Source organism: Megalops cyprinoides, chromosome 8 (assembly GCF_013368585.1).
Source record: "Megalops cyprinoides isolate fMegCyp1 chromosome 8, fMegCyp1.pri, whole genome shotgun sequence".
Taxonomy (NCBI): Eukaryota; Metazoa; Chordata; class Actinopteri; order Elopiformes; family Megalopidae; genus Megalops; species Megalops cyprinoides.
The window spans coordinates 6144025-6288203 of NC_050590.1; the positions used below are offsets into that span (position 1 = coordinate 6144025).

General features: G+C 45.3%; 2 protein-coding genes across 2 annotated transcripts; both read right to left on the bottom strand.

The window, feature by feature from the left end:
- Nucleotides 1-10479: 10479 nt before the first annotated feature.
- znf609a (zinc finger protein 609a) lies at nucleotides 10480-26074 on the bottom strand. The gene is made up of 7 exons (XM_036535584.1): nucleotides 25849-26074; nucleotides 16965-17052; nucleotides 13391-15728; nucleotides 12549-12951; nucleotides 11912-12247; nucleotides 11544-11622; nucleotides 10480-11095 (listed from the first exon to the last, which is right to left on the bottom strand). Exons 1-6 carry the CDS (start codon nucleotides 26072-26074, stop codon nucleotides 11549-11551), a joined length of 3465 nt encoding a protein of 1154 aa, XP_036391477.1. The 3' UTR covers nucleotides 10480-11095; nucleotides 11544-11548.
- Nucleotides 26075-33168: 7094 nt separating this feature from the next.
- LOC118782249 (zinc finger protein 609) lies at nucleotides 33169-114358 on the bottom strand. Its single transcript, XM_036535554.1, has 3 exons — nucleotides 113963-114358; nucleotides 68402-69276; nucleotides 33169-33276 (listed from the first exon to the last, which is right to left on the bottom strand). The coding sequence occupies exons 2-3, from the start codon at nucleotides 69146-69148 to the stop codon at nucleotides 33169-33171; spliced, it is 855 nt and encodes a 284-aa protein (XP_036391447.1). The 5' UTR covers nucleotides 69149-69276; nucleotides 113963-114358.
- Between the last annotated feature and the right edge of the window lie 29821 nt (nucleotides 114359-144179).

Below are 144179 nucleotides of genomic sequence, written 5' to 3' on the forward strand. Positions count from 1 at the left end.
ATTGTAACCCTGGGCATGGATCTCCATCTGGTTGGATCTGGTTTTCTACTGTTTTACCCAGAGTAAAAGAAGGTGGCTTAGTTCAGAATCGCTGTAAGACAGTTGCAAGACATATCAAAAGCCTGGTATAAATCTGGTTCTGAATACTGTGGCCCTCCAATCCCAGTGTTCACTGTGCACCAAAGCAATACATGCAACAGTGCCCTTGTCAAGAAAATATTACTGTGGGTCAATTTGGACTAAGTTTCTACTCAGCGGGAGGGGAAGTTCCACATGCTCATGACTCCCTGATGTGTTGAAATAGAGACCAGCTGACAGATTGCAATCACCGATTACTGTGCTGCTGATTGTCACCATATGGACCAATTCTCAGGAGGATATCACAAGGGTCTGATGATGTGTAATGCCTATCCACAACTTGTGTAAAAATGTGTAATAGTGTATTGAGAAAGTGTAAGTGTAAGAGAGAGAGAGTCTTGTTACAAATTCCATACACATACACACACACACACACACACACACACACACACACATACACACATACACACCATGGAAAACATGAGAATGTGAAGGAGCAGACCACAGAGGCAAATGCTCAGAATAATATAGACAAAATGATTATCTATTTGCGGTGTCCTTTTGAGCACCATGCACAAATGTTATTATCAATGCTCCCATGTGAAATGGATATTTTGATAACAAAATATCCATTTCACACTGCAAGTATGAGATGGGTGAATTTTCGTCTCTGACTGCAGCGTTTCTGTGGTGTTGAATTTTTTAAAAACATGGATGTGGGCTCATCTAACAAATTTCAGCCCTCATCTCCCCACAGATATTCTGTTCTGACACGTTACCCAGCACCGGCGTTCCTACTGTCATCTGTCTAATAGGTTGCAGGTGGTAACAGGAAGTTCCAGTGCTGTCTGCATTCCTATGCTGGCTACGGATGTTCTGTTTTAGACCCCGCCCATTCAGAGATGCTCCTAACAAACCAGAAAATCAGAACACTTGTGGCTTCAACAATGCCAGAATTTTTCGATGTGAAGAACACTGCACTGACATGATTTGGTCGATGTATAAAAAAATCTGTGATATCGGTTACCTTTTTTGACCCCTTTTGGTTACAGTAAAGATAAATGTTTAGGAAAAAGATACTTTATGGTGTTAGTGTTTTTTTAAAAATACATCAACCTTTCTGTGGTGTGAATACGAAATATGAATCTGGTGTACTTAGGAGACATTACTATCCAGCCCACACCTGCCCAGTACAACAAACATGCCAAGAACACCCTGAGGGGATTCCACCCCAGCTCCTCCAAAAGACAAAGCCAGGATTCAAACCTAAGGTCTCAGGAATGTTTGATTTGCCGGAGGGTCAAGGAGTAGGAAGGAGGGGCCGAGCTCAGGTGTATCTTTATGAAAGCTGCGACACACACATATGAGATCACCCTTTTCCCCGGGGATCCCTAGGATCAGTGTGGGGTATCTCCCTAGGATCAGTGTGGGCTATCTCGCTGGGATCAGTGTGAGCTATCTCCCTGCAGAGTGCGGTATCTCTCTGCAGTGTGTGGTATCTCCCTGGGATCAGTATGTGGTATCAGCGTGTGGTATCTCCCTGGGATCAGTATGTGGTATCAGCGTGTGGTATCTCCCTGGGATCAGTATGTGGTATCAGCGTTTGGTATCTCCCTGCAGAGTGCAGTATCTCCCTGGGATCAGTGTGTGCAGGGTATCTCCCTGGGATCAGTGTGTGCAGTGTATCTCCCTGGGATCAGTGTGTGCAGGGTATCTCCCTGGGATCAGTGTGTGCAGAGCATCTCCCTGGGATCAGTGTGTGGTATCTCCAGGATGGGATCCTCTGCAGGAGCCACATGGCTGGCTGCTTTAGAAAGCATCCCATGAACCCCCTGGTCTCAGCTGCGGCGCCGCAGCAGAGGCGGAGGGAGCCTGTCTTTGCTTGTCAGCGCGCCTCTGTTCCCACGAGGAGCCTGGTGCAAATCCATTGCATCAGCACATCTCTTACCTCCCCCTGGCCTCCTCCTCCTCCTCCTCCTCCCAATGCAGGGATAATCAGATTTCACATTTACACTCTGCTCAAATTCATCCCCACATAATCCACCGCCACTGCGCACCGTGTACACAGGGGAGACTATTCTCCCGCAGATCTGCGCCTCTTCCTCGCCCTGACGGTGGACACACCCCAGCAAAATCAGTCCGGTATTGTTCAGTCAGCGCAGATGTTCTGCAACAATAACAATAATTACAGGATGAGTGAAGACGCTTTAATCATCTCATCATGCCATTGAATAGGAGAGGATGAATTAGTGGCCGAATTAGTGCCAAGAGACATCCTACATAACACTGGTTTGAAAATAACAGTTATGTTTATTGTGAGTTGAGTTGAATTCTGAATGAGTCACTTGCTGATGGCCACCAAAGACTATATTTAATTCTCTCAGCAAACTGAAATGGACTCACTGGATATGTGGAGCGACCAGATTCTCACTCCATCACCCTCATGTACTGGCTTCAACTTTATAAGAAACATAGAAGAAAACAGAGTTCTTTATTAACCTGGTTGTTATGGGAAAATATAGTTTCTCTACTGTCCTCAAAACCGGCCAATCTAAACCATTTATTTTGACAGAGGCTTATCTGATACTGATATGTAGCACAGAATGTTTTGGGCCAGTTGAAAGGCACATGACAATGCTTGAAACATTGGATATCATTACTTTTAAGTTATTTTCTTTATATATACGTAATTGACAAGGTTGATTTATGAATGCTCAAAAGGGCCCAAGAAACACTTTCCCTGGAGTTTACCTGCTCATTACACCACTCTTGATGCCTTCTAAATGCATACACCTGACCGACTGCAATGTCAAAAGACATCTTCAACTGTCCCTTTTTGTCAATGCTTAAAGTTAGGCCACAATATCACTGACTGACAAGTTTTACTTTGTATTACATCTTTAACTGTGACGGTTATTAGCTGTGTTACAGTGTTCCATACTTTGAATGGAGAGAGGAAGACAGTGAAGGTTCCGTGGAACATTTCAAGGCACCGATGATGCATTTCATAAGAACGGTTTACAGTTCTGTTACCAAACCTTCAGGCCACTGAAGCTGTGACATGGCTGTGCTGAATTTCCATACAAAATTTCGGAATTTACAAATGAAACCCTGATGTAAAATAAAAGCTACAAGTCACAACTTTGCGCTGTCTTGGAAAAAAAAAAAATACTATCTGATCAAACCAATGTCACAGAGAGGTCTGGTATAGTTGGTTGCATTGTTGTGTTGAGCCCTATGTATGCTTCACTGCATACGCATTCCTATATATGTACATACAGACACATGTACACATATACACACACTACAACGTCGCCTGCACATGATACATATACATATACATACACAAACATGACTAGGTGACCTGTAGGTTCAATGTACATGTGCATGCACACATACACATGTACGTACACACACACACACACACACACACACTGATGTTCAGGTGCTGTGAGTCCGCATACACACACTATAAGGTTCAGGAGCATTTGCATAAATAAAACTAATTAATTATTTGTGCTGCTCAATTCCACATTTTTACAGGCTTTACTATATCATATTCTCAAAAAATTACTCATAACATAAAAAGTTACAAATAATCCTTTAAGAGTTAGCTTATGGAAGCAGTCAATCAGGATTTCACCTGATCAGTGGTGTTGTATAGCCTAAAAAGATGGCCATCTATGGCATTGACACTACATGACAACCCTAAAATGCAAAAATAAGGTAGAATCAATGGGCCGAACTGAAACAGAGGGGAATGGGAGCCCTCTAGTGGTGGAAGCTTCAGTTGCAGTTCCTTTGAACTGCCTGGCTGTCAACGTGCTGAACATTCCCTGGAGCCACTGTCTTTTGGCATTAATGTCTGGAAAAGCAGCTGTGTATTTTCTGCCCACCCCCCCCCCCCCACCCCTCCCACCCCCCCCCCACCCCCGCCCCCCCGAGACTGATGCTGTGTTTGGCTGTAGGCTGGAAACAAAAACACCTCAACCAGTCCTGCTCACAGAGAGATGAAAGGACCTCTCTCTGCTGCTAGCCGCTGCTTTGGTGTTGACACTCAGAAGCAGGACAGCCACAGGTCACTTGACAAACAGAATCAAGCACCTGTTTTCCCCTTGCATCTTGTTCGCTTAAATCAGCCGCTTGTGACACAGCATCGTGTCGCTACATCAAAGAAAGTCTGGTTTGATCCGACTGGATGGTCCAAGGACAGAGAGCAAAGTGACTCAGAGGAAGCAATGGCAGAATTGTTTTTCCTAGAATTTGCACAGGAAAACAGCTCATTAAGTACAAAACCAGTTTCTCACGGAGCGTAGTTGAAATATTATCTCAGATTAAGATTGCTCTACTGTACATATTTACTCGGCAGGCTTCCTTATCTTGAGCAACTACTAGAGTAAATGCAGAGTACAGAAATTAAATCAGCAAGTCCTGCACAAGTAGTGGAAAAACAGCGGTCTACCTACATAAGGCATGAAAGAGCTGAACAGATTGAACAGTGAACAGATTCGCAAAATGCATACGCTTAAATGCAACAAACGCAGTATGAATCAATTAGGATCTGCTGACAACCTGTCAAATGCAACATTAAACCAGCAATGACATTTGATCCAGGTGCATAATCCCAGTCCAACCAGCAATATGGGGCAGATCCATTGATGGAGACACTGCATTTTTGGTCGATTTTACATTACTTCTTTGTGGGCTGAATTGCATGGACTTAACCAAGGTTTCTACAGCTGTGGTATCCCCTTTGGGCTGTGAGACTGCCACTTCCTGTTCCTCCCGCTCCTCCCGCTCACCTGGGAGCACTCCAGGTTCCACAAACTTAATCAATAGCTCTCTCCCCATGCGTCCACTACTAATAAAAAAAAAATACATTATCCAGCTCTTTCTGCTGAATTTTGCTGAAACTGAATTAGTGTTTATTGCAGTGCCACTTGGCAGATGTCGATGGCAAAGGCACATTTCCAGGACATTAAAACAGTCAGAACACAATATCAAAAAATAAATAAATAATAAATAAATAAAAAATATCTGACGCTGCATAAACTGGAGTCACAATTAAGAGGTAAGTACTTTGGCTTGAAAAATTGAAAGAAATAAGCAAATGCTAGTGAGAAATGTGGGTTATTTGAGCTGGGGGGGGAGCATATTTATTAATGTTATTGTTATCAGAGATGAATAACGTAATTTGAGGGAACTAACTAAAGCATAAACAGCAGGACATCAGTGTAGTTATCTTTAACAAACACAAAATATACTTTCTGAACAGGATTTCAGCCTAGATATCTACACCCTATCCGTCACCTTTTCATTTTCATTTCCGACAATCCATTCTCTTTCTACATGTTATGACATTTATGACGCAGTCTTTTCTGCCTTTTGTCATTTTAAAAATGTAGAAATGCCTGTTGGAGTCAGTCATACTCCTGACCAATACAACAAAAGTGAAGGCCATGACTGTCATGTGTTACCAACAAGTGACAGCAGGGGGAGCCAAAACACCACAAAACAAGGACAGCAGCCTCACTCCTCATATTCTCCTGTGTCGGACTTCTGTTTTCATCATCAAGCAATGATTTCTGCAAAACACGACCAATATTTGACTGACTTAATATTTCTTACCCATAACAACCCTGACACACACAAGAGAAGTAAAATGCAGAATAGCTTGCAACAAGAGAAAAAAATAAACAAAATTGCAATCTAAAACAATATTCTACACCATTGGTCCACTAGAGGCTGCACCAGTATTTCGCCCTGGCCGTGCGTGCGGGTGTGTGTATTGATCATTTCAGGCACATCCACTAGAAAACTGTGTGAGGCACTGCAACTTCTCCCTGCGTTTTTAATGGCAGAATCCCAGACAATACCTGACAACCCTTTTCCAGCGCAGTCCATTTTACTGAAGGCGAACGGAAAGTCACTGAAAGCCACAGAAAGACCCGCTGGATTTAACTCCTGTGACTAGAGTTGTCACCATACTCCTCGTAGCCACTGGGTGGTTACAACCATAGGAGTTATTGAAGATACAAAGCCTGGAATGGAGCAGGCCCGCAGCATCAGTAGGTATACCTGTGGTGGTGTAGCATAGAGGTAAAGAGCAGGGCTCATAACTGAGAGGTTGCTGGCTCGATTTCCATGCTGGGGCACTGCCGCTGTACCATTGGGCAAGGTACTTATCCCACAATTGCCTCAGTAAATATCCAGCTGTATAAATGGATAACATGTATGAATTGTAACCTAAGAAAGTCACTTTGGACAAGATTGTCTGCTAAATGACTATGTAATGCAATACCTGGGAAATGGAGTCAGTGGAGCGGCGTGAGCCGTTACTCCTTCAGCTGCAGCCACATCACATGAAGCAGGGGTCAGAGGTCACAGCCACCTTTCCAAACCCATGGGGCGAGGGTATTTGAATGCAAATGTTATGTTCACACTCACTGGTTTGTGAGTGTTGTTAGCTTGGTCTGACACTGTTGCTCATTCAAATTTGAACAGATACACTTCTGTTCTCTTGTGCTGGAAGTCGCTTTGGATAAGAGCACCTGCTAAATGAACATAATGTAATGTAAGGTATTTGCTGTGTGCATGAAAGTGTCTAAACTGTCAAGAGGCTTGGTCGTGCAGCACCCAGGAAAGAGATGCTGTTGCAGATTAAAGGGACCAAGATTATGGGAAATATGGAGAGTTAGGTCTCAGGTGTTCCAACTTTAAGGGTAACCACGACAGAGCATAGACAAGACAGCAACTGGAACACCACTTATAGAGCTTATGGAACTTAGATATTGCTTTGTCTGGTGGGTTTTGTATGGTAGAGATGGTCAGACATAAAGTTCTAATAATGTAAAGTAAAAGACATATGGAGGGGCAGCGGTGTGATGTAGTGGCAAGATAAAGGGCTTGTAATGAAAAGGATGCGGGTTTGATTCCCCTCTGGGGCACTGCAGTTGTACCCTTGGGCAGCATACTTCACTCACAACTGTCTCAGTAAACATCCAGTATGGATGAAACTTTAAACTTTGTAAGTCACTTTGGATAGAGCACCTGCTTAATGATAATACTGTAAAGGAGTTGATTATACTGTTGCAGTAATAACAGCAGAAGTAGTGTAATATTAGTGGTAGAGTAGTATGCATTTACAAAAAAAAATCCCAGTAATTATCATGTTCACATCAAGAACTGTCATGAAATCTCCTTCCAACCCCAACAATAAAGGATGGAGTTTATTTATATAGCACCTTCCAAGGATCTCAAAGCGAGGGGTGATTCATCTCAAACCAATAATTCACAGCGCACACCTGAGTGACATGCAGCAGTGTGGAAACAAGGGGCTGCTTCCATTCTCAGCACCATTCTAAGCCATCATTACCAACAATGAAGAAAGGAGAGACACTGAAGGACAGGTGTGATTGTCTCATAAAAAGATTTATTTTTTTGCCTAAATGTACAAAGGCAAGTTACAGTATTGTATAAAAAAAAGAAACGTGGTAATGTACACTTTACATAAGAGAAAACTCCAGGAGGGAGAGGGGTTTGAGTTGGGGCTGGGAAAGGTAGGGCTTTGGGGGTTGGAGAGGGGGGAGCGGGGGGATGTGGGTACAGTTGGGGAATGAATTCAAACACAGCAATAAAAAAAGCTGTAAACTTCTTCCTTTCAAGTACCGATGACTGATACTGAGTCACGCCCCCCTGGCTGTGATTGACAGGAGAGAGGACCTGGGGGCGGGGCCGAGCAGAAGGGTGGTGGGATGGGAGACTGCAGGGTACAGAAGGAAACCCACAATAACAGAATGCTTTCCCTCTCCCCCACAGGATCACAAAGGACGTCTATCGAGCACCATTTGAGACAAGACTTTAGCAACGGCTGTGTTGTGATAAACAAACCAACTGGTTTCTCCTACCACGGGTAACAAAATTTAAAAGAAAAAAAAAAAAAGAATCCTCCAAAATAAATTACAAAGAATCAAGCGCTATTTTATCAGTCTGGACAAACTCAACAGGCAGCAAGAGTTTGCTAGTGAGAGAGAGAGAGACAGAAGGCCATATGATTAATTTATTACTATATATACTTGGTTCTGACCTCCTTCTATTCTGTTAAAATGTTTGTTAAAATCTACAGGCTCCTCTCCCTTCCTCTATGCTGTTTAGGCAAAGGGTGCCACCTGTTCAGACATGCATGTGACATCAGCACAAACACTGAAGATGACCTGATGGCTTTTAACCATTAAAAAACACTGGCTTTGAAAGTAAGAACTGGACAGAATTCTCTATTGCCTATTGTGGTGTGCACTTGCAAAAAGTCAGTTTTCTCTAGTCACTGTAACGCATACAAACACCCAAGAAGCTGAGAACCAAAACGATGCTGAACGATTTAAGAGAACCGGTCAAAGCTAACATTGCCTGACTTGTAATGCAATGGGGAAGAAAACCGAACTTTCAAATGGAAAAACATGTTTAAAAAACTGACCATTAAAGATCTCTTCAGAGGTTTCCAACAAGCTACGACTTTCACTGGTGAACTGGCTCAGAAAAAACGCGACACGAACTTTATGAGGAATTTAAGAGCTGCGGAAAATGAACAGGAAGTCTTGGCGAAGCTGCTGACCACAGAGTGATGGCTGTGGAAATGGGCTGTCAGGTGAACTCTGGCTGCACAGAGCTGTGAACTGTCTCATGACACTGCTGTTCATTTCTGAGGTGTACCCAAAAACTACTGGACAGCCCTGCAGAATCAACACAGGGGAAGGGAGGTTCCACACTGGTGACTTTTTCCAAAGAATACACAAAACCAAAAAAAAAGTAGTACTTTTTATGGGGTGGGTGGGGGAGAAGAGGTGAAAGAGGGGGCAGGAATTTTGGGGAGAAGGGGGTTGAAATGGTAGCACAGGAGAGCAGGGTTAGAGGGACAAACTTTAAAAGAAAGAAAAAAAAAATCACAACACTTCAAATATAAAGCCGTTACACCAGCTACAGTTTTCATATTATATCAACAATGGTAAAAAAAAAAAAAAAGAGAATAGGCTAACAGACAAAAAAGTAGGAAATTCTAATAGCATCCAACAGCCTTTTAAAATAATTCCTCTGTACCATATATACAGAAACCACATATTGAGTGCGTGTGGGAGAGGGAGAGAAAGAAACAAGGATAAAGGTGGACAAAGCAAACTGGTACAGCTTACTCTGCCTGGGTGAACATTGTGTAGGTTAATGCTTTTTAGTGCTATATTACACCATGCGGAAGATCAACAGAGAGAGGGAGGCTTTGGGGAGGGGGGGGGCAGCAGAGAAGTGACTTCGTTCACATAGCGCTCATTCACTGACGACACAGGGACAACATCCTGATTGCTATCCACAGCACTCCGCGGTGAAGCGTCCTTGAATAAATAGTAAGTACAATGCCAGCGCGCTGTGATGGAGTTGGAAAGGAGACAGTCATGGGGCGCTCCTGGAAAGTCACTTCCCTCCGTTGTAGGGCCATGCCCCTTGGCGGAGCAGCAAGGTGGGGCTGGCGACCCCCATAACCCCCGGGACGCAGAGGTGACACCCATGGCTGCCATCCCCCCGTCGCCCTTGCTCGACAGGTGAGCCAGGTCATCCGGGAGCAGACTCGCAGTTCAGCAGGTACAGACGCCTCTCTCTCTGTGCCGTCACACCCACGCAGACTGCAAGGCAGCTCTGCAGCCAGCAGCAGACTGCACCGTGCGTGGGCGGGGCCGGGGTGGAGGTGGGGGGAATCGGGGGTATCGGCGGTACCGGGCTCGTGCGAGTCTGCGGTCATGCCCTCGGGAAGGTGACTGGCTCCCTCTGTTGCGCATCTGCCCCACAAAAGTACATCCTGTTCCTCGGTTCACTGTTAAAAAGCCCCCCCCCCCTCCCCGCTCCCGAGTGTGGCATTCCTGTCACCCTGCCCGCCTCCACAGACAGAAAGGTACCTGTAGGCGTGGCCACACCGCTTCCCTTCAGTCATGGCTGGTACACAGTGCGGTCTGTAACAGATGCATTGACGCTGCTTGTAAACTGTTTCACCCTCAGGAAGCGCTGCACCGTCGTAGCCAGCACAGTTCAGTCCAAATAGTGTCCGACACAAACAGTGAGTTCAGTCTCATTGCCGGGTATAAAAGGGAACGAGACGGACTAAAGTCGTCAGCCATAACTGTTAAAAACAAACAAGAATTAAAAAAAAAAAAAAAAAAAACGCAGAGGAAAACAAAGCCTGGTGTACGGGTACTGTCATGCAGAGAAACCGAGTGTAAAAATGTCCCGGACAAAAGACGAAACATGGACACTGTTCTCCTCTGAAATCAAGTAGGCGGATACCTTTTCTTCACAAAAAAATAAAACAACTCGAAGTGATGTTTTTTTTTTTTTTTTTTCTCCCGAGGGGAAGAGAGAGGTGGAGTTTGTCAGGACAGTAAGTGGAGACGAGCAGCTTCAGTTTGCATAGAGAGCCACGGGGGTGTATTGGAGAGGGCGGCATCCTGGCCACTGGCACAGGTCACCTCCAACCCCCCCCCTCTCTCTGTTTGTATCCAAAGACAAACAAATGTAATAAATCCATCACCGTGCTCCGAAGGTTCTGGGGGGATAAACCCACGCGTTCCCCCTGTCAAGCAGCAAACAATAGGCGCAGGGCAGCACGCAGGATCCTCTCAATGTAGTGATTTGAACTTTATATTTTCCAGTCTGTTTCTGCTTGTTTGCTGGGAGCAGTTTATTTGCCTGCGTGCCTGGTTGCCAGCACAGGGAGAAGGGCTGTGGCTCTCTGGGTGTCGGCGGCAGAGGGCGGTGGCTTTGTACCAGCACTCGGGGTCTGCGGTCAGGGAGGAGTTTACAGACGCTAAGGGGGGGAAAAAAAAAAAAAAAAAAACAACAATCTGCCCAACATCCAGGCAGAGAAACTAAAACATACAGAAACACCATTTAACTGATGTCTAAACAATCTCCACACGCTGCCTCATGTGATCCAGTCACATGACTCCTTGCAAGGTTGAGGTGAGCCAATCAGGTCTCCCTGGAAAAAAAGAAATAATGATTATACTTTCTGACTTATATTCAACAATGAATAATAAAACATTCAAATGATCAAATTCTAAATACTAATCAGTTGTCTCATAACCCATCATGGATTTTATTTTATAGATAATATTATTGTTAATATATTACACACAAAGACATGCATAAAATGACAAGATTCAGGCAGTATAGGAACTGAGCTGACATGCTGATTAGTCATATTCCATACATGTTTCCAGCACAGGTCAACTGTAGACACAGCTTACAGTCTACAGATCTCCACCACGCTGCCATTATTAAACCAAACTGCCACAGGTAACGTCCATTAAATGCAAATGTGAATGACACCAATATGGCATGTTTAGGTAATCACCGTCCCCAGCTCAAAGTGCAAGTCAGAGCATCTAAGGCACAAAGTGTGTAAGAGCTCAGTCCTGGAGTCTTACCGTTCTCACCTCCTCGCTGGGGGGTACAGGGAGGGGGCGGAGGCTTGCTGACTGGCAACAATGGCTGAGGATGAGAGACCTGTAGAGACATGAGGAAGAGACATAAGCAATGCCTCCAAACTCTGCTCCCTAAATCTGCAGGCCAACCTGACCCCTTGCACTCAAATGCTTAAAATGCTTACTGAAATCTGCTTAAAATGATTCAAATTTTTTGCAGAATGTTTAAAAAGGTAATATTACAGAGGGAATGTTGTATAGTGGTCACACTGGTGTTACATGCTATACAACTTGAAGACTGAGGCAATGTAAAGAGGTGTAAAGAGAGCACCCTGGCTGTCTGAGAAGCACAGCGCCCCCTGCTGACTGACCTGTGGCGTAGGACAGGTCGTACTGCCCTGAGAGCAGAGGGTAGCTCAGGTGGTGGTGGGAGGGCATGATGCGCTGGGAGGGGGAGGAGCGTGGCCGGTCCATGTCCCTCTCGCGGTCGCCCCCGCCCCTCTCCCTGTCGTGGGAGCCCTTGTCGCTCACGGTGGGGGACTTGCTCTTGTACTGGCTGGCGTGCTGGTGCAGGATGTCCAGGGCTTTGGACTCGGAGGTGGACTTACCACCAACCGTGGGGCTGGCGCGGGATTTCTCCCCCTCGTCGCCCCCGCCCATCTTACTGCCGTACGGCGAGAAGGAGTATCCCGCGGACAGGTAAGAACCTGGGGACAACAGACATGACAGGTGTTGATTAAAAGAATCACTTTCCATTTTACTGTAGATGCATTAGGAGCCAAAACAGCACCTAAAAACCAAGCATGCATGGACAATAATAAAATCAGTTCTAAAATAGCTGACATCTGGTTAGACCCTCAAATCATAAGTTGGGTAAGTTATGTATATACAGGTAACAAAAAATCAACTTTAGTGTAACCCTGCTTTCTCCCAAGCTATATTAAAGGTGTATTACTATTAGTCATCCATGTCTGTGGTCTCCTTTGATGGGGGTAAGTGACCTCTTACCTGGGTAGTTCTGCATCATGACCGAGGGCATGCCCCGGTAGCCGGGGTGGTTGGGGTCGTAGCCCTGGCCGTAGGGGTACCCGTGCATGTAGGGCATGTAGGATTGGTGCTGTGCCAGGGGCGAGGTGAACTGCATGTGGGCTGTGGTCCGGGGGTCTTTGCCCATCCCCCGGTGGTCCTCTGAGGAGGCGCCCGACGTCCGCGGGTCGCTGCTCTCTTTCCCCTCCTCTTTGGGGCCGGGGTCCTTGGCCCGTGACCTCTCGTCCTTGCCCTTCCTGTCCCGCTCCCTCTCTCTCTCCCGCTCTCGCTCCTCCTTCCAGCGCTGCTGCTCCTCCTCCTGCTGCTTCTGGGCCTCGGGGTACTTGTTGGGGTAGACATACGGCCACAGCCTGGAGTCAGGATCCTGAAAGAGGCCACCCCCCAAACATGTCAGTGAAGGCAGAGTGGTGCAGCCCTCAAGCAAAAGGTTTGCAAAGATGACTGGAGGTTCAGTGTCCATGTGGGGCACTGCCATCGTACCCTTAAGCTGGCATTTAACCAGAGCTGCTTAGGTAAATGTACAGCTATACGTAAGATGGGTAAACCGTGCAAACCACTCTGGAAAGAGATGTCTGACAAGCAAATACAATGATACAAAAACGGAGAACTTTAGGACTTAACCACACAAAATTGCTTGGTGAACCCCATGACTTCTACATTTCTCATTGAAGCAACCAATTCCGAAGTACCTCTCTCAGAAAAAGCTGCCAGGTACTACAATGGAATCTTATCTACAAAGATGAACTGTTGCTATCTGCTGAAATGGAAGGTGGATAGGAATGTCTCAACTAGGACACACGTACCTGTCGGTACCACACGGCCTGCTCCATGCCTGACTGCCTGCTGGACTCCAGGCCAGACTTGGACTCCTCCTTGCCATGGTGTCCTCCCTCACTCAGCTTCATCTTCAGCCCCTCGGCCTGCTGGGAGAGCACCTTTGGGTCCTCGCCCTTAGGGATGATGACTGACTTGGTGGGCTCGGACGAGTCTTTGAGCTTTCCGGGGGGCAGGGGCTTGCCCAGGTCGGAGAGGCTGGGCGCCTTGGAGAGGGTGGGTGGGATGGAGGCCTTCTGCTTCCACTCCTCCTTCATGGAGGCCTCCCGTTCCTTCAGTGCCGCGTCCGACTTCTTCTCAGCGGCCCGGTGCTGCTCGGCTGCCTGCCTCTGCCGTTCCTCGTACTGCTGCCGGTAGGCGGCGTTGGTGCTCATGAGCTGGGCGTGGTAGGCCTGGTCGGGGTGGTAGCCGTAGGGGGGCACGTAGGCGTACTGGTTGTAGTAGAGCGGCTGCATGTACATGTTGGACCGCTGCTGGATGACCGAGGCCTGCTGCTGTTGAGGCTGCTGGCTGGGGGCGCTCATGTCGGGCTTACGCTCCTCCTGGGGCTCCCCCTTGGCCTTCTCCTCACCCTGCTCTTCCTCCTCTTTCTTCACCTTCACCCCCTGCCCCTCGCCCAGCGGGGCACCCCCACTGGACCCGCCCGGGCTGGGGTTGGCGTAGTTGGGGGAGTAGTAGGTGTCGTAGCTGGCGTAGTATGGGGACTCCTTGCTGGGGGTTTGGGAGGGGAAGAGGGTCTTCTTGGCCCCTTCCCTCATGGCCTGGTCCTCCGACTTGGCCTTCATACTCTCCATCTTGCCCTCGCCGTCCTCCCCCGCGTCCGAGATGTCGGAGTACGCTGGACTGTTGGTCTTCACTGAGGAGTTGTCCGCCCCGTTCTGGGTAACCACATGGAGGGGTGTGAGGGGCTGCACCATCCCCCCACTGTCTATCCGGCTGGCCACGCCGATGGACGGGCTGGGGGCGTTGTCACTGAAGCTGTAGATCTTGTCCGCTTCGGCCTTGATGCTGGCCAGGCGGCTCTGGTGGGGGTCTGTGGAGCCGTTGAGGAGGGCCTCGTTCTTTCCCCCGGGGTCTGATGACTCCGAGTAAGGGCTCTTTCCCTCCTCTGGCTTCCCTTTGCCCGGGGGCTTGGGGCTGTCGCCCTCTTTGTTCACATCCTTCTTCTTCTTGTCTTTCTTCTTCTTGTCCTTGGAGCTGCTTAAGGCAGGGTTGATGGAAGAGGGGTCTCCCATCACTGTGGGCTTGGGCTGGATGGCTTTCAGCTGGGGGCTCTTGGGAATGGCTTGGACCACAGTGGTCATCCCAGGGGAGGCGCCCGGACTCCCGGTGGCGAAGGCGGTAGCCTGCAGTGTGTAGAGCTGTTGAGGAGCTATGGCTGGGGCAATGGGCCGAGCTGGCTTCAGGCTCTTCTGCGACAGCTTGTCTGGCTTGGCACTGCTGCTGGACTTCTTGGACTTGTCCTTTTCCAAGCCTTTCTTCTCGTCCATGCCGTCGTTGCTGGCCTCGTCGGTGAGGCAAGGTCCGTCCTCGCAGTCCATGGGAGCACCCCCTACGTCCACGTCCGTGTCACAGGGCTTCTTCTTGCTGGACTGCTTGGAGCTGAACTTCCCCGAGGATGGGGAAGGGCTCTGAACGTCGAACCCTCGGCCCTTGGGTGTGAGGGAGCGTGCCGGGGAGAGGCAGCCCTTCTGGGAGCTGGAGGCCCCGTTGCAGCTGCCAGGCTCCGGGTGAAGGGTGGAGTCCTCGCCGTACTCGCTGTCACCATCCAGGTCCAGCTTGATGTCGTCGTCGTTGTGGGCCCGAGCCTGGTGGTACTTGAGGCCGTTGATGTGCTTGTACTTCTTGTTGCAGTTGGGGTGCGGGCAGTCGATGAGGACAGGGGAGGGGCAGTTGCGGTCGAGGGGCGGGGCCAGGGGCTCCGCCTTAATGGCGGGGATGGGGACGCTGGGAGGGGGCGCTCCGCTGCTGGAGTTGGTCCGCATGCGCTTGCTGCCCTTGGTGTCCTCGGAGCTGGAGTTGGGCTCCATGTCGGAAGCCGGCTTGCTCTTGCGCTTGCTGGCGGAGGAGGGGCTGGCCTTGACGTCCTCCGTGTTGCTGTTGGGCGGGGTGCGGCGCTCAGAAGAGTTCTGGCTGCCCCGTCGGCCCTTGCTGTTGGACCCGGCCCGCGTCTTGCTGCTGCTGCTGCCCTTGTTGTCAGAGGAGTTGCTGTTCTCGTTCACCGGGGTGTTGCTGTTCGGCCGCATCCTCTTGCCCCGTCCACGCCCATTCCTCATCTCCAGGTCACTGGTGGGAGACTCACAGAATCTGAGAGGGCAGGAAGAAGACAAGATTAGCCGGTTGCTGACATGGGTACCGAGAGGATGACGAGAGCTTTTCTCTTAAAACCAAAAAAAAAGGGGGAAAGGGGGAAAAATGATACGGGGAAGTGACATATCCCCTATCATTACAAGAGCACATTTTATCATGTTTCTATAATTATAACACAATTATCAGCCAAAAGCAGGGTTAACAATCCGTGACCGAACACGCTCGGATGAGTGATGGCCTCCCTCTCTGCATTATTGCAGGTGCCTGGCAGCACCAGTGTGTCGGCGGAGCTGATCTCTGTCCGTCTGCTGTCCCTCATCCTGACAGCCGGTGGGATCTGTGGGCTCTGTCAGCGCTGTAGCCCCGCTGGGACGAGGCGTGGGCGACTGGGATGCTGAGCACATACTGGCGAGATAAACTCCTCTTAGAGGGAGAGCCTGGGGAGCCGAGCTGAAGCCCGCAGCACTACCGATCCCCACAGACAGCGCAGCTCGTTACCTGCTGGTGCTTTATGTAACGAGGACTGCCAGGCAGGATGGAAAAACAATCTACTTTCGACCGATCTGCGTTTCTGCATACACTAAGTTTGCATTAAATCTAAGTTTACAGTGTAGGTGACAGTTGGGCCATGGGGTCTTACATTGTAGAAGTAAAAAAAGATCCAAGGTTTGCATTAAAATTGCATTAATAATGAAGGAAAGTACGATCTGACTTAAGATTGCACTGTTTGTTGCTAGCGCAATAGTGCCCATGTGATGAAAATTGTACATTTTCTTACAATTAAGATGGACTTTTAATGGTCTATTAACACAGTTTGTGTCGTGGTGAAAAGCCAGGGCTGACACTGTGCCAGTGAGAACTTGCATCACTGCGTTCCAGAATGAGGCCGGTAGGAGAATTCCACTTCCTGTAGCTTGTGCTCGACCCAGGACAGTGTGTTCTGACTGCAACCTATAGCACCTGCTTCTCTAGCACTTGACCCCCCCGATGGCTTGCAGACACGGTGGCTCAAAACCACTCCATGCAAGTTTCTGTGAGCGCCTTAGCTTCTCTGACAGAATCGACCGTGGCAGAAAAATGCTGCAAGGCTGCATTCCAAACGGTCTGTGACTGCTACACATATTTCACACTAACCTGCTTCTGTGGGTTTCTGAGAGCGGAAATATAAACTGGGCTTGTTTTACGGAAAGTCCAGTGTGAGTCACTGCTGGGGACATGGGTACGTTGGCTTACCTCGGAGGGGCCCAGTCGTGCCTGGTGCAGTCCAGCAGGGTGCCGACATAGGTCTTGTTTCGCCAGGTGACATTCACCACAAGCATACCTGGATGAACAGAGGGGACAGCGATGTGATTACAGGGCTGCTCATGGGAGACCGACCACCTCTCACATTCGCTAGAGCTTCCCCCCCGAACAGCCCCTCCCCCACCCAAAGGCACTCACGTTCCGGAACAATCTCTGCGTTCCTCGGGCGGCTCAAAGACCGGCACTTCTCTCGTTTAAAGAGATCAACCGCCTTGCCTCTGAGGCCGGCGGTTTGAGAGGAAGCCGTCCCTTTTGTGCTGGCTGGCTCGGGGAAATGGTAGCTATTAAGCGGGTGTGAGCGCGGGGAGCCATTTGTATGCAGCAGCAAAGGAACGATTTGATGGTGTCCTCCATCTGACTTTGCAGCAGTCCGCAGCAGCTCACAGGAAAAAGGTCGCATTTTTGTGTCACGCTGAAAACTACTGAGGCATATAAAAGAGTTCCCAGTCGTGGGAGCGGAGGCCTGTCTACTCCGATTTATCTTGAGAGCCCTAGTGCATAGGGTGGTGAACACTTTGATTCAGCGAGAGATAGATGGGCAGAGAGAGAGAAGGGGGAGTGGGATTGGGGGGGAGGGTAAAGGGAGCAGTAGAGACAGAAAGAAATTGAAATGAAGAGAGAGAAGGAGGGAAGGAGAGGTAGCCCAGGATTTTTCTCTACTTTCATTCTTTTGTTCCTCCCCCCCTGCTTTTTACCACTAGGTGGCAGCAGCCGTCAGATCGCACAGACTCCAGAAGCATTTGCCATCTGCATTCAGCATTCCAGTGACTCCAAAGGGAAGCAATGCTGTTTCATTTATCGTGCTCGTAATTCCCTGGCACGCAGCGCACTGCTGCATAAATTGCCGAGTCCAATTCGTTTTTTTTTTTTTGGTCATCAGAGGATCTCTTACAAACCCTTCACAAACATAATGTAGTCAATGTGCACTCAGAACCTTGCAGAGTCTTGTAAACTTCGAACTAAAGCATGTGTTGGCCTTTCAGACTGGGGTTGATGGAAGTCTTCAATGCTGGAAATACAGTACATTTTCAGGTACAAAGAACTAAGGTTCAGACAGTGACAGGAACAAGGCTGCCACAGTACACACATCAGTCTTCTGCCTGCCATCTACCCTTCTCTGTATCTTTTAAATGGAATAAAATGTAAAAGGTAAAGCAAGAATGTCATTAAATGCCCTATAAAATCACCCAGAACATAAAAAAATCTGTGTCTGAGCTCATTAAACCCAACCCACAAGAGCCCAGCCAAAAGGCATAGTGTTCAAATACAGGTGTGTGCAACATTCCCAGGGAAAAAAAGGAAACACTGCTAAAACGACTGAACAGTGGTGCTTTTGAAGAGAGCGAGCCTTAAGCCTCCATGTCGCCTGAATTCCTTCCCCCGATGGTGACCTGTGAGTGCCAGCACGGCCCTCCGGAGTAACTGGAGTCTCCACTGAAATAACGTGCCTAATGGCACAGGAATGCTTGCAGACCAATTCAGTTTTATTAGCTCAGAGCGGCCCCCTCCCCCCATGCTCGATCTCCATATTCCACTGCTGTAATGCAAAGCCTACTCGCTTTCCAGTTTGCTTTGCTGTTACTGTGAGGGAACCAACTTTGGCAAGAGGCAGGTCAGTGGGTACAGAGGACATGGATCGGGTTACACTTGCAGGGGACTGACTGACCACACACACATATACACACATACACAAACACACACACACTCACAAACGCATGTGTTTCAACACCAGGCTCACTGAACTGAACTGCAAACAAATGTTACACCCCTCACCCCCACCCCAACCCCCCAATCCCCCAGGCCCTTCCCTTACAGCAGACAACACAGCACTGTGCAGGCACACAAGGTCCTTAGCTTCAGCCTTGCGACAGATTAGGGAGCTAATTCATTTCTGAGGGGATTAAATGGGACTGGCTGCTGGTGGACAGAGACAATGAGAGATGTATACCAACCCGTTTCCATCTGTTTACAGGCCTGACACTTGTTTTGTTTTCCAGCAGGAGACCCAGAGCAAGCACTCGCTCGCAAGCTGTGGCCGTTTCCTCTGGGAAACTCAATGGCTCTCTCCGGGCCTCCGCTGCTAAGCTAGACGTTTCTTTATGTAGTGCACATTTCCAGCCCGCGGTCTCAACGCACATAAATAATTTTTTCAACGATCTGAGGAGTGACACAAGGCGTCTCTGGAAACTAATAATAAATCCCGTCGGTGTTCATGCCTTAAAGAGGAGAAAACCTGATCTGCCCGCCCGCCCCGACGAGTAAAAATACACAACGGCAGGCCGTGGGTAAAAAGATAGCACACACCAAGCACTTCGCACGGTCCCACAATCTCACGCAATCATGCCATCACCGAGAAGACCTTCTCTAAAGGAATCTGTCTGGTATTTGACCTTATAAAACTGCCACCGTTGAGTGTGATATCAATAAGTGACTGAACAGGAAGTGGATTTTATGCATTGGGGGGCGGGAGGGGGGGGGGGGGGGGGCAAATAGGCTTTTTAGATGTATTACGTTGGATGAGTCTATTTGACAGTATAATTCTGGGGCCCGTGACACACTCTTAAAATGTTACAAATTCTTAAAACACTGCTCCTCTCTCTCACGCTGTGTGGGAATCTCTGCGGCTGTTTTGCATACCTTCTTTCTCGCCATACGACTTACTGCCAAAAGCAGCAAACTCACACCGGGAGGACAAGCCCCGACTGAGATAAAGATAGCTGCTCAGACTTCAGCTCGGCCGTGCTCGGGCTCTCGGCTCGTATGTGGGGCAGATGTGGAGATGCACTTGTGAGAGATGAGATCTGCAGATAGGAACTGGGAAGTTGATGCGGATCCGGGTTTTCTCCATGGGTGAATAGTTTTTTGTGAGCATCGGTTGTTTCTCTGCAAACGTGCCTCTCTGTGTGTGTGTGTGTGTGTGTGTGTGTGTGAGAGACAAAGGCGTGTGTGTGAGAGGGTGAGAGAGACAGTGAGAGAGAAGAGGAAAGACAGGGAAAACAAACTATGGGGTTTTAGCTTGGAGAATGCCCAGACTGAGCCACTGAAAAACAAGGTCTCTTCCCTTTGAAGTGTGAGGTCAGTGGAGGAGCAGACTTGTGGGACTCTCCCCTCCCCCACCCCTCCCCCCTTCTGTTAAACTCATTAGAGTTGCCCGCGCCTTCCTGATTCAGACTGAAACCAACCAATCGCCTCTGAGCACATAGAAGAGAGCACTCTCTGCCCCTCCCCCCCAAATGTTTCTGAAGTAAAATGGCTTGTCATTTCCTATCCCTTTCCCTCCCACTGGCCCCATGAGTAACAAAAGCCACCTCCGCAACTGGGGTTCCAGGTTTCCCTCCTGCTTTTATCAAAGCACTCCCTAATGACACCCAAGAGCTGACATGCTGTCAGAGGGGGCTGGACCTCCCTTTCCCCGGGTCACCAGTTTCATCTTCCCCATGAAGAGTTTCATTAGAGGGGCACGGTCTTCATAATCAGCTCCCCTGCTGCAGGTCAAGTCTGTAGGCCAAGGTCTCTGGGGACTGACCTCTGACCCCTGGCCCATTGTGATTTAACTCGTCTTATTATTTTTTCCTCTTCACTGACTGGCAGTCAAACAGACAAAGCAGACAAAGCCATCTATGCAAATGAGGAACAAAGGCACCAACGGCAACCATTTAAGCGCAATTCCAGGCAAAGGTCCTTCCATAATTGTTTGCCTTTTAAAAGCCACTTTGTCATCAGCTTTGTACACAGCTAGCTATGCCAAGTTTTACTTAAGGTTACTAGGACAAAATAAAGAGCCTTGACCTGTGTTTGTCAGGTTGGGGAGGAACAGAAATACTCTTAACTTAAGAGATGAAAACAGCAATCCCACATCCTCCATGCCACTGCTACACAGCTCAGTGTTTGACTGCAAGGAAAATTAAAACTGGAAGTAAAGACAAAGAGAGATGATTCATCATTGCTCTGTACTCAAGCTGAGGATGTAAGTCTTTCATAGAAAAATTAAGGGGGGGGGGGGGGGGGATATAACTTGCCAATCATATCTGTTATTCTTACGTAGTCTTGATCCTTTAGTGCTGCTGCCATGGCAACGACGCCCCAGGGTCGGCCACGCCGCACAATTGGAGGCGGGGGGGGGGCGAGGATGTTCCCCAGGGAAAGTGTGGGAGTGTGTTCCTCCTCTTCTGTAATAACCAGCCCGGTCATTAACTCCAGCTGGGAGGCTACGACTCTGCAACATGGTGAGAAATGCCCCTCCTCCCCTCTGAGACCCGGGGGGGACACAGGTTACCGGGGCGAGGCGGAGAGGCGGCGTGTCTGTGCCAGAAAAGCCTGGCCTCGTTGACATCCTGAGGGCAGCGCGCGCACGGCCGTGTCAGCACCGTCCCCCCTCCCTGCTTTGTTTGCCTCCCTTCCGCTGTGGTTCTCTCGCCTCTGATCAGGCCGCTCAGGAGCGTGCACAGGTTAGGACGAGGGCAGCGTTCTGGCGCGCACCACCCGGCCCCGTCTCACATATCGACACCTTGAATCCATTAAATGCACGACTCTGCTGTGGCCCTTTTTCAGCCTTTTTCCTTTTTCCCCCCACTGGATGCAAAAAAAAAAAAAATGAAGATGTCAACAATGGAAAAATTGGGCCTGCCTCTGGCCAGCTTCAATTTCCATTCCAAATCTGTCCAGTGTGGTGGAGCTGCGCACGTCCTGGAAACCGGCCACTTCCACCGCTGGACGGAGCCCAGCAGCGAGTGGGGAAGGCCAGGAAAGAGAGGCCTGGGCTCGGGCTGGGAGAGGGGGCTGTGCTGGCTGAGCAGAGCATGCTGGGAGGCGTGTAGGTTTGGAGGGGGTGAGGGGGTGGGAAATGACTTATTCCATACCAGCTGGCCCTGCACACACAGCCACGGGTCAAGTGTCCATCTTCGTTACATCCGTAAATACAAATTTCATTACATCCTTCCACATAATGAAACGACGCTAGTCTCCAACAGGCCCCTGTCCTCAGGGTGACATCTCCATACAGCTTGTGACAGGCTGTTTTGGAGAGGAGCAGGGCACGGTGCCCATAAGTCAAATTCAAAGTGAAATGTTCAAGAGGATGAAAAGCCTTCTTTTACCAGCTGCTGAAAAATGGATAATTGCAGACATCGTGGCAGGGCTCCAAAAGAAAGAAAAGGTGCTCTCCGCTCACAGACATCTCAAAAAGATCCAATTTGGACAACTACCTTTCAAAGACTTTCCATTTTATCTGTCTTTTTGGCAGAGAGTGGAGCTGCTTGAGTTTGTCAGCATGTGTTCAATGTTACCTTGAGCTCCAAAAATCTTAAAACACTTTCAAGCTTTTCAACTAAAAATGGAAAAAAAAGACTGATTTACTGAAGCCCAACACAAATCCAAATATGGAAGATAAGAACATGTATTAAAGCTTTATGATATTATTCCTGGACCTGCTATCTGTTCCCTGCTCCCCCATAAAAGACCCAAACGAACCCAGTGACTAACGGGCTGAGGCAGTGGAGGGCTAACATTGGGACACATTGGAACGAGCTACACCGTTCCCTGCGACAAGGAGCTCTCAGGCCGCGCTGCTGGTAGGATTTTCTGGGCGGCACTTCAAGAGCAATAAACCTTTAGAAGATTTACAGCTGACATTTGAAAGTGTCAGCATGCAGGGCCCGGGAGGGTTTTGCCGCTACACCAGCGTGACCCCTGGGTTACAGCCGTATCGCCGGGGCTGAGGGATTTGTGTCGTCTCGGCGCCTTCAAATGCCACCCCCCCCCCCCTCCTCTCCTCCTTCTCCACTCCTCTTTCCCAGCATGCACAGCGGGCTGCGTGACTCCCCTGGCCTGTGATTGAAGCGTGTTGCTCTTCCCGGTGGGGTCGGGATGCGAGAGGCAGGGGCACCTCCGCTCCTCTCGGTGGATCGCTCTGACAGCGCGGCGTGGAGCCGTCCATTGATCCACGCGCAGGCCTATAAATACCGTCCCACTAAAGGTCAGCATTTGGTAGTCAAATTCCTCGGCAAAGGACTGTGCCCTTTTTGGTGAGAAATTAACATTTCTTTAATTAAAGGAATATAGGGGATTTTTTTGGAATTTGATGAAAAGGTAAGACAAAGCTGTTAGTGGATAAATGCTGGGGACCAAAAGCACATATGTTACACCCAAAAAAAAGGGCCTCATTTAAATGACTTTCTTTCCATAGATGATCTCGCCTCTGACCTCTGACCCCTGGTCCCTCCATTAGAGGGGTGTGGATGTTGTGTAGCTCCTACCCGCGTTTCATTTTTTCTCACGTGGGACGGGGCAGGACAAAAGCAGCCGTTGTTCCGCATGCTAAACCGCCCCTGTCAGCGCCGGACTGTGTTCCCAGCGTCATGCCGGGGGGACACCTGATCTCCTGCTCCGTGGTTTCTCAGCTCTCCGGGCTGGGCCTCCTGCAGAGAGGCCTACTCCTGCTGCTGTGTCCCGCAGCCGACGGCCTCCTCCTCTCATCAACAGATATTTCCATTTGTCAGGCAGACTGCTGCTGTGGAGGGACAGCTCTAGCACACAGGGAGCCCAGCACTGAGTTAGTGTGGCACTCTCTTTAGAACTGGGGTTGAGGGAGGTGACTGCAATAGGAGCCAAAGTACCAGGCAGAGTCATTTAGGGCATTGTACCATTAATAAACAGTGACGGGTGAAATCTCACACTCAGTGTCAGAAGCAGAGGAAAAAATGAGTGAAAATAAGCCGGAGGCAGAACACCTAGAATGGCCCTCCAAGCCTCCAAATCTCTTCCTAAAAGTTATCTGAAGGTCTGGCCCTCCATTACACGACTCCATTCAGTCCTGGTCCTGACCCCCCCTATACTGGAGCTACCTACCCTGACTACGACAGCACAACCTCCACTTATGTTCTGAAGGGCGCACCTGGGTCATGTGACATGGTCCTGCCAGACCTTAAACCGGCAGCCATCTCCTGATTACGATTTATATGACTTACTCAAAGTCATGCTGTAATCGGACAACATGACTGCGTTTCCCTCTAGGCAGCCAAGTGCTGTGGGTTTTTCTGTACTTGAGGCCAATCGGTATTCTGCACTGTAAGTTCTGCCGCTCTGCAAGTCACCCTTGGATGCTGCTTCTGCCAAAGAGACGCATTAAAACTAACAATACCTTCACAAGGCTTTCAAGGGGACATGATCAGATTAAGTGAACAATAAACACCTACAGAGTCAATAAGGCCTGGATCCACTGCTTGCAGCATTGGATTGAGGCTCCAGACTATTTTGACTGCATTACGCATCTTTATTCTGGATGGAAGAGCTTGAAGAATGCTCTGCAATGCAAGCTGTAGCTGTGTGGTGACGTGGCTCAGACGCACGGAGGGGCCTCGCGTATTTGGACAAGGACTTGATGGGACTGTGGGCTGCAGCGTGTGGGGAGCAGCTGCGTGTTTGAAGTGTCTCTATCTCTCTGTGCCACTGCGCTGTCCACCCACACAGCCTGTCGCGCAGGGAGCTATCTGCCTGCTGCCCCACATGAAAGCTGACTGAAAAAGAGGGGCAGTCCAGGGCCACTGTCAACCCCCACACCTGCACAGCGCTTGGGGGGAACCCCCCCCTCAGAAATCCCCACCACTGCCTAACCCTGTTCCACCCTGGGTCCCCATCAGCTAACCCCCCCCCCCCCCCCCCCACCACCACCACACACATGCCCCTCCCCCCTCCCCGCTGCATGTGAGTGCGGTTCTGTTGGCAGTGGGCCAAAGGCATGTATAGACGTGGCCTTGTTTTGCATCCCCGTGACCCTGCCACCGCTCTCCCCCAGCTCGGAGACAGTGGTGGGACGGCGGACCGCGCGCTCCCCTCTGCCTGGAGCCGGCGGGGGGGCTGGGGGTGGGGGTTTGGGACACCAGTCCAATCAGACGCTCTGTGCCCACGGCAGGGAAGAAAGAAAAACACTCGGGCTGCCTGTGCCCTCTGAATGCAGATGAGCCTCCGCTTTCAAATGCAGCAGCTCAGAGGATTCCGCCGGGCACGGTGTGGGCGATTTGCACTCTCCTGCCAGCTCTGCCTGCATACACATTTCTTTGAAGATGACATTTTTTTTTTCCTTCTGCTTTTTCTGTGCGCCCAAGATTGGCCCTGAGAGAGGCCGGTAATCAGGTCTTCTGTGCTGATGGCGCGGCGAAACAAGATGATACCGCTAACGACTTTAGAGGAGGCAACTGCATCAAATTATATCACGGCGTAACTGCAACCAGAGTCTGCAAACTGCAAAACTTGTACTTGAAAAACTGGGAGCCTTTCCAATTCTTTGCTGGTAGGCTGTGCTGTTAACTGACATGTTTTTAGAACATAATCTGGTGTTGTTACTGGAGGTGCTAACACTAAAAACAAGGTTGTTGTCTTAAATCCTCAGCTTGCCCAGAGGTTGAACTTAGCTCTCTCCCTCAGCTGGTAAACTGAAACTGCAATGGGGAGAGGCAGCCCGCAGCCTACACCACACAAATATTCCTCCACGAGTCCCCTGGGAAAGGCCAGGAATGCCAGTGGATCTCTGGCAGTGGACACGTTTCTTGAATGACTCCTTCTTTGGTGGCCTGCGGAGCCTCAGGAAAAGCTCTCTTACTCCCCCTGTTTTATTAGAGAACCCAAGAGCCTGTGCGCTGCTCGTCAACTAGCAACAGTGACTGACAGCCCCTGCTGCAACCAAGTTAAGGCACCAACATCCATAAAGTGGACGGCACTTGAATGCAGTTTCGAATATTCTCACACACACCAATGCCACAGACGGCCCTGTGAGGCGCAATGAGACGTGCCAATCCCGCCAGCCCAGCCAGGTCCTTACCGTCTTCCGTCTCCTGCCACACGATGCCCTCCAGGTTGACGCTGGTGCCGGGCTCGCAGGGTCCCAGGCACTCGGGCTCGGTGGCCAGGGCCACGTCCGATGTGTTGACGGCCACTGAGCGAGTGCGGACCATGATCTGCTCGCAGGGGGAGGCAATGTCACTGTTCCCCACTGGGGCCAGGAGGTGCAGCGGGGGAGGGGCGGGGGTGGAGACCGGAGACTCCATCTGGGGGGGGGAGAAAGAGAGAGAGAGAGAGAGGGGGGAGGGGGAGGTTACAACTCTGTACATACACACAATGAGCAAAGAAGGAACAGTGACAAAGCAGACTTAACGCCTGAGAGATGGTGGTGCACCAGCTCCCTTGTCGTGAAGATGTCCTGATAACGAAGCAGACTGCTGCTGCTGCTGCTGCTGCTGTTATATGGACAAAGCCCTTTCCTTCCTACCACCCTCGTCCTGATTAGGAAACGGGAGTGTGCTGGAAGTCCCACTCCACGGAAAGGAGGGGTGGACCAGAGAGCGCCCCGCCCTGCTGGCCACTCAGGGGGCTCTCTGACAGCACTGAGCTGGCCTTGTTGCTCTGGATGAGTAACCATCTCCCTCCCCATCTGTGCTGAGCTCAGTCATTGATCCCACCTGCTCGGCAACACCGAAGCAGGCATCCGCTGTGGACCCAGTGGCATGAACGGCCGTGGAGCCTAGCGTGATGCTCATCACCATCCTAAGTGCTTATTATTCACGGCTAAAGAGCATTAGATCATAGCATGCGAGATACAGAGGCCGTCAGGACATGCACTTTCCAGCTCCCAAAGTTATTTCAATGGGCCAGTGCTCATGGCAGTAACCAGGGTGTGAAAAATAGTGAGGCGGGGTTAGGTTTTGTCAAAATTATACATATAAACATTACATACACAGAAACAGACCTGTTGCTATTTACAACACACAAATTTTATTTGTGCTTTAATTATACGGTACACCATCTGAACTGGATTGTACTGAATAACCTCTCATGTGTGGAACCTTCATATTAATATGCATTGCTGAATGAATAATAAATCGTAAGAACATTATCTAGAGCATCAAAATACATAGGCCTACGGTATGAAGCATGATAATTAAGCTAAGGTTATTTGTAACCTTAGCTAGCTGTAAAAATAAAAGAAAAAATGCTTGAGAGTAACACCATTACAAGCTAACGTCATTATACACTTATATTCATTTCCCAATTTGGCTTTGAAATGTTTTGTAGGCCTACTATTATTGATACTGTCGCCTACATAAGCCGTTTTTAAACAATGGCGTTATGTGAAAAGTTAGCTAGCCCTCTAATATGAAGGAAATAGCCTAGCCTTCATCATGGCCAGAGTACGCATGTTTAATATGTTTCATACAATTACTCCAGATGCTGTACCAGGTTACTGCTTTATTATTATTCTTACAGATAATGGCATAACGATAATTGCTTTGTCTTACCGAATGGTATGCTGCCAGTTCACACACAAGCCACCTGCTGCTACTAACGTGCGTAAATTCCAATTGCTGCTGTCAGTGGAAGTGCTGATGATGCAAGGGGTTGCGCTCGCGCCCTTTCTCAGAACTCTCACGCACAGCGGACACTAAATAACAATTCTAAACTGAGTTAAGCATGCACTCATCTCAGAGGAGAAGTTCTCAGCCACAGATTTTTTTTATCCAGTTGTATTTAGCTTCAAATTTTATTTTAGCGCTAAAAAAAAATTACCGAGGTCCAGACCCCGGCGACCTCATAGCTGGTTACGGGCATGCCAGTGCTGTGCCGGGTCTGTGCATGTCTGAGGTTGCATTAAGAAGTGCTGGTTTGCCAGTTTAATTAGTAATGATTATTGACTTACACAAATGAACCTTCCACAATCAGTAAGAGATCTCTCTTGTTGATTACCATATGGGACGCAGCCTACTTGGCTATCAAAAACTCCTCCTGATGTGACCAGGAATGCAATTATTCAAAAAATTCCAAGGAGACAAATCTTACCAAAAACTCTTTTTTATGAGTAGCAGTAAAACAGCAAATGAAATAACTTAATTCTGTAATGCTATTTCCTCCCCGAGTGTGGAAATGAATGCAAATGCCTGAATCTCTGGCATCAACTTCTAAAAGGAATTACTTACACTGAACATACAGCCGCCATACAGTATTCAAATATCAGTTTGTTCACAAATGCACATCCCTGCTTTCTGCCAAACATTAGCAACTCCACAACACAGGACAGGCCAGCTGAGCTCCAGGTAGGCTCTCTCGTGAGGTAAGCCTAGAGGTGAGAAGGCCTTATGACGTCCTAATCTCTTGTTGTCAGATTACAATGCATGAATCATGCTAGCAATGGCTAGGCTGTGGATCCATCCCTCCTTCAGTCTGCAGAAGGAGCTAAGCCTGGATAAGGTCCACAGAGAACCCTGCACTTTAACATGGCTCCCAAAGCCGTTTCCATATCAGACAGGAGTAGGTGCTGCTTTTTTGGGGGGGTCTTTGTCCTGCAATTTACTGATGGATTCCCTGAATTTAACTGCAGCTTGTCAAAATGTGGCATGCAGGGCACTGGCACAAGAGGGAAAACCAGTATGGTGAGACTGGGAGCAGCGTACAAGACACTACTGATGATACTGGAACACGACTCATTTCTCTATAACTTAATGTCACAGAAAGCATACGAGCCAGATTCAAAAACTCCCAGTCACCACACTTTTGTGCTATTCTAACTAAACATGCAGAGAGTAAAACACGATTATTAAAAAATTATTGCCAACTGGACCTGTCAGGCTCACATGAGAGGGTTACTGCTCTAATACCATTTCACAATGTTATCAAGCTTACTGTTTTCAGTGCTAAAACACACAACAAAACTCATAAAAATGGCACGCAAAAGTGACTGTATCATTGCCAGCGAGCCACCCCACCGGTGTTACATTTCCATTTCATTGCTGTAGGTGTCTGCGGAGGGATCAAATAAACGCCCCTGTTCTCACCACGGTTCAAACGACTCCCCCTCCTCCACTGCTGTCAGACAAGCCTCTCTTGCCTTGTGCTCGTGTCTTGCTTTCTTCCCGTGCGCCTTTCTGACTGCTTATCATTGATGTGGTTCTGTGAGTAATGGCTGGTCAGAAACAGCTGCTGGAGTATCATGCTCCTGAGTGGTCTTTTTTTAAAAAAATTTTTTTAAACGTCTGTGGGCTGTTCTTCTTTCAAGCTCAGCTCCTGAAAACCAAACATCTAATGTAATTATACGCTGAAAAGAAAAAAAAAAAAAAAAATTCTGACGGGCCAGGAATGAAACTTTCAGATGCTTATAGGTGAAATTACAGTACCTTAAAAGCACTCAAACTCCAAAATCTGATGAAGCTGAGGTATGTCTCTTTAAGGGCTACCATCAGGGTGAAAATTGCGCTGTGTATTTTAGGCTTTCCACACACAGGTCCTTCACGACACCTCTACCCACAAGCAAATCTGCACAGAGCCTGTGTTTACTGCTCTGAGTCCTCTGTGAGCCTACCACACTGGACACAAACAACCATGTGGCCTTTCCCTCCAGCTGAAATCTGTTTATGCTTTTCTGACAACAGTCAGGAGACTCATCTGTGCTCATTTAGTGAAGGTAAGTGAAGGAGTTGGCCTCACTTAAAATGTACAAAGTTTCGTGCCACTTACATTGTGATCTCACTCATACGACAGGCAGTGATTCATTCTCAGTTGCAGTTAACCTCACACAGACCAAGAAGCTAAAGTAGCAGATGTCATGCCACAGTAAAACAACCACAGGATAATTAACGAGGGGGCGCTGAATTAGAGGGACTTCACAGATGGCATCATTTCCACCGTGGAGCCTCTGCTCTACAGTGGAGCCTTTTGTTCTGATGCCCCACCAGCAAAGTGGACTCTAACAATCCTCTCACAAGCCCAGCTCAGGGAGTGGAGACGCCAACTGGCTCTTAGCGATCAGTAATTGTCCCCCAGCACGTATAATGGCCAAGCAACTTGCTCTTCTACCAAGAACATGCTTGTCAGAGTTCTGAGTGGTCATCAGCTCTGAGTGAGCAAACTGCGGTAGCGGGCTTTGATCCATTTTGCACATTTGCACACATCCCGCATGAAGATTTTCTGGCTGAAAACAACATAAATGCTTCCAATCTAACAGGGAAAAAGCAGAGGGAAACAGACCCTCACCCCTCATTACAGAACCCATTAACGTCGCCGGGTGCTCGGTACAAAAGCCCCACTCACTCACCTTCACAGCTCGGCTGTGAGCGCTCAAAAGGTAGGCCATTTGCATAGCTACTTTTCCGCTGATTTTCAAAGCAAATGCCATGAAGAGGCTCTTTGTGAGGGAGACTGTGGAAGGGGAACGGGGTGCGAGGGGAACCACAATAGCAGCTCAATTGTTTGTTGGTCTTGCCGCTTTCCTCGTGTATTCACCTAAAGCAACAAGCTCCCAGATGAATTGAGCTGAGAGTGTGGCCTTTAATTAAAGGAGGAGCAGCTGGTTCCTTCAAAAGCCTGGGGACCTCAGAGGATGGCTCTTAAAGGCTCTTATCGCCAAGGATATTATTGAGCCCACTTTGGAAATGATGGATCGTTCTGAAGATGCCCGGGCAAGTGGCGTGAAAGGACACAAGTTTGAATGGAAGGCCTCTATTCAACCTAGTTGGAATGGACTTTGTGCTCATTGGTCAGCAAATGAGCGAATGTTAGGCCTTGTTTTTCTGCATCTTAATTTTAGCCAGGGCCAGACTTATAATGTGTTGTTAAATGTTGTGTAACATACTTTCAAGAATAATGGGGGAGGTTTTCTGGAATTCTATTGACCTTTCAATAGTCAATGCTGTCCACTGTCCACAGTGACTTATCACCCCTGTCACCATGTGAAATAACCACCTCAGATGTCATCAGCACATAAGAAAACCCTATGCAAAACCGTTGCAAACTTGTGAGCCTAACACTGTAGTGATTGTACCAATGCCTCAGTCTTCCATGAGCTTGTGCAAGTGTGGCAGATTCAGTCATAATGCCTTCAGGTCGGCAAGAGCTACAGACTGACGCTGTAAAAAGGCTCGTCTGCTCTGGGCACCCAAGCAAGCATTATTCAAACCCACTTCTTCAGCGTCAGTGAAAAACTACGAACTGACACATAAATTGCTCACTTCCACTCAGCAATCCACCAACGCAAAATTCAGTAGCGTTCTCTCCCTGTCCCTCTCCTCTCCCTCGGTCTCCGTCACTCTTTCACTCTGTTTCATGCTCCCTCCCTCCCTCTCTCCCTGCTGTCTCTCTCCCTCTCTCTGAATTTACAGCCTCGTTTCTAAAAGTCCTCCAAACCACAATGTTTGTGAGGGATCTGCAGAGTCACGCAAGCGTTCCCTCCGACACACTCCCAGCGCAGCTCGCCGGGAAAGCCGCAGTGGCTGAGAGTGGCGTGTTGCTGGCCCTGCCGAGCTGCCGCGGTTTGCCCTCCCGCCAGGACAGAACTTCTCTGGATGATGGAAGGAGGTTAATCTCTTCAAACGCTGGCGTACAGACTGCATATCTTCCATTTTTAGATTCAGGAGAATGTTGTTTCTGCGTGCGCGGGCTCAGATGTACGCGGTGGTCATCTGACAGGCATTTAACCTCGCAGGAACACTCGACGCACACTTCACTAGACTTAAACCCCGACTTGCTGTTTACTCACGGCTGGGATTATGAAACTGAGCTCATGGGTTCAGTTGGGATAAGGAGGGGATTATTTAGGAGTGTCATATCCAAACACCTGTTTTTTTTTTGTTTTTTTTTTATGTGGTGTTCGTGAGGGTGCTTTAATTATAACAGGAGTGCCCCTCTAAAAGAGGTAAAGGGCCAGGGCTGTAGGCCCCTTCCAACATGGTGACCCTCATGCCGTGCAAAGCACTGATGTGAAGGAAGCACGTTGGGACTCTGCTCCAACACAGCAGTCCTCCACGCCCAAGGGAGGACTGCCGGAAAGAGAAGGGTGCGATCGTCTTGCCTGGCAGATGGATCAGAACAAACATTTAAATCAATACGCAGCCGCGGCTCTCACAAGGAAACTGCAGTGGAGTAGAGCTACGCTACCGTCCGTGGCTTTGTCTCTCCTCTTGTGGATTCAGGGGCACCATTAGTGGTTTAAGAGGGGCGGTGCGAGTTTTTCTTTATTTAATTTTCATTGGGCCAAGCATGTGACCGCTGTCCCTGCTTTATATACACCCCATGCGAGATGTGAAACCATGCTTATTTCGGTCAAGCGAGCGCCTTCAAAACAGCTGACTGACTGCTTTGAAATCACTGTGGTTTGTCAGGCTTTTTTTTTCCTCCTCCTACCCTACTTGAGGCACTTTAAACATTCTGAGCCAAACCGTGATGGAGTCTGAAATGACACCTTGTGGTTCAGCTCACTGCAAAGGCTGTCTGGAAATCGATGGAAAACAAGGTGACAGCTCTCATTGGGAAAAGCTCAGTCTTGCTTTTCTCAAGAGGAGCGGGGCACGGAAAAGAGGCTTAGCTGCCAACTGTATGCGCGGCTCTTTTGTCTGTGCAGGTCTTCAGGCTTTTCATTCATCTCATCCCCTTTATTACTCAAGTCATTTATTTTTTGGCATTACTCAGCCTAGTTAAACATCTCCAGTAAATCAAATTACACTGATCAGGTCATGCCAAAGTGGAACAGATACAAGCAGCTACCGAGATTCTCACAGAACCCTGCTTTGCTATGCTTGATTTAACCTGTCAATTTACAATCTGAACAAAACATGGCAAGAATGCTGGTACAAAAATAGCCTCTTAACAAGCCATTTCCTGGCTGGGGGGAGAGGTACCTGAGGTTAAACAAGACCGTGAGGGTTTGGTTTGGGAAGAAGGGGGCCCCCTCCTCCCTCTTTTGGACCTGCACCCCTGTTCCTCGGAGGTCTGGAAAGCGTCCCACAGCCGTATCCACTTTCAGCCCGGCGTGGTATGGAAAACCCATACTGCTTTGGATCAAATTTCAGTGGAAGAAAACGCAACCACTGGCAAACGAAAAAAAAAGAAAAAAACGCTCTGAGGCCAAAGACAGACAGTTGAAGAAAAAGATCTCCTCCCTCAGTACTAAAAAGGAGGAGTTTGGCGTGTATCAAAGATGCAATTTCATTGAGTTCATAGATTCCTCTGGCAACCCCCCCCCCCCTTTGGGGAGTGGGTGAGCATTTGCGGTTGGTGACAGTTCTGGGGGTGCGGGGAGAGATGATGTCAGCCTCCCGCTGTCCTCCTTGGGATGCCTGGGCGCTGATGGACTTCCTGCCCCTGCGGCAGAGCGGAGAGTTCAGGCCGTGTCACACTCTGCCGCTGACGGCGGCGAGCAGGAGGCCGTGGGCTGCACGAAAAGCGCCCGGGCTGTGCTGTCGTGAAGACCGATTGCTCGCGCGTGACCCTGAGATGGGACAGGAGCGGAAGTCTGGAGAGGCCTGGGGGAATGGGGGTAAGGGCTGGCTTCCATCACGGAAGGAGACGTCACAGGAATGGGATGATAAAAAAACAAAAACGGAGGCAGAAGATTTCGTGCAGAGCCCTGCTGAAGCAGAAGAGCCGGTAAACAGCTTCAGCAAAGGAATCTCTGCAGCCTCAAAAAGGAAGAATAACCTGCCTCTGCCATCAGGTCCTAAAAATGCGTCTGAATTCAGAACAAAGTGGTTCAGCCTGGCTTTTTCTGAGAGGCTAGATTGAAATCTATCCCACTTATACTATTGGGAAAAAAAGATGGGAGCGATTAGGCCACTCATCCATGTCTATAGACGCAATGTTAGGTAGAAATGAAGGAGCGCTGATCAGAGATAAAGGAAAAAGAATGAATTCGAAGCCAGAAGCAATTTCTTTCAGAACAAATTTTGCCATGGCTCAATTACTCTTAATCACATGCTATATTAATATTAAATTTGATAATCTGAACAGCTCTCTGCAAAGAAGGCAACCTGATTGGTCCAATTTCTCTGGGATGAGTGGCTCTCACCCAGGCCACACACCAACTCTCACCAATCCTTGAACTTTCACCCCTCCGTGACCTTGGCCTTATCAAGGCGGGCTATAAATTGTTTTGTTACTATAAACATTTTACTCTGCTAGCGGAAGGGACTCTGCTCAAGTGAGGCTGTTGAACACTGCTTAAAGCTTGTAAAAAGTTCCTTGATAAAAATCTCCCTGCATGTAAACAGCAGGCTGAAAGAGAAGCTTTATGGCATCTTGTTTGATTTGCAAAAGGGCACATGCGCCACATGTCACATGAGTTCAGCAACGAAGAGCACATGTTCTATCAGTCATGCATGACCTTTCAACTCAAAGCTCGCAGTGATAAGAGAGTCATCTGCTGTAACTAATGCCACACTACGTTCAGAAAGAACACTCTTGTGGCATTGTTCAGGTCGGCCTCACTAATCCCGACGAGGTAAACAACAAGGCACTGAGGACTTCAGTGGAGAAACTCCAAAGCTGATATTACATGGTTTTTTATAAACATTCCTGTCACATTCACATCCTGTACTGTCTGCCAGTTCTGGTTAGTGCATTAAAATGACACAGCTTGCGTAATATGGTTTGACTCAACCACTGCTGGAAAGCAAACAATAAATGTAGTCATCAAACCACAACTAATTCATGTAGTCAACGAAAACTGTGATTTTCCAGTACAGGTCTGTTTACCTTTCTGGGTCTGGTTATAGCCAGCTGGATAATACCCTACAAAGGAGCAGGCTGAACGCTGAAAAGTCCTCATTTAGCTACTGTAATGCAATGTAAAACTGCCCATCAAACCCTGTTACTGCATGTCAAACATTTTAAATGCAGGTTTCAGTGCTTTAATGAGACTCTCTCACAAGCTGCGAGCACCACGGAGTGAAAGCGGCAAACTGACACAGGACGACTGCTGCACAGGAACACTGCCCTAACAGACAGCAAAAATGATGACTAGAGGGTGGAGATATGAATCTTATCCCTAACAGTATCTAATGAGCACACCCTCACAACTTGGCAAGCCCCGCCCACTCGTCACGACAGGACTTACGACATCTTCTCATGGCAATGACCAATAATGTGGCTGGAAGCCCCTTAAACACCCAAAAAACAAACACACCAACCCTGAGTGAGCTCATCTCATTGCACAACATAACAGCCCTATAACAACAGTGCAATTCAAATAACTTTAAAATCACAACAGGGTACAAAGAGCTTCTGGGTAACTATGGTAGAGCCACTCCATAATATTAAACCAACCACAACACTGACTTTTACCAGGGAACAATTCATTAGTTACACCATCACTCAAGTAACCTTCATTTTTTTTGGATCAGGGAAGCCAATGCCACTCTTGATCTCAGAGTTTTTCCAACCCTTTCAGACCGTAACCACCGTGTAAATGTTGTGGATGGTTACACAGTTTGCATCCAACTCGTTGGCCAAGACATTCTGAGGGAGGCAGTCGTGCCAGGTCTTAAAACATATCGAGCAACAACTGCCTCGTTGCTTGTAATTAGATGGGAATTAATTAAAAATTGGATTTGTGGAAACCAAAGGCTGTCTGTAATCTGGGTTGCCCTGGACCCTGGAAACATCTCTGCTGAGCCCATGCGAGGCCCTGGATTGGCTGGCTCTCTGAGCATGTTGCAGCTGGGTGGATGGTGGGACGGGCACTCTGCAACTCGTTTCACACAGCCTGGCCTGCATTCGAGGGCTTTCCCCCTCCGTCTTCCACCTTCAAAATATCACTGCTAACGGCGTTGTCACAACAAAACACCGCCACGAGAAGAGATGCAGCGATTTTCCTGTAACCTCCTTCCAGATGTGGGCTTTGAAGACAAGCAGAGCTGCCTGCTACCAAAGCCAAAGAAAGGCAGTGCGTCAAAAATGACTAAATACAACATGCTAACAACTTCCAAGGAGAGAATAGCCGAGAGACCGGCTGACAGCGTATTATTTCAGTTTCCATTTCTGAGACACATTGCCACGGAACAAAGCAGGTCAATCTGGCTTTAAAACAAAGACTAAAGATGGCAGGAAAAAAAAAAAACAGTAATGCAGAGTGAATGCGGCTCCACTTCAATGCACCCCCACACTACCCCCACCCCTGATAAGGCTGCTTTGGCAATGGCAACCCAACCCCCACCACTAACAAAGCTTAAATAAAGCCAGCACACCCTCGTAACCTAGATTCATAGAAGAATTGTTTATTCATACCAACCCTGTGCGTCATTAAAGACGGAGAAAGACGTGCCGTTCGCCAGCATATGGCTTCCCGCAAAATGTGCCTCCTCAAACATGCATGCAACATTTGCATATGCCAAGCCTTTCCAGGTTTCACATCAGTTGTGTTTTTTTTTTTTTTTCCCCTCCTCCCAGAAGGAATAAACCGCATTAAGATGCAATTGTGAGCCTAATCTGTTCCGGAGCTCGTTTAATTACTATTATAAAACTGACATTAGGAAGGGTTTGCAGGTGCAGCACTCAGCAGGTACGTCCCTTAAACATCTAAAAGCACTGATTTAAGAAAAATAAACATCTATAATTCATGAAAAAAACCCAGACTCAGTTGCAAAGCAAGCACTTCTTTAAATCACTGGCGCCCGGTGTATTAGACACTGCTGTCCATTTGCTGTGCAAGACCGAGTCTATGTGGTGTTTTATGCGATGTAATTACAGTGCCTCTTGCAATAGGGCAAAAGGGACTGCAGGTTAAAGCAGAGAAAGCAATGAGAGTATTGCACACAGGATGCTTCAGGTTCAGCACAACAGCCCAGGAACGACAGCACACCTCTGGTGCAAGACTACAATCCCAGCATGCACCGGGAACACAAACCTGACCAATGCGCTGTGCTAAAACCCTGCCGGGTAAGTCCGATAAAGCTGCGGATGGACAGGCATGCAGTATGCGATTTGATAACACAAAGTTAAGACGAACACAGCACACACGAATTAAGACTTCAAAAACCACACCGAGCGCAGAAGCCGCGTGCAGACACATCCTGACTCTAACGGCTATGGAGAGAAAAACGAGAATGAATGTCCTGCTGCTTCAAATACCTTGTCAGAGAGAGTCTTCATTCTGAGTGCCTCCACAGAAAACTGCAGAATACCTTGTTTGCATTTCATAGCTGACAACTCCCTGGCGGAGCACTATCTAATGTCCCAGTCACAACTGATTGAAGAGGCAGAAGCCAAACAAAAGATTCTATGGAGCTGGAGACATTTTCCACACAAACCAGAGGGGAGGCAACTGCATCAGACAGCTTGAAGGACTGAGTTTCCTTTCATCTGTAGGCCCTTAGCAACAGCTTCAGATTGCTTTTCACCTGTTGCTAAGAGGAATGAGACTCTCAGGCGATCCTTCCTCACAACCCAGCAACATCGAGGAAGGAAAATTTAAATTAGAAGGGAAAAAAAAAAATCAGAACGCAATCACCATTCTTTCTAACCATTCAGAAGCAAAAACAAAGAGTCTGATTGAAGGAGAACCTCCAGACAATAATTAAAGGCATTTAAAAGAGGCTATGGTTAATTTGATATTCAATTGGAGGCGGCAGAACATTTAAAACCTGATTTGATTAAGAAACAAAACAGGCAATTTGAGAAGCACCAAAAAAAAAAAAAAAAACGCTTTACCTGAAGAGGCCCTTTATTGGTTTTCAGTGATAATCACTGTAGGTGCTTTACAAAAGAGCTTCCTTTCTGCATTCACTACCTGTGGCATTAATGAGAATGAGAGCAGGAGAGCGAGACGACGAGAGCCAGGGAGGGTGGGGGGGTGGAGTTGGGGGGGGGGGGGGGTTGGGAGCCAGGAGTCGAAACCTTGTCAACACCTGTAATTTGGAAAGGAAGAGCGCCGTGGAAAATAACCGTTCCTGGGGACACCTGGGATCGGGAAGGTGCGACTCAGCACAAAGGCGCGTGGACCCTTTTCGCAGGCACGCTTGCTGGGTCCAGGTCAAATAAGACTAATTCTTGACATCAGCTTTGGCTCTGGCATAATTGGAGAAACATGAGAATGCTGTGAAGAGGAAAAAGTGACTGCATCGGCTAGAGCTGAGTTATAGCAACCAGCTGTGTTACCTAAAACAATCCTGGAGGTCCTACGCAGCTAAACATAGAGGCAACAAAATAATTACAAACTCCCATTGCTGTGGCTTGCAGGTCAGACTAAATTGTTTAGCAATTGCTTTGCAAAATAGTTAGTGGGTCGGGGGGGGGGTTGCGTTAAGCCATATATGAATGTCTTTCATTATCAACTGCATTCAATAAACCATTCAAAATGAGTCTGAGACACGTATTGTGCTTGGATGTGTCAGGTCAGAATGGTAACAGCCGTCCGTTGCTATGCAGTTGGCTGATGATTAATCACTGGGCCGGATCAAAAAAAGAGAAAAGCCTGTCTTTTGTCTATTAGGTCAGGCCTGAGCGAAGTCACACGTTACAGTACATTTACACTAACACAGACATCAGACAACAATGGCGGGAGGCGAGCGCTGAAAGCCAAGGTGCCGAAGCACAACACAGTGAAATTAAACTGCAATGGGGCTTTCAGCTGGGCTGTAAGGCAAGAACGAGGAAATGAGTAAACTCTCCAATTTAACGCTCTCCGTCCTCTCTGAAGCAACATTAACGCGTGCGTTTTGACATTCGTATAATAGTCAGAGGTTTTGCCACGCTGCTGCCGCCCCCGTTACCAGCAGCAAAAACGTTCTTCAAAAGAAGCCATTTCTCTGCTCGCGGAGAGAGCCTCTTCAGCTGGCAGAGGGCTCAAGCCGTGTCTCCCTCACTTTGCCCTAGTTTTCATGCGACGTGGGGCTGCCAGCCTCTTGCTTCTCACCCATGCGTGAAAACAGGTGCTCAGAAAAACACAGCAGTTTCCACAAGGTGAATTGTTTGTGTGACCTGAGAAAATGGCCTCTGTGCTTGATGTAATATGACCTTAGCACAAGAGACAGAATGGGGGAGAGGGAGGGAGGGAGGAGAGAAATCCATTTCTACAGACGGCATTACAATCGAGATAGTGTTTCGCAACGCCCGCCACTTATCTGTGTTCAGAGCTTGAAGGCCCCCATGTAGTCGGCAGGTAGCAGAGCAAGCTGTTCCACTAAAAAGACCAGGGATTGTCCGATTACTGTAAAGGGATGAACGGATGACTTGGCACCTACTGAGGCCATAAACAGGAAATACCACACCGTTGTCTTTGTGTACAACAACAGATCGTGTATTACTGAGGTGTGAAAGGCAAAAAAACGGACCCAGACAAGCTTAAAAAAAACCCAGCGCAGGTCCTGTTCCTCCTCCCATCCCCCCACTCGCTTCCCCAGACGAGTGAGAACGCTGGCAGCTCAGTCTGCAGCGGCTTTGAGGAGCCCTGTTCCCATTCGCTGCGCTAAAGTGCAATTGAGAGGAGTTGACCGCAGCTGTACCTTGCGCTGACTGAGGTTTGGCTGACTGGCTTTTGCCCAGCAGGTGTTCGCCACACTATTCTCTGGTCTCAGTGTGAGCCTGCCTTACCCCGCCCCCGCCCCCACCCCACACCCCCCGTGCAGCTGGCTGACTTTGGCCACTGCCTGGCATTGTGTGCTGGCTGGGGGTGGAGGAGCTTGTACATTTTGAGGGATGGTGACCCCCCCACCCTCCACCCCAAACCCCCCCAACCCCTCCCGGGCAAAACCCTCCTTTCACAAGTATGGCGACCTGAATTTTTCCACTTCTGTGACTGGCTTAGAACGGGGAAGCATGTGTGGGAAACTGCCTGTAAACATTTCTCTTTCCTGGGAGGCCAATGAAGCTTCCTGCCTCCAGCTACTAGTAATAACGAGTCCACTCGAAAGCACTGCGGCAACACTCAACATTCTTTTTTTGTTTTTGAGCTGGTAAATCTTGTTACTCTGTATGCTTTTACTGAATGGCCTTCAGTTGTTATTGTCTGGCCTCGCTAAGAGCAGGCCAATTCCACGCTGCCTTTATCATATAGCCCCCATGAGCAGAGCCTGCTTACCTTTTCTCAGAATCCCCAGAGGAGAAACCTGAACAACACAAGGGGGAGGCGGGGGGGGGAGTGGGAGAGAGCGGGGGGGGGAGTGGGGAGAAGATCCAGGTGTCTCTGACACTCTGAACACATATGGAACGACCAACCCGAGAGAGCAATCTGCTACTCTCAAAAGCCCCGTCTCCCTGCGACACACTCCAACAAAGTCCCATCTGTGCTGGAGAAGAAAATACCAGATACACCGCCCCTCCCCCCACCCCCGCACACTACCCTGCCTCAAGCACTGACCTCAAGCCGTTCCACAAGTACGGTATTTATTACAATAATAATCCACATTCTTGTCAAGGTCACCCGCTGGAGCTTTGGGCCGAGGGGCTGGGTGGGGAGCAGGGCTGCAGATAAGCGGTACAGAGTGTTGGGTTTCTCCCTGCCTGGCCCGCTGCTTAGTCATGGCCCTCGTGTCACCGGCGCTTTTCCGCGCGGAAACAAATCGCATTGGCTCATGGCGCCCCCGCCTCACACCCCGGAGCGACAATCGCCGAGCTGCTAGCACTGCACCGAGAAAAACCCCAGAAATGCATTTAATTCGCTTGTGAGATCTGTCCGCTCGAAAGCAAAACACCTTCTAAAACTGGATTTATTTTCGCTCATGAAAGAAATATCTTTAAAAAAAAAAAAAAAGGCAAATATTATTTCCTGCTCTGTAACACTAATGGATGAGCCAATTTCAACTAATCTCATTTTGGAAACTATTATTATTTTATCTGTACAATGGTTTGCCTATTTTTCTAGATAGAAATTAAAAAAAACAGCCTGTTTCTCAGACAGCATTCATTGAAATTCCAGAGCTGTATTTCAGTGGCCAAAGGCATGTTACGTATCACATGATTTCCATTTTCTTTTTATGTAGAGAGAAAGTGATGTCAGCCATGCAGTCCTCACTGCAATACCGAGAGAAAGCCACCTACTCCTGAGCTGCACTATACCTCTGCTTTCAGACTGAACATCCCCCCATTACAGTCAGAGTGCCCGTATCCATTCCCCAGGATTGGTCTCACAAGAGCCCACCTTTTCCTCCACTTCAACCATGATGCCCTTCCACAACCCACAGCCCTTGACTGTACTGGCTGCTTTCTCAGAGAGACACTGAAGGGGGGAGGGGGGGGGGTTTGGCTGGATGATAAGACCACTTAGCATCTCTGCTCAGAGAGAGACAGAGAGAGAGATCTCTGGTGAGGACTGCAGAGGCTGCCGTGCAGAGTGCTCTTATTTCAGCGGTCTGAGGGAGTAAGCTGCTGGCTTTGAGCAGGCTGAGGACTCTCCTCTACGCCTCTGCCCAGCTTGGGAGCCTGTGGTCAGAGGCCGGCTCACAGCCTCTGAAACACACTAGACTTGCAAAACAAGTTGTTATTCTGCTTGTGCCATTTCCCGTGAGATCACCCCCCCCCCTCTCCAACCACACACAAGGTATTTATAGAAAGGTTCTGTGTTCCCCTGAGTTTCCTGTGCAGAAAACCCCTGTGTGGGTGGGACCTCCTGACACAGGGAGATGACAGACATGGAAACACCCCCCCCTCCTCCCCTCCCTGTGGGGCGAGGGGGTGACACTTTCTCCCACAGTACTGCTGTAGAGAAACGGTGGAAATCTCCTCCCCTCCACCCCCCTGAACTTTGTTTCCACCCCCCCCCCCACATTCTTAAACTAGCTGAGATTTCAAACAGCAGATTATGCTGCTTTCAAAACACCAAGGCAAAAAAAACAGCTCTATCAGCTCCCAGCATGTTTTCTCAAAGAGTTTTTCTTGGTTGAACGCCTTGCGGTCTTCATGCTATCGTATGAAATTGACATTGCATATAAGAGGCCAGCTTCAAGCAGCATAGGCTAGGACATATTCAAAAAGAGAGACGTCCACCTTTCAACTAAAGAGTACTTAGATCAGAAGCACCACAGAATCTGGTGGGGGGGAAAATATCTATCCCTGCCATCAACAGACAAGGGTATATAGCTACACATGACCCATGGTTGGACTCTGACCCCCTGTGTGGGAAGCTTCCCTCTGTCTCTGGCCTGAATGAACAAACACTGCTCCCTTGTCCCTTCACCCATACTCTCTCTCTCTCTCTCTCTCTCTCTCCCCCACACACACACACACACTTCCAGCTGCCCCCAGTCCAGGCCCCTCTCCTCCCCTTGACCCCCCGCCGCGGACCGCCTCCCTCCAGCCTTTCTGCCACATGCCCTGGCCTCGCCATTAACAGCTTAATGGACAGCGATGTGAGCCGGGCTGCCCAGCATTCCTCTGGCTCTGCGGCGCTGCCGACCCCCCCCCCCCCCGGAGCTGCCTATCGATCAGCCGCGCTGACCTCACCACTCCCCTGCCCTTCCTGCCACGCGGTGTAATTACTGGGGAATGACAGGCGGCAGCGCAGGAGACGGCCGGCCCGGCGTGCGGACAGCAGCCCTCCCCACACTCCCGCCGCTGTCATTACGACAGGCCTGAACAAACAGCGCCTCAGGACGGGCGGCCGGAGAGGCAAATACGGGGGTGAGGACCTGCCTCTAATGACGCTCTCACCGAGAGAGGATCAGGTTGTGGCTCCTGGCCGTGAGCGTGAATAAACCAGTGAGCTTACACTAGGTCTTTTTATTAAAGCTATTTCCCCTCACCGCAACATGCTCAGCACTTATTGAGGAACGCTGAAGCACAAAGACCGCAAAATCCTCTGACTGCAAAACTCAGATACAAATAATTATTTCCCTCACTACAAGCGCCATAGTGCACCACAGCAGGGGAAAAAATGGATAAAGGACAGGTGAAACTCACACTGACATTACCTGAGGAACTCACAGACCCCTGATGAGTTGGCAGAGGGAGCTGTTGAGCGGTGTGCTAAGGGTCTTTTGATTGTTGTATGCCACCATACCTAATGCTACAGACTCCAAGTCTGTCTTTAGGCTCAGCTTCTGTTCGAAACAAGCATCTGAACTGAATGAGCTACTCAGGAGCAGTCTTGCATTATTTTTCTGATATCTATTATTCTGTTATCTATCAACACAGGGGAAGGTGCAGATGGCTGCAGCAGTGACAGTCAATTCATTTACAATTGCCCGGAATTCTGGAGTTGAGAGGTAGAATGCAGAATAAAATATGCAAAAGGGTCTATGCTCAAAGTCCAAGCCAAAGGGAAGCCCAGCTGTTAGTCCAAAAAAAGTTGTGACATCACTACAGTTACTAAGATGTACTGGTATTAAAGCCAACGGCACTCCTACCAGTCCATATAATTGGTTACTAACACAAACGGTAGAAGCGTTTTTTTAACCTTTTTCTTTGCTTCTTCAGGCAGGCCTGTCTCCACGCAAAGCCAAGCGTCACAGTTTGATGACCTCGTTAGTTCAAGCACTTAATCCGCTAATGCCCTGATAAAAATAAACTGGGGGGGCGGGGTACGGCTGTCAGCCCCCCCCGTTGCCACAGCTGCTCTCCCAGGCCTCCGTCGCTGTTGGCACCGAGGGGGAGCAATCACCACAGGACACCACGTACAAACGTGTCACGCCTTGAGGAGGTGTTGATGAGATGCCATTCTGTCACAAACAGGCCTAAATGAGCCACTGTACTCAAACACAGAGCTCAAAGGCGGGCTGGAAAGCGGCTGCTGCCTACAGCTCAACGTGACGGGATACACAGCGTCCTTGTTTTCAATACATGTTCAAATCAGTGTGAGGAGGAATCCGAGGGCAGTTTCTGATTGGCTGGCCAGTAAATTCTACAGTGTAAGTGTACAGGAGGCTACCAGTTAAGTGCAGGTCGAAGTGGTGGTTATGATGTACTCAGCATAGCAAGGCTTAGTAGAGCAAGAAGTAATGCTTATGTCAGCTTTACAGCCATTTCAGGTGCTGTAAAAAGGTATCAATCCACATACAAACACAAGGATACCAAGACTTGCCTGCATAAATAACTAAGAAATCCTTTCATAAAGGCTCCTGCATTGAACCCTCTGAAGGGAATTAAAACGATATTATGTAAGTCCCACATTAAACATTCATAACGGTTACAATCTTCTGTAAATGTTCTGTGAATGTTCATGGTATATCACCATCATGTTATAGGTGAAACTACCTTGACATTTTAAATTGGGATGTCATGGTAATGTCACTGATGATATGGATAGTAACATTTCATATCTGTCAAAATCTGTCTGTGGGTATTGGTGTTGATGTTAAAGAAGTGCTTATGAAATCATTAGCCTATGCAGCTATGTAGATTATGTTTCTGTGGTTTTCAAAGTAGAAGCCTTTACAGAGAGTATGATCAATAACACTAACGTTTGGAAAATATATGGTAATAATGTTGGTATTTGCCAAGATCAACTCCACAGTGAATGGCATAGTCATGCATGAAAGCAGAGTATATATATTACACTTTCCTGGAACCGGCCTAGGCTTTCCTAGAAGGCGCATTTCACAGTGGGGTTAAACCACCAAACTCTCATTCTTACTCTCCCCGCGGCAGGGAAAACAAAAAAAGTCCAACTGACGCGACTTGATGTGTCATTTTCCACATGCAAATTGGGCACAATTCTGATAAAAGATCACCCATTATTACTCAATAACAGATAGTAATCATAATAAGCACAACTTGTCCCTTGCCTGGCTGTGTGTTGAAATGCTCTCGCTGCATTTGGTCCACAGCGTGTCTCCTCCTGTGGGATTTCATTCTGAGTAGGGACCGAATTCATTTGATGAAAATGTACGAGCGGCTGTTCCAGATGGAGAGAGGCCCATTTACAGGGCATAATTGAGTCTGTGAGTGCAGCGCAATCCGGGGTCACTGTCCTCTCCGTGAAGAGCAGCTCATTTGCATTTTGAGTCCCTGTATTTTAATTAAATACCATTTTCATATCTTATTTCTGGCCTCTGAATGTTAACCGTCTGCTTTTCTGTTGCATTCCCTATGAGTACCGTTTTCCACACTAATCAACTCAGGCAAGCACAGTGATTAAGACCTTTCTCTGAGAATTCTACATGGAGAGGCACCAAATGACTCCTGTCGTCCAAGATACTTGTGCGATTTGTTCCTGGGGCTCTGTGTGTTTCTGAGGGCTCCCACACCGGCTAATTTCCTCCTTTAATGTCAGGGCTTTATGAGGAACAGCAGTTGGCTGTTTATTCTGCACTTAACCCATTTCAGTCGAAAGGGAAAAGATCAACTGCGGAGGACAAGAACTGAAGGAAATGAAAGTCTCGGCTTTTCTCAATGAGGAGACGGGGCCACAGATTAAACCCCAGGGCTGGAGGGGATGGGAAATCGGTGTCTGCCTGTGATCCCGGCTGGCCTTTGTTTCCAGACTTCCTCAGACCATATTGCTTTGTTGTAGCTTTTGCGAGTCAAAGGGTCCAATATTGGTCACTGGCAACTTTCCCAAGAAGGGAGATTTGCCATTTGCTGCAGAGAAGCAGCTCCACCCAGAAGGACCCAAGCCCCTTCTATAGCCCCTTTCAATCACAGCAGTACTCTGGGCTTTGGTAATGTGTTTAGCGGGAGACAATTTAAGTGCAGTGCTATTATAACGTAATGAAACTCCTCTGCGCCGAGTGCATTTAGGTGACTACAACAAGAACAAAAGTGACAATTATTCTGTCACACATTCCGGGGGTGAAAAGAGATCGTTTTCAGCCTCTTATGAATGGAGTCCATTTATTAAAGGGTTTTTCTTGGACGCTGTCTTTGACCACTTGAGTGGTAGAACTGAAACTTGAAATCACGCTTCCATAATGGTGCCATTATGGTATTATGGCATGGTACAACGGGAAGTTTTCACCCTGCAGTTATTTATCGAAGGGAGGATCCAAGTTTGACATCTGGCTCTTTCCTGACACTGCGAGGACCGGTTTAAAAATAATCACGCGCAATTTCCAAAATTTGTTTTTAACCCGTCATTTACATTAGTCAATATGTCCCCAGACATGCCAGCGCGGCTGTAAAACCTCATTTAGCTGAAGTGCCGGCGCAAGTCAATGGTGCTTTTCTGTGGATTACGATTTTAAGCACAGATGAATGAGATGACCGAATCTGCAGGGAACGGGGGCTGGCTTGGCAAACTGGGAAAGACTGCAGATGATAGGATAAACGAGGCCGGCTGATAGACAGCCGTCTCTGGGCCCAAAGCACAGTGGCTGCCGGTTTATCCAAGGACACAATGCCTCTGCCTACAAGGGGAGAATCACCATGAATTAGGCAGCACTCCCCTCTTGGGCGGCTTCTCTGCCTGCAGAAAAGGACTGACTGGGGGGAAGGGGAAAAAAAAAAAAAAATCAAAGCCGTTTCTGCCTGTCTCGCTCTTGCGCAGGTAGCTAGAGAGCGGTGCTTTGGGGAATCAGAGCTGAAAAATGATAAATAAGAGTAGCTGCCTCTGACAACATCATTAAAAATAGAGAAGCTGGGGATAGGATGTCGTCTGATAAAAGAAACACTCAGTGCAGACATTCTTCTTTAATGTAGCGAGGACTTAATGACTGACTGGGACAAATCGGACACAGAAAGAGAATTATACAGGTGAAAATGCGGAGGACGGCTTGTGACAAATGACAGAAGATTAAAGATGTATTCAACAGTGCTTAAGAGGTGAAAAGGGGTTTTATTCACAGATAAGCAAAAGTGAGCCCCTTTTCAGGTCAAACATTCACCCCTACACAAGCGGACAAAGAGAGCAGAATCTCTCTCTCTTCCAGGCAAGCCTTGATTAGCCGTGCATGTAAGACACAGGAAATGCATCAAAAAGCCTGATGAAAAACCATTTCCTGCAGTGAAATCTGCAAAAGTGGATATAAGAGCTGTGCTGAATGGAAGAAATCCCCCCCCAAAAAATCCCACATGTAGCATGTGCTCTACTAGCATTCAACAGAAAGAAATATTGTTTGTTCACCACCACCATTACCAGCAATCCACCACTATTTTCTCAACATTCAGGAATTTGCATTACACGTCAAAATAACTGCGATGAGTTATACAAGGACAACATCCTGAGGTGTGCGGAGACATCATCTTGAGTGTTAATCGTGAATTCATGAAATGTAAAATTATATACTGTAGGTTCTCCACTTCCCTATTTTTCCCCACAACATGCTAGTGCTGTATTTTGACTAAAAAAAAAAAATCAGCATCCTCCAGGAAAAAAAAAAAAACTGGGTGGAGAAACAATTAGCAATTAGCTATGTTTTAACAGTTTTAACATGTGAGTTTTAGATTCTAAAAACTGGTTAAATGATCATGATTCTACACATTCACCAAATTCCAAATCAGTTTACAGCGATCATTCTCAAAAGCAGACATTCAGCAGATGTCAACAGAAATACAACTCTAAGCTTCTAAGGTACCTTTCCTTTAATGGTCTTTCCTTGCGCGTGGTGTTTGGAACACAGTGAGTCAACATTCCAACTATTGGACTTGCGCATCTGTTGGCCATGCAGAGTACAAACAAAAATTCAGAAGGGGAAAAAAAAAAAAAGCAGCCGGCAGATACTGAAATTCGGTCCAAGTGTTCTTCGCACCAGGCATTACAGAGCCCATGACATCATCCTTTATCACCGCCCCCAGTGTTTTGCGTTCCGCTGAGGGAGAGTGGGAGCTCCGGTCACCCGAGTGATGTGTGGAGTCACGTTACACGGTGCCGGCCATCCTGCTGGATGTTATTAGAACGCAAACCGTTCCGCAGGTTTCAAAGTCAGGGGCTGTACATCACAAAACATTACATGCCTCCACAGCCACAGTAATGGAAAAAAAGAATCTAGACCAAGGCCTAATCCAAGGATGAGATAGATGTTAACACTGTCATGTTCTACAGCTCAGTGCATCTGGGAGTATTCTCTTTACTGCAGAATCTAGGCTAGGATTTGATGATTCTAGTCATAAACTCCACACCCCCCCAACCCCCTTCTTGGAGTGCAGCCCAGGCCAGAGAGCCCAGGCCAGACCCGCTCAGCACCACTACGCCCCCACCCCCCCCACCCCCTTCTTCTCCACCAACAAATCTGCTGTGCTGTTCAATCCCATGGCCTCAAACACTGCTCTGCTCCTTAGACACACACTGGGGCAGAAAAAGTAACCCCTTTACACCTTTAAAGCTTTATTTTTGTACCAAACAATAGTGCGGTAAATTAGCGAATTATGTGCCCTGATGGTTTCCATAGTTACAATCATTCAATGGGCTCTTGACGCTCTTGATTTTGCTTCTCTCTCTAAGGGACCGTTCCAATGGTTTGCTTTCCAGTCTGCCAGTTTATACGAAGGGCAAAGAAAAAAAAAAAAAAAAATTTGAAATCCATTTTCAAAACACTGTTTTATTTTGGGTGCTGTATGGGTTGGGCCCCCACAGCCCAAAGGTCAATTTAACCTCCGCTCCTTTCCACAATGGCCCCTGTTGGAGGGGGGCTAATTTATTTGAACATGTGACATTTACAATCAGCTTCTTCCAGCAAATTGGATTCTGTGTCACTCAGCTGCAGCCGGAGGGCTTCCATTTCCAATAACTGCAGCGGTCCCAGTCCTTAAAAATAACATCCCACACTGTGCACCGTACGGCTCCTACAGATAATTATGAATGTTAGACATCGCTCCCCGAGGACGACCGTGTTCTGTCTTTAATTTCTATCAGCAGCATAATCCCCTTTTGAAACCCTTTTTAGGGTGAATTAGAAAGGCCCTGTATTCAAAGGAGATGAGGGGGGGGGGGGGGGGGGGAGTGGTAATAATAATCACAAGGGCCTAGCTGTCTGTGTGGATTAGCATGGGAAAGAAAATCCTTTCATCTCAGATCCACACTTTCCAGCCCAGAAACACACACAGTACACAGCCCAAAGCCTACTCTCAGCCAAAGGCAGCTACAACATTCATTTTTTGTTCCCTTTAAAAAAAAAAAAAAAAAACTTTTTTCTCGCTTTTTTTTTTGTCGTGTGCAAGTAGATAATATTCAATTATGTTTATAAAAAAAGGAACACAAGACTAACTGGACCAGAGGCGAGCCCACAGGGCAGAGAGGAGGGGGGGGGGGGGTGTCCCTGTTTAGCATTCTTCATTGGAGCACGCTTGACCTTTCCGGCGTGCGGCCATCTTGCGTTTTGCGGCGTGGCAGGCGTGGGGAGCATTCCCTCACACGGGGGCCGCGACCCCTGTAAGGGCCTGCAGGTGAGGCTTCAGTGGGGGGGTCAGCAGCAGATGGCTGGGGTGCTGGAGCTCACATCACCACATCTGCTGCCGAGCCCACACAATGGCACACCGTGGCCCAGACAGGAAAAACACCACCTGCACCGCACACCTGAAGCGGCTCTGGCAACACCACCGCATATTGCTGCCTCCCCACCGTCCCCCAGGGTTCATGGGATATGGATCGGCGCCTTACGACTCTCGTTTCGCCTCCCGTGTCCGACCGGAATGATCGCCACGGTCCCACCTTGCATCGAGCCAATCCCCTCTCTTAGAAAGGCATGACCGCAAAGGGAGAAAACAGAGAAATGACTCTGGAGTTCGTTTCCATGTCTAATCACACGGGGCTGTGAAGCCTTTGTTAGAGGGAGACAATGGGGGGAGACCACGTCACCTGCCCCCTCCGCCCACGCCCGGCCTTCTGAGAGCGACGATTACATTTCCTTCCACTGGCTTTCGAGCAGCCGATTCACGTGCCAGCCAGCAATGGAGACAAGTGGCTTTTCTTTATCACGCAGAAACCCGACACCGAAAACAAACAAGGAAATCAAGCGCAGGACAGCAGGGCCCGGGCTTCAATAACAAACACCAGGAATGTACCAGCTGGAGAGACCGGGGGAACAAATGGCCACAGAGGGAGGAATGAATCCTGGGCTCCAGACGAGCCTCACAGAGAGTCTAAATAAATACCTAAAGTGAATAACACCAGGAATGAATTCGGGTCTGCCAGAGACACGAAATGTGAAAGCTAGGAGAGGCGGGCGGTGTGTGGCCCCTGGGCTGGATGAAACCTGAAACAGTCCCCCATTTCGCAGACTCCTCTCCTTTTTAACAAGATTGAATGACTGTGCCATCCAGTGTACCTGCAATTTGTGGTTGGGGCTGTAACCATATACAAGCCTCTGGGTTATGCTGGCGAAATGGAAGGTAATACAGCACTACAGCACTAAGACTCTGTTCCCTTCCAGTGGAGTGCTCCTGGAGTGAGGAGCTCATGTCATTGATAGCGGCTGTGAATATATTACCATTTTAAATGTGCGTCTTTAATCTTTAATCCTGACAAAAGGAGACCGTTGGAACCATCACGCGCAGGGTGTTACATGCAGTTTAATAAATGCAATGCCCCCAATGCCTGCTATGTTTTGACATGTGCAATCTTTTTTTTTTTTTTAACCATAAAATCTGTTTACAAGTCTGTACTCACCCACCCCACACAAAACACACAAACAAATACACACACACACACACACACCCTTTTTTGAAAAGACAATGCTAAAAAAAGAATGGTGTACCACACTCCGCCCCCCATTTAAGTGGCCCCTGAGGATTCATATAAAAATGGCTCAACTCAACAAACTCAACAGATCTGACAGGATTTCTTTGACAGCTTTATTCCAGACCTCTGTTGCTGTGGTGCCTGTTTAGCTAAAGCTCTGAGTTAGTTTAACCTCGTACCAGCAATGCGTTTCGTCTTGCTAGTCAGAAATGACAGGCCCCCCACTATGCTTGCCGATTCGCCCAAACGCCTAAAGACATTCACAGTTCACGTGACAAATCTGAATCATCTTCGTATCCCATTAGTCTTTCCATTAATGGAGTCATTTTGCGGCAAGCAATTATTTGACCTCGGTGCTTAATGTTGGATTGATCTGGCTTCATGAGTCAGAGCGCCTCCAAGACTTGAGACGCAAGCGCCAGGCCATTCATGGCTCCAGCAGCATTTGAGCACTAGCATCGCTGCCGTGCTCTGATAAGAAACATCCCACTGAAGCAGACCTATAAGTCTCCCACGCTGTGGCAATGGCTGCAATCAGTCCACTTGTCTGAGCCGTACACTCCTTGTACAGCAGGGATATTTATATTTTCTGCAAACGGGGGGGAACATTTTGCAGTAATCTCTCAGCTCTGACGGACTGCATTCCCTGAATGAGGGAAAGGTGTGAAGGCCCAGTTGCTGCATTACAATAAAACTGCAAAAAAACAGAATAAGATAGCGTGGCTCCAAAACCCAGGGAGCTCCTGGAAAAATTCATTTGTGGTAGCCAAGATTTTCCTATTGCATGTTCACCCCAGAAGGACTTAGCTCATTCAACACTGAGGTGGGTCCATCAGTTGGTCCTTGCGAACTGAATGAGTTCCCTAGCCTAACAGTGCGGAAATGTGTTTACGACGTTACAGAAAGCAAACCAGGCTGAAAAGCTTGAACAGAGGGGAAATGGTTCAACAGTGACTAAAGAGGAGCTGTTGAAGGCAACACTGACATCAACAGATTTTTTAAAAGCCCTGTGAAAATCACCTGTTGAGGAGGGTGTGCTTGACAGTCTGAACTGACAAGTTTCACGCTGCTAAATGTGGGGTTACCATCTTTTTAAAACGCTGTAAAAATAAATCTATTACATACTCCTTGGGTAGCCATTTTCAAGAAGGTGCCAGAAAATTAGTCTGAAGAGAGCTGATTGCATATTATGTAGTGCAGTTATCTAAAATTGCTGTTCCTTTTTAATGTAAATTTCTTGAGTTGAATTGGGTTGACTTTTGTTTGTTTTTAAACTTATTTAGTTCCTTCAGCCCTTTGTTGCCACAGTAACAGAAAAGATCATCACAATGTCTTTGCTTCCACTACAAACTTTGTCATGAAAGTGAAGCGACAGCCTAATAAGAGAATTCACATAGCCAGCTAGCTGAGTTAGTAGCTTAAAAATCTTGGCTTTAATAACGTTGTCATCAATATGCCAATAAATCTGGATAACTACCTTTTCTAAATCAATCATTTGCTATCATATGTTTTGTCCGTTTTGTACTTCATCTTAAAAAAAAAACAAACTGCAAAACCACAGACAGCAAAAGGACTCCAGAGGCTCCTGAGACACGGTGAACTCATCATCGGCTTTCTGTAAAACAAATTCTCAGATTTACGAGTTGGGCCATTTCTTTATGGTTAAAGAAGAACCAACACTGCATCCAGCACACTCGCCCCCCTGGATATATGTGCTCTACCAACCTCCTCATAAGCCCTGAAACAGACAGGAAACAGCATCTCTTCTAAATCAAAAGAAAATTAAAAAAATAAAAAGGCGGCTTTTACGTTCATTACTTCTGATAGTTTTGAGTTTTTGTCTTGCTCTGAAGTTCTAGGCGAACGTCAGAATGGGGTGCAGGGAGGAAGATGAGAGCTGCATGTTCTTTGGAACTTTAATTTGAAATGGCATGCACTTAAAACATTTATGGCTTGTGCAATTTTAACTGCGGCTATGAAATAAAAATGACTCCCTTGTTTTCCCCTTCCTGATTCTTGTCTAAAACCATCACACAGATTGCACTGGGGGAAAATCTGTGCTCAGTTGGCCACTCAACAAGATGGGGAATCAAATACACTTTGCAGCACAGCTTCACATGACAAAAGGGTCTAGCAGTGTACTATTCGATAAGTGCAGCCTTCTGCTCTAGCCTTATTAAAATCTAGCCTGCTCTAGCCTTTAAAATCTTATTAAAGGAGCCTTCCCTGTGACACTAACCTCATTAGACCAAGATAAATTCAAACCACAAAGCCACAGCACACGGCTGTTAAATTTGTCAGTGTACCTGTTAAAAAAGAAAAAGAAAAAGAAAAACCCTCTCCAGCCTATGATCTGCCACTCACACATTTTAGTAGTGTCTTGAGAGGGGGGTGCAAGATGAATCATACAAAAATTCCATATTCTGCTTTTTCCTCTGGCACAAAAACTCAGGCGCACTAACTGCTGTAGTGCTACAGTGGTACTGGACACCACACAGTAGTACTGTTGCGATGTGGCATCTGAGTGAAATGACAGGTAATGTCTGATGCCATTAAGAAAAAGCTGCCTACTGTTGACCTCCTGATGTTAATGGAATGAGTTGAGGCTAACTCAGTGTAACCATCAGTCTCTCTCTCTCTCTTCTTCTCTCTCCACCAGCCCTGTCATTCTCCATCCCCATCTCTCTTCTCTCCAACAGCCCTTCCCTTCTCCTCTCTCTCTGTCCCCGTCTCTCTTCTCTCTTCTCTAACAGCTCTCTCTCTCCTCTCTCAGCCAAAATAGAAAAAGGGAGGGGTGGGGGAGGTGATGGCAGCTCACACAACAGGCTTACATATTAAACCCTCCTAAGTTGTGGCCTCTCTCTGAAACGCCCTGGCCTAAGTCTGCTGGAGGAAGCAGTGAAACAGGGGGGTCACGATGAAATAAATGAATAAACCGGTGTTGTTCCGCCAGCCTCGACCCCAGTTAACACCAGTCTGCTGCGCACAACGGCAGCTTGAACTGAGGAGGAGCGGGGTGACAGCGGCCTATTCAGCTCTCCCTGGCCCCTGGCCACGGCGCGGTGACCGGTCGGACGTGGGGCGGGGACAGGGGCTGGGGGACACTGACGCCAGCTCCCAGCTGCGGTGGGGTGCGTGTCTCAAAGCGGAGCGTCCTGTACGAGGTGTGTGGGATGGTGCAACTTTCGTTCTTTTATTACAGCCCGTGAAGGGAGGTTTAAGGAACCAAGTGGAATCGTGGGTGATTTCCAATTTTTACTGCTTCGGTGGTTTGTTTCACTGCCATCTCATTCGGAGACTAAAACTTCGAGAGAGAAAAAAATTTAAAAATCCCCCGTTACACTCTCTGGTTTGGGATCACCAGGTTAGCTCACGGGTCAGGCTGTCATGACAGTGGACCATTCACAGACAGTCAGTACAAAAACAGGACAGCAGTCACGCTACCCAAGCCAGATTTCAGGGCTTGTTTCTTCCGTTGGCGTGCAGGCTGTGGAAATGATTACCCATTTCAAGAGCAGCCACTTTAAAGCCAAAATCACCATGGGAATTTTGAGCACATATTTAAGAAAGTTCTTCAACATTTTCGCTCAAAGAATATGCCCTGTGCCCTTTTCCTCTTGGATAAACACAGCAACCACCTAATGGCAGCCCTGTGGTCAAAGGTCAACCCCCCCACCGAGATCAGTCCTGCTCTAGCTCTCTCTTTTCAGGGCTTTGTCCCTGCTCGGCTTCTTCTTCCAGGAGGGAAGTCGTCTGCAGAGGAATTGCTGTGTGGGTGTCATTTTCCACTATGAAACCCTTTCCAAGCCATTCCCATGAAAGTTCTTTCCCCCCCACAAACCAGATACCATAAAGCCTCACTGGCCTGCTGAGGACCCATTCTTAAAATAACCTGGGAGCCATAAACACTCAAATAGTCTGAGTGAAAATTTTTAATCATCTAATTTTCTTTTTAAATGAAGCATCGCGAGAAACTATGGCAACTTCAGACTTAAAATCAAATCCATTATAATGTAACCTTTTGAGTAAACACTTGAATGTATTTCCTGAGTTGTACACCTTTTTTACAGGCAGGCAATGATACGACAAACAAAACCAAAGGAAAAAAAAAAAAAACACTTCAAAATCGCAGCGCAATCTGGTTTGCAGTCGGTATCAACTGGAACACGAGGTTCCAATGCCAAGAGAAATTCCTGGGCTGGGTTAGCCAGCTCTTCCCTGCACCCACTGTGAGGGGCTGTTTGTTCTGATCACACAACATGCTTGAAGGATTCAATCACTCCAGAACTGCTTCCCCTGGACAAACTCATTTTGCTCATCCCCCCTCCAGCTGGAGCAGCTCTGAACGGCACACAGAGGGTTAAAACGCTTCACCCATTCATAACACAGTCCTCCCCTCCCCCCCTCAGTCCTTCCACTCAGCCAGCTCTCTCCCTCGCTCCCTCCTCCCTCCCCCCCCTGAAGTGCCCTTTTCTGTAGCAACAGCACGGTAGTCTCTCCTTCCACACAGACCCCAATAAGAACAGAATAATCACGGATTATTAGCAAACTGCCCACCTCTGCCCAGCCCCGCCCCAAACGTACAGCAGAGCTCCAACACGCAGCAATCAAAGAATCCTGGCCTTCTCTGCCTTATCCTACTCGGCTGCGTTTTTTTTCCCTCTCTCCCCCCTAGCTTTCTTGCTACTCACGCATTGAGAGGCGAAATGAGGCGCGTTGGAAATTTGCTGGCTGACAATGGAAGACAGCTGCTCTCCCCGCACAAGTCTTTCATGAGCTGAATTAGCAGTGCGAGCAAGTCTCTCTCTCCTTCCCCTCCCCCCACATGCTGAGCAGCACACCGATCCAGACACACACACACGCCTCGTACAAAGCTGGGAGACAGAGGAGCAGGAGGGGGGGGGAGGGAACCAGGCATGAAAGGGCTTTGTTTCCTGGATCTGTGATCGTTTTTACAGGCCTGACCCAAGATGTTTCGTGTCCTCAAGCTTTTTCCCCTCCATTTCTCCAAAGCTTGTTTCCTGCCATGCCAGCGGTCACACCATGGAGCCAGTCCGCTTTAACAAACCAGTGAGAGACATTAAAAAAAAAAAAAAAGGTGTTGAAACTAAACCATATTCAAAAGATTTTCAGCTATACAAAAAAATAATATCCACAATTCTGGATTAATGGCTGCTTTTATGGTGAAAAATATTAAAATACCCATTTTCCTCATTACCGATCAAATAGAAATCATAAAAAACAGATGAATGATTCGGGTTACAATACACAGGAACAGTCACCTTCAGATTTGACCTCTTCCAGGATTTATTTCTGATGGTAATTATGCACAGGAGCACAGAGCCTTGGACCAGCAATGTTTCCAATAAAACGTCATATGTGAAGTGCATCTAGAGGAGCTCTTCCAAACCTCTCCCACATAAATATACATCTAATCCTGTTTCAGCATGTCAGCCTGGATTACGCCGCGCTTAAGGCTTAGATCCAAAGAAATGCTCTGTATTTGTTAGATTACCTCTGGGGAACAGCTTCAATTCAAATAATTAAGATGGGAAAAAAATGTTACCAGACATTTATTTTGAAAGATGACATCCGGCACATTTTTCGAGAGACACCTCATGTGGGAATCTTACTTATGAAAGATGAAATGGGCCATTTGACAATGGCCATTTATGTGAACTGTTTATCATTCGGTAAAATGTGCAAATGGATTCTGCCGTCATAAATGTATATGATCCTATTCTTAAAAAGTGGTAACCTGTGTGGATAACCTGAGTGTCCTGTCAACAAGGCTGTCACTCAAGGCTATTTTTTTTTTTTGGGGGGTCCAGATGATTTATCTATAGATTAATTAGCTGACATTCATTAACAACAATTGTCATTTTCATTGCAGTTCTCTGCAATGATGTGTATGTCATACAAACAGTGGAAGCAGTGGATGTCCAATCTGCCTACAGCCTGTTCAGTTATATCGGATTGCTACAGTCAAATGGCTTTATTCTCTTGTGGAATCATGTACTTATTCCAATTGTCACACTAAGTATGACAATATATATTCCAGCTATCTGGAAAAAGACCAGAAGATCAATTAGCATTAACTCAATCTCATTTCATGTATTTGGCTAAATATTTAGGATCATACCAAAATAATAAACACTCCCTTTGGGAAAACAATATATTTACTCGTCCTTTCTTCGTGAGTCGACATCACGAACCCAAAGGAGCTCACACTTGCTGCATTAATGCTCCACAGCGTAAGCTTCAACCTCAGTACCACACAGGGTTGTAATTATCACTTCAGCTTCAATAACCTGCCGTGCTGGGAGATCACAGCTAGCTCTACCTTCCTGTCACGTGTACAATCGTTTGTCGTGGAGCCAGCTTCAAGACAGCAGCAGTCTCCTTTCTGTCTTTCATTACAAATGAACAAAACTCAAAGTAAAAGATAATCTCATTAACTGTTCATGAAAACAAATAGCACTAGTACTTCTCCTCATCCTAATATACTCATATCTGGCTATGTACTGACTATGCCCCAGAAAAAATATCATAATTTCCAATTTAACTAAATCAGAAAATGACAACATGTTTTGCAGTTCTGTCAACATCCTGCAAAATAAAATGACTGTATGACTTGGCTAAAATGTGATTAACATCGTTAATGATTTACTTGTTCTGTCCATTAGTCCTCAGCAGTGCTATGCCAAAACGTACTTTATAAAACAATTACTCCAATCCATTTTTCCCCATTAGTCAGTTTGCATCCTAGGTGTGGCAATATTCACCACGGGTCAATGGAACCTGCATCGTCTTAATTTCAATGCACACTGACAAACATCTTTTAACTGATCTATTCCACATCACTAAAAGCCAAGGTAAGTTCCTGAAGATGGAAACGTTTATCGTCTCTTTCGAGAAGTAAGTAGTTCTTGTGGTAAGGCAGCAACTGAACGTGGCAGAGTAATGTTAATATGACACAGATGTCTCAAGGGCCAGCTTGTTAGCTAGCTCATTCACTGGCTAGCTAGCGAATCCAGCAGCAGCATTTTTGTTTGGAAAGGTACTGTAAATAGCCTATCATAGCAAGTTTTTCTACTTCTTTCATTGGCAGCTAATCAAAAGCATAATCAATACAAATTATTAAGTTGAATCTCTATTCTTACTTTATGCAGACTCTAGCTAAGTGTAGCTCAGACAATTATGGATTCATTTATAAAAGCAATATGACATCGCAAAATGTATCATTTTGGAAGCTGAATGTATCATCTCAAGCCTGGTATTGACGTGTTCTGGGTATAAAATGAGTCATGTACGAAACTTGCCCAAAATATAAAATTAAGAATATGGTAGAGTTCCAAAGAAAAGAGGACATGGAAAATGGTAACTGCATAGGAAATTAAGCACGCTCATTCACCATTCAATGGACTGGATGGAGGACCGAAAAGGAGCTAGATGGATGCAGCAGAGAACAGCTGATTCCACATTCTTATTTTATTTATCACCAGAATATGGGCCCACGATCCTTTGTGCCCAAGAGAAAGGCGGTTCGCCAGGGATTGTGATCTAATTGTAAAATTCCATCTTTTGGCGAATCCAATTTCCGTGCACCCCCTTCCTAACAAAACCCTAGCCCTTACTCACATGTTCCCAGAGTTCAAGAGACTACTCAATGGTATCTACAAAGGACATGCATTTGTGAATTTGAACCAAGTTAAACATTACTTGTTTTGTTGTTTTAGGTGACCCAAAAACAGGAATTGAAAGTACGGATATGCATGAATATGTAACAGGCAGAAAAGACAAAGCTGGCATATTTTCACTGATAATATTTTGGCACAGGTCACAAAAGAGCACTGTCTGCACAAAGTCCCAGTTATATAAATATCATTACAGAGACAACAAAAAATGGACTATTCTTGGCACATCTGTGTACCACATTTATTTTTACTTGACTGGTTTTAATTCATGATCATTGCCCTAGTAAGAAGAATAACACGTATTCCTCAGACCATCTGAGAGGAACCCTCAGTCAAACCCCCCCCCCATCACCCCTGTTCTGTGCACTGAGCTAAACTGGAAAGCATTGGAATATTTTGGAAAGCTCTGCAATATTTTCAAACAATGTCATGGTTAACACAGTGTTAGTTTATTGGCATGTAAGCACTGGGTCTGAATCTGCTGGGCTGTGTACACAAGCAGCTCTTTGGCTGCTTACTTTAGCCTTGAGGGGAGGGGGGGAGCGGGGCATTGGGACGTGCACCAATCAGGACAGAGCACACCAGGTCAAGCAGACTGCCAGATGTGGAAAAGCAAAGTTTATGACCAGCGAGGACAGGATTCCAATATTAAATATTTCCACACGCAGCACTCCCACAGCTCTTGACAAGGATTTCCTGGACCATCGTCCAACAGGACCATAAACTTAGCAGCCCGCGTTACTCAGAGCTGAAACCATGCATGCCGCACTGGACTCCGAGTCTGAAGTGTTTGTGGGGGGGGGGCAGTGAATCTGTTTTAAAGATCTGGGCTCTTCTCTGTCTGAAGGGGTGTGCCAGGATTAGAGACAGTGTTCTCCTATCAGCACCATTTCATTGATTTCCATAAAGTGACACTGGACACTACCATCAAAAAAAAAAAAAAAAAAAAGCTGGCAAAATGCCTCCGCTGAAATATTGGCACTGTGGTCTGAAACCCACTCGTACCAGTGACCACGCTGACAAAAATGCTGTCATGGATCCTTTAACATTACGTCAGTATGCTAACCTCCTTGGACAATGTTTGCCTGTGGTCATCACCCATCAATACAAAAGGTGTAAAAATGCCATCGGTTTTATATCTTTGTGTACACTGAACAAATGCCAGTGTATTTCAACTTTGACTACAGGCACAAATGGCATAATACTGAAACAGACAAAATGTCCATTGATTCACATCAACAACATTCACATGAAAGCAACACCAGCAAATTACTGGGATAAAATACAATGCAATGTAAAAAGCCATTCAAGAAATTACAAAAAAGGTAACACAAAGACCACAGTAATCCATGACTAAACTGTGTATTATTGTAAGTTCCCTGTATTTCTATCTCTCACCATTTACAGGCAATAGACCATTTTTTGTAGATGAATGTGAGAAGACTTATATGCCTTTGGCTGATGTAAGAATGGTAGGAGTAGGGCACTGACAGATTGCGATGACAAAGAGATTATTCCCATTCCCATTTTTCTCGCTTGCCTTTGTTCCTTGTGCCCCACATTCGCAATGTGAGGAAATCCCTGATAAAACAGCAACAACAGTGTTTGTAGGAAACGCACAAGTAATGTCTTTTTAGAAGGGAATGACACTCCAGTTCAGACACTGCTGTTAAGAACAACAATGAATAGACACACACATTATGATCTTGTACCTCCCTTGAGACCGTTTTGCAAAACTCTTGATTCAGTTTCATCACCTTGGCTCACTATACCTACAAAAGCAGCCTCTTAATGGCACCATCAGAACACAGTGGGATGGTATCTGGAAAGGAGAAACACTGGCCAGCCCAAAAGCCATTCCTGAAGCATTCTGTCTACAAGCCAGTGGCTGTACAGAAACATGGCACAGTTTTATAGCTAGTTTCAGCTGGCACAGACCTCCCTAAATTATTAACTATCTCAGCAGTCAAAACACTGAACCAGAGAGAAATGTTCACAACAGAATACAAATCAAGTTAAAGACATCGGCTCCGTGGGGTAAGAGCAATGTGCTAACACACTGCAGTGGTAAAGAGCTGCCGGCGAGCTGGACCCAACAATTCAGGTAAACATTCCAGATGGTTCCACTGGCACAAAAGAGAGAATATAAAACGGCTGACTGAAACAAGCTTTCAGCCCCCTTTTCATACAGACACAGATCCTCTTAAGATTATGCTGAAGCCATGTCTTAAATGACTGTTTACTATTTTATACAACTGTTATACAAAACTCTGCCAAAATCCTGAGTGTGTGCACATATAAACACACAAAATGACACACACACGCACACACACACACACACTTACCAACAATCAATGCTTTTGCTTAACTTGCTTTCTAGCCATGAAACACATTATGTCAACAAGCTTTATTCAGATATCGCCCTGGCTTCGCAGACACAGCTACAAATAAACATTCCCGAGGAACCCAATTCAAAAAAAGCAAAAAACATCACTTCCACCTTGGCATCCTGTCTTCTGTGGACACAAGTGCAGTGAAAATATACTTGGCTATAATAAATAAAACAGGAACCTCTAGAACCTGCTAATACCAAAGTGGTCTGCAATTTTACTTTTGATCCAATCATTCAAAGTGTTCACAAGCTGTTTTCGAAGAGGATTCATTATGTTGATTAAATCCGAAACAAACAAAAAATGTAGACTACACTTTGTTCCTCACTTCTCAAAAAACTAAAATGCAGCGGCGGCAGTAAACAAATCTGGAAACCTTTGATTCTGCAATCGCCCCGCTTTGAAGGAAACAACTGGAAGTCATGTGTGAAAGCTGCCCCGTTTTCAAGAGGAAATAAACAACACGGGAAGAGCCGAGTTCAGCTCCCGCCACAGGCCAGGAGACAGCGCGGCTGGCCCCCCACCCCTCACCTCCTCTCCTGCCCTCCGTGTTCGTCTTCCCTGCTTTACGGTCCTGTGCCCGTGCAGAGCTTGTAACCTCAAAGCCATTTTCTGCACTGTGGAGACAGAGGCTAATGGCAGACATGTGGAAAACAATTAGTGTCGAGTGTTTTTACTGGAGTAGAAACAGCTCCCTGAGGGCAAGCACTTCAAACAGGCAGCAGTGGCAGCAATGGCGGCGGCAGCAGCAAAGCTACAGGAACCACGGCAGCTAATTCTCCCCTTCATCTACTCATCTACGCCAACCTCTCACTCGCTCAGACAGACGGACACACACAGGTTTGCACGTCCGTTACACCGTTACAGGTCTGACGATTCTAAATCGAAATTTCTGAGATAAGGATTAGGGAGGGGAATAATCTTTCCTTGGGTGGATGCCAGCAACACTAAAGAGAGCAAACAGAGTGTGGGGGGTCAGGACAGCTGTGTCACCAACGGCCTGCTCTTTCTCACCTGCTTGCCTGCAGCCTAAAGAAATGGATGGGAGGAAACGTTTATTTTAGTATGAAATGCCTGACCAGGTAAAATAAAAAAAAAAAAATAAAAAGAGAGAGATAAGAATCTCAAAGGCCCCAGCCTGAGAAAAGAACTAGCAGACACAGCTACAGCTGCACCCAGCCAGGATGAGACCCTACAAGCTGCCAGCTTGAGTGCACAAGCCACCCTCCCCCCCGACCCAGGGGAGGAATTAAAAGGTCCGTCTTGGCAGCAGCGTGCTGTCCTGCACGGCCAAATTAACTTCAAACGCAGACAGGAAACCCTCACTGGTAAAGAGCGAATCAAAGGCTACCAGAGTCTGCATATTTTTAGTTCTCTTTATGAACCCAGCAGTTCTGGCTTTTCGGACTTGTGTATTTCAGTTCTGGCATTTCAACACAAAAGAAACATGTCCTTGTTTTGATTTATAAAACCATTACAGAGAACAGAAAAACCAAGCAGGGAACCAAATATTCCTGCATGTATTTAAGGAGTTCATTTTAGACTTACTTTGTTGCTCCGCAAGACAGTGCATGGCTTGTAGATGAGCATGTTGAGTTTTTAAAGCAGAAAACTCAGTAATTTTGGTTGCTTTCTGGGAGAACAGTGCCGAGCATGTGTTAGAGTCTGCTGCTGGTAGCACCAGCGGTGCAAAGTACTGCTGGAGAGTAGAGGCCTAATGCGAGCAGACATCACCCAAAAACCTCAAGCTAGCACTTGGCAAAGTCCTAAACTTTCCATCTGTGTTTTCAATTATCCACCACCCCTGTTTCACAGCAAGGGTTGCACACATAACCTGAAAAAAATGCACAAGTTTAATTGGCTCCCAATTAAAGGTGTGCTCACATGAAGCCAGGCCTCCTACCATATTGAAGGCATACTTTCCTTCAAAGAAAGGTCGTGAAACAACCTCAGGTATAACGCCGTGGAGTGTTACGACTGCAGACCTGCTGAAAATGACCGAAGAAAATGTCTTCCAAGCACTTTCAGCCCAATTTAAGGTGCGTACCATTCCTGTTTGCCTCGGACACTGTGCCTTTCTGGTTTTCAGCCTGTGCATGCACACACACACACCACAGCTCTCTGACCGTGTGGCCCTGTGAAAGCACTCCTTTCTGGCGTCTTTGCTGCAGTCAGTCTGCTGATGGAGAGGAATCACTCCTCTGTGACTGAGGCAGTGCTGCGCTAACTATTAGCTGCGTCATTCAGCAGCCTCGGCTCTCAACCAGACCGCAACTTATGACGCTAGCATTATTCGATCTCTGCCGCAAATTTTCTGCTGGAATCAAAATTTGACTTGCGGCACATGCTGCGAGCGAACAACCGAAATTAATGGGCAGGCCGACCTCTGAAGGCCACCGCTGGATTTCTTCAAAGGACGGAGGGACAGTGGCTGTGATGAGAACTACCGGCAAGAGTGGCTGTAGCATCATTTTCATATCAGGCTGTTCCTCACAGAGTATATCTGAGATTACAGGACGCCAAGCTGACTCGCTTCAAAGACAGTCTAACACACATTTAATTTGATGTGGGATGTTACTCGCTCTTGATGTACTCAGCATGGACGTAGAAGCAGCCACTGCTATCTGTCTGTTTTGAACCGAACTGGTATCAGGCGCCGGGTTGTTATGGGGCTGTGATCAGATTAGAGGGATTTAAAGGAGGGGGAGGAGAGGCCGCTGTGGAGGCAGCCGGGCCCCCGGCCTTTTGCTCGGCGGGGGCAAGCCTCGGACAGCGTGGCCCCAGTGGCATGGCTGGGCTAGCATTCCAGCGTGGATGTGTGAGAGAGCCGCAGAGGCCTCTCCCTGCTGCTTCTGAGCCTGTCTCTGCTGCTACCCGCCCGTTCGCACCGCGGGACTCCGTAACCCGAAACCTGGCGCTGAGGGGGGGGGGGGGGAAAAAAAACAAGAAACAAGCCTGTCCCCAGTCACCCGATAGCATCCGCTCGCACCTTCCTACCCTCCTGCTCTTGAGCAGTTAAAAGGAGGGAGATTTCATGTTTTGTTTCTCCCACCAACACTAAACCCCCCCCGCCCCCTACCCCAACGTCCTTAAAAATCCTGGCGCTAGTGTAAGGAATGCACTGTAACACAATAGCAGCAGTCAGAGGCCACTGCAAGGGGAGGGGAAGAGAGAAAAGGGCTCCCTCATGAGCGCTGTCTTCCCCAGCTGCGTGTCAGCCAGCAGGCTCGGCCCATGGCCTGCTTTAACACACTGTGGAGGAGGACTCCCACTTCTCTCACATGACCTGGCCAATGTAACGGAGCGTAAGTGGCCCAGCACCTCAACCCTCTCTGTCTGTGTGTGTCTGACAGATACAGACAGCTACTGTTTTGCTCAGTGCTCAGACTGCTGCTCTCCGTCTTAGGTGCAGCCGAGACGTTTTGCTTCCTCTTATTTCCGCAACTCCCGTTTTGCCACATCTGAGAGGCGGCTCCATGAGGCCGACTGCTTTGATCTTTGCGAGGTGTGTCTGAACGTTCCCTTCCGTTTGCGGCGATATGATCTCCCGCAGAGCCGACCGCGGCCGACATTCCGTCGCGAACCCCACTCTCGCAACCAAACCGGTCCTGCCCGAGTGATGGCATCGTGGCGGCAGGAATGGCCTTCAGGGGCAGTGAGACATGACCACCAACGTCCAAATCATATTCCATTAACTCGCTCCCCACGGCAGCGGGCCAATGCCTGCCCCCCCCCCCATCCCCTGCCAGCCCTCTGCCTGGCACACCACGTGCTTTGTAGGACACCTTCTGCCGTTCTAACCAGATTTATGGACCTCTAATCAACTCTCAAGGATGGAGACAGATCTGATGGGTTTCGTAACCGTTTATCCTGCGGTTGGCAGGAAGTGGTGGTCTACAAGGAGCGGAACAGCGGCAAATTGTGGGGCTTTGGGGAGATGTGTTTTGCAAGGCATGACGTTTTCGGCAAGCCCGACATCTGGGCTGAGCCCAGGGCTGGCCACTGCCTCGGGGTCTCCCTCCACAGTGTGCTGTGCCTCTCATTTCTTACTGAGCTGGACCTTCTGCAGAGGTCAAACTAAAAACAACAAAGGCATGTCACCGCTGATCAGCTGTCCGGCGCTTGTACAAGATTCAACGTGTTAAAAGGTCACTTTCGGTGAGGAAAATGAAACCCATTTCATCAGTTAAAAAGAGCCTGAGTTATGCTCCAACTGACTGTGTCCCCACTTCTGTGACTTGCTTCAGAGCTGGCGGCTAGCTGAGGCAGCCCTTGAAAGGTCATACTGGAGCCCAGCCCAGTTCCACTCCGTGGCTTACTCTCTTTGCACCCACAGCAACACTGCTGCGATGGGGGAAATCCCATCCCCAAAAAACACCACTGAACACACAGAGCAACACACTGGTGGTGCATCTGAGGGTGGACAAAAAACCTACCGTCTGAGGAGACCACAGCACAAGGTTCTGGACAAAGAGCAGCCTGCAAATGAATGGCCAACAGGCATCAGATAAATGGGTTCTTACAAAGGCCCGGCCTTCCTTTTGTCAACACCGCTCACATCCTCCACAAACAACCAGAGACTGTGTAAAAACACTCCGTCATCGCTAGGACAAATGTGCCCTGGTGCCGTCCTACCACGGCTTAAAAACACCAAGGTCACCGGTCACTGGTGAAGAATGTTGTCAGGACATGGCCGGGTCCTGCTAAGCAGAGTCAGCTGATTCAGGCGGCTAAAATGTGCCTGCTGCCAGAGAGAGCACACTTAGCACAGTCACCCAGAGGTCATTATCCAAGGCTGCGGATAACAGTGCTGGGGAGCAGACTAAATAATAAAAAAAAAATCAATAGACTAAATCAAAAATATTCAGGGCAGCAGAATGTGTGCTGGCTGCTGGAACTCTCCACAGACAGACTGTTGTGCACCTGTTCCCGCAGAAAGCACTGCCCAGTGCATCTGCTATTGGAGAAGCCCAGTGCTTGGGTTTCGGGTGTCTGGGAAAAGTAAGCAAATGGTCGCTGACGTGCCACCATCCGTTATTTTCCGCCTCCTTAAAGCACATTTCATCGGTCACAGGTCACAGTGTAGAATTCTGTTCTCCTCTTGTTCCCCTGTTATTTGTGGGTGGCGTAAGGAATACAGGCTCAGACAGCATGACAGACCAAACGAAAGGCAGGGACAAAAAAACCTTTCCCTTTCAGTAAAATACAGTGTGTCTTTAAGCCTGCGATGCAGTCACTCATAGGCACAAGCCCAGGAGCTGTCCTGCCCTAAAGCTGGGTTCTCTGCACAACTTTTTTTTTTTCGCCCCGCGGATTTTCTTCCCAGCTTGAGTGATCCGTGCAGACTCCAAAAGCCTGCATTCCAGAGGCTGATCCTCGGGGAAAGAGCCTGAATGAACCAACTTCACTTTGGCAAAAACAGTCAGTCAATCTGCCTCCCTCTCTCCCGACCCCTCCCCCCACTCCACTTTCAGAGCAAGGGGGGTGGGGGGTGGGGGGGGGGTGAAGGGTGAAGGCTCGTTCCAGTTCAACCCAACCCCCCAACCACCTCCCCAGCCCCAATCACTGGGCCTCTGGGATTAAGAACGGAACAAGATGACACACAAAACCCTCCCCTCCACCTCCCGGCTCCGCTCGCCCATTGTGCAGGGAGAGCATGAAAAGGCTGTCCCAGAGAACACAAAGCCGCAGTGATAAAGCTGCTGTGTGTGAAGGCTGGATAAGCATGGGTAAACAGGGCAGCCACTGCTCATGGCCTTCTCCCCACACTGCCGGGCCACTGCTTAAGGGACTTAATATGGAGCTCAAACACGAACTCGCTTTGGCTACAAGAATGAGGGTTTGAATTACAAATGCAATAAGGCCATGTAAACTAGTACTATAATGTATTATAACTATCATTATGATGATGAGGATGACAGCAGTAATAATAATAATTTTCTTTATGGATGCTATAATCAAAGGGCCATTTCATATGTTTACAATTACCACTACTATTCCTTCATACCACTAGGTTTTCACCCAAGCAACAAGAGGTGAAGAACTGCTGTAATTATAACCCTGTCTCGCCTAGACCTTAAACCCAGAACCATCTGGTGTAGAATAAACCGCCCGCTGTGTCATACGCCTGGATGTGCTGCTACAGAAGCAACCTCCTGCCTGGACACAGCCTCATTCCAGCCTGTCTGAACTTTGGGTCCACTTTCCTCTCCCGAGTGCTGGCTGATAAGAGGGGGTTTTGCTTGCTTGCTTCTCATCCTGCACTACTATTCCTGTTCTGACCAAAAACAACAGAAGTACCTGATGATTTACTAATTGCTATTCACTCTGTTTGGTGCAAGCTTAATTGCCTGGAGTTGGTGCAAATTTTCTCCTCTCACAATTTCTACTGTGTTGCAAAGCAGAGTCACGATACTGCATGTGTAAAAAAACAAAGCGATTAATATTGCACATATTTTTTTCACTATCTGTTACAGGCACACCTCATAACACTACTTCTGCATTTCCTGAGCTCTCTATTTTGAATCTGTTTTTGATGCCTTTAATTTAGTAATGCCTTTAATCTATTGGGGACTAATTTCTCTCATAATCTCTACAAGTTTCCTCTTACAACTGCACTCCCTGAACCCTCAATTCCCTGGTACTCATTACTCCAATACAACACACGATATAACATTCTTTGAATAATAGCCAAATGTAATACCGCATCCTAGATCTTGTTTGAGATTGTGTTTGTTATCATAATTAATGACTGCGTGCACTGTAAGTCGCCCTTGTGTCTGTTGAGTGACAATCTAAATGATTTAATGTCCTTTCGTTGCTTGTGGAATGCTGAAAAGGCAAAGCTCGCACAAGCGGCACCTCCAGGCGCTCAGACAGGGAGTGTCGGCTGAGGCAGTAAGAACAGGGAGGAGATAGCCACGTCTCTTAAAAAAACGAGCAGGCTTCACACAGCTATTTGCTGCCGGGACAGAACTCCTTGCTTGCAGATGTGGACCCGCAGAGCCAGATCTGGCCTTTTCCGCGTGTTCCTTGCTCTGCGTCAGAAACCCAATCAGACGCGGCAGCGCTCAAATTCTGTCACATCTTCGGTATCCGACACTGGCGAGGAGTCCTAGCTGCGCCAATGTCAGCGAGGGACTCGTCGCCTTGCCAAAACGTGTCCGAGCGCACATCTGAGAGCCTGGGTTCTGGTTTATTTTTAAACGCCTCATCGAGTGCGGAGACGACAGTGAAGGAAGTGTGGCTCAGGAGCACCAGGGACACAATTAGGCTGATTAGCTCCAGAGCCAGCAGGACAGACATCTGCAGCCTGCTCTAGCACACACCGCTGAGGCTCCTGTCGGGTCCTGCAGAATAAACAAACTCGCTTGTTTTGGGTTAAAGGACATTACTGGAGGGTGCAGGTCACGGGGGTCGCCGTCATTAGCGTTAAAACTAATTGCAGAGTGTTTCAGCTGGGTATTACCGGCCACTTGGAGAAGATCACGTCACCACACAAGCACTCGCTCGACGGAGGCGAGCTGGGACAGGCGCGGCTCGAGCGTGCTCTGTGAAGCAACGCCGGGGTTACGAGCGCTAAACGCCCTCAAAGACGAGGAGCATCTCCAAACGTCCAAATCTCAGGGTGCGGCACATTTTAAGACTCTTCTGACAGAAAATAAGTAGAGATTGCGATTATGACAAATTATAAATGATTCATTCGGTGATGGGTTGCAAGCCTCCAATGAAATATTCTTTTCTGCCTCAGAGACTAGCATGGCAATACGCAGGCTGATGTGGGAGCCATACAAATTCACCGTGCTGTATTAAAACTTAATGGGTTCCCCGTGTCTAGAAAAACTGTAAAGGCAGCTACTTCAGACCAAAGATTCCACTGCATCTCAGACACAGTCAGGGTGTTCTACTCAAGCCTCTCTCAGGTGTCCAGCTCTGGTCAAACATGCCCCCCAGGACCGCCAGTTTCCCCTGAGTACCGACTGCACTTACCTTCTCACTTTTCACTTTCTTCAAGGTCCTGCAGTCGCTACTCTCCAGCTCCTCCGGTTCGCTTTTGATGGCCAACGGCTGGACTATCCCGGCAGATTCAAGGGCGATATTCCCAAGTTGCTCGGCGGCTGCCAAGTCCGTACTTTGCGTTCCCTCGAAAGGGGTGCTGCGAGCCACCCCCAGAGCCAGAGCTGGCGTTCCCACGTCCTTCTCGGCGGCGACAGCCGCGGCCGCCACGCTGTCGCTCTTCTCCTTCTTGCTTTTCCCAGAAGCCCCCTCTTTGTCCTTTTTGTTGCTGGGCACGCTACGGGAGGCCTTCCCGCTCTTTTCTGCGCCCTTCCCGGCGCTGGCGTTGGCGGTTCCCCCGGTGCCGGCCGCCGCTCCCGTGCCCTCTGCCTGAGCCCGCCCTTGGACCTCCTTCTTAGCTGCGTCTCCAGCTGCAGCCTTGCCGCTGTCCTTCGAGTTCTTACTCCGCTTGGATTTTGATTTGCTCTCCTTGCCTTGGGGGGCGGGCACGGGACTAACGAATTTGATATTGTCGGGCAGAGCTGCCACGGCGCTGGGGGGTGCCGCCATGCCCCCGCCGTCCTTGGTGCCAGACATCTCGAGTTTGTCCTTCTCTAGGTCAGCGTCGAGGTCGATGATTAGATTGCCAACACCAATGTCCCACTCATCGCCGCTGTCGTAAGTGTCCACCGCATTCGAGTCCACACCTTTCCCGCCTGCAGTGCCACTACTTAGGGACATTTTAGTGCCAGCGGCCCAGGCTTGCCACAGTAAGGTCTGACGCTTCTCAGACTACTGGGGGCAGTGGGAGAAGGGTTCAAGCAGCCTCAGGGTCTTGGTATCCCCTTCCCAGTTACCCACATTTTGCCCTGCGGGAGAGAGAGGAAGAGAGAGAGAGAGAAAGAAAAAAAATGAATTATGTGCAAATTTTACCCAAGAGTTTTACTTTCTACCAACAAACAATGCTACCCATAATCCCCTTCATGCTGGGAATCAAGCAGGGGATAGGCTGGTTCACCAGACAGATTAAATCAGCTCAGGAATAAACAGCCACTTTTGTCTCCACTGGAGACAAAACAAGATTTTGCTGAGACTACGTGAACAGATAAAGGATTCCTGCTTTCCCCTGCAGCTGCGGAGACAGAGAGAAATAAGTGTCCGACACAGGAGACCTGCTGCAGGTGCTGAGCCCTGTGAGTTTCACATCATACAGCAGAGGTGCTGAAGGTAAACAGAGGTGGAACTCCGGGTGAAAGGGCGCATTATCACCGCTCATATCCCCCTTTGATTCGGACACGGACGACATTTGGAAAGCTATGAACCAAAAGAGAGGGACAGAAATAGTGCCTCTAATGCAAAGCTCCCTCCTGGCAGGGTAATGTACTGAAAGAAAGCCACCAACTCATCCATATAACATATAGATTAGCAGATCTGCCCTGCTCCCAACTCTAAACAGTCAAGTTACTGATCTTACTGCCCTCTATCCAGAACCCATGATCTGTAATGACAACCTCTTTCATTAAACTGAAAATACCCTCTGAACTGCCAACTATGCCAAACCATAGTTTGACATTCACACATACTGTAGACTGCAAGACGAAAAAAAACGCTGGTCCATTCAAATTTGAAATGCATCCTGTGTGTAAATACATCCTAAAGGCCTTGAGCAATGGGTCAAACAGACATGACTTCCTATCTAGTTCATTCTCATTGTCAGGAAAGCATTTGTGATTCGGTTTAAACTAGAGCACATATGCGCTAATGCAGGGGATCCCAAACATGTCATACTGTCCCCATAGGCAATTCACACTATTGAAACTAAACACAGCATTCACTACTGTAATGCAGCTATTGCTGATTTAGGATTCATTACTATTTTTTCCAGTTTAATTCCATAGTTGAACAAATTTAAGGCCACATTTTACTAATTGATGGGTCACAAAAAAAGTATTGACTCATTAGACAGATTATATTTACTCGTAGCCTCTCCCATCTGCACATCAAGACAAGATAATCCCTCAACCCAGCACATGAAAAAAAACCTTAATGAATCAGCTTTAGCCTCCTGCTTTTAGGCACAACTCAATTAGCTTTGAATCAAGGACTGACTGGAGCAGTGTACTGTGCTCCTGGGAGAGGTACACCAGCCTGCTTCAAAGGCTTTAGCAATCAGATTTTTGTAAATACAAAAATGTAAAAAAAAAAATGTTAGAGAATATGTATATGTTAGGGAAAGGAATTCTGCCAGTTGTCAAGCAAAATTCTCAAGGTTCAAATACTTGTGGGTCAGCCTGGATTCTCTCATGGACTGATTTCCTAGAAGACCAAAGACGTTTAAAGGAAACACAAATGGATTCCATTTCCTACTAGACCTGCAGGCTGACCTCACGCTGGGCACAAGGTGGTAGGCTAAAAACCTCTGACGTCAAAGCCAGGACACCCTCAGGACTCTATAGTGACACTCAGCACAAAAGCCACACTATACAGCCATGACATACATTGAGGCTTGGAACAAAAATGCCACTGCATCTGAACAAACCTTGCATTTAGCAGCCTACTGAAACCCTTACTGTCTAAAGGTAACATAGATAGTAACAAGAAAAAAATGTAATATTCCTCTCCTTTTTGGTATTTTTAACTCCTTTTCGTTCCGTTACTTTTGGAATCAAAAATTGCATATTAGTCTTGTCTCGACAAGAGCACTGGAGCATACCTGCTTTGTCACATACTCATGGCAACCCTGCCTATTTTTCACACTACAAGTTCCATGATGCACCAGGAGAGCAAATGTCAAATGGAGGATAGGTGCATATCCCTGACATAACTGAATTGATTTGGTTGCAGAGTAGTGTGATTAGGGAGCCCCAGACTCCCAAGTCACTGTTGCAAATGGCACGGCTCAGATTCAAACCAGTGTGCAAGCTGGCTGAGCCACTCAGGAGCCCCTTATTCCTCCACCTTCCATGGAATGGATTAAAAAGGAAGGGAAGAGAGAGAGAGGAGATAGATGGACTGGGGTTGCTTTCTGCTATACTGCCCGCAGTCTTTTTTTATTCCTTGACTATATAAAGACTTTTTGCTCAAGACAACCCAAAAATAGGGCACACTCAACAGCAACGCTCAACTAAGACATCAATCTGACGACTGAGCTGCGTGTTTAGCAATTTGTGAAATGGATTGTAGCACTACTCTGATTACTTCAATGAAAGTAAAATGACCATATCTGACAAGACAATAGAGAAGATCCTGACGGTCATTATTTTTATTATTATTATTAGGTCCTGAATAGACATTTGAATCAGTGTTTCACAACTAATAGCACATACAACACATTCTCACTGGTCTGTTTATACGTACTTCAAAATCAAAGACACAAGAAAATAAAAAGAAAAGAAACAGATACAAAGAAAGTGCTGTTTTATGAAGATTTGCACAAAGGCGCCATTCAGAAAGATCAGACATTACTGTGCTAGCTTCCCTTCCACTCGGTCAAAAACAACTCGTGCGGGGGGGGGGGGGGTGGTGGGGGGGCACTGCTTTCTTTCACAGGCCTTTCTTTCAGGGGAGTTATCATATGAATACATTGGCGTAACCCCTTTCCCTCTGCTACAATACAGGCTACTGTCAGAGAGGAGAGAGGGGAGGGAAGAGTGTTGTCCGAGGTCAGATTCCTCCTCACCAGAAAAGAGCAGCTACTGTAATGTGCCCACAGGCCTGTCCACCCTTTATTGACTTATCAGAGATGCTAATTAAACCCCAGAGTCTGGCAAAGAAATGAATGCTGCTTTCTTTTCTTCTGCTCCAAGCTAAGGGGGAGGAGGGAAAAGGAATCAGGGAAGATAGCAGTATTTGCCGAGTTTTCGCGGCATGTACAGACGGATGGTAGCTTGTAATCATTAAAATGCTTTATGAGGCTGATTAAAATACTGATTTTCCCGCCTCCGTTTAAAGATCCCGATAATGGCTGGTGGTATCGGCGGTGTCTGTTCCTTGGTCTCGGATGACAGGGCAGCCATGTTATTGGAGCAAGGAAAAGCCGCTCGGCCAAGAAGCAGCAGTGAAGGACACGCTGTCTGGTCCGGCCTAAGTAGACTTGGCCGTGGCGCACACGCCCGTGACCACACCAGATCCATTCAGTCCTCCCACGCTCAAGGGCCGGGAGATATCCGTGCTCTGAGCTTTGCTGGCTGTGAAGCAGCCAGATGGCCGCACCGGAGGAACACTCGCTCTGTTGCGGCCCTGTGCTTAGTCACTGGACCCGCAGAGTGTGGCGCGTTTCCCTGCGTGAGACTCGTACACAAAAACAAGCAGAAAATGATCAACGACTGCTTGCTGGATCGGCTATGAACACACAGCGGGGGACCCTCCCCAAGATTCGGGGAAACTGCTCTGAACACTTGGTCTCACGTCAAGTTTCGTGTTTGCGCCTTGCAGAGTGTGACTCTTACTTCCGACGAAGCACTAAAGCGTTTCTCCGCTTTTCCCCCACATTCTGCAGACAAAGCAGAGCGGCTTTGAGGCAGCACTCCGCCGAGACACACACTTTACACGGACCCGGTATCGAACACGGATGAAACGTTATCAGGTCTCCAAGACATGCGCATACTTCTTCTTGTTTGTCTTCTGTCTACGTTAATTGCCTGCCACCAATATGTCAATCATCTCTGCTTTGGTCCTTCAGACACGCCAGCTTCTCTGTGCTGGCTAAATGCCAGCACCACCTCTTTCAATTGGCTTAAGTGTCAGACTCAGTCCTATACATCTCCTCTGTATTTACCCTCAGGGGCATGTCACACAACTCAAATCAGCACATCTTCAAACTAGTACATTATTATTACTGTAGTCTTCAATAGGAGTTTTTTTTTTTTAAAACTCACTTTTAAAATAAGGGTATTATGTAAAAGGAAATGTTTATTCTGCGAACTACTACTCAAGTATCCGGCATCAATCAGAATTTACTTAGCATAAAAGCTTTTTCCTGCCAGAGTGTAATACAAATCAAAGCATTATTATTGATACAAAAAAAGATTCACAGCGGAGAAATAAGGAAAATACACTCAACAGAAGAGGTCACACAAGCCTCTCATTTTAATGAGAGAACCCTGAGAACTAGTAATCTAAAAGCATATAATTACACATAAATCTATATTCAGTTCAATTATAAAGTTCATTTGTTTCATTAGTGTGCTGCAGCCCTGATGCACATCAATTTAGGTAATTAGCATAGGTTTCATTTCTCTGGTTACATCCTGCCTCAGGCACAATGCTGTGTGTGGAAAAGGCCTTGCAACACCAAGGACATCCCCAATGACCAAGGCAAACAGACACAGCAGCATGCAGCATTACGCTAGCATTAACCTTTTCAGACAGACGATGCTAACAGGCTAACTGTACACAGATTAAGTAATTCACCCTGAGACATCGAAGCGGCCATCAAGATAAATGAATCCGCGCTGGCCTTGCATAGTGATGCAAAGTGTGGCTGAAAAGAAAGATCAGGCTACATCGTGTTTGCAATCCTGCTGGCACCATGTACATGTGTACTGAAAGCAGTGAGAAAAACACAATTTCTTCAAGGTAGTGACTGCAGGAGGCAAAACTTGTTTGTTTGATAGATGCAGTGCAGCCAGACTCCTCCTGTGATGCAGACAAATACACCACAACATTAAATAAAACAGGGCTCCTCCAGTTCAGAGACAGCAAATCCAGGAGGATATCCCTAAGGCACAGCCAAAGATAATACAAAACCTAATAAGAAAACTTCACATGCTGTACTTGGAATGAACCCTGTGAATTATTTCAGAGGTAACTATCCAGACACACAGACAAAGAAGAGACTAATTCCAAGCAGCCGATTTCCAGTCACCCGGGGGTAATTCCAGACTTAATTACGGTAACAAACCGTAGTCTGAGAATTTTAGCGGCATGTGACAAGATTACAGCGGTATATTATTCAATTTCAACCATCTTCATTCATGACCGTAAAAACAAAAATGAGGCAGATCGCTCCAAGAAAAACAACTACAAGCCGCACTAGCAGTTAGACAAAGTTGGTTTTAGGACAAATAAAACAAACTAACAAAAATACAATAAAAAGTTTTAGAAAAGCAGTAACTCAAGTTTAACAGCAGAGGAACTGCCAATACTTAACTGCAGGTTCATCTGGCCTGCATGCAAATCAGAGCTTTCTCCCTCCAAAGCAAGCTTCTCTGGGCTGTCCCTATATCACGCTAACAGCCTGAAGACTTTTAACTAACGAAACCAAATGGAACTATTAAGAGTAAGAAGCCCTACACTGACAAAGAGGCCTGCAGCCCAGGTTTACCAGTATGAGAGGCTGTTATTTTCCATTTTTCCTGAAGAAGCAGAATTAGCAGTTCATAAATACCAAAGAGGAATTCAGTTTATCTGGGCATGTCATGCTTTCAACAGTGACAGAGCTTCCTTTACTTGCTGACAGAAACGGGCAGGTCTGTTGTGAAATGGATCTGAGCAAGGACCACATGTGACCTGGTTTCAAATGCTCAGCTCATCTGACCCACAGTTTTGAAGTTGTATGGATTTGCCAATCTGCTTTCACCAGTTCTTGGGCTTCGGTGAAGATCTCCAGACATTACACTGATAAAGTCAGCGTTCATTAGGTTCATTTTTCAATGCCCAACATGTCAATGTTGTGCATTTTTTCTGAAGGTTTCTTGGGTCAGCATGCAGTAAATTGTTGATAGAAGTCTGCCCCCCTCCTCTAATCCACTGGGTCCTGCAGCTTTTCTCCGAAATCCTCTTCTACTTCATAACCCTTTCCTGCTGTCACCATGGCAACGCTTTGAAACCCGGAGCTTGATTGACAGGCTGTGTGGCAATGCTGTTCTGAATGACTGGCTCTCTTTCCATTTGGAACACTGATGTCATTATCTCTGACGGTTGAAGAAATACAAGCCTCCTTGCTGTTTATACAGCCTGACTCTGTCAAGTGGGCGGTGGTATCCCTGAACCAACAAGACTACTCTGAATATCTAAAACATAATAAGTGTAATAATAATAATAAATACTACCAGCCAGGATCAAGATGTTTGGTTCATAGTAATTACTAGACTATGGCTAGTTTCCATGGCGTCCATACTGTGTGAAACCCTATGTAAAAGTGCGCTTGTGTGAACATTAATTAGGCTACACTTCAGAGCTTTTACAAGCATATGGTGTACACATGCCCGGCATTTCACTCATCCTCACACATCAAACAGTTCCGTTTTTAAATGCGTCCTTTTCGGATAGATCGCTTCTCTTTGCACGCCACACCTTCATGGAAAATATCTCCCGCCTGAAGCCTTTTTGTCCACAAACGTCTTCATGTACCAAATGTATGGCTCACGTTAAACAGAAAGATGCAATTAATCAAAGTGTGATGGAAGCAAGCCTTGATGCAATCTAGCCTAGATATTTGATCACATTTTCTTAAGCCTACATAAACAATATTTATAAAGAAAATATCTGGTTTTGACTGACACGCTTGGCTGGAAAAGGCTTAATGTACAAAAGGTGGCTTTCAGCACAGGCTGCAGTGAAGCAGTCAGCGTTCTCCTCTGCTCTCTCCAGAACAGGTGGTCCTTTCGATAGATACGGCCATAAAACACATGCAAGCAGAAGGGTGCCGGCTAAGCCTGCTGCTACTGCTGCTCTTTCAGAGGCTGTAAATAACCTCCATAAACTCATTTACAATTCTCTTTCACATGCCAGTGAGCTGTGGGCGTGCTCGCAGGGGTTGGACAGCCGTGAGGCCGAGGCCAACAGCTCCAGTCAGAGAATCTCTGCCCTCCTCTCACCAGCAAACAATCAACACCTGCATCTGCAGCAGTCTCCTGGTGATAGGGATAAGGGGGGGGGGGGGGGGGGGCAGTAGGTGGGGATGAAGCACATAAGCCACTTCAGATGACAGGCGCCAAGATCAGATCAATACCAATTCAAAGGGGCCCTAATTCTGACGATTCTTCTTTGTGCTTCAAACAAAAAAAAAAAAACAACACCTCTGTCCAAAAAAAAAAAACACACAAAACAAAAGTGATTACACGAGAGAACCTCGGCAAATCCTCTGACCTGCTTGTCGAGCTCCTGCCTCTCTCTGTCTTTCATTTTTAATTCCCTTCACTGCAGAGTAATTGAGGATGTCTAATAAAGATTCCCCCCCCCCCCCCCCCTTGAAATCCCCGCTGTGCGAGAATGGCCGCAACTGCCTGGATTGTCATTCTCTGAAGGGCTTTGGGGACAGGACAAGAGCTCCCCGGTTAGATAAAGTGCAGTATCGGATGAAAGCCGTCTCCGTCTTGAGATCGGCTGCGTTTCCTTTTTTTTTTTTTTTTTAATCTTGTTTTACTGCGGTGTCCAAAGATCTGTCTGAGCAGATACAGCCTCTCGGATGACAGAGGGGATTTATTGAACCTTCTCCTGTGATACACTGACTGATTGCTGACGCCCGCGCTGTTCCGGCCCTCCCCGGCGCTGACATCAATTGTTCGGCTATTGACGCAGTTGCTCTCACAAGCTCAGTCCTGCTGGCCTAATGGAGGGCAGCCTGCATTATTTAGCTCTCATTAAGGGGCGACATGCGACTCCCAAACGGCTGCCGGGCTCCACGTGGCACGCCTCTTACTCACAGGTTGTGCTATCGGCTTATTCGGATCACAGCCACCTCCGGCGGCCGAGTTAGCGCCCGCATGAGCTGCCATCCGATACCCCAGCTCGCTCCGGAGACCGGGGCGGGCAGCCACTGCAGCTGTCCCGCGTGGCTGGGTGAACAGCTGTGGGGTTCGAATCACCCCTCGCCTCCTCAGGGGGAGCCCGAAACGCTGTGAGAAGTTGAGCTGCCATAGTCCACTTAGCGGGGGAACGTGGAGCCAACCCCTTTGACGGCCCCCCAGGGCTGCTGCAGAACGCCCCCACTCTCTCAGTCTGTATGTGCCGGTGTTCTGTTGATTTGTCCTACCTATCGAGCAGTCCTACCAATGGTTACTGCATATGCGCACATCACAATTACATCATGTTCCTCGGGTTTAGCGGGAAACCCATCGATTCATCCTACTTGGCAGAAGGATACTTCTTGTCAGAATGTTAGTATTGCATGTTTTTCATCATTAGTGTGGTGTTGATGTTAATTCAGCCTTTCTTCAAGCCTATTATAGAAAGCCAGTTTATCGTTATTCAGTTCTTTCATTTTGTTTGTGTCTTCTAAATCACCAAAGGTTGATCGTAGTCTCAGCCACTGTATTTTTTTGTCTTTATTAATTTCTTATGTACTATTGCCTTGTGATTGTTGATTCTCTAATGACAAAATATTGCATGACCAATTGATTAATAAAATCGATTTGAGTTTAAAACAAAGCTTTATGTCTACTTACTGATACTATTGAAATACGCTACGTGTAGGTTTATGTTGGTAGCACTTTCTGATAAGGTAATTCAGACTATCAGAACATTCTATTATGTTAGAATGTTATATCCTGATAGTCTTTTCTGATAAGGTAGAGAATATCAAAATATGACATTTAAAGGTTTATGTTGGTATTGATTAGAATGCGTTGATGGACAAACTAGACTACAAATTTACATGTCAGCATGTAAACTAGACTGTTGAAATAGATACAGTTTATGTGATGGATAAATTGTAAGTAGGCTTGGCTTCTAAGGTAGCACAACCTACTTCCGGTAGTATTTCCCTATAGGGTAGCAAAGATCGATAGATAGGACTATCAATCTACGCTACAATAAGACATTTGGATAAGGTAGGACGAATCAACAGAACACCGCTCCCCTAAGATTGACCCAAGGGCTTCTGTTGAAAACACAAAGACCATGAGGCTTTGCTCCCGTGACACCCACACTTACGCAGCCCATTCTGTGGCGATAGTCTGTCTTGATGACCCTGTGCTCTGAGACCAGTGTTCCTACATAACACGTGGATGTCTGTTGACGTCTCCCCCTCATGTTACCATTTCAGCGTGTTAACGCTTGGCTTAGGTGTGGTTATGTCACGGTTTTGGTGCGGTTCCCCTGCCAACTCCACCCTTCAACCAAACTAACGTATACCTCAAATGTGCTCCCATGGTCTGGTGTCCCTTCACTACAAAAATGTTTGAGCTCTTCCTGAACTGGGAGACAGGAGAAAGTGTGGGCTAGTCATAGATGGAAGGTCACAGATTTACAGGCAGTAGCCTATCTAATCATTGAATACATTAACAACCGTCGACAAACCACACTTGTTTTTTTTGTCCCTCTTGCCACCCTCCTTCTTATTGGAATCGATCTTTCCTGCAGGAGAGCAGCAAACCCTTTCCCTTGGAGTGTGAGGAGAATTTCAATGGCAATTTTTCCAATTCACTAATTCTAAGGCTGAGGGAGGGTTTTCAATGTGCACGTATGGAAAAATAACACACATTGTAGCTGTACAAAACAAAATGTCATGAGCTAGAAAATTATTAGGTACCTCAGTAAAAGGATTAGAAAAACAATGCAGTCAAGACTGCCGCCCATTACGGTGACTTCAGCTAGATTAGATAAAGATTGTTGCACCTTGGTCCTGACTCATAATCAAACCAAAAAATGGTAATAACTCAGAAAGGGGAACTTCAATTACATGTGTAGAACGTGGGCAAAGGAGCAATTTATCTGTGCCTGCGGGTAAAGATGGGGCTGTGTGCTCAGATCCACACCCTTCCCACACACACACACACACACACACACACACACACACACACACACACACACACACACACACACACACACAGAGAGAGAGAAGTAATTGGATTGTGTGCTTGAGCTGGGGACTGAAATAGAAATGCATGAGGAGCTATGGGTGATGCGAGAGGAGATCTCTGAGGGTCAGCCGGGTCTCGTCTCAGCAAATGTCAGAGTGGGGACAGCAAGCACCGTACTGTGGAGGGGACCTCAATTTTCACAGGCATGCAACGCCGCTCTTAAAGTGTACTCTCTGTGCCCTGAATTTAGATCGGGAGTCTGCGGGGCCAATGACTATGCCTGGATGTGCAAATGTAAGAAATGAGGTAAGAACCCCAGGATGGCGTCTCAAGCCCCGGGGTTTGATTCAGCTGCTCACTGTCACCTCCTTCCCTTTCCAATGCACAAGGCCCCTACAGAAACAGCTTTGATATTACCCTCACACTTGCATAAATAAAGCATTTCCTATCACTTTCATCTTCGCTCCCTTGACACGTATACATATGAATTAAGTAGGGACGACTCTGGATGCACCAGATATCACTCTAGCATGATCACCCCTTGAGTGTGTGGTGGGGGTTTGGCAGGTTGAACCACAGTCTCCTGGATAATGGATTCAGAGAGAAAATGTCTGTGGCCTTCATGTCACAGATCATTTCCAGGCAATTTATACAGCAGGGAAACACTGCTTTCATAGCGCCTGTGGCCAGAGAGAGGCACCACCTTCGGAGCCTGACAAGTTGCCAGATTGATTTTCGTGGTGTGTGAAGAGCAGCTCTGTGCAGCTCCATTAACACGGCCAGCCACACCAATCAGCGAGATTTCCTCATAATGTAAGCCGAGCCCAGGAGACGGGCCGAAACATTCCCTCTAAAACCCTGCTCTGTGGAGGATTTCCCCCATTTCACAGATGAAGAATGCATTTTAGAGCTGAGAGTGTAACACGACACACTGGGTATTAGCGCTGGCCGTGAGCGTTTCATCGATCAAGGCACCAACCAGCAGAGGAAGAGCCTCTATACAAACATCGGTCATCACAGTGCAGATGGGACACATATTACTGTAGATCTTAAGTTTTTGAGCCACATACAATTCATTACCTCAGATGAAGATGGCAAAGAAAAGCAAACAATGGACTTCACTGCTCAGGTCATAGGCTCCTCTCCTCCCATTCTCATTTTTACCAGTAGCCATATTGACTAGCGTCAAAAGATGAAGTGACACATGGCAAGAAGACCAACTCATGAGATCTGGCTGTAACAGAGTATGAAATTCTCACATGTCATACGTGCTACACAAGGCGTTGAAGAATATAAGCATTATTCCCCATAAATCAACAGTGGGATGGCAAGATTATCCAGATGAGCTGGACAAACCTTATTATTTTTTCTGTGTAATGTGTAATGGTTTTGCCATTGCAAGTAATACAATGCCAGACATGTAACAGTCATGACAAGCTTATTTATGTGTAATGGTCTTCACAAGCTTATTTGTGTGTACTGGTCTTGGCAGGAAAAGGTAAAGGCAAGCTCAGTCATGTCTAATGGTCAAAAGCCAAAGCCAAAGTCAAAGTCAAAGCCAATTTCAGGGCCAGTGTAGTAACAAAAAGCAGTGAAGTTTTGTGCTCAAAATAACTAGCACACGCCTGTTCACACGGCCACAAAAAACAGAAGTTGAGCAAACAAACAGAGCTAAAAATAGCAGAACAACTCCAAGAGGTATTCCACGAATGCCTGATGAGCGCAGAGAGAACTTCCCTGTGCAATGGGTTGTTACACAAAGGGACAGGCAGGAAGCCCTCAGAGAAACATGCCAGAAACCCCAGACCCAGGCTTCTTCCTTAGCACAGCTTCAATATCAACTAACAGTAAATCTACATTACCACATCTACATATATTCAGATTGTTAGAATTTGAACACTGTAGTGTTTTTCTTGGCATAATCAAACCTTTTTTCCTTTCTGCATTTAAAATTATTACAAGATAATACTCCTTCCATTATCTCCTGGAACAAATTCATAACTAGGAAGATAACATCGTTTGGGCAATAAAGTGGATTGAATAGCGTTGAGTTTGCTCTTTGGTCCCAACCCAAAACTGCCAGTTCATAAAACGCAGAGACTCCCTTCGATTGATCCTGTTAACAACTGGTCACACACATACGAAAACACACAATTACTTTACCCAACCTGCCTTGACTTTGCCATCTTCTTCAAATAAGACAGAAAGGGGAAAAAAAACCTCCTTGATGTTCAGAGCATGTCCCGTACTTCAACCTCATCCAATTTAACTGCAGCAAATTCCCAAAATCAAATTAGAGACTCGGTGAAGTGGAGACTAAATCCCATCAATGCTGCTTTTCATAACCATCTTCCAGACTATTGAGCCTAATGCGCCTCCTGTGGGGCCTCATGGAGCTTCAAAGTGCAGGACGGGACACAAGCAAATCACCGCGCAACAAAGCGTCACTTCACATCGCGCTTCCTGCTGATCAGCCTGATGATGTGCATTTAGCTGAAACATAATAGCAAAAAAATCAGCTACTGCTCGCAATGACTAATCCAGCCAAACCGCATCAGCGTGAATTAACAACTTAATCAAACCATTCATTATTTTGTTGCTTTAAACAGAGGGGATGTGTTCCCCCCCCCCCTTGTTGTGCATATTTAACCAGTTCCATAAGGAACTACATAATTGAGGTAATACTATTCTTTGGTTGTTTTTTAGTTATATGGTTTCATGTTCGAAACAACTGAGCTTGCCATAAATTTATTCAAACTATGTAGTTACTGAGTGGCTTCAGTTTGGCTTTTTAACACATTTTTGGAGATTATATCAAAGGTTGAGCCTAATCATTGGCCCTAGACGCACTCATGTTCTGACACTGTCAAGATGCGGCAAGCAAAGGGCATGTGCTTCTTAACAGATGTCTACTTGCCAAGAAGTTACCAGCCAAAAACATCTCTATACATGAAAGCATGTACATGAAACTACGTCAAAGAAGAAGTACAAAGTACAAAAGGTACAAGCCAAGCAAAGAAATCCAGTTCAGTTCACATTTTATGAGTGCAATTCCATGACATTTGAACTTACACAGAAATACTCCACTTAGCAGAGACCTGTCCTCTGGATGGTACAGAGGAAATGGTATCTCGGATCAGTACAGCTGATAAAGATCTCTCAATAAAATATTCAAACCTCAAGACCTAGAACTGATCCTGGGACTTAAAAAAATAATAATGAGAGATGTGCAAATGGAACTCCAGCAAGCTTGCTGCAAATGACGAGGGCAAGCTTTCCTTCAGGGTAAAAAAAAAAATGAGAAATGATCTGACGAAAGGGAAGCTTGTCAGGAGCTGACACATGCTTTCGTGTGGTTATAAATAACCAGCTGCAGTTGTTGGGGGAATTAACAGTCACTCAACCTGCACTCTTCTGCCCTTGAAAATTAAAAAAAGAAAAAAAGAAAAAAAACCTTGATGGTGCTTTACCTTTGTACCCTCAAGTCCCCTGCCTCCATGCTCTACAGCAGTGCGGCATCCCTAAATCACTGTGTTCACTGGACTTGGCACATATGTTCGTTATTGATCAATTAAGCGCTTTAATGAAGTCAAGAGCGGTCTGCTTCGGTCCTGCAGGACCAGTTTTGGCTTCAGATGATTTCCAAATTCTTTTAATTCAATGAATCACCTCTCACAGCCCCCCCGCAGCAGCTGTTCCTTAAGGCAAACTTTGTACCATGGTTACACTTGGATGGCTGACGATGGAGAGCCTCATTTGGCATCGAGGTCGCACCCAAGAGTGAGCAATAAACGCATATGCGGTCGTGTGGAATCTCAGGTATTCAGAAACAACAAACAGAGAACTCCCACCAACACAGCTTAATGTCTTGAAACATCTTATTCCCTTGCGTTTCCCAGGCAACCATCTTCAGATTTTTTTGAACTTGCGTCGTAAACATTCGATCACCGACGGTAATTGAGGAGTCCACATTGCAGGTCAGGGGAGGGATAAATCTGCCAAATATCAACGACTAATAGAGTGTGAGCCAAGGTTTAACAACGGTGATCCAGCTGAACCAACAGCCGTAACATTCCAGGCCAAAACCAAATCAAAGGCTGACTAACAGCCGCTGTTGCTCTTGAAAATGCTTCCTGAAATCTGTCATGGAAACATAGGCAAACCCTTCATTACACAGACAAGACATAAGCTTCACTGCTGAAATGTTAGTGTTAAAATGTCAAGCAACTGCAACAAAATGAAGCTACTGGAAGCATTCCAAAAAAGGTCTGAAAGAAAAAAAAAAAAAAAACAATTATAGACGAAAGTGATTTCCCCATGATTCACTGTGGTGTCATGGTGTCATGGCCAGGAACCCTAAAATGACTGGTACTATCATGTGTCATCAGTTGCTTACAGACTTAAATAAATCATGGTTTTTGCCATGGACAGAAAAGTGTTCTCACTTTCCCACCACTAGTACCTAGTCCTTGACCAAAAGAAGTCTGCCTCCTCAAGCTAGCAAGAGAACAGTTACTTGAGCGTGCTGTGTGAAACTTCAATGACTTAAAAGCCCATCACAAATCACACTCCATGAAAACTTCTTCCTTCAGGAATCCTTGTGCAAACCGACTCATGCCATCTGACACACTCTGCAAGTCTAATCATGAAAAGACAGGCAGTTTTCAAGGGAGAAGGGGGAACATGTGCACTATACGCACACATGCTAGGCATGAAAATAAAGACCAGCTGTGCACATAACCAGCACCTTCTAAGCGCTCCTTCCATGACCACAGCATACGGCGCTCATTACAAAAACAGCCCTTCCACAAGAACAAAGTTAATTCTCAAAAGTCCCTGTCATCATTTAAAAAAAAAAAACTTAAAAAACCAGAAAAGAAAAATGGTGAGAATGGAAACTACAACTCGTAATGCCGATACAGTGTTTTCACCATAAGCCGAAGAAAACCAGACATGACACAGACTTCAGACACAGCAAGGACACAGTCTATCATACACCCAAAATGAAACCCTTGACAGCTCCAGTGGACACTCACCAAAAAACAGAATGATTGGGAGCCATAGCCATTTTTAGGGAACTGAAAGTCTTAGGGTGTTCCAGCATTAGCTACAGCATACACTCCAACACATTAGATGTTGAGGAACACAATTAACCCTTGTAGTAAGATCTTCCAAATTGTACAAATAAAGACTTGTTTTTGTTGTTTGAATGCCAAAATAAGTAAATATAGTCTACTATTTTTTACGATAGAAATACAAAAGCAAAATCCCTATGAGCATTTGATTTGTGAAAACTCTTCCTGGGAAAACACTACACTTTCCATTGAAATTTTTGATTTCCATCAAGCAGGCCTAGCTATTCGGTTTCACCTACTGCAGTTTTGGCTATACAATACAGGAAAAGAGAATATATCCATATAAAATATGTATAAATAAAATATAAAATATGTACAAATAAAATATTATATATATATATATATATATATATATATCTTCTTTAATCATCTTGGCAACACATCAGTTCTTGCTTTTTGTTTAAGAATAGTAACTGGTTCTGTATCGATCATAATCAAGCACCAATCAAGTCTAATTGTCACGAAAGCAACTATTTATAAAACATGTGAACCACCACACTGAGGTGACGCTGATTAAGAAAACCGCAGGCAAAAACATTAGTCATCCTTTGTCTTGCTGCTTCAGTATGAATTCCACCTGCAGTGAACTCACTACTGCCAATCAGGCTGCTTTAGGAAGGGTGTAATTACATGCTATTAAAATCTGCAAATTGACAGGCCCTTCATTCCCCCTGCCAAAACCATAAAAATGGGGTGACGCCCACAATAGTGGCATCTTCGATAGACCCATAAAAACGTTGGGGGGGGGGGGGGGGAAAGAAAAAAAAACTAGTGAGTGTGCAGTGCTTCTTGTAGTGCCCAGAAGCGCTTTGGGTTTCTATTCCTGAGTGTCCGCTGATGGCAAAAGAACCCGCACACCTGGGCTCCAGGCTCGGCAGACTGTGCTCTCTGTGCTTTGGGCCCCGCCTTCACATGAGCATCGCCATGGCAATTATGAATGCCGGAATTTTCCGCCTAAATCTAAGAACCACATAGTTCACGGTAATTTCAATTGGAGGAAGGGCAGAAACCAGCATTTAATGCAAGGCTGCAGCTGTACATCTTCATGTAACACAAATGCATGCCTGCCATAGCTGTATGAAACAACTGACAAAATGTTCAAAGATGGAGGAAAAAAAAAAAAACATTAGCAGCTTAATAACATTATGAGCGCAATTCCATGACACAGTTCAAGCCGTTCGATGGCGCTCATCAAACCAGCGTATCGAATCCTGCAATTTCATTAAGCCAAGTCATACTGTAAATGAGCCAAAGCCCATAGATGGGCTTTATAAAGGGGCCTGTGTCGTTTGCCGACGACTGCAGTTTACACGTTAATGTCACAGCATTGTGCCAGCCAGATCGGCTCGGAAAAACATTCCCCAAAAAGAAGGTCAGTGCTGAGTGCGGTGCTGGCGGCCGCATGGAACGGCTCAGGGAGGCTAGCTTTCCGCAAAATGTAAACTGTAAGCTTCTGCAGGCTTTTTTGGCAGAGGTTCTGCGTAATGTAATCCTCACAAGATAACCACAAAATCACAAGACATTTTGATCACTGCTCCCCCCTCTAAACCATGCGTTGTGACATTTACTTAGCAAAGACAAGACTTCCCGAGGGCTTTACTGAGGTACAAGGACCTTTCAATCAAAATCAACGCTAACTGATGACTATGAGCGCTTCACTGATTCTAATTCTCATAAACTGATTGAAACCAACTCTGCAAGTCAGAGTGACTGGCAGAAAATGTGGTTTGCTTCCAAACATATTTTATGCTTGAAAGACTTCACCAACTCCTCTAAAAAGCAGCATTATGCCAATCCAGTCCATTTTAAGCACTGTGCCTGAGAGACAGCATCACATGCGAGAGTCAATCCGCAATCTGGCAAAGGGTGGATCAAAAAATTGCAGGGCACTACAAGAGCCTGTGTGCACGGTCTAGAGCTTAGAACACTTAGGACAAATTAAATTCAATAGCCATTACAGATCTGCACAATTTTTGTTTGGGCTTTACTCACGCATGGCGAAACAGTAGATCAGTCTTTGATCCAAGATCACCTGGCAGAAAATGGTCAAAACTTGCAGCCACATCATGTGCTGTAGCAGCCCCAACTACATTTTTTAAAAAAATGTAGGGAAGTGTAGGCCTATTGTGCACTCCCAGTTTAATCATGTATCATGGCAGCTAGGGACTAGAGTAATGTTCTGACACAGAGAAAATAAAAACAAACAGCCACCTGATGAGTCCTGGAGCGACTGTCTTGTCAGAAATCATAAAACAATTATTTAAACAACAGACATCAAATAAACCTGACTGGCAAAAGTTGCTAGACTGAAGTAGCTGTTGCCCGATTACCTTCTTTCAAAAAGGTGTTCACAACATACAATTGACAAGTAACCAAAGAATTGGCATAACAGACATACAGTAGGTGAATATGCATAGGCAGTTAATTACACAGTGTAACAGGGCCTATGACAGCCATTTTTACAGCTATCATATGGTCATCCAGTTTCTGATAACTATATAGAATAACTAAATATATACAATGTATTATTATCAGTAATACTGTACTTTAAAACATTGTTCTGCAATTGTTTTGTTATGACTTGTTCATTTTGCTTTGGCTAACATCGACTGACAAAACAAAATGTTCTCAGTGTAATGACTGACAACACCCAACACCTTTCCCCTCACTGAGGGGTTGCTTTCAATGTCAAATTTCCACTTTCTTTTTTTCTTTTTTTTTTTTTTCCAATGAACAAATTCTTGCACTAACATTTAATTTCCTGTGCAAGATACCAATGATACATGGCACTGTACTCAGAGGAAGGTGTAGCAATCGCACTGAGATCCAGGTTTTGGAGGTCCCCTATGCTTTACTGGCATCAGTAAACAGAGCGATTAATCACACAATGTGGCCGAAAATAGCACCCCATCTTTAGCGATAATCGTTCAGTGCACCGCAGAACCGTTCAGATGTAGAGATGATGGGATTATATGAATGCTTCAGAGCACATGAGTCACTGTGGTGCTGCATGATACTGACATTGTAATTAAGCTAACAGCAAGAGTGGGTCGCAGAATAAGGAATATTCCATGCAATGAAGTGGTAATCATAGGAGGAAAGTCTACATTAATTTCACAGACCAAAATGACAAGCACAAGAACCGAGCCTCTCAAGAAAGCAAACAAAGAGCCACACAATGACATCTAGTCACAATGAATTGGAAAATGCAGGATCTAAAATAAGACATTGAAAAACACCCCGTGTATCAAAACTTACATGAAGTTAATCTATCCTTAAGCGGCACGAGGGCAGAAACAAAAAAAAAAAAAAAAAACAGTATGACGTCCAGACGTGTCTGCACGCGTATTTCGTTGTTTGCTCCTTTTCTTTCCTGGCAAATCCTTTTTCTTTCTCCAAATAAAAGCAGCGTTGTTCGATATGACTGGCAGGGAGCTAGTGAAAGAACACCCTGAGTCCACACACACACAACACTGGAGTATGGTGATGCTTTCAGGCACTAGATGTTAGTCATGGACTTCAGACGCTGTCTAGCAAGCTATATGAGCAAACCTACAGCAATACAGAGGGAAGCATCAGGGCTGAGAAAAATCTTCTCCTCATACAACACAAGCTGTGTTATGAAATTACAAGTAGCCTATATTTAAATGTTTGTATTGTATTAATGTTTGTATTTTTTTTACACTTCATGACTATGATAAATGCAAAGGAAACTGGTATGGATCTGGTAAAAAAAAGGAATGCAAAACACTAGCTCTGGTTTCAGATACCCTTAAAAGTATATTTAAATTGATGCCAGTAAAATGTTGGGAAAATGCTGGTAAATGTTCTATCCCACTGTGTAGAAACTCAACCAAAGGCTGTGGAAATTCACCGGCACATGCATTTCTTGGCAGCTTCTGCTCAGACGTGATGATGCTCAATTCCATAACCACAGAAGAGGGTCTACACTGGTATCACTGGTTTCACTCTCATGATATGTGAGAGCAAAACACTGTAATGCTCTCTCACCCTCATTTTCACTATTTGTTCATCTCTGTCTCAAAGTCTTAATTCACCCACTGAGTACAGGTTGGCTGGAACAAAGCATTTTAAAACATGTTTTCATTTTGAAATGAAAGCCTACGCAAATGTTGTTTGTATTTGAAAAAAAAAAAATTGTCTGAAAGGCTGTGAAAATTAACCTATCAACACAGGCCAATATACACCATTTAAATTCCTGCATTAATACATAGCTTAGAAAGAGGGCTGGGTCACGGCTCATTTGCAACATAAAACCAACAGTAGGGGAAGAAGCATGCAAGCACTCAAGGCCAGCTACAGAAGTCCTTTTTTTCTCTTCTGCATCCTTTTATGTGCAAAAAAGAGGCACCCCTCCACCGAGCCAGGCACGTTATAAATAATAAATCACAGTAATAAATCAAAAGATTGGGTTGGGAGAGGAAGAACATAAATCTCAAAAATGAACTCTTAAAAGTTAGATGCGTACATCACAGACTGGTATTCTGGCTCATACCCCCCAAACACCTCGGATTTTTAATTTAAATGTCTTAAATGTCAAGCTTTTCCTGCTCATTGTTTGCAACGCTGCGTTTGGAACACAGAACTGACTATTAAGCAAAGCGTTTGCTTTGTCAATGGGGTGGGTGGTGCTGCAAGCCCTGGTGGCAACAGAACTTCGTTAGAATGAGGAACAGCAGATTTAACATGCGTTCAGTTTTTCCTGCTGAATTCTCTTCCATAATAATTACATTCGACATTTCACATTGGAACTATCAGCCATAAAAAATGGAAAGGAGACTTTGGAGAACAAAACTGGAACATCAAAATACATACAGATTGTTGGTGAAAACTCAAATAATTAAAAGGATCTGCTCTCATCTCTCTTCATAAAGGAAGTGAGCACTGGAAACCTGGAAAGGATTTAACCAGTCTTGGCGATCGTATAAAGATACAGAGCTGGATATGCATTGCGTCTGATCTGGCCGTCACCATTAATATCTGACAAATTGTTTATTTCTCCTTGTCTCAAAATGAATTAGCCCCCTACTCATTTATCAAATCAAACTGCTAATAAAAGGTAAGGCAAATTAAGCAAAAGGAAAACTACAGTACCTTATCCAGCAGAGTCACATGATGAAGCTTGAAAATTACCTAGTTAAAACAAATATGCTGTGTTTACAGAGAACAGCAGGTTAAACACCAACTAATAATGTTTCCCACTGGCTGTCTTGCTAATTAAGTTAGCATTCTCATGCCTTTTAGAATTTGCAGCTTTTCAGATTAGCAGTTGGGGAGAAAGTGGGAACTCACAAGCTTTGTGTCAAAAATGGATTTGGTCCCAAATGTTGCAGCCAGCACAAGACCACCAAATTCGCGGCGGCTTTGGGACGCAATTCAGTGTGGGTTGGAGACTGACCAGCGTTTGGCTACAGGGCAGATCTGCACTGATCTGCACAGACAAAATCTGCACTGAGCGATAGGAATGTCTTAACATCCACTCACTTCACAACTTCAAGTAGAAGCAAATATGTCAGAGGTGTGCCACAGCAGTCATTCATTGAAAAGGCAAGCCTTTGAATAACATCTGATTGAAACAACACCAGCTCTGCCTGATCAACTATGGCTCATAGGAGGCTGAGGTTTCCATAGAACAGGAAAACAAAGCTGTCTGTGCACGGGTGAAGTGAACTTATACTACGCTGTATGGTCACTGACCGCAACACACATTTGATCACGCATACATGATAGCCGGGACAACACTGCAACTGGGTACGGTAGGTTACCATCTTGCAACTTCAAAGTTCCCGTGCACACTACACTGTCCTCTTTGTGAGAGTATCTGGCCTGTGGTGCTTGGCAAGTCACCATACGTGAAAATGTCAGGCTCAGTGCATCTTCCAGCTGGTCAGCAGACATTATTAATCAACGGATCTTGCAGCCTCTGCCGTAAGGAGCGATTTGTGCATGGGGAGTCGGGCTTCATTTTTGTTGGTGGCCTCCTACGGTGCATTGTTCCACTCGCCCTATCCCGCTACACCATGACCCAGTTCAGAGCAGGCATGTAATTGCTTTCCCCATGGGGAATTCGCAGGGGCCTCTGCCGCCATGAATTAGCAAGTTAAGACAATCTATCACTTCCACCTTCAATCTACCATCTACAGTAAGGGGGGGGGGGGGGGGGACCACTCAAAACAGTCTTTGGGGAGGCAGAGGGGAGAATGACATGCCCCTAGATACATGGAATAATTCTTTCAATGTCTAATCTCTGTGCCATTGAAGTTCATCATCGCTGGTTTATTGAAGTTTCAGTGCAAGTGAGTCCGCATTCATTAACCAGAATGAACCAAGCCTGACCCGGCATTGCAAAGAGGGATCTTAACGAATTGCCTTCAGTTCTTCTGTAAATCAACCTCCTTAACTAAAAATCAACAGTTTATGGCCCAGAAAAATTTCATGAGCGCATCAATACAATGAAAGTACAAATAAATGACTGCCCCTTTCTGGGGTACATGAAGCCAAAAAAACACAATTGAAGTACAGTTGCAGTATTGCAGGTTTATATTTGTTTGTATTTCATTTGGTATTTGAAGAAGATGCCTCAATAGGTGAAATATAAAGTACAGATGGAAGCATAAAGATGAGGAAAAAGCATAAAGAATGGGAAATTAGCAGGGCATAAATGAAGTGAAGTAAAATCAGTCCAAGGTAAAAATAAAGTCAACAAGCCTAGAGGATATCTGTTTAGAGTGCAATCGCACAGAAGCACAGTGTGCCCATTTGACAAAAACAAAAAGCAAAATAATAACAGATTAGACTAAACATCAGGACTTATAGCCTGCCAAGGCACCAATGCCCATTCTGGCTAACCAATCAAGTTACTTTTTGGCATTTTATGTAACCCAAATAAACCCAGAGATGGAGCTTCGGTACTTCGACTACCACAATGGTATTGTCTTGATCTTGATGTTCCCCTACATGACACAGAGGGGTCAGATAGCATCCAAGACTAATTATGAAAACAGGGAACAGGAACACTGGTTGTATCACCTCTCAAGTCATCACAATTCCATTATGACCCCAAGCTCATTCAGTATCTTCATTTTTTTCCAAATTTGCCATATATGATATGAAATGTGTGTCGCACCAATAGCCTCAACACTTACAAACTCTCAATGATATAAGCTCTATGTTAACCCAGCCTTGTAAAAAAGGATAGTAACCAGTTATTAAGAAAAGGATTAGCCATGAACATGCATGAATGAAAATGTTAAATTCTTGCCCCCTAAACTCAAGAAGGAATAAATGAGATAATCTGATTTTTGCACCATACTTTGAGATATCCCTTTTTAATGCTTCTTCCCCCCTGCAACCCTCTTTGGAATCTCCAATAGCACAGACTTGTTATAGAGTTGCTTCACTCACTCCGACAGACCCTGCACTTGCGCAGGAGCACTTAAGTGAGATTAACGCAATCCTCTGTTACACCAATAACTATTTTTGCATTACAAATCACACGCTGAACCACCGTGTAGTTGGTGCCAATCGGAGGATAGGCACTACTCCACTGATGTCATCCAAGCAATTCACAGGTATTGTTCCCAAGAGCTGAGATGGAGGAAACTGGCCAATCTACCAACCCCTATCCCTGGCAGAATGAAATCGATTTGTTCCACCGCTGTGGGCTCTCATCATTGTCAGCAATTGATGCAGTTGGTTTTGAACCTGACTGTAAGGCTAGCCAGCTCTCAAGACGAGTGCCTTGCCAAAGGAGCAAATGAGATCTCATTTTGACTGTATTTCAGGCCTTGTCATTTCTGGACCTCCAGCACAGCATTCCTGAGGAATAAGCAATTAAAAACCCTTACTCGAAGATTTATTTATAAATTAGACTGAAACTGCCTCTAAGCAAGAGGAGTTTTGGTTAAGGTTAGCATTAATTTTAAAAACAATTTGTACATTTATTGGCTTAGTCTCCTATTTATTATATTACCACAAAACTTGGGATTACATCTGAACAATACAAACTACATTTAAAAACATTATTAAAGACACAAAAAAGAAATTTAAAAACATCACCTTTTTTAAAAAAACAAAAAACAAAAGGTGCCATAATAAATAAAAGGTAGGCCTACTTTTAATCATGCGCCAGTAACACTGATAAATTTGTCAATATTAAATTCTCCGCCGAGGAAAGGTGATGAAAAGGGCACGAGCTCAGCCCTCCACTTCATTGCAAACACATTTGTTTCAGAGTGCTTTTTCTACAGCGGTGAAGTGCTGTCAAAGCTCTGCTTGGAGCTGACAAATCTGACTCATCCACACAGATCCCTCTCCAGCACTGTGGGCATTGCTTTACCCTCACTGGTTTTCTTCAGCTCCATCTCACTGCTGTGAGAGGAGAGAAAAAAAAATAAATCAGCTAAAGCCAAGAAACTGAAATAATCACACACCCACACTGCACAACCATCGGTCCGTGTCCTCCGAGCGCTCAGAATGAAGAGAAAAATCAGCTGCGTGCCTCCCTTGGTCCTCTCAGCACATACCCCATTACCAGCACAAACATGGTTTGACACATTAAAGAGACACTTGATGGAGTGAATTCGAGTCTGGATAATGCATGCAAGTGAAAGACAGCGCTCGAAAGGTACCTGCAATCGACCTTCTCGCACGCTCTATGATGTTAAAGAGGTTCACGGCACAAACAGGGATCTCCGAGCGCCGGGCCCGTAATGATACGGGAATCAGCCGCTGTCATCTTAAGGTGAAGCCATTAAGCAGCTTTCTAGTGAAACCGACGTCGGCAGCTGGGGCAGCTTTGCCCTGCCAGTGGTGACTAACAGCTAACCACACATGGGAAAAGCTGGTCCTTCACTTCTGCGTTCTGTCCATTCAGACAAAACCCATAAGGCTTTGAAGTCTCCCAACACAACGGATAGGGGGGGGAGGGGCGGGCTTTGTGTGGGTGATGTCAGAGAGAGAGAGAGAGAGAGAGAGAGAGCCCTGAACACTGATGTGAGTGGCTGCAGTTTACACTGAAAGGGCCCCATTATGTGGGCTGGTGACCTGACAGCGTGGACAGCAGAATTAAACATAGCCACAGTTCAGTCAACAAGATTCCGGGGTTCTTTTTGTCTGTGTGTGTGTGTGTGTGTGTGTGTGTGTGTGTGTGGTGGATGTAATGCAAGGTTAAAAAAGGACATGTTTGTAAAACCAACTTCAAATAAATGGGTTTTATGTCAAGCATGTGAAAACATGCCCACCACATGTCACTTCAATGATAAAATCTTGACAAAGAGCAACCGCGGAGCTGACAAACCACAGATGATGACAAAATCCAAAGAGCTGATATTCAAATGTGCACAGAACACCCCTCCCCACAATTAATGTCTGCACTCGGCTAGAAACATCAAAGCCTTTCACCAAAACTGATTTTAAGAAATGCAATAGTTGTGAGCTCCGTGACAAATGAGATGTTTTAAGCATTTGTGAAAGCCCCTTTCTTTGAGGAATGTAAACAGTTTATGGAAGACAACTACTTATTTTCCTAATGCACCGTTTTCCACTAAAGTGAACATCTGTTGGGAAAAAAAAATAACCCCACAGCGACAATACATCATTATTCCCTGATCGCAGACCAACAAGCCAGCCAGCTCTTTTCAGACACGGCTGTTATTCTAGGATTTGCTATAAAAAGCCAGAGCTGTTCAATCGATCAGAAACATTTTAGCTACTGAGTTTACCAAAATAATCGCTGCTTGTTCCCCTCAACATTAAACTGTAAACAAAACCGTTTCAAATTTGGAAACCACTCTCCTCTATTGATTCTCTCCAAAGCTCTTTCCAGTCTCCTCCCCCCGCTTCACCCCAACACACTCATGCACATTAGGCACCTCTTCGCTAAAGTACCCACCCGTTTATTTTTAGGACAAAATTTAATGAAGCTGCAGAGGCAGCTATTATCGTTTTGCGATGAATGTACATCCCGAGGGATATTGTTTCAAAACTGCGTTCCACATACAGCCCTGTAAACCCTTTCCATAGGTACGTCACAGCTAAATAGCATTTACACAAAAGGTTGTCAAAGCCTGATCCTTATCAAGAAAGAAGAATTGGTCTGTTCTAATTCTACTAAAAATGACTGACAGCTTGGCAAGGTCTAAACTTGCTATGCAAAGGTTTGCTTGATGTAGCAATTTATTAGCCTCATAGGAAAAAAGTGTTTAAATTAGCTTTGGGTTTTTATAATAGGATAAAAACAAGTAGAGTGTTTGCCGGGATGTTTATGAGCGTACCAGCTTTGTTAGCGTCGTGATTCCTTTTTGCACGCCTGTGAGTGAAAGTATTGATCATTTTTCAGCCCTAAACAGCCCTTCAAAGTACAAGAACAACACAGCGTGCGCAGGGCTACAGATTGCTTTGGCCTCTACTGCAGATGGCAGGTCAAGACCCCAGACAAGCCCCCTCTGTTGTCCTGAGTGACGCCGTTCAGACCTCGCGGAATGGAAGGGCAGAAAGTTCCAGAAAGATCAATGTGGGTTGAGCTGCGTGCAAAGGGAGACAACGCACGGCACAATGTTAGCATCGCTCGCTGATGAAACCATCATGCTCCAGGTGACACTTACGCCTGTCAGTGGCAAAGCTATAGGTCTACATTCCAAACAGACAGCCTCTTTCTCTTTCTCTTTCTCTCTCTCTCGCTCTCTCTCTCTCTCTCTCTCTCTCTCTCCATACAAGTCTTACTCTCTCCTACCAAGGCCCTTGTCACTCTCCTGTCAGAAGCAGAGGTTCAGCGAACGGTCAGAAGTAGCGAGAGCACATTTTCAATTTAATTCCCCTGAGCAAACGATCAAAGCCAGCTTTCAAACGCAACTCAATTTACATTATTTTAACTGCAGGGAAAATGAGTTGGCAGGAGGAAAAAAAAAAACAGTTCAATTCTCAGTGATGTTCTGGGCAAGACAGGATAAATACTCCAAGACTAATATAGGCTCCTAAATAATGGTTGCATGAACACAGAACTCGGCTACATACAGGATGTTTCAATAACATGTAGAAACACACAAAGATTCCCTTGCATTGCCAAAACATGACATCTGTCCAGTTTCCTGTACCATGCTTTGATTTAGCCATATTTCACCTCAGGTTTTGCTTTTCCCGGTATTTTCCTTTATGCGTTTGACAACGAGTTTTGGCACTGGGAGGACCAACACCAACATCCTGAAAATCTATCAGCCTTGATATGTTGACATAGATTTTTGGAAAAAAGAAATGTTTTCCCCTTAAGAAAGTCTTTTATTTGGCCAGGCTGTCAAGTTTTATCTTTGAAAGCACACGGGTTACCGCGGTTTTCTGGCTATCTTCCGGCGCAGGCTGAAAACCCACCTCTTCAGACTTAATCTAGGCTCCCTGAACCCAGACACTCCTCTTGCCAAGCACAAACGCCCATAACTCTTCACTGGTGCACTCTGTGACTGCTGCTGTAGCACTTTTATTTTTGGCTTGTTTTAGGTCATCCCTTTCACCTTCGCACTTGTGTGAGATGTTATGATTATTGAAGCATTTTTGTACGACACCCTTTCTTCACCAAAAAAATTAAAATGATTTTATTTGTGAATACTGTTCATTTGGCCTTAATAATGTGGAAATCATTCTGCGGAAGAGTGTCTGCCAAATGGTTCTGGAATCTGAGCTAATCTAAACAAAGACGCAGATAAACCATGAAGACCAGGATAGCTTAACAGGATAGCTCAACACTCTTCACAGAAGGGAAAAAGCTTTAAATCCATTTATGACATACCTAATACTGCAGGTGATTGTAGGCTATAGCAAGCATAATTAGCAAAGTCATAGCTACCACGTTGGTCAGATGGACATAATGGATTGCCACAAACTTGCATCATAAGCAGAAAACTGCAATCTTAAAACATTCTGCTCATGAGTGCATATAGTCTGATTACTAACAGCTGGCTCAATTTGCAGAGAATTCTTACTAAGGCATTTATTTCAGTCTGTTCTTTTGTTATGCAATTATATGAATTATGTTTCATAATTTAAGAGGAGGGTGAACCAAAAAATGTCATGGGTGTTAATCCTGAATGCTAAACTACTCATTCAAGGAGAAAAAAAAACTTGTACATACATTCTGACTAGCTTCTCCATCTGAATTATATGACTCATCACAAGAAGCCCGCTAGACTTCAAATGAGCTCTTTGGCAAATCATGCAAAAAGAAAAACATCACATGATTGTTTTTCTGTATTCCCTTCAACACTTCCAACTGATAAAGAAAACAAAATCCATTGAAAATTTACACAACAGTAAAAATTAAAATTCATGCTAAATGTCTCAAGCACTCATCTCATCTCTAAAATCCTAGCCAACAAGTCTCAACTCAATATCACCCAAATCTTTACAAGTCTTCCCTCATAATAATCTTTTAAATTGCTTTCCATAAAAATGTTATTCCTTTACATTGTACTAAAAATTTTATACAAATTATATTTTGAGAGAAAAAGTAGAACACATATTGGTGTGTGGACAGCCACATTTCTGCTGGAGCAATAAGCCCTTTTATGTTATGTGTGTAATGTCAGACATTAAAATATCGATAATTTTAATAAAATGAAATGGCTGACGCTGGGCCCACAGGCATTTGCCAGGGCCATTGTCTCACAGCTGCCAGGGAAGATATTCAACATAAACTTAAAATACACATGACCTACATGCTTCATTCTGTACTAAAATAAGTTTAAAACCTAACCTTATGGAGAATTCAAAAGGAGGTCGTCTGAGTGGGACTTTCCATGCTTAAATGTCTAACAGACACTGGTATGTGTAAATATTTTTTTGAAAATCACAGACCAGGATTATGACTCTTTATGACTCTCAATGTTTGAAAAAGTCCATCTCAAATCAACAGCAACATTATTCAGTGTTCACGTTCAACAGAAAAAAAAACAAAATCAGACATTGAAAATATCAACATCAAACAAAGTCAACATATGATGTCAATAAGACTTGTTAACAACAGCCAGTGCTTCAAAGGCAAGCTTACGCGTTGTCGTTTTGCTCGGGATCAGAGGAGTGCCATAATGTTCAAAAACATTTCTGCCAGGTCAGGTAGCCTCAGAAAAATTGCCATAGCATTACATAGTAATCCATCACACGACCAGATGCTCTTGCTTGCAAATTGGTAGCTCTATGGAGGAAATGATGATTTTCCACCTAACGCCAGTCCAGGACTTTGCTCATAACACAGGAGCCTAATTCAAATGCCTCTTCTGTTTTCATATTTCTCTGCACAGCCTCTATACTCCACTCAGCAGAAGTGGTTACTGCTTACTACATTAACAGTATGCTGACGTGTTCTGTTGAATACTGCTGAAGTTCCATTTGTTAGGTACGGTCTGAGACAATGTCTCGTCTGCAGAACTGTGGATCAATGAAAGCCACAATTAAACCGTGCACACTGTAAAGACCAAAGATGAACACGGTTGAATATTCATTATAAGACAGTGTTATCTATAACAGAAAGTTATCGCTAATAGCCTTCACGCTAACTAGCATGGATTTTGATTTAGCTAAAGAAAAAAAATACCTCTTATAGATGAAAACTCCATGCACAATAAAATCACTGCTTCTAAAAACAATATGGGATTCGGAGCTGGCTTACATAGTTGCCATGGGTCAAGTGAGAGGCAACTGACCGCCCTTCCAAATATATCAAACAGTCCCCTTAAGAACATAATTCCTATCAGGTTTGTCATCATTTATTGCGCAGCCAGGACATCACTCTGGTGGCACTGATCCTCAGTCCTGAAATACTATCAGAGCCCCAGCAGCGTAGTCTTCTGTACCCAGAGCTTGCTGAAAAATCTGACCGTAATCCTTTTTCTGAAATAGCACACCAAAGTTCTGCTTATCGTCTCCCTGGGCACCTGGGCTGCCTAACTTGAGCGTGGGGAGTCGAAGCACACCCGTCAATGTTAAATGACAGATTCAATAAGATCAAATAGTGAGCCGAAACCTAAAAATAGCAAACCCCCTGCTACCACTGCCTCACCAACCCCCCCAAAGGACATCATCATGGGATGCAATGTATCTACTTTCAGAACAAGTAAAGGACAATTAATGCTGTTAGCACAGAGTTCTGCTTCCACCAAGCCTCCTGAGGTCTTTCAATCGCCTGGCACGGGCAACAAGCCAGGCCTGAAGCACTAGCAAGGGGACAAAGTCAAATCTTTGAAACTTTAATGTATGCAACGTGTTATTTTTATTATTCAAAAACATCTAAATGATATTCTTACGTCCTGTGAGCAAAGTTACATTTTTTGACCGAGATCCAATGCATTTTACATGTATTGTGTCGCATTTTAATACAGCTAAGAGATGCAGCCTACTGAATACATTAACTGTTCTTGGGGGGGCTTGCGGGTCTAGGGATTTTGATGATATCAGATGCTGTGAAAACTCCCACATACATCAGCTAAAAGTCCCAGTAGACTGATTTTTTTTTTTTTTTTATTTGCTGGAACCGCAGCAAATATCAAATTCAATTTTTTCCATTGGAGGCATAAAACAGAGCTTTGAATTACAGCTTGACATGCTGGCAAACAGAGAACACGAGCTCGAGGTAGGAGATGTCATGCTTCCACATTAATATTAGCCCTGTGTGTAGGTGTGTCAAACATACTGATTTTCCCCTGGTGCAAGTAGGTGTGATTTGTGTGCTGGTGGTAACATTCACACCTCTGGTGTGATAACTAAGAATGTCTTCATGCTTGCAAGCAATAACGCAGAGACTTTCAAGAAGAAAACTGCAGAAAACATATCTGTACTGGTTATGCAATTAATATGATAAATGGAAAATTGTGACTGCCCTGGGGTTTTAAGCCTTCTGTGCCTCTCGCAAAGAAAAATAATAGCACAAATGCATGTGGAACACTGAATGATGATTAAGTTGTCAATTCCAGTTTCAGTGCTGGGTCTGCTTTTTTTTAAGACAGCAAACTAGTACAAATAATTTTTACACAGATTTCACCAGAGAGCAACCTAAAGGTCACCATTTTGAAGGTCTAGATATGACTGAAATATGGCTGAAGACAGTTTTTAAGTTTTTAAGAATACACTGTGGCACAGTTTTTTTGCCTTGTGCTATTTTCTTTTATCACATTCCCTTGATAACAAGCTACTTACTCCTACAATGCTTGATTAAATGTAGACTGAATCGGGCCAATTCATTCTGTAGGTCCATAATACAGCACCCCAATATCTCCTTTTCACTGCAGTCCTCAGTGGCACGATTTCTCTGTATAAGCACAGTGCATTTGCTTACAAAGACTATGCAGATAATATCGACATATATGCATTTAAAATTTGAATAACTCCTATAGTATTGAAGGCACAGATATAAAATTCCATGCAGTGCTTGAATACCAAGTAACCAGCTATCAGGGATGTAAATAACGATTAGCTAAAGTTAAATAATCGCTTAACCCATTGCAAACGTTACCGATTATTGCAACCACATAAACCTATATAAACATATATACATAATAAACACTGACTTCACTACTTCAAGCTATTTACTGAACACATGGCTAACTCTAGCCATCTTGTTTTTGCGAAAACAGCAATCATTTACAAACAGCATGCTATTAAAAATAAATACTATAGCACTGAGCACTCACAAGAAGACTAGAAGTAGTGAGGACAGAACAGAAGCCTTATATTTAACCCTCTTGACAGACACCCAGATGAACCATGTCAGAACTAACCACAGAAATAGCTAACAAAAGAATAGCTCTATTAGATCAGAGGCAATTTCGGCTTTCTGCACCATAGCTTTTATCACCTACTTGCCAACTGCAGGGTTCCCCCTCCCAGAAAAGTAAGGACACCCTCCTAATGACAATACCCCAAAATAACAAGCCATTTCATGCCTTGTTTGATGCCAGTGAACCAAATATAGTCACTCACAGGAGTAACAGTGCCAGTGTGGTATGGTTTGAAATTACTGTAGCTACAGAATTACTTTTTCCAAAATTATAATCCAGAGTACGGTTAAATAATTTTTCCTCAAGTACGATCTGGCTCAAAAAGTTAGGTGTTTTTTCTGTACTTTCTCCAAACCCTGTGTGCCCTGTCTTTTGATATTCAATTTGCCAATCTTAATAGCAGAGTACTGCTTTAGAAAGGTCAGATGACCACACTGGGGAAGAGGAACCCTTCGTAGGATAATCTTAGAACTGATCATCGTACTAGATTGTGTTTTGCAAAAAACCTTTTCAACACAGGCAACTGTCTTAGGAATGGGTGGGGGAGATGCTATGATCTACAGAGGTATCTAGCACAGCTGAAATTGAACTCTCTGTTTAATGCAACCCTGTTAAGCCCAATTTAACCCTAATTCTCAAAAGGCAGTGACTCCCGCAATAGCAACCTGCCATACTAAATTAATCTGCTTTGTGGAGACTGAAAAAAAAATGGAGATAGTCAATTGCTATCAACCTGGATAGCTTCAACAAACATCCTAGTTTTAAGATGTGGTGGGGGTGTGGGGAAAATCTTATTTACTGTCCCCTTTGAATCATAAGAAATACAACATGCTTTCATATCGCCTAGGCTTTGAACGGAAAAGTGCTAGGAGCAAGCATATTTTTGGGATTAAGAGTACTATGGGTTTACTGTTTAAAACATCAGGCTTTGCGACATTTATGCTGTAGGCCAAGACAAATGCCGAGTCCTTTCATAAAGCCTGTGGCACTGGTGGTAAAAAGGCCTGATCTTTAAAACAAACGACCAAGCTGAATAGAATATGAAGTAATTCAAAATGTGTCAGTGCCCCTGAGCATTTTGAGATTTTGTTCATGTCAAAATTCTTTGTAAAAAAAAAAAAAAAGGGCTCCATTTTAATCCTACATAATTAACTACGCTAAAAGCGCAAGCAGATATTTTAGTTTACCGTGTCTGTATACCTCATATTTTCCTCTTCTCTCTTGAGCACTTGGCTAAACGGAGTCCTACAAAGCTGAGAATGAGTACGTTTGTGACATTACTCAGCCGGCTCTCTTCTATGTGGCGTGGAAACAAACCACCACAGATCTGAATCAAGGGTTTTGCTTAACATCTGATTCAGATCAAAAAACTGAGCTGCAAATGTGCCAAGTAGGCCTATTTCACAAAAGCTTGAAATGGAAATTTCAGTCTGACAAACCCCCTTTGATATAAAACTCTGCAATGCTGGAAACCGATTCAAATATTGAGGAGAAACCTCACATCAGATCAAAACAAGATGTCTGTCGATGAAATCCAAATTTGAACCAGTTAAAAAAATAAATTGATTGAAAAAAGAAGTCTCACAAGTAAAAAACTGGGTGATTCCACGGAGGGTCAGTTTTGCTGTAATAAGCATGAATCCAAATAAATGACAAATAGAACTGATGCCACAAAAAACCCTCTGCAAAACTAGGAATAACTTACCAAATTTACATAAGTGAACAATCCTCACATACAAATTCAGTGTAATTTAATACACCCCCAGAGAGAAGGTGTTCCTTAAAAGCTTGGATTGCTGTCAATTTAATTATATCACTAACGCAAGCCCATAGTTATAAGATGAACAGGACGTTCCTTGGGCGCTGATAGTTTTGTATTTATCTTGGGAGTGGTTCACAGTGACTCCATACTTAAGCTAATTGTTAAAGGAAGAATACAAAAAAAAAAACCTTTCCATGCAGATTTCACATTTACATTAGGTATGTACGTTCCTCCTTGGTGAAGAAACAGAACTCAGGGAAAGTTCTCGTCATTACTCGCGGGCGCAGCACCAGCGGCTAAACCCTGCCACTGCTTTGGACCAATAAAAGGGCGGTAAACAAGTTTCAGACTTGTGACCATCTATAAATGACACTGTTCCATCTAATGAGATCTAAAGCCTGAGGCAGCGCTGCTTCCTGTGAACACTGCGGGTTCCCAGCCAAGTTTCAACAGTATGTCCTGGATTTCGGAAGACAACAGCGGCAGTATCTTCTTACAGCCGTATCTTCCCTTTAGGTGAGGTATGTGCAGGATACACGATCACACTGACTACATTTACATGCGCACAGTATTCTGGGTAATGATCATATTCTGAATAAAATGGTCATATTCACTAAGAAATGCAACCATCACTAATATTCCTGTATACAGGCTAATTGGGGTATACTGAATTTTCCCACTAATTTTCTTTTTAGCAAGAATGGCAAAGATGATGCTTAATTTTGCTTCATCTTCTGCTGTTCTGTTAGCACTTTTATTAAATAGCTTACAGTGAACTATTATCCTTTTTGTTAGCCTTAATATTTAAGTGGTGAATAATTTATTCTGTGCAAAACATTGAACAGGAACAAGATGTATCTTACAGGAGGAACATTCTGAATAAAACATAATTTACATAACTCAATATTCCAGTTAATGCAGGAATGTCTCGCATCTGTTTTGGGCCTCTCATAACCAGAATACTGGAGTGTTTCGGGGTATGATTATTAGAATAAGGTGTTTACATGACTCGTGTCACAGAACATGAATACTTGAATATTTGTATTAACGTCGGAATAGTAATGTGCATGTACACAATCTGTTTTCTCAGCATTGTTATCCATAGAAAGCCTTGTGCTTGATGCTGTATAAAAGTGTTTCACACTCGCCGCTCAGATCTCCTTTCTTGCATATACTCAAGCTTATTCTGTCTTCCTCAAAAATCAGAAATCAAAGTCTAGTTTGCTGGAACGAATGCATCTGCAGATTAAGTGCTGCTTGTGGGCATTTCCGTTCAATTTTCACCCCAAATAACCTGCTCAGGACATGATATCTGCCTGTAGAATCAACTCCCCTTTATCACACCCTGTATCATAGCTTCAGTTTCAGCTAAAACCAAGAGACTACTTAATAAGAGGATCTATTAAGAGATGATAACATTCCATTCTCTGTTTTCACCGTACGGTTTTTAATTTCTGTTCTTTTCTGAAAGGGAGATAAAAGAGGCTTTCCAACTAACAGGAAAGTAGTTTGGAACACAAAGTGTTGCCAATTTTTTTCATCTTCTCTGGCACCCTGCCTCCACAAGGAGCCACTTAGGTATCAACTAGAAAGTGTCTCTGATAAGCAGACATTTCAGTCCCAGTTGTGACGGAAGCTTAAAACACACAGTGCGGTTTTAGGCTAGATTTAGCCCTGACAAAAAGCATTGTAATCTTTTACTGTGTCCGGTGCTTGTGAGCTTTAATAATCACCCTTCCAACAACCCGCAAGCTGTAAATAAATTTCTGGCCAATCAGAACATTTTTGCTAGAATCACATTCAGTGTGGGGTTTCCACACACACAGCACATAAAAATGTGATTCCTTTCTACAGCCAGTTATAAAAAATCACCATTCAACGGCCTAACATGTCATCAGATGATTCAGGCACACCCAGCGGCGAACCATCAGGGTCTTCAAGGTATTCAGAGAAGGCCCTGGAATCCTCAGATGAAATAATAAAAAAACGTATCTGATTACAGCCATGCATCACTTAACGTCCACGATACGTTCTGTGAAATAGGACGTTATGTGATTTGGACGTTGTGCGAACACCATACTATATACAGTGTATGGTAAACTATGTACTGTACCATTATACGCCTGGCAGCGCAGTCGCTTTATTTCCATGAGACATGAGATAAACGTGTTGCGTGCGGAAAGCGTTGCCTTCACTACGTCCGGTGACGTCCGCTACGTCCCGTTCTGCAATCGGGATTTTTAAACTTTATTATAACTTTATGGGACTACGGGCGTATATGTGAACATGTTCCAAATGGACGTTAAGTGGCGCATGACTGTAATTCTACAAATAAAATAAAATAAAATTTGAATAAAATGAATAAATAAAATAAAAATCGTCTCTGTGTTGCTTATCTGTAATATTGCAGTGTTATGCCGACTTGTTTCTGTTGTTTTCTGTCCATGCACTGCGCATTTCAGTGGTTTTGTGTTGGAAAAAAAATGCAACCAATCAGACATTTTTCTACGGAGTCTCTGGGGAGAATATGCTCCATCCAGGGTATTATATATATCCTTGATAGAATGCCCTGACCACTAAACAGAATGAGAGCGTACGTTTGGATTGACAGTTTGATCAACCAATTATATTTGGATTTGTAGCCAATGGGTGTATTCTTTCAGATTTTCCTATGGCGCCAGGGTATTCTAGAAGACCCGCTCACTCGCTCAGACACGACACCTAGCTTAGTGCTAACTAGCAACTGATAGCCAACGTTGAAAATGGCAACAGTCATAGTTTTCAGTTAGCATTTGCTATATTTTTTAATGTTAAATCACTATTTCCTCAATGCTAAAATTACCTAGAATTTTTCCAATATAGTTTTCTAATCACACCGGTTTTAGCAAACGCGCTAAACAGCTAATCACACCTGTGTGACCGTATGCGCGAAAGGGTTAAAAAAAGGCCACCCAACACCTGAACATCTCAAGCTCAATCAATCTGCAAAAGCAGGCCGTTTTCAGGCTAGCAACTGGGAACAATACACTTGGCTTACAGGCTCAGTTCGACACAAGAGGCTCTACTGCTGGGAGTGCTTGTTGTTTGGGATCAACAAGGGTGTGTGGAATTGGAAAGTCTACGAGAATCTTAGCTTTTTAACTAAGGCTGCACAACATACGACAATCTTGGCAATGTTGCCTAAATCAGATCACACAAAGTGACTGTCTTCGTGACATCCAATAGTGTATGTGTGTGTGTGTGTGCGCATAACTAGAACAACGCAATTTTCGAAGGCCCAGTTCTGATAGGCACAGTTCGCTACTGGGCAAGCCACTTCCAACATCAAGCAGCAGCATCAGAGCCGTAAAAAAGAAAGACACTACGGCAAGATGATATAAGCACCTATTCCTGCTCAGTGTACAAACACCTGGGTAAATGTGAAACCTGAGTGCACAGAAAGCACAGCTCTGTTGTAAAGATGTGGGTTTGCAAATAAAATCTGTACCGCATGCATTTTCGGCGACAGCTTCTAGTGGGAGGGGATTTTATGCTTGCAACCCACCAATAAATCCATCGAAAAGACACAAAGGGCTGTGGGCCTGTGATAGGGCCTGAGAGAATGGACAAGACAATGGAAAGGACTGCAATAACCTGACTGGTGCGAAAGCTAGCAAGGGAGTACTGTGGAGTAATACATAGACTGAAGCACAGTTAGCAATATGGGGGGGGAAGTATAAAACACTCAAATTAGTGACAATTCATGACATTTTCACAGAGATCAGTGTTTCGCTTTTGTCAACAGAGACAAATGAACAGCTTTTAACCAGTTTCAAACCAAACAAGTTTCTCACACCTTTTTTCACACCTAGGGGATACACAACACTGCAGAAGGAGAGCAATCAAACAGCAGAAGTGAAAGTGTGCTGAAATGTCTAAGCAAGCCGGTAAAAAAAAACTGCAAGCTTGGTGATAACGATAGTTGCAATCCTGGCCACATCCTGAGGTGGAAACACATCCTATGAATGCCTTTTCAAAATTCATATTATACATTAGCTCCAACTGCAACAACTAGGCAGGAGCCAAGTTGTCTAATTTGATATCTATAGCTTACTTGATGTTGGTCTACTCACTTGAGTTTTAACAAGTATGAATGTTGTGTTCTAGTCTTAAGACTTTCCAGTCGATCCATTTATTAATTTTATGGCTAATATCACAAGAGTCGAGTGATTACATTCCAGCATACTGAGTTAGTCATTATAAAAATTGAAAATAACGGAACAGACTATGATAAAAAATATTAAAATATTACATCTTCAAGAATCACTTCAGCCACTCATTCATTTTCCTCCATCCAAATGCAAGCACTTACATGTGGCAACCTCCGTTACAAACCTAACTCTCTACAGTACCGGGTCAAGCCTAGCGTAAGATGGAATAAATCCCTCAAACCAGCTATGGAAAAAAAAATGAAAGAGAATGTCATGTTGATTAAAAGAAGTCACATTCTGAAATCATGAGGCTGATTTACAGTCATTGTTTAGCTGACCTTTTCACTTGCACCTGTTTTTCCCATCAGTATTCAATCCTCATATTTCCTGTAGGCTCCACTGGACCGTCGTTTGACTGACGCTTGTACAGAGAACAACCGCACATCTGGATCAAATTCAGCTGAAAAGTAATTTAAAAAATAACTTGAAAACTTAAAAAAAAATAATATAATAGCTATGGGTTGATGTCTTGAGCCAGGCTTTTGAAACAGCGGTACGGTGATGCTTTGTTTGTCTTCCATTAGAGTGAGGCCAGATAAGCATTAAGTTTACCTTAGGGATACAAAAACAATTTTGCAAGTCACTTGTACATGATATGGAAGGCACAGGTTTTGTTCAGATTTCACAGATGTAATCTGAAATATTTCTTTGAGAAAGGACCTAAATCTGAAGGGGGGGGGGGGGGGGGGGCTGTAGTTGGTTGTGATCCACTTTAAAAAAAAATCCAAAAACATTGTGCATACTGTGTTGTAAGCTATGTTCTCAGGTCAGGTATCAAAACCCTACAGACTAAGAGGAGTTTTTTTTATGTTCAAAAGCAAAGATTCAATCGCAGATGTTCTATGTTGGAAGCCGGTTTTAAGAGCTGGGCTTGTAGAGTGTTAAAATGTCAGATTCACAGCCGAATTAATGTGTGTGTGATTATGTCCTTCAATCCATGTCAAATGGCCTGTGAACAAGCAACACCTCATAAGACTCAACAATGAAAGTTGTGTGTGGGTGGCTGCAATTTGAAACAGCCAGGTTTTGACAGCCAAGACAAAAAAAAAAAAAATCCTCCGGTTACTTCTTACACTGCATATGACCCTGCTCAAAAACAGAATGTCTCCACTTTCCGCCCCACTAATAAATCCACTGCAACAGAATGACAAGCATTTGAAGGTTAAGCAATGGGTAGGTCTTCAAGCAACTGCAATGGCGCCCAGATTTTCAATGGTGCCGCCTTCTTCTAGAATCTTGCTCGGAATGAGAGGTGTTATCTAGCAATGCGTACAAAACCTCATTCCAATTGAACTCCTCCCGTACTTTTACAACAATGGTTTTATCATACTGAACAATCTACAATCTATCACTCATTGACTCTCTGTGAATTCTTCAGCGGGAGCTTGAACACGGTTTTCACAGAGTAATAGCAGGCTTGGGAAATACACTTGTCTGAAGCAAGTACTTTCCGGTATCATCTTTGGATTACTAGCCCATCAGACAACTGAGGTAATCAGATTCATGATAGCCAAGATAAGAAGTCTGTCTTTATTACTATGACCAGGATTTCCACAAAGACCATATTTTGAAGCTGTGCAGTACAGAGGCATTTACGAAATAGCCAGCTAGCTAAATACCTTATTTCACTTACACTTCTTAGATAGCTAAATCTTTCCAACATTGTAGCTACACATTATATAGAAACTGAAAGTTATTGGAAGTTGCCTGCACACAAGAGTGGCTCTACTGCCATGATTTCCCTATATTTCACCAAGTTTCATAATGTTGACTCATACTAAGCCTCTATATTCAAAATATGGTCCTTGAAGCACTTGATACAGGATAACAAACATAATGTGAAAGCAAAATTAGGCATTCTACACATTCTTGTAAACTCACTTGCAAATGACCAAGTGTCAATATCCCCAAACTATACAGAAGTATAAGATATAAATTTAATGCAAGTCTTTCCAGTAGCTATTACAGACTTGTACTTCAACTCACAGATTCATTTCCAGAGCAGGAGTAATTTCATTATTGACAAATGTCAGAGTTAAAGCATGGCCACATTAGAGTTCCTGCAAGACTATTAATCATCTCCACCCGATGTTACTTTGATCCCTGCACCATTTAACGCATGACCTTTACACAAATGCACCTATATCTAAACTCAGAACTAAGAATAGAAAACAAAAAATGCCCACCACAACAGGAGCAAATCAAATCTGAACTTTTACCTGTCTTTATATATAATTATATATAATTACTTCAGTACTTATCCATTGGATACTATTCAAGCTCTATAAATACACAGTAGGCTACACCATAGTAACCAATGTTATGCCATGTCATTAAATGAAAACTGAATTGTAACTAGTCATATGGGTTGCCAGTGCCAAAAAGTGTGGCAGTCATCACTGGTTCATCAACCAACTCTCCGATACTTGCATTTACTTTCCATTTCTGGACAAAACAGGTCTCCAGAAAATGAAATATTATGCACTATACTATACGCCTCTATAATAGCCATTTTATACTTACACTACATCAAAAATTCAAAAACCTGAGAAATTGATTCACACCCTGCCATTTAGACAGTTTCTTTTGTTAAATTTACTCACCCTGAGGAGTGTATAACAATAGAAATTCACACCCAGTTATCTGAACATAAAACAAAGCCACAAATCCAGGGAGATTGAAAAATAGTGTTCAGACATTGTGTTTAGCTGGCTTGTACAATAAGATCATGACACTGTACATCATAAAACTTGAAACCGCATATGATCCATTTTACTCCTGATAACACCTGCTCAAAGCGCTTCTGTAATAACCTAAAAAAAACCTAACATTAAAAACCTGCATACTGATACATCTTGCTGCTTGTCATGCACTCTTGTCTGCAAGTCTTGTTCCGAAGCAATCATTACATATTTTGAATAATTGGAAAATCAATATCCTGAGGCAGACAATCACAAGACTTCAAGAACTGAAGAAAGCTTGACACAACCAAAAGGGATCTGGTCTTTCGCCTTGCCGGCTCTGTCCTCATCGGCATTGTCATCCATGCTCCTGCCGCGGATTCCGCTACAAAACCGCAACCCAAATTTCACTGCAACCCCTGGCAGGGCTGACATCAGCTGGCGGGCCACCACCAGTAATAACACTGTTTAAATTGTTAATAATCTCACAATCACAGAGGAAGTGATTGCTCTGTTGCTACATGATGGAACGTGCACTTCTCTGGAGTAGGATTTGATAGCCTTATTTACGAGCTCCCCAGCTTCCAGCTACAAGAAAATATTTAACACCTCAATGCATCTGATAAACTAGACACCCGTGTGAGGCAGTTCAGGCTCATTTGCCAAATACATTTAAGAGTAAACACGTACACAAAACCAAGAGACCAAATAATAACATCATTAGGACTGATACTATTGTTACTGTTACATAATCTATACAGGAGTTGGAAAACAGATTGTTTGTGTGGATGCTGGAGCAAAAAAGGGAAACTGCGAAGGTTGAGGAAGACTATTCACTTCACCAAAAAGCATTTCCTCAGACGATATAGACAGTCCAAATACTGGAAAAAGCCACATTAAACAAGACTCCTTAGAGTTTCAAAAAGACACATTTGTGGAATTTATAATGTCTACTATACACATGTTGCAAATAATGTCAAAGTACACAGTACTGTTCACAGATAAGGAAGAAAGGACACTCCACAAAATTGCACAGAAAGTAAAAATGCAAAGAAAGTAAATGGGTTTCCTGCTAATTCTGCACTTGTACTTAGTTAGTTTTATCTTTTTTGGACTAAATAAAGCAGGCTGATATTGACTAGCGTTGAATAGCAGCAATAGTTATCAAAATGCAAATTTTTCAACAATACACAGGCACCTGCTCAATACAGATGAAATCACTGCTCTCATATTTTTTTCGGCTGCTCAAGTACAACTGAAAGCCCAGCCTCATTGGTGCTGTATGTGGGGGGGGGTCTCAGCTAACGACTGCTGTATGGAAAGAATTTTTCTGTCAAAATTATCTGAATATTATATACAGAGAAAACAGTACAGAATTACCCCACAGTTATCTGTTGTTGGTTTCACCTTTGTATAGGTTTCATTCTGCTACTGGTAGGAGTAGGCAGTGTGCTGAGAGGTTCCTCTCTTACACTGCTCTGCAGCATACTCTACAGACTAATCGAGGACCTATAATTTCCACAGATGATGTCTGTGAAGGTTGCACCTGTCCTCCATTCAGCGTTTGCCCTCCCACGGTGCCACACTGTGGAGCTGGCAGTGCCAACAATACATGTTGCTGCATATGAATGCATTGTAAGATTGCGTTTGTTGTGTCTCAACACTCCTGAGCTAGTGTAGAGTATGTTGCCAGTTGGCTACTGGCAATTCACAAATTCAGGGTCAAAACAGACATAAACAACAACATATCAGGTCAAAATTACGTAATATATTTCCATCTACCTTTTCCATCAACAATACTATACACTTCAGTATGCTGTTACAGAAACCCAGGTGATTTAACTGTGTAACACAGACTGTCATACACTAATACTGCAGATTGCATTCTTAAAACAACTGAAATGCTATAAATATATATTTATTTATGGTCCCGCAGGAATGAAACACTTTAATATAAACACCAACCAAGTTGTGAAATCACAGGTAAAATAGAAAGGGTCCAAAATGTAACGTAAGTTTGTAATGCGAGCTAACGTCCGGGGGGGGGGGGGGGGGGGGGGTCTGCCTTCGAGAACGACAGAGAAGTAAGCGGACGCAGTACGAGTACTGCTAATATGCTCAACCTCTGGCCAGCACTGTCAGAGCAGCCCTGGGGAAAAAAAAAAGCATATCAAGGCTTTCTCGGGTCATAAGACCCTGTTACAACCCACAGAGCTCTGAGAGAACACTCGCTGTTCCATTTGCTGCAGGAAAAAAAAAATGTGTTTAAAAACCCTATCATTTATGGCCTCTAAATCTGTCGCTCATTGCTGGGCTGAGTAACCCATTTCTGGAACTTGAGCCCGTCAGGCAGCATAACGAACACTTAGCTAGCAGCTCCACAGGGAACTACAAATGTAATCCCTGGGAATTTACCGGAATTGAAATTGTATCAGGAGTTCAGAACTACGTCCGACTTACGTTACAATATGAAATGCTGACATTTTTTTGTGATTTTTTAAAAAGCATTTTACATTTTGTTTATTTACTCATACAAATTGAAAACACTTCAAAAGCTCAAAATCTACCAAATTTAAAACCTGTGTGGTTATTTGTTTGGACTACCTCTTGAGGATTTGTCCTATTATTCCATACCTTTAAGCAAAGGGAAATGCTTTGTTCTCGTCAGCACAATATTGCTTTTTTCACTATCAAGAAAACCAGAGATGTCAGTGATCATTTAACAATGCTTAGAAGGCATCAACCTGCCCTGCCTATAAAAACTAATGATGGCATTAAAGACATTGGTGCAAACTATCTCAGCTTAAAAAAATCAATAGGAAATGACACTGGATGTAAAATGATTACCATCCCAGCATACAGTTAGTCTTGGCTTCTAACTGCTGGAACGGTTTCATCGGTGTCAAGGAAACATGCCTGTTGTATATATAGATTTTATACCATGTAATCCAATGCTCAGGTTTGCTTGATTTTATATGCTTCCTGTCCTCACCATGAGAGAAGAAGTCAATATCAATAGTTTTGATTCCAAATAATAAAAAAAAAGTTGATATCAGCAAACAAAGGCACTAACATCACTCAAACTATAAACAGTGATTTTTGGCTCACAACTCAATAGGCTAAAATTGACTGAACTGACATTTAGATTTTCAATGAAAACTTTACACATGCAAACAAACCACATAAAAAACAACAATGTACTGTCTTGAACAATTATAAATAAACAAATAAATAATCAAAAAGGTACTCACAGCAACAAGTCTACTATCATGCGTCCCGTTGTACCTTTGATTTGATTGAGACATTCATGTTCGGGAAGATGATGACTCCGTTTAAAATAAGACCACAGGTCACTTTCCAAGCCACCACAACTAATTTTAATTTAACCTCAGAATCAGTATTGTTCTTTCGAATTGATTACATGGCTTGTGTCTCATTTGGATGTCACTCACTGGTACGTCAAAAGAAAGTGGGTTACTCTATAAATATGCTTTGCTATCCTCAAGGCAAGAGGCAAAAATATCTTCATCAGATTACATTGTAACCTGTTACGAGAGGCATCTACATTAAGTCATGAAAAATCAACTACTCAGCTACGAATCAGATGGACTGTGTATACACCTCCTCAAAGGGGGCTGTCTAAGCTTTCCACCTAATATTAAGAGAACCTCACTACTGCCAGACTAGGACCAGAAAGATCACTTTTAATAGTCACCGTAATAATTTTGTGAAAAGTAATCAACGATTGCTAATCAAAGATTTTAAATCCAGAAGGAGTCGCACATGTTAGCTCTCTCTCAAGTTAGGTGTTATCCAATTATCCAATTAGTCAGCTAATTAATCATCCAAAAATCATTTCTGTCTAAGTTTCACCAGCCGAAAAGACTCGGGTTTCGCATACAGAAAATTGAGAACAGTAGTCGCATTCGATAGTTACACTTTTAATGAGCTAGCAAGCAACAAATCTGAGGTTTTTAACCCGTGAATTGCAGCAAGGCATTGACTACATTGCTTAGTGGAATGTGCTAGTTAACCCGTTAAGAAGCTATGTGTATGTACAGACAGGACATACCGTTTAAAATCACGCGAATCCATGAACGAGTAATTTCACATCGCAGAAAAATGCACCAGTGTGTCTGACACCACTTAAAATCCTGAACAATGCCAGGACACCACATACAGTAGTTAGCTAGCCATGTCTGGTGTGTACAACGTTCCCAACCAAGCGCCTTGTGAACACGCCAATCAATGTTTAACGTTCAACGAGGTCTAGGCCACATGCAATTAACACGTTTTTTAATAATATATCACGCATTTATGTTAGCCAGCGACTGCTAGTAAATACTTAAAAGACGCCTGGAGAGTGAATTATTATTGCAAAATTTAAAGTGACCGCGTTTTCCTTGACAAAGAACGAGCCTCTGTTTCCACAAATGCACAGCGGTGTACATCAACAGCAAGGCCCAGACTATCCAGCTAACGTTAGCTAACACAGAGTCTAAACAGATAACGTTGGCTAGCTAACTAACATTTCATCTCTGCTGTTACCACACTTGCTGGCTAGTTGTTACACTGCTTTATAAGATAAATGTTGCTCATTTATGTGTGGGAAAGCTCTGTGCTTTAACGACAGGTAGCTAGCTAGTGGACTAGACCTAGGAAACTGAGAGCTGAGATTTGGAGGGTAGCCTGCTAAGTTGAAACAAAAAGCATCACTGAAATTGCACTGGTGTGCAAAATGAAGTCGATCATGCCTTTCGTAAAGCGTGTTTTATATACTGACACGCCAAAACACATGTTGGAATTGTGTAAAAACAAGTTCGGAAAAATAAACAGCGACAACCTAAACTGTGAACTAATGCTAACTGGCTAGCTAGCCAGCTACATGCCCGACAATGTCTTCTGAGGCAACCATGATGAAAATGTCTATTTCTGTAGCAAGCTGGCTAATCCCAACAAAACACTTGCAGAGTTGGATTTAGAGAGTTCGGTTTATAATTTCACGGCAGTTCCTCATAACTCATACGTGTCTGAGGATTAAAACTAAGTAGCTTTGTGTTTAAAATCTTCTTGGTCTCTCAGACAAAGAGATTTTGCCAAGGCAATGCATGCAGTCAATATAGGGCTAGGTAGCTAACTAACAAGCTATCTGTATGCCTCCCTCATTAAGAAAGAAGAAAAATTCCTACACCAACTAACTTACCCCACTTGCAGACCCCGATCCAAGGAATATTTAAGTGCACTCCATAGATCCAGGTAGTAAGGGTAAAATCAACTAAACCGCCCGAAATTTTTCAAAATAAACAGACAAATCAATCAGTGTACTCCCAAGAAATCCAACAGCAGGGGAAAGGAAAGGCCAATTTCACTGACTGCAGCCTTCACACGTTGAGATCCCGTTCAAAATTGGGATATACCGGCTAAACTGGGCATTTTATTTCTGGTTCAGTTTCAAGCCCGGTCCAAAGTAAAGCACGTCCACTCGGTCTCCCGGTAGTAAAATCCAATATGCAGCCAGTTTCCACCCCAGTTTAAATCCTTGACTCCGTTTCGCTGTTGCTATCTCTAATATATCTTGATGGCTGTTTGTATCTCTCAATGCTGGGAGATTGATACAATGTAACCAACAAGCAGAACGAGCTACTCGAAAGCCCAGGCAAATATTCCAGACGGATTGAACCGGCGCCAGGAGACCAAGTACAGTACAAAGAACCGGATCTGGATTTCTGAATAGGATTGTGGACTAGACAAAATAGAAGTACTTCAGTCGAATTTTATAAATAAACAACATATGTAATCATTTGTTCTTATCTAGATGTCGTTTTAATGAATACTGCACTAGTCGCTTGTAATACTAATCCAACCTTGGCACACAAACACAGCAAACACTACCAAACCTCAGTACATAACAAACCTCAATACTGAATCTTCCAATTACCTATTTATCATATTACCGAGATTTGTTTGTACAGAACTGATGAATGAATCACTTATTTCGCAAATTAATTATAATTGATCTTAATTTATAATATTGTTGAGCTACCCTATTCTATTTAGGAAGAGAAAGATTAGGCTATACTTATGTTTATATTAAAATAACACTTAAAATAAAAAGCTCTTATTTAAAGCAAGAACAAATAAAAAATATTTAATTGTGATTTATCTGAGAACAAAGATAACGTTGCAATTATCAAAGAATTGATGAATGAATTATCTAGCTAACTCATTCCATCACAATTAATATTAATTTACAATATTACTGGTCTACTATCTATTTTGCCTAATGAAAGATCAGACTAGGTAATATGTCTTTTTATAGCTCACTAAAGTTATACAGATCTATTTATATATTCAATTGAAAACAAACAAAACGTTATAAAAGAAAAAGATATCGTAACACCCCCACCGTTAGATAGCTAACTACAAGTAGTGTGGATAGCTAGAAAAAGCATTTACCTAACGTTGTATGATGGAGCTAATTAAAAACTTAAGCTTGTAGTTAGGCAATAAACATGTTTACAAAATGTAGTTTGGAGTACTCTTAATACTCAACAAAGCTCCCCACTATAGCTCCATATTTAGATGTATTAAACAAGTTCTTCCCTTTGAATTAAAATATGGACTTACCACCATTTTTTAGTTTCGTTGGAGATGGAATTTTTCATAAATTTTAAACACGGAGAAAAACATAGTATTGCGATGTTCCATTGCAACTGTCGAACTTGAGATTCTATTCATCTGGAAAACAGCTATAAAACGAGGTAACGTTCCTAGACCAATTTCAGTTAACCAACGTTTCAGCTAACCACAAACAGTATAGTGAAGACATAAATGTAGAATTAGTAGCAATATAACAAGCCTAGTCTGTGAATTAGCTTTTCGTTATCTGTGTCAAGAGTATGCTTTAAAGCGTAAAACATGTCTGGTTTTGTTTTTGGCCGTGACTCATGGTTGTGAGTGAACCTGAACTTTATTTCGTACATCAGGGAATTGTCCGTGCCGTTGCCAGTTCTTACAGTTGCAGATATCGTGATTTGTATTTCAACAGAGCAACAAGAACAAAGCATTGCGCTATGTCATTAAGCTATGTTCTTATTACAGTTAGATTGTTTGTGTTTTAAGCAATCACGATCTGTCTCTGAATTATCTTAAGACAAAAAGCCATCCGTGGGAGTGTCTGATAGGAACAGGCTACAAATCCTTATGGTTCCTAATCGCTGCCTTTGAGTTTCTCACATTCGTGTAGGCCTGTATATCGTTAAGAGGGGCAGCAAATTGACCACTGCGCTTATTAATTGTCAGGTGTTAATGATTTTGCGTTTGGAATGCTGTTTACCCTACATTAGAATAACTTGAAGAGAGGAAATGTGATATTCAGCAACTACTTCTTTGAAGGGGAAAAAATGTAAAATGTTATTTGCAAGTTGATAGTTCATAATATAATCAGCACAAATGCAAAATTTAATCATATTGAGTCTTATCAGTATGTAAGTTTGTGTCAGCAGAACCAACATAATTATTCAAATATCTGTTACTTAACTGAACTTTACAGTTCACTTTATGAAAATATCTAGATTTTATACTTCCTAATTATTATTTAAAGGGATTTTATAATGCTAATTTATGTTCATTTTACTGCAAAACAAAAATCTTTAAAGTGTAACAAAAAATCAACAATCCATCTCACATCTTAGTTTGCTCCTTAAATTGTTCACTTCTTGGAAGGATTTAGAATGATCACAATGTACTCATGGGTATCAAGGTGCAATTGAATCTTAACCTAAATACAGTATTGGCTCTGCCTTTAATTGCCTATGTGTACAGTAAATTATAAGAAGCAATAGTATTTGTTACATTTGTTGCAGTATTTGTTTGCAGATTTATTCATATGCAAAAAAGAAATCTGATTTCCTCCATATGGCATATTATCTGGGAAACTGATTTGCCCAGTCTTAAAGACCGCATGAGTTTTTCCCCAGCTGGGTGGACAGCACACAGATGTAGGCAAACGGTTCATGTGTTCATTCAGCTACCTACATACTTAATGGCAGAGGCAGTTAGGATTGCATAAGGGAAAAGGCAGTGAAAGGACAGTGGATAACAGGGCAATGGAAATGACATTTATTTATTGTAGAAGGACGAAATGTAGGCACAACAGAAGACTGTGAATGGCTGCAAGAGCAATTTCTTTAGAATATTGTGCGCTGGTTCTTCCTTGTGTAAATCAGAAGATTCTGTGCTTTTGTCTACGACAAAGGCCAGACTAGTGAACACCAGACGCCCTTCCACACATGCACGCACATGCATGCAAACACACATACAGTTTACCTCTGTTGCTAAATATTCAAATAAAGGTCCTTATTTGATATATCCCATTTTCCCTTTTATGACATAAATACATAACATACAAATACGTAACTGAGACACTTATGAACATTAACATTCTAGAAACACAAAACAATTCCTTCCATACTATATAACACATGTCTAAAAAGTTTGACATGACCACTGATCAACCTCAAGTAGTTCAAGTCAGAATGCAGTGACTACACTTTTTTGGTTGCAGATAGCACACCTTTCAACAGGTAAATAAGTGGAAATAATCAGTTTTTAATATATGATGCATATAATGTAATGAATATTATATAAGGAACACATAAATGTATTTGTTATACATATAAATGTGTATATCTCTTGCATTTAATATTTTGGCATATTTTTTTCATGATGGGAGTCAAGCTTTCATATGAGGCCAGCAGAGACATGAAAGCAAAACACACAGTAATTGAAACAAATGGCCGGAGCGAAATGAAAGTGAACAGGAGATATTTCCGTGATTCGCGAGGATACTCCAGACATCTGCTCATGGCAAGGGCGCAGTACTCAGAGGGAAACAGGCTGCTCTTCTGCTATTTTTACATCATAAAAATCATTATGCGCCGTCTGTTTATGGCTGCACTATTGATAACGCAGACATGACTTTGGTCAATCACATATTCCAAGGCCAGGGCAGGTCGTGCCCCCTCATGTGTATTTATGGGTCCCTCAGCAGCCACACATGGGGGATGGGTTTGTAGGGGAAGACAAAGCATATATTATGATAGGAATTTCCCATGACATTTATGTCCCATGCTTAATTTGTGCCCTTTCATCTCAAACAACAAACACTTCTGTGGCCTTGGATATAGAAATCTCATTACTTAAATTTCCAAATAAAAAAAAAATGTTAACAGTAACCTGGTGTGGATTGATGTTTTGAACATATAAATACATAAGAATTTATTCGTGGCACTGAAGCTGTGGATACGCAATCGTCTCAACCACATACAATAGGGAACAGCTGAATGCGACTTAATAGTTAGACAATCGTTTTGTTGCAGAAGTCACAGATCCCCTGAAATGTAGACAATTTCCAAAGTAAGCATTAAATGTGATTCTGAAAAATATGTCCTTTTTCTATTCAAATAATAATTTAGATTTTTTCTATTTGTGCAGTCCTGTGTATGATACTAAATGCCAATAATGTAATGTAATGATGATATCTGGCTCAGCCATTAGATTTTACAGAACAGTATGCTGTTTGAGAACAGAGGAAAGCAAGTAGATTTTACAATACAACAGATAATTATGTCAATGGTATAATTTACATTATACTGTATGTTGGACTATGGCTGATTGAAAGGCATTTGGTAGCATTACAATTACATTAAGTATATATTTCCCTTACTTTTTTTATCTGGCTATATTTTTGTGGCTTATTGACAATTACCTATGTCTGGCATGTCACATTTACTAAATATTCTCCAGCTAAATTCATAGCCATAACTGTATGGAGTCCGGAGTGTCCGGAGTCTGAGATTTCTTTCTCTGACTACAATTTTCAGACACTAAAAAATAAAACTGATAAGGTGACAAAATCATTCATCATAACTGCAATATCCTTCCTAAACTACCTCAGATAGCTGATTAAATTAACAGGGTCTAAATTAAAAGCCTCATTTTCTACTAATGATGATTTTGTATCAAGGGAGTGAGAAAGAGAGTGAATCATACAAGAGCAATTAATACCAACTATTTATCATTTTCACCTCTCACTTAACACCTGCCTGTTACCTGCTGCCTTAAATAGGCAAAATATTGTTGATGTTCCATATTCAATATTATCATTGAAAAATGCATTGTTTTATCTGTGTATGGCAATATGGTGTCTGGAATCATTGTTTTCTAAATGCTTGCAAGATAAATATCCTCTTAGGGGACCATGAAACATTCTATTCTGTGGATTATGTCTCAAAATCTTCAATGGTGCAATGTCTAATAGATTATTTATTAGGTTATTTGTAGTAGACCAAAGTGATGGATATTTCCAAATTATTAAAAAAAAAAAAAAACCTTACCAGCTCTTGTCCTCCAGGCAAACCAGCATACCATGTGCTGAGATGATGTATCAGTTATACAACAGTTCAAAGCACACGGGTCTGGCCTCTCTTAGTGTAACAGGTCATTACTGCAGGTGGACTGAATACTGCTGGGCTTGGGAGCTCACGTCCATTCTTCAGTGTGTAAGGTTGAATTTCCTGCTGTCATTTGGTTTCAGGGCAGGCCTGGTGGTTTTGATTTCATGTAACAAGACCAATTAGGCTGGGTCCATTAGGTGGGAAAAAAAAAAGGTGATTGACAAAAGGGGGAACGGGATGGGGTGGGAGGATAACCTCTGAACCTCTATCTCCTTTGCCTCAATGCAAGGTGAAGTGAGGACAAATTGGACTCTTTGTATCAGGACAAAAAAAAAAAATGCTAATGAAACGCCTAATGCATTGTCTGGGATGAGCAAGCCTGCGACTAACAGCAAAAAAAGAAGCGGGTCCGGCAGTTTGCAGTCGTTGAGGAAAACAACAAATGGCTGAACTGCAGGGAAGGGGAGAGCTGGTCCTGGCCGACAAGCCGACACGTCGTGCTATTTGTCATACAGCAACCAGAGATAACCCCTCGTGTTTACCTGCTTCAAGTGGGGTGGCTTTAAGGGATTTTTTTTCCCTGAGCCCGTTGCCCGGGCAACGAGGATATGGTAATGTTGCCTTTGACATGACAGGAGGAATCATCTCAGTAACGCTCAGAGACAGCAGGCACAGGGAGGCCAGGGAAAACTGAATTAATGGGATCATTTTCACACAGAGAGCGCAGCAGTCAGGCACAGCACTCTGTCTTCACAGTGCCCCCACCAGCTCATGCTGGCTAGCACATTCATCCGCGCGGCAACAGCTGCCATTTTGAGGAAAAGGGAGCCGGGCTGGGCTCCCTTTTTTCACCTCTAAATAACAGACAGCACAGCGAGGAAAAGGAGATCACCGCCGATTTGCTCTTTAAGTCAGAGGCGTCAAACTGCTCCGTCTGTCAAACGCGCCAGGCGTAACCTAAATTAACAAGCTATGTCAGAAACATGCATTTTCCTTACTTACCTTCATAAATCAGGCATCACGGGTGACAGAGCTTTGAGGTTGATTCATATCAGTAATGTCTCTGGTGCGTGAATGTGACATTGTGCCTCATGGGTGAAACAGAATCAAATAAATCACTCGTTAAAGGAGCAGCGGATATCACTGGTGGCTTTTCTGTAATTGGTGTTTTTTATTGCTACCTGTCTTTTATCAAAAGAGTAGAGCAAAGCTCCCATTTGTTTTTGCCTATGCCGTGCAAATTGACCGTTAATGCTGACAATCGACTTAAATGAGCAATTACACCATGAGTTGAGGGAAAAGCAAATCGCTGGTTTCACCCTTGCCTCTCTACCAGTCTGCAAAGCATTGTAGCAAACATGTTCCGCAGAGGAGAAACCGATACCTGAGCAGGCTGCCCACAGCAGATGCTCTTTTCAGAACGATGGCACCGCTGTCTGATTTGATTGAAAAAAACGCTGTCAGTGGGATGGCAGAAGGCGCACGTGATTTGAAGCGAGAAGTGATACACGTGTGCAGGTGCAAGTGAAGTAACTGGTGTTGCACATGTCTAAGTGCGCGCACGAGAGAGCTTTCATGTTGCAAATGAGAAGGGGAGAGGACAGACAGAGAGACGGAGAGAGAGAGAGAGAGAGAGAGAGAAGGACTTGCATGACTGAATCGTGCTCCTCCTTGCATGTTCCTCCACTTCCATGTCGAAACCACCTTCCTCCTAGGACTGTAAATTGCTTTCACCTGTGAAAATACAGTATCTGAACATCTACAGTAAACAAGCCCTTCGGAAGACTTGACAGCACCATAACAAATTACTGGTAGTTTACATTTGGGCTCCGCCGTGATGAGTTAAGTGTGTTGGTGACTTGGGATAGCAAGTCACCCTGGCCCACATACATCATACTTCAAGTAATCCCCTGTAATAAATGTCCACGGAAACCTGCAGGGAAACCCACTTAAGCGATTAGACGGAGGGTTCCCTCTTCGGTTCGGCCTCTCAGAAGTCCCAGTTCCTCAGAGCTCTGCTCAGCCCCTTCCAGTACAGAGAGGAAAAACAGGCAGCGTCATTCCATTGATTTATTCATTTGACCTTATTATTTGCGGTGAGAAGAAGGAACGTGGAGCGAGACAGGGAAAGAGAGAGAGAGATGGAGAGAAAGAGAGAGAGAGAGGGGAGGGAAGGGTTCTGTGTGGAGACATTCGGGTTTTTTTTTCCCCCCTCGCTGAGTCGATGGGAAAATCTTGCGTAAACAGAAACGACCCGCCCGCTGCCCGTAGGACCTGTGGTGTCAGCTCTTCCTGTGCGGTGTTTACAGAACCCGGCCACTCGACCAATCATTGTGCCACGGCTGCCAGCAGAGATGACAGGCAGTCTCCTCCACTTGAATAAGCATAGCAGCTCCACGGTTCTGTCTTCCCTGGCAGCTGGGCGCAGTCATAGGTCCACCGCACAAAAAAAAGCACACAGCTGTCTGCGGGGGCCCTCTGAGGCTCGTCAGCCGTCACCAGCACAGGTGGGGGAGCAGAGGTGTCCAGGTATGTCAGCACCAGTGGCTAATGGCTGCTAGTTTCACACCGTTCACATCTCTGTCTGCCTCTGCACTTTGCCTGGGTATTTGATCTCTGTGCAAAGTATGCATTTTCCTTTTTTTAAGATTACTTGGGATTACCATAGATGAAAACAGGTCATCAGGGATCTGTCCTTTGAGTGGTAGCTGGCAGCAGTCAGGATTACACAGAATTTGACCCTCACATAGCGAGACCTTGAACAGAGCCCAGTCCAATAAACAATATAGAGTTTAAAGGCTATTTTTGAATGCGTTGAACTTTTACACTCTTACAAACCTAGCCTGGCGTTTTACACTCTTACTAACCAAGGTCCACTTGGATGTCAACTAACCATTAATACCGAATCGGTGACAACTGCTTGAGGACACAGCGATGTCAAAAAATCAGAGCAAACTGGATATCTGAGCTCTCCCATACCACATAATAAAGTATCTATCCATCTATCTATCTATCTATCCGTCTATGCAATGATTGCTGTGATGGTTGCATTGTGCTTCTCCACCAGAATCACACAGCTCACACAATTTTGAGACAGATCCAAGATATGGTTTGTGAGGAAACTGAATTGATTCCTACTTTGGCATGGCAGAAATCACCAAGCAACAAGACAGTTATTACCCTGAATGGGGCAATGGCGTAGCAGGGAGAAAGCCACATAGTAACAGCGGGGGAGGTGTACATGTGACCATTGTCTACAATGCTGTTGTAAATAATGCAACTATAAAATGCTACGAGCATCAGTTGTTGGGGTGGGAGGTATGTCACAGGTTGTCAGTTTTATCAGATGAACGTGTACCCTGACACAACCCACACCCCTTTTCTGGGCGATGTGAAAAAAGCAGCCCAGGAAGTAACGCAGCCCAGAAAGAGAGAGGGGATGAGAGTGGAGGAAACCCCCTGCGATCCGAAGGGGAGAGCTCTGTCTCAGGCCAGCGGCAGCTCCAGAGAAGGCTGCATCCTGTGGAACGGCACTCCCTTGCCCTGGTTTCCCTGGGAACTCGCGCGGCCCTGTCTCCAGCTGTGATGTCGCATTCCTCACGTCGAGCAAGCCCGTCAGATTTTCACAGTAAACTCTCCCCGCCTTGGGGAGCCAGACGTTCAAAAGTTCATATGCTCGCGGCTCTCCTGAACGCCGCAGCAGACCTCATGACGAACCGGGGCTGGAGACCTGGGAGTGGGCGACCGTGAACTTGGAAGATGCGTGCGCACGGGCCGCCTGGAAATCGGCTGTGCGCCAGTAAACATCTCCATGAGGCGAACTTAATGCACAGATGAACGCACCAGCACACAGAGAGAGCAAAGAGAGCGTTCGGCAGAGATGAAAGGCTCTCCCATGTTTACTCTGACCTGGACCACATTCAGCAAGAAAAATGGAAAAAAAAAAAAAAAAAAACGGTATGATATCAATAACAATTTCACTCTGAAGCAACGATATTACACAAACAAAACAAAAAGAAAACAAGCTGGACTTTTCAGTTTTTTTTTTTTTTTTTTTTTGCTGTGGTTACAGACATTAAATCAGGCAAAAAGCTACACATTTCCATTTACAAAAGCAATCATTTGGGACGGGGGGGGTGGGGGGTGAGGTGGGGGTGGGGGGGTATATTTTTCTTAACAAACCGGCACTTAATGTCCATATCCCTGAGGCTTATGATAGGAAATGAAAATGCCTTTTCGGTTTTCCCGTAGGTCTAATCTCTGTGCATGAGACATTTCCCGCTGCACAGCTTGGCTGACATTTTGACCGCAGGCATTGTAGTGAAAACCAGGCCTGTTCAGTGTTAGAGAAAGGACAAGGCCTTTCTCTGTAGTGAACGATGAAGGGGGGGGGGGGGGGGTAAATGCTGTTGGAAGAGGCCTTTTACCCTCTTACCCTGGCACTCAACAAAAGGCTCTTTTAACGCCGCGGGAGTAGAAACAGACACTGGCTGCGGAGCGCTGACCACAGCGCTGACGTTTACGACCGCGGTGGATGGATGAGCCAGGATCTTCTCCTGTGGTTCACCGGTCTCAATCCCCAGGCGGCAAACTCTCCCTCAGCTTTATATAGTGTGGCAGTTACAGGGGAGAGGGAAGGGGGGGGGGGGGTCATTCAACTGCCCCTCCCTTCACACCACCCTACCCCCCACCACTTACACAAACACACACATGCACCAGTGTACCTACAAGCTCCTGAGAGACACTCATTAAACACGAACCAGGCCTGCCATGTCTGTTCTGAGATATTCTTCTCCTGATTTTGGGCTGGTTGCAGAGCTGGACCCTCATCATAAAATGAAGAAACTAACATTTATCAAATTATACATTCATTTATTTCATCAAGGCACCACTGAATCAAGTTTAAGTAAAAGTTGTTTGGGGCACGAAAGAAAGGGAAGATGCATACCCAATGGTAACAGAATGTAGGTTCCTTTCCACATAAATGTAGATTGGAATGCAAAAAAGATATTTGTTGTTAACACTTGATCACAAGAGCTGATATTTTTTTTATTTAAGACAGGACCAACACAGGTGTGAATGTGAAATATGAAGTACAATATATTCTACGATATATCCATATGTGAAACATGAAAATGGACAGAAACACATTTATAAATGAATGCAGTATATTTAAAATATACAGAAACAAATCGGTCTTTACAGTTTGGATTTTATGAATTAACATACTGTATGTCAGGTTACGACTTAACATACGTCAATGTTTTCAGAGGGGGCATTTTTAAAATGTGAGTCATTCTGGCTGGGTGGCCTGGATAGGGGGCTTATTTCCTCACCCCTAAATTGGCTCCCCAAATTCTTACACATGAGTCACAGATATCAGATTGTGTGCTGTTTAAGTACAGCCCCACCTTGTTTTCAAATTCATTGGTAGTTGTGGCCCTGCATTTCAGTGACTGGCTACTTACATTACATTACATTACATTATTGGCATTTAGCAGACGCTCTTATCCACAGTGACTTACATTATCTGACTTAAATGTGTCCAGTCGCAATTTTTTTAAACAATGTTATCCATTTATACAGCTGGATATTTACTGATGCAATTGTGGGTTAAGTACCTTGCCCAAGGGTACAGCAGCAGTGCCCCAGTGAGGAACTGAACCGGTGACCTTTCAGTTACGAGTCCTGCTCTTTTACCACTATGCTACACTGCTGCCCTTTACAATACAATATGGAACAATGATGCAATAACAATACTTAATAATACTTAATACTTAATACAATACTTCTCATCTTTTAAGTTGTTTGTCTGGTGATGAAGGCAGTCCCATTTGAAGCACTTCTTTGAGTTGTGGTACAGTGAGTTGAGTCCACAGTCCATGTGTGGCTCAAGCAAGTTCAGTGCATGTTTATTAGTAATTTCGTGAGGAGCTAAACGGGGTCTCTACCCTCGCAGGGTAGAACTCACCCAGCGACTCAAAGCCAGACAAAGCCAGGCTTCACGCAAGAGGATTGGTTTGGAAGACTCCATTGACGGTAATGGAATGCAGCTTGTTTTTTTGGTCACCCCAGGGGTGGAAATGGCCCCTTGCTGCAGAAGGCATTAGGTGCACCCTTTAGCATTCTGACACTTTCAGAGGGCAGGCATTTTACATTTACATTTATTCATTTAGCAGACGCTTTTATCCAAAGCGACTTACATCGGTTACAGTTCTTACAATGTTATCCATTTATACAGCCGGATATTTACTGAGGCAATCGTGGGTTAAGTACCTTGCCCAAGGGTACAGCAGCAGTGTCCCAACGGGGATCGAACCGGCAACCTTTCGGTTACAAGTCCTGCTCCTTAACCACTATGCTACACTGCCGCCCCATCACCCAGCAGGTGTGTGGGGGGGTACCTGGAAGGTGGCTGTTGGCCGAGGACAGGAAGACCTGCTGCTGGCATCTCCCCCAAGTGTTGATTCTCTTCCTAAAGGACATGCGAGCTTGCACCTATTCTCTGCTTTCACATTCAAAACTGCCACAATGCCCCCCGCCATTCACCAAACCGGAGTCTGAATAATTAACCCATCTCTGCTGTCTTAAGTGTTTGTTTAGCACGGAGGTGGGGAAGGGGGGGGGGAGTCGGAGGGTGAGACACCGCATGCCTAAAAACCACATAAAACGTCGAAAGTTATTTCTTAATTTCTCTCACAAAAAAACGGCATCGTTTGCTGTAGCTTCACACATCAGCTGTCATCAATTATTCAGTAAGGTCCAACTTCAGCAAATTCTTGAACGTGTTCCTGGAAAAGCCCCTTTTGTACAGATGGAAAACAAAAGCTGAGCACTCTCTCACATTCTGGCTGGACTGGGATGACTGGGAGGGACACTGAAATCTGACCGTGTTTTCCTTCAAGCAGGGAACAGGGAGCTCCTCTGAGCAGGGTAACATTTTATTGAATTAACACCTTTAATATCCTCAATTTTATTTTTATTTGAACATGATACAAGTGCCAGCAAACTTCAACTTACTTATCAATCTGGGTATTTGCTCTTCAGATGACTTATTTCAAAGCAAGACTGAAAATGATAAAAAATTATGCATTATCTCATTACAAGATATTTTTTTACTGGCTCCCATTTATTTAAAACAGGGTTTGCATATTTCAAGATTTGCCCTTTATGTCTTAGAAAAATCCAGTTGAAAAATGTGACCCACTTGAGAAATTTTTCTTCTCCGAACAGAAAACTGTCTAATAAAATTAAGGCAACATAGTTTTCATCTATGGTAAATCATCTTGAAATGAGACAACAAAAAAAAAAAAATCTCTTCACTATGGAAACAAAAACTCCCAGTCCTTCTCATGACTGGGGACACATGACCAAAGACAACATCCACTGAAAAGCAGCCTCATTCACACAAAGCATAACACATCTGCAGGCGGGTGGACAACTCAATCAAAACAGCATTCTGACACGACTGTTAAATTATCCCGCGCCATAGTACTATGCACAATAGAGACCAAAAGACGCTTTAAAACGGACTGAAAAAATGCAGCTGTGTTGAACTACCCCGGGCGGCCTGGGCCTTGTTGTTAAAAATAATGATACGTGATTTTGTTGTGTGTGTGTGTGTGTGTGTGTGTGTGTGTGTGTGTGTGTGTGTGTGGGTTTTCTTCTGGGTTCAGTTATCTGTTTGTTATGAGCAGAAAATACATTAAAGACATTGTGAGGGCCCCTACAGCAGCACTGTATCTTTGCAAAGAATGGACCTCCATCAGGAGTCATTATGCTCATTTGGCTTCCCTTGTTTATTCCTTTTACTGGAGAGATGCTTCTGTCCAAAAGAGGCCACTCAATCACACTGGGGCCGGCCTGCCACAAATCTGAGCGGTCTGCTCTTGACAAGCTCCTTTGTGGCAGAAATAATGAAGAGAGAAGAGGAACTAAATAGCTCTTGTGCCCGGTCCGTTCCTGGGTTGCTGCAAAATCCCACATTCTGAGGCTGCCAGCTCATTAAATCTGAAAACCCATTCAGGCTGAGGAGGACACAGAGTTTTCTTCAGAGCAGAGTTGTTATTTTCCAAACTGTCAAAAAAAAAGAAAAAAAAAAAAACAACAAAAAACCCCCACCAAACTTAGTGCTCAACTTTGAGGGGAGGGATGGAAATTCAAGACCTACAGACAGAGAGTGAGAAAAACAAACATTTCCAAGTGAATTGAGATGATCGAAACTTTTAACAGGAGACCAAAAAGAAGTCTCACAAAAACAAAGCCATAGCAGACTGGTTAAGAGTAGCAAATTCCAAATATCTTATGGGAGGATTTAATGAGTAACCCAGCCTCTCCCCTCCCTGCAGACGCCATTCTTGTTTAATTTTCCCAAGCCATTATTTGTCTCAGTCATTGTAATTTAGATAATTATCATTTCATACGACATTCTCTTAATGATGTTAACACCAAGTATAACAAATGAGCCACACATTACTGTAACCTGAGTGTGCCCTGCCACTGAGAATACAGACGTGGAGAATATAAACACACGTAGGCCATTAAAACCCTTGCCTGCATGTACATTATGCGCATTTAGCCTTTTCTCAATTATGGTCATGTGACACTTGAGTGGGGCTTTTGAAAAGAAAAAAAAAAAAAAAAACTTGAAAATTTGAAACAGAAAGCTTCCCTTTGGAAAAGGGAAAAAAAAAAAAACTGAAATCGATTTTTGGAAAAGTGCCCAGAGTGTCATTTCACCACAAACCAGCAATGGCAGTGAATGGAGGATGCTCCATGTTAGCCTTCCAATCTCACAAGAGCTCAGGATGTCATAATAGAGGACGGGAGTTTTATCCACTTCTTGGTACCTCAGTGTGGCTTGCTGTCCTGTTCCCGTGTGTGAGAGCTAGGGGAGGGGGGGGGGGGGGGGGTGGAGGAGGGGGAGGAGGGGTGGGGGAAGGAAAAAAAAACCCATCAGAGCAGGCGGAGTGACCTTTTCACAGCTCAAGGTCGAGTGATTAGAGGCGCAGTGTGAGGAGATGCAGGGAGAGGAGCTGCTCTCCGAGCCCTTCCTCTCGCAGTGATTGGGGGACCGGGCTCCGCAGGGCTGTTTGTGTTACTGCGGTCCGAGACAAAGCCTTTAATAAGCCATCGCTGCTCCGCGGGTACTGTGTGCTGACCCCTGCGGCCCTCCGGGATGCAGTGCAGACGCAAACCTTTAATCGAGGTTTTTTTTTTTTCCTCTCTTCTGAGTGGAAATTTGTTAAGAGCTTAACAAAGCAGGCATGGCGGAGAGAAAATACCGCACATACATGCACACAAGCATAAGCACACATGCGCATGCACTCACGCACACATACATACACACACACACACACACAAACACCCCACAAACTGAGAAACAGACCATTTGATAAAAAGCTTTTGCTGGGCTCTGACACTGCCTGGCAAAATCAATTCAAGATGTGTCCCACATTCTGTTCCTTGAGCCATTACATGCAGGAGTCTGATTGCTTTGCTCGGAGTGTGTGAGTGTGTGTGAGTGTGTGTGTGTGCTCATTTAATTCCTATCCAGCCCCCTACTCCAGAGAGAGACTCAATTTGAGGAGGTGCCAATTTCACATTCCCACTTTCTTCTGCTCCCATTAGTGAAGGTAAGCAGGATTACTTGATGTAGCAGAGGGTCCTTTAATGGTGCCGACACAAGAGCGGACCTTGAGTTCCAGCCTTGTGGTCAAACATTTGTGCTGTTATTCTACAGTATGGGGCTACGAGATGTCTGGAAATAAAAGGCCCTCGAAATCACCCGGGCGACAAACACTCACTTCGGCGTTGCCATGGACAGAGAGAATGAAATGTTTGACAGCCTGTTTAGAGCCCTTTCTCCCTTGAAGATTCTGTTTTCGCGTTCCTTGTAAAAGAGTGTTTGGAGTTTGAAGAGTGTGTGAAGAAACTTGAGGCTAATGTGGTCTAGATTCCTCAGTTTTTCCATTACACAACCCTCTTCAGTGCCTCACAGAGCCACACTGGACTGTGCACACATGCCTTAAACCATTCCCCTCACATTTTTGCCTTAAAATAATTTACCCCAAAGTCCATCTGGATCTCAGTCAAAGGAAAAAAATACTGTTTGCATGCACAGTACCTAATCTTAAACGGTTTCCAGATTAAACAAAAAAAAAGGCTCAAATTTAGAAGCATCTGTAACGTAGTCAGTAAATCTGATATCATTAAAGTCGACGAGGGCCAAAATTGTGACAAGGTTCCATCCTAGATCTGATCAGAGAAGAACCATAAATCTGATTGGAGAATGGTGATCAAAGCTGAGCTTCCTTAGTGGCCGAGAGACAGTGGTGTTTTTCTGTGTGTGTGGGGGGGGGGGGGGGGAGTGGGATGTATTGGAGGGGAGAGCTAGCCAGTGTGTGAACAGACAGTTAGCACTGAAGCTGTTTGTTTAAGAAGAGAAATGCAACCTGGGGGCTTGGAGGCCTTTCATTGGGCAAAGCCTCGCACTTTGGTTTTGGAATCCTCTGCAAACTGCAATGAATATTTTCATCTGTTGTGCTGGAGAATTACATTCTTGAAGTTGACATGGAACCTTTTTTGACCTTTTTTGTTGTGGCATAAGAACTAAACTTGCCAGGAAGAGTAAGTATTTTTAGATTTGTTCTAGAACTTTTCACGAAACTAAAATTTCCAACAACAGTCTGTTGGCACAAGCTCCATTTGTTTTTTTGTTTTTTTTAACATTCTCACACCTTTGACAATCTGGGATAGAGTTGAGATCAGGTGAGAGAACCCCCCCCCCCCTTTTTTTTTCCAGGTTCAACCCCAGGCCTGTCACCTTGCTCTGCTCCCAGGCTAACCTCCCCTCCCCTCATCTCTCGCACTCCAATTAACCATGAAAGGTGCGGACATGTTATCTGGCTGTCAGCCACAAAGGACTGCCAGGCATCCCAGCTTCAGAACACAAAAGCCAGCTAATCTGCACCGGCGCTTGGGTCAGATGTCTTTAGGCAAGTCGGCAGTCACTGACTGATCCCTGGGCCCCGCAGCTATCTGTAGCTTTTTATAGCTGTGGACAATGGTGGCCAAGGGCTGCCTGGATGGCCAGGCCCTCTTTTCTCTGCCTGGTCTGGGGAGATTGAATCATTAACAAGGGATATGAGGCCCCTATGGCCTGTATTTGCATTTGTATTCTTCAGCACAGCTCTCTCTCTGTTACTCTTTCTCCCTCTCTGTCTCCCTTTCTTTTTCCCTCTGTATCTCTTTGTCTCTCCCTCCCTCCCTCTCTCTCTCTGTCTTTCTGTCTCCCTCCTGCTCTCTCTTTGTCTCTCTTTCTCTGTCTCCTTTTTTCTTTCTCTCTCTTGCTCTCTCTTTCTCTTTCCCTCTCTCTTTTTTCTCTTTCTCTCCCTGTCTATTTCTCTCTGTCTATCTTTCTCTGTCTCATTTTCTATTTCTCTCTCTCTCTCTTTCTCCTCCTCCTTCCCCTCCCTCCCTCTCTCTCTCTCTCTGTCTCTCTTTCTCTGTCTCTCTAACTTGTGTGTTCCACAACCAGGTCTTTTATGCCTCTCTCGGGACGGGGGGTGCTCCCTCTGGATGTACAGCATGTACCAAGATGTTTGCATCCATGTGCTGCTCATCCCAACCCCTCCTCCCTGGATCCTCATACACACACACACACACAGTCAGAATCACCGATGGTTGACCAAAGGCAAGATTTTCTTCCACTTTTTTTTTTTTTTTCCAGGGCAGATCCAGGAGAATAATAAAAAAAAAAAACATGCTGTAAGTCACAGGCAGTAGCGGTTGTCAGTTGTGTTTGTTATCTGTCCGATCACATTAAGGCAGGACTCAGGGGCCCAAGCCGTGGAAATGTAAGCAGGGCTTTCAGAAACACTCACCACTCAGCCCTTACAGGTCTGCAAGACAACACAGTCTGTGGGTGAGGAGATTTCATGCTGTCAGACCAGACAGAAAAACACAGTTTATTTTGACACTGCTGAAGGCAAAACCTCCATAAGGGGCGGGGGGAGGGGGGGTTGGGGGCGCATGCTGCTTGCTGTTCTTTCTTGCTTTGCCTCCAAATAGCCGCCTAAGTGCAAACTTTAAACATTCGCTAATTCGTATCCTTAGGACACCTTAAGTGCTCATTTCACAGAGAGGCTAATCTGTGCATACTCTCCCAACCATGGACTGAAAGCTCCTTCTTTCACAGATCTGATTTCTGGAGACAGATGCCTTTCAAACACGAATCCAGTGGTAGGGTTTTCCCTGACGCAGCCTGGTAGGCAGACAGATTGGTCGTTAATTGATCTGTTGAGCCACAAACCAGACAAAAGACAAATTGCACTCGATTTTTTTTTGGAGAAGAAAAAAAAAAAAACAAACAAACAAACCAAAAACAAATCCAGCTGAAGGTTGGAAAAGCGTGAGGTAGGACGACCTCTTGCTCATGCAAATGACTGCTGACTGGCTGTGTGTGGTGATGCAAACCTACAGGTGATGGTTGCCAATAGTGACCTCAAAGTCATATGCATTTGTACCAGTAAATGGTCGAGCGCTCTCATGATCCACAGCAGGAGTGTCGCCCATTGATTGTGGCTCTGCACAGCCAGCCGCTAGCTGGGTGTGGCTGAAGGGGTCAGCTCAATTACACATACAGGGCATACTGAGCTGGCTGCCTCTCCATCTGCTTTACGCCAACGTTCTCACGATGTCGCACAAACGTTGTGAGAATGTTGTATGTGGTCTGCGCATGCACTGATACCCATGCGTTGCCCTCTCCTCTTCCACAGACCCTCCACACTCAGACCCTCATTCAGAGCCAGGCCTGGTCAGGGTAATGGGGGGGGGGGGGGGGTTGGGGGTTAAGGAGGGTCAGCGGCTGCTTAATATCTTCAATAAAACTAAAAATAAACTTTTCTTTCCTGAGCTCCAAATGTTCCTTTTTCACTTTGGCAGCAGTATAAACCTTTTTTTTTTTTTGGATGAAACTAAACCCATTCCATCAATGTTAGCAGATTAATGGATCAACTGCAGTTCCAGAGTAACTTGAGCACACAGCAGTACATTGGAGCAGCTCACACGGAAGAGCAAACACGAAATTATTTTGACAATCTATTCAGAAAAAAGCAGATGCCCCCGACCTAAGGCAATGAGGCTGGAGCTGGTGAGGCAGACAATGATGGGCAGAATTACCATGGTGGTGACACACATACACACACACACACACACACACACACACACACACACACACACACACGCACATACACACACACACACACACATGCACATACACACACACACACTCACACACACACACACACACATACACACACACACACACACACACACTCACGCACACATACACACACACACATACACACACACACAAATGCACATGTGCACATGCACATGCACACACACATGCACACACACCATGCGCACACACTCATACACACGCACACACACGCACACTCATACACACGCACACACACGCACACACAGCAAGAGCCTGGTGGTCATACACAGTCTGCACAATGATGAAAGGCTGCACTAAAGACTATGAATTAGCAGAAAAGTGTCAGAACAAAGAGGGAGGTTGAGACTAACTGTTACAGCAAGGAAAGATGTTTATCACTCTGAACTGAACCCTCACACAGCCCTGCTAGAGTGAGATGCAGCAGCATAGCATAGCAGTTAAGGAGCAAGACTCGTAACCGAAAGGCTTCTGGTTTGATTCCCCATGGGACACTGCTGCTGTGCCCTTGGGCAAGGTACTTAACCGACATACACTATATGGACAAAAGTATTCAGATGCCTGACCATTACACCAACAGGGACTGTAATGACATTGTATTCAAACACATATACTTTAATATGGAGTTGGTCCCCCTTTTGCAGCTATAACAGCTTCCACTCTTCTTGGAAGGCTTTCCACAAGATTTTGGACTATTTCTGTGGGAATTTGTGCCCATTCATTCTGTAAAGCATTTATGAGGTCAGGCACTGATGTTGGACGAGAAGGCCTGGCTCGCAATCTCCGTTCCAGTTCATCCCAAAGGTGCTGGATGGGGTTGAGGTCAGGGCTCTGTGCGGGCCAGTGAAGTTCTTCCACACGAACTCATCAAACCATGTCTTTATAGTCCTTGCTTTGTGCACTGGGGCACAGTCATGTTGGAATAGAAAAGGGCCTTCCCCAAACTGTTGCCACAAAGTTGGAAGCATAGCATTGTCCAAAATGTCTTGGTTCTAAGATTGCCCTTCACTGGAGATAAGGGGCCTAGCCCAAACCCCGAAAAACAGGTGTGGCCAAATACTTTTGTCCATATAGTGTATATCCAGCTGTATAAATGGATAACATTGTAAAAACCTGTAATGGGCGTAAGTTGCTGGATAAGAGCATCTGCTAAATGCCAATAATGTAATGTAATGTATTTGAACAGGAAAGTAACATGCTTCATAGAAGGACTATAGAAGAATGAAGCGTAGAAGAACGCCCAGTAGAGAAGGCAAATAGAGCTTGAGTATCAGCATGTGAGTAACACAGGAGGAGACGCCAGTCTCAGGCAATGGTTTTGGGTACTGCTCTTTAGAGTTTGTGGCATGAACAGTAACCGTGCGTTGGAGGTGTGCATGCCACTCAAGTGCAGCTCTGGTGGCACTGCGCTGCTGACTTAATTATCAAGCCACCCGCTGAAGGTTCTCACCCACTTCCTCTGCCAGTCCTGGTAGCAGAGCGAATTCAACACGCGCAAATCCCTCGGTGCGAGGAAACAGCTTCGTACGCTCATCCCTGGATTAAGTCGCATCTAATTCAGATTCGCCTTCCCCCGCTCCGTGCCGCTCTGACGGTTCAGTTTAAGGTAAAGGTAGAATGGAACAGCGGCATGGATCCCATTGTGGGTGCCATTCTTTCAGCGCGGGCTGTCGCTGATTTTCCGAGGGGCTGGGGTGACTCTGTGATCCGACGAGTGCTGTCATCCGTTTTAGTCACACACACACACACAAACACACACACACGCAGCAGCGGCAGCAGCTTGAGCTTCAGGGACAACAGAGAGTGGAAGTCTGAGGCAGGGACACCCTGGCTTTGCAGCAGTGTCCCTAATGCACTATGACATTAATCAATTCCACCTGCCACATGACGTTTGGGGCCCGCTGCTCCACTGAGCGCACAGACGGGGATTCTCCACAGACGCGAAGCGAGCCACTCTCACCCCGAGCCCCTGCTCTCTCAGCACTCCCGACTACGAAAATCTGACTGGGAATATTCCCCACCGCTGGAGTCATCTGTAAAAGTGCAGAGACAGGCGGAGGTTGAATCCTTCCAATTTTTCATTGGAAGCTCTCTCCGCTGTTTCCCTTGTGTGCACCCAAACCCAGAATGTAGCCTCGCTCGCTCGCTAGCCATGTGTCAAACCTGCTTTGTTTAGTCAACCTTAAATATATCTGATGACAGCTGTGCGCCCATTTGACATGAGTGTTCACGGCCCATGGGGAAGGGCGCGGCCTGTGAACTGCTTGCTCCTTACGTAATGACACATTACACTGATTGCACTAATGAAACACCTACTGCTTTTTCTTGGTCCGGCTCTGTGCATACCTTATCTCAGTTTTGAAAATGGTTGTCACTGCATGAGTTGTCAGACCTGACACTTGGCTATTGGGTGCGGCTATGCTCAGTGAACCTCTGAGGGGTGAATTACGCTTCTTGTAGTCAGTGCAGCTATAACTGCCACAAGAACGAAATGATGCAACTACGACCATAATGACAGTTCGCATGAGGGTCGTACTGCCCGTCGGGCAACCCCTGGATTTTGTAACACTGTGAAAGGCTGCTCAGTTGATAGGAAGATTGTTGTGTTTGATGATTGATCGGTGATGAATATTGTCACAGCTGGAACGCAAATTGACCGATGGGAACAATGGGCGGTTTTGGCGGTCGTTGCATGTGGCCACACGCTGCCCTGAGAAAAAATGCATTGAGTGTGAATGGTCTTTAGCTGGCAGAGGGTGGCGTACCCATTCGCATTCATATACAATTGTGAACCATAAATCAGCTTTAAAGAGGTCGAACATCCTACTGCTGGAGGGCTGTGAACCGCTTTAAATGTGTTAAACACTTAAGGCGATGCGGCAGCGGCCAGGCCAGCTGAGGATTAAACTGTACGAGATCTGTTGATTTACACTTTAATCCCCCCCCCCACCACCCACTAACGATCCCAAAAAAATTATTTGTAGCGAGTCAATCCTATGCTTTGAAGTAGAAATTAAAATAGCTACTGTGGGGAAATAAGTGATTAAATTAAAAATGCAAAAAAAAGAGAGATCCTAACCTCTAAACTAAATGTGAATGCTTGTATGACAGGGTTTTTAAAAACACCCTGAGAGCAAGCTCCCACATCCAATTTACTTAATGCTGGTTTTAAAGCAGCTTGTTTCAATGTCATCAGCACAATTTATTGGAAAACCTGCTGGCTTTCAGGATTATTGAGGGACTTTGAAAAGGTGAATAACAGAAGTTAATAAAATGAGAGGTCCATCCATCGCCATGTCCAAATTATAATGTCATATTCAATTTGGGATTTAGATGGATCAGAGGCTAGAATTCGAATGATGTGGGAGACTTGATTACCACTGACACGGTATATTGGTGTGAGATCCCAGTGGCAAATGTTCAGAAATAATCAGGTCGCTGAGGTTCTTACACAAGCAACTCTGGCATCACTCACAGATTGCAGGAGCATATGCCCTACCCAACACATGCACACACACACACACACACATATGCACATGTGCACATGCACACACACATGCACACACACACACACACACACACACACAAACACGGTGCCTACGGAATGTGTGGAGCAGTTCCAGCTCTTTATTTGATCTCTGAGGCATGAAGGGAAAAGCTCTTCATTAGAGGCAGAGCCCAGAACTGCACAGGTCTGCTAAGAGAGAGAGAGAGAGCGGGGCGGTGGAGGGGGGGTTTGGGGGGGTGGGGGATGATTTGAAGTTGATCTAGTGTGCGGCGTTCTGGGGGGGGGGTTGGGGGGATTTGCATATCTATGCAGCGGCGCAGAGGGAGAGACATGTCAGGGCTGACAGCTCGCTGACACTGCTGCGGGGGGCTCGGCTCCTCTCTCACGCCCAGTGACTGCACAAACCCCGCCGCAGCTCAAACTGTGCGCGCGAGAGGTGAGGCTTTGTGCACCGCTCCCTGATGGCTGTGCGCCGGGGCTTGTTGAACGGTCAGCTAAAGTGCAGCGTGGCTCTCTGGGGACCAGCTGAGATGAGGCCTCCCCTGCTGCAAGGACATATGGAGACATCTGTTCTGTGTGCGTGTGTGTGTGGGCATGTGTGTGTGTGCGTGTGTATGTGTGTGTGCGTGTGTGTGTGCGTGCGTGTGTGTGTGTGTGCATTAGTGTCTGTGCGCATGTGCACGTGTGTGTGCTTGTGCTTATTTGTGTATGTGTGTGTGCACGTGCGTGTGTGTGTGCGTGCATGCGTGCGTGCGTGTGCGTGCATTTGTGTGTGTGCGCATGTGCACATGTGTGTGTGTGCGTGTGCGCGTGTGCGTGTGCTTATTTGTGTATGTGTGCGTGTATACATATGTGTGTGTCCACATGATTGTGTGGGTGTAGGTGGAAAAGAGACAAATTATCACTTTTTATATTTGCATGTGTGTGTGTGTGTGTGTGTATGTGTGTGAGTGTGTGTGAATACATGTATATGTGTGTGGGCAAAAGATAGAGAGCTAGAGACAGATTATGACTGCATTCGTGTGCGTGTGTAGGTGAAAGAGAGAGGAATGGTATGACTGCATGTATACATATATGTGTGTGTGTGTATATGTGTGTGTGTGTGTGTGTGTACATGCTCATGTACCTACGTATGTTCTCGTGTGACTGTACTGTAAAAGCACACACAGACACCGCAGTGCGTGCATGCGTGACCCTTGTTGAAACATTAAATGCTTTCGTATGTGTCACCAGATGCCTCCGTCCTGATGTTAACCAGACTGAAATAGCAGCCGGTGCAGCAATGCCAGCATCTCGGAGTCCAGCAACCCCCCCCCCCCGCCCCCCAGCCTCCTGCTGCAATCCCCTCTCACATTAAGGAGTCTCCCTGCAGCCACTTTTCCATTCTGAGCAGCACCAGCAGACCGAGATAACCTGCTCATGTCTGTCTGCTGCCTCTCAGATCCTGCCAAATCCGTCAGCGCCCGTTCCCTCTCCCCGCGTTTCGACTCCTGACGGACATGTCTGACTGAATCGTTCTGTCTGTCGGAGGGACGTATCCACCCCCCACCTCCTTAACTACCTGTGCTCATCCCGGCTTGTCACAGGACTTCTGTGGGCATGGAAAAAGATGAAGGAGGAAAAAAAAAAAAAAACCTGCTTCCTCCCCTCCAAAGCCTGTTCTCTCTTTCATTATCACACTTCCTGTGTATGCGCTGTGTGGCCTCAGGAACATGCAGAGACTCTCATGAGCCAAACGCTGGATTACAATCTAATAACGTCTAACAGTATAATGATATCTAATAATATCCCTGCAGTCGGTTTAATTAACTGTGATCTTCAAAAGCAGAGACTTGAAAAGGAGCGCGGAGAGACAGGTGGCGAGGGGTTCCCGGGGGACGAAGGACATTCTTCCGAGCGCGGCTGGGCGTCGTGGTCTAAACACCCTGCTGTGTTATCACCGACACGCCGTGAATGAAATGTGTGAACTGGCAAATGATCACAAACGCGAAGCTGAACATGCGATAAGCTGAACATAGTGATGAACCCTGTAAAAATATCACCCCCTGGTTGAAATAAGTCTCGTACCGACCCCGAAATAGTGATGGAGATGACCATACCGGTGCCTCCAGGCTGGAGAGGATGCAGGTTGGCCCAGTTTGGGGATGCCGATGGGCGTTGTGTCTTGGAGTGGGGGGAGGGGGGGGCAGGAAGTGGTTAACGCTGGGCTGGTGCTGCCTCCTTTGGCATGCTGGAGGCAGAGTGACATTGATCCACCGGCTCACATCCATCCGTCTCCCTGACAGAGGTAACCGGATTGTTAATAAAAATGGAAATCGAGCCGCGCTAACCCACCCCCCACCCCCAACCCCCCCACGCACACACACACGGAGCCCGCACCCACAGCCAGACCCCGGCGCTGTCAGCCAGCCAGCCAGCCAGCCGGCCACCTCTGCCATTTAACACAGGGCCCCCGGCACAAGCAGCCCCCGGCACAAGCAGCCCCCGGCCCGCTCCAGCAGTCATGTGTCAATTCCCACACATCCAGGCAAACACACGCATGGCTAACAACGTAATGGGTGTGTGTGTGTGTGTGCATGTGTGGGTGGGTGGGTAATTGTGTGTGTGTGTGGGTGTGTGCATGTGTGTGTGACTCCTTATGGTTTTTTGCTTGTGTTGTACCCTACCTCACTTGTAAGTTGCTTTGGATAAAAGCGTCTGCCAAATGTAATGTAATGTAAATGTAAATGTAAATTTGTGTGTGGGTGTGTGTGTGTGCGTGTGTATGTGTGGGTCGGTGGTTAGTTGGGTGTGTGTGTGTGTGTGTGTGTGTGTGTGTGTGTGTGTGTGTTTGGGTGTCAGGGGGATGTTGGTGGCTCTACTGACAAATGATTAGCTGTCATGTCAAGGATTAAAACACTTAGAAGTGCTAACAATCCAATTGGGTGCCCTGCCTGGGTCCAGCTGGGAGGAATGTGCCACAGCAGGCAGCTATCTAGCTTGACGTGAATCGTCTTGCACAGAGAGAAGTGGCCGCTGGAGAAAGATCGCAAACGTCATTTTATGTATTCATATGAACACGCAATGACGAGATGAAATATTCAGAGCTCGGAGAGTGTGAACACAGCGGAGCTGTCAGGGAGTATATCGGCTCTTCACAGGACAGTGTGAGGAAGATTAGATCAAAGTGTGGAATGTGAGACATTTTCAAGAGTTCAAGAGGATGCCTGCGTTCAGAAAGACAAGCCCCATTCTCCACAGAGGGAACACTGATTACAACCAGACATTCCCTGCCCCACCCCCCCCCCCCTCTGTCTCAGCACGAATGATGTCTAACTCTGCCTCCCTCATGGAGAGCAGTTCCCTTCCATTACCACCTCTGAAGTGAGAATGGCAGAGGTAAGCAGTTTGACTCCCAGAATCCATCATTTCTGAGAGCGGCTCGATACTTAATCAATTATCCCATCCTGGCTTCCATCTCGCAGTCCTAAGCAACAAAGGAGACTACCAATGAGGCTTCGGATCAGATTGATTTTTTTGTTCCTAACGCTCCAAATGTTCTGGGCAGCTACACACTTTTATAGAAAGATGTGTCATTAAAACCTGGCTGGGCCAAAGAACTACATATTGTCCAGCTTAAATAATGGAGTGCTCAGCTATTCCACAGCGAGCAGTATAAGTGTTGCAATCTCCTTTCAAACGCATCTAAGCCTCATCAATTTCATCCCCTGTGTCAGGGCTGAACTTATTCAGCGCGCTGCAGAGTGAATACCTGTGTTTAACTGTAAGCACCATACAAGCCCCCACACGCAGCTCAGTGATCACAGCGTTCCTGTTAACACTCAGTTCGGCACAGACACAACAGACGACACACACATATAATGGAAAAGCAGCTCGCAGATTCTGTCACCTCCTTGGATACCGTGGAAACCGTGTAAAGTGCGCAAGTTGTCCTCAGAATGCTTCACGGCAGACAGACAGGGGGAAGCCGCGGGTATTGGGTTGCGCCTGGAATGATTGATTCATGCTCCAATGCACGCATCACATAAGGTGTCGCCCTGTTTGACTGGGGAGAGTATATACCTGATTTCTGCATCTTTTATGTGGATGTCTGCCTTCACTGGGTGATAATGTGCTCTGTCCAACACACCTCGCTGGAGCCCTGGAGCTCTGCCTGAAAGAGGTGGGGTATCAGTTAAGGAGCTGGGCTTATAACCTAGAGATCCTGCAAATCTGATTGCCATAAGGGGCACAGCCATTGCACCCTTGATATCCAGAGAGAGTGTCCATTTATACAGATAGATAATATAACTCTAACTCCGGTTCTATAAATATCAGACCCTACAAACAGATCATATGTAAAGTGTGAGCTATGCAAATCAGCCCCGGATAAGGGTAACCGATAAGCAAATAAAATGTAAAGAGCGGAGCTCCTCACTCAATCAAAGAAGCTTCTTGGGAAGCTTTACTTAAACACCAGCGTTAAGCAGGTCAGCTCGACTCCCCTGCGAGCTCAACAAGCAGACACAGGAATTAAACGGCACTCTAGGTAATTATGAGAGTCGATTGGTGGGGGGGGTGGGGGGGGGTGCAGGGAGGAGGAGCGGGGTGGTGGGGGGTAAAACGTATTTTCGAACAGTCTGGATAGGATCAACTGCAGCTGACACCTGTGCCCTTTCCACAAGCTCAGGTGTCCTGCAGGGGTGAGGGGAGGAGGATAAGCACATAGTGGCCAGGGCAGACAGGGCCACACTTGCACCATGCCCCTGCAACTCAGCCAGTCAAGATCCACACACCCTCACACACTGCCACATGTCTCTGGCCAGGGTTATACTTTAAAAAAGAAAGGAACCCTTGAAAAATACAGCATCAAAAAAAAACCTGAAACGGGGTTGGCGGTGTTGTTAAGACAATGGTCTTATAACCAGAGATTTCAAATTGGGATCCCAGGTGGTGCACTGTCATTGTACCCTTAGGCCAGGTGACCTGAGGTGCAACGATATATGCGGACAATGTAACACCAGATAACACTGAATATGGATAATTGTTTCCTCACATAGAGGGTATTATGTTTGCCCATTAGGGTATTCCCGTCAAAGTTTAAAATATCAGTCATCCGAATGAACAGAAGTGTCATCTGTGTCATGATAAACAAAGATCTTGGTGACGATCCAGTTTGAATGAACACATTGTCATGCCTGTGTATAAATAGATTTTGCTGAAAGTGTGCAGGGCAGCGAGGAGCAGTCATTTCTTAGGTTTGCTCCCCTCTCTCTAAGTCCAAAGACAGATGCTGCCCGTGTGTTTTTGGTTCGTATCCATTTTCCCTAAATGCCGTACCCAGTTCTGTACTGAAGACATAACTCATGTTCATTAGCCTCAGAGACAAAGTCAGCGTTGCCCGTGTTTCTTCCTGTAACTGATGGTGGTGATGCAAATTAAACACAGTGAAGCTAGCATCTACCAGAGCGGCAGAGCACTACAATTCATGAAAAATTGTTTACGACTTGCATTGAGCTTCTTGAGTTGGTGATGGAAATATAAAGTACAAGGTGTACAGCTGCAGTCAAACTGCATATTAATTGAGTTATTTTGTTTCCCTACTTACACTACTGTGTAAAACAGCTAAATGTGACGCAGATAAACATGGTTATTTTTATTTATTCCTCTTGTGGTGCTTTATAAAATTAATAAACTCGCTCTTTCCCAAATTTGACTGGGGGGGGGGGGGGGGGGGTTGAGAATATTAAGCAGGTTTCTCTGTAGACTGTGTAGGCTTGTATCTGCCAGCGCAGATGCGACCCAGAAAGAGCCTAAATTTGCTCTCTGTGTTCGGAGGGAGAAAAATCAAGGAAAACAAATTGAATAAATGTCATTATTTTTTTTTTAACCCACACATTTGCATTTTATAAATTCACATTTGCTAATCAATGGAGGTTTGTGGAGAGGGGGGTTGGTTGTGCTGTGCTGCTAATTGAGCAGAGTGTTCTAGTCCTAAAGGGAAAAGAGTCATAATGAGGTGGGGGTGGGTGTGTGTGTGTATGTGTGTGTGGGGGGGGGGAACTCAGCACTTCTCAGAGCAACGCTGTCCTCATTTCCCGGCAAGAAAGCGTTGCCACAGATCATTTGGAGAGCCGGCTCTGAAAGGCCACGGCTGGGCGCAGATAAACGCTGTTTCCAGCGCCGATCCGTCAGAGAGAGAGAAAAAGATTCTTCAGGCTCAGCTAATTCTGAATGGCTCACCTTTGATTAAACCGAGAGGGGACCCCCCTCTGAGCCAATCTCTGCACCACTTGGATGAACACTGAAGGAGTCTGACTGATTAGAAATGGGTGATCACTCCTCAACACAAAGTCTAAAAAGAAGAAAAAAAAAAGGAAAGGAAAAAACGACAATCTCTTGTGAAAGCCATCTGAGGATTAGGGTTTGCGAAATCGCTGGCAGACAGAGCAGAGGTACTTTGCTTCCAAAAACAAGAAACCATTATTTTCAATTTCTGGTTCTTACCAGGTCATGTCCTATACCCCCTGTGCATGCTGCTGCAACCCCATGGAGACAGGAAATATTACGTCTTCCCTTACTCGGATGTCACAGCTAACTGTTTTATCTCCACGTTAATCTACCCACCACCTCCATCTTTTGTCTTAACGGGGTCCTCTGAAGGCCAGGCCTCCCACACCCTGGTCTCCCCCTGCCGCAGTGCTCTGTGTGTTGGGGTGGAGGACACCAACAACCCCTTCAGCCTCGCTCACATCTGCCAGGGTGGTTTCCCAGACCCTCAGACCCATCATCTCGTCCCTCTTCCCTTCCCTTCACCCCCTCCAATTTGGGGGTTGGGGGGGGGGGCAGGGGGACGCTGCTCCTGGGCTGTAATCAACAGGCCCCTCCCCTCCACGCCCCTCCCCCCTTCCAAACCCTGTGGAACACAGGTTCAGTCTCCAGCCTCTGGAGGGTGGGTGAGGAGGCCAGGCCAGACTGCGGATTATCCAGCACAAAGGTCTGATCCCAGGCTAATCTGGTTACAGGAGGCGCTTGGAGCGTAAACACGGCTCTCTGAACAAGGCTGCCTTCAGAGAAGCCACTCATCACTGCCCGGGACGGCCCGAACCACAAGCCCCTCCCCACCACCAACTCTCACAGGAGAACCGCTGACGTATTTATATAAACACTGACAATAAGAGGGTATCCATTTTCAAATGCACAGCTGGCGTTATCTGAGTTTATGCCTGTATAATCATCCAGTTTAATCACAGCTCCACATTTTCCAGGAGCTTTGGTGAACAGATGCACCACTGTGGGCCCTGGCTGCATATCTACTTTCACCGGTTTATGTAAAAAAAAAAAAAAAAAAAAACATTAAGCCACAGGCCCACATTTTCAAAATAGCAAAAATAAATACATTAAAAAATTACATTTACACAAGAGGGGGTTTTGTGAGCCGGACGTGAATGTTTACACTGCAGGAATGAAATGCCTTTTAATGAGGACCAAACACCGAAACCAACAAAGTGCCCCAGCTGGGCTGCCCCTTTGACTACAGTTTCCGAAGCTGCCTCATCTCCGACACCAAGAATTCCTTGATTAGCACACAAGCTCGGCTCAAGCAGCCAAGATCGGTGTGGATTCGGCGGTGGGGGGGGGGGGGGGGGGGTGTTTGGAAGGGTAGCTCTGCGCCCTGTTAAAACAAATCCCTGATGCTATGCACAGTATTAGATGAGGCCTTGCCCTCTGCGTTCAGAAACTGCCTTTGATGGTTTTGAGCTTAATTAGAGGCCGGGCATGCCCTCGGTGGCAGTCTGCTTTGCGGCGGGCAGAGAAGGGAAATTCCAGACATATCTGACGGTGCAGACAAAGCGGCACATCCCCAGGTTTGCTGAAGGGGCCCTGGCGAGCATCCAGGCCGGCGCGGGCGGCGGTGCCACGGAGCTGCGGTAGACGGTACGGCAGGACGGGTACAGAGAGCTCTGTCTACGCTCCGCCAGGTGCCTGCTGGCACCCACCTGGGGACCTGCGGTCATCATCTCAGGCAGTTACCCCCAGCTGTCTCTCGAGAAGGTCACAGGGTAACTCAAGAGCGCTCTGCCCAGGCAATGCCGGGTTCATTGCAGAGGCCAACGGCTGGCTGTTGGCACAGACAGCTATTTTGTAATTCTCTCCTCCTCTTTACAGATGGGGAAAGACAGACCAGACAATGCACTCTACCTGCAAACCCAGCTGCCACTCAGAAAAACAT

What these genes read in the sequence shown, in the direction of transcription:
- znf609a (XM_036535584.1), bottom strand. Translation starts at nt 26,074, where the DNA reads ATGGAGTCTCCGGTCTCCACCCCCGCCCCTCCCCCGCTGCACCTCCTG. An exon ending in AGGCCGTGTGGTACCGACAG is followed by an intron (nt 12,952 to 13,390) that starts GTACGTGTGTCC and finishes GGCCTCTTTCAG; the next exon opens with GATCCTGACTCCAGGCTGTG. An exon ending in CGACCTGTCCTACGCCACAG is followed by an intron (nt 11,623 to 11,911) that starts GTCAGTCAGCAG and finishes ATGTCTCTACAG; the next exon opens with GTCTCTCATCCTCAGCCATT.
- LOC118782249 (XM_036535554.1), bottom strand. Translation starts at nt 69,148, where the DNA reads ATGTCCCTAAGTAGTGGCACTGCAGGCGGGAAAGGTGTGGACTCGAAT. An exon ending in AGAAAGTGAAAAGTGAGAAG is followed by an intron (nt 33,277 to 68,401) that starts GTAAGTGCAGTC and finishes GTCCCATCTCAG; the next exon opens with GGTCACGCGCGAGCAATCGG.